General features: G+C 45.8%; 1 protein-coding gene across 1 annotated transcript; it reads right to left on the reverse strand.

Moving 5' to 3' along the window:
• Nucleotides 1-12,758: 12,758 nt before the first annotated feature.
• NCAPG (non-SMC condensin I complex subunit G) lies at nt 12,759-113,421 on the reverse strand. Its single transcript, XM_069744692.1, has 21 exons — nt 113,217-113,421; nt 106,381-106,587; nt 94,389-94,617; nt 70,215-70,360; nt 70,041-70,125; nt 69,777-69,969; nt 62,547-62,696; nt 59,143-59,283; nt 58,435-58,558; nt 54,754-54,843; nt 54,061-54,240; nt 53,870-53,980; nt 51,618-51,737; nt 39,026-39,286; nt 38,022-38,203; nt 36,809-36,983; nt 36,549-36,710; nt 28,936-29,065; nt 16,742-16,813; nt 16,584-16,653; nt 12,759-12,984 (listed from the first exon to the last, which is right to left on the reverse strand). Exons 1-21 carry the CDS (start codon nt 113,325-113,327, stop codon nt 12,864-12,866), a joined length of 3,060 nt encoding a protein of 1,019 aa, XP_069600793.1. The 5' UTR covers nt 113,328-113,421; the 3' UTR covers nt 12,759-12,863.
• Nucleotides 113,422-144,179: the final 30,758 nt, after the last annotated feature.

The raw sequence follows: 144,179 nt of genomic DNA on the forward strand, positions 1-144,179 counted from the left end.
CCGTGAAATCCTTTTCTCCGAGCCAATCATTGGGGGACACAGACCGTGGGTGTATGCTGCTGCCACTAGGAGGCTGACACTAAATGATACAAAGAAAGTTAGCTCCTCCCCTGCAGTATACACCCTCCTGCTGGCTCTCAGCTAACCAGTTCGGTGCACAAGCAGTAGGAGATCAATAACATATGAGCGTATAGCATGTCATATTATATATGAGAGTATAGCATGTCAGATTATAAAAAACAAGCATAAGCTAATAACAGGGTGGGAGCTGTGTCCCCCAATGATTGGCTCGGAGAAATTTTACGGTGAGTACACAAAAATCTATTTCTCCTTCGCCTCCTTGGGGGACACAGACCGTGGGACGTCCCAAAGCAGTCTCTGGGTGGGGACAAAAATAGAAGCCCTGTGTAACCGCTACTTACAAGTGCGCCACCGCGGCATGCAGAGTCCGCCTGCCCAGATTCACATCTGTGGATGTGTGGGAATTATAGTGCTTCAAGAATGCATGCGGACTGGACAAATCCACAAGCTTGCAGGCGTGCCCTGCTGACGCCTGGTGCTTAGAACCCTCGATAGACAGGGAGATAGGCTGACATCTAGCACGGAAGGACTCCTGGATGGTGAAACGAATTCACCATGTTATCATGGCCGAAGAAACTGCTAAACCCTTCCTGAAAATGTCAGGAAGCCTTCCTCTACTGTTAGGAAGCCCAAATAAAGCATCCAACCTTCGGAAGGACACCGAACTCGAGACGTACCTACTCAGAGCACTCACTTCGTCCAGAATATGGGGAATTCATTCCATTTTGTGGACTGGTGCCAAAAGAGATGAGAGAAAAACTATGCCCTCATAAGAGTGATAATACAGTACCGCCTTGGTAACAAGGGATGGGGATGGCCTGAGGACAATCTTGCCTCGAAGGTAATAAGGGAAAAAAGTCTGAAAGAGCAGAGCAGTTAGCTCCGAAGACTCGTCAGAGTGAGGATATCGCAGAGGAAAAAGGGGGCGACTTTTCCTGATAGTAAAATCTGCCCGGATGAAAAGGAGCCTACTGTAAGGCTCCTAGGACTAATAAGGTCCCAATGATCCAATGGTATGCGATAGGGAAGAACTACGTGTGAAAAACTCCCTGTGAGAAAGTCCCTACTTGCAATTTTGCTGCGACAAGGTGGGAAGATACTAGCTCTGCAAACAAAAAAAACGGACGTGGTCAGTGCGGATCTCTGAGGATCACTGGGGCCCCTTTCTGCTTCCGAAAGGCTTTCGGAAGTAGTGGAAGGGGAGTTATGGAAACTGGTACCACGGCAGAAACAGAGCATGGAGTGCGATGGCTCTTGGATCTCGAGGCCGAACCACGAACTCGAGTACATTGGCCTTCAGTCTGGACGTCATCCGACCTACAACTGGAGAGCTCCAGTGAAGGCAGATCTGGTGGAAGACTTCAGGGTGAAGTTCCCATTGACTTGAGGCGGAACCCTGATGGCTGAATTTGTTTGCTGTCCAGAGTTCTACTTCTGGGATATATACTGCCGAGATCACCGAATGATAGATCTCGGCCCACCAGAGAATATGAGGTACCTCGGTCATGGCGCCTGACCGTAGGTACCTGCTAGATGATTGACGTATGGCACCGCCGTGGCATTGTCCAATTGAATTCGGATAGGGTGACCCGCCAGAAGGCCTGCTGTAGGACTACCGTTTGGATCTCCAGAACAATGATAGGGAGAAGAAGCCTTGCATTGGTAGTTACTAATAACCATTGAACCGGGAGAAAGGCCCTGGATGAAGGAGCTCAGAGACTATCGTCTGAAAGTCTGTTAAACCGCTTCCAATGTCGTCACCATTGTTCCTCAGAACTCTCCTAGCAAATCGAATGAAATGAGGGGGTGAGTAATCAAGTCCTCAGAACTCTCCTTGCGCGAGCTCCCTGTTGAAGGGCCATGACCTTGTCTCGAGGGAGAACTACCATCCTTCTGGAAGTGTGCAGGATCATCCTCAAAAAGGATATCCGCTGGGCTGGAAATGAGAACTTGTCTAAGTGTAGCTGCCAGCCCAGGTGAGAGGGTATCGCAAGTGATATAGACGACTCAGCGTATTCGTGGAAGGGCGGCTAGACAGTCGACCAAACAGGGCAGGACGAGCACGCCTCTAGGGTGCAAGAGAAACGTGACATCCGCCATGACCCGTGAGAACACTGGGTGCGGAAGCAAGACTGAAGGACAAGGTTGTGACTTGAAAATGCTGTTCACGAATGGAAAGGCGAAGGAATTTTTGAAGAGGTTAAGCATCCCAAATGTCGATGGATGCCAGAAACTGCACCTTTTTCTGTTGAAGTAACGGCTGAGCGGAGGAACTCCATCCGAAGGAGGACCATGTCAAAGGTTGTTAGAAGTTTGAGGTCCAGGGTCGGTCTTACTTTTCATTCCCCTTTTTGGAACCAAGATCCATTAGATCTAGACTGTGCTGGACAATCCTTATACAATCCTTTGTCAGTCTCTCGCTCAAAAGATTTGATTGGCCAGTTGTTACTGGTGTGAATCAAAGTAGTTAAGGTCTCCCGCCAGGAGACCATTGCTCTAGCAATCCATGCGGCGGCTAGGGAGGATAGAGCGCTGAAGCCGAAGCCGCAAGGCGAAACGAACCAGATTTGTTATCTGACAGTCCGTGGTATTTTTAATTGATGACCCCTCGGGTAGGGCTACTGGTAGGCATACCACGGAAGATTCTACCCGGGTAATCTGCCCCGTGGCAGAATGTGCGGCTGCATCCAGCAGGTCATAGTCTCTTGCCATCGCCGCTCTTTTGGCGGTGCAGAGATAAAAATTAGGAACCCTCAATCCATCAACCTCTTAACAGGGAAGTGGAGAGGAATTGTCCGCCTTCTTGCATCATCCGCTAAAAAGTGGTGATGCAGAGGGGGGTGCTCGTACGCCAAAAAGGGTGCCTCTGTACATCCGCAGAGTTCAGGTCCCCGGGTGGACAGGACAGGTAATCTGGCGTTAGACCTGGATGCAGAAGAGGAAACATGGAGGCGACACTCCGTGTGCTCGTCTGTGGATGGTGTGGGGAGATCGGTGCCTTTTAGAGGACCCGTCGCCCTTAAAAAAAAATCAGGCCAGGCATGGCATCCCACGTAGAGGCTTCTGTCCAGTGAATCGCTTATCCGAACTGAATGGCAAATGCTCTACGAGGGAGTTTAGTCTCCTTATGAGGGACACTGCGTAGTCTAGAGCAGAACCAGAGTCTTCATCAATGCACCGAGATTGGTTACTCTTCTCTGAAGCTCTGGCAAGTTCAGGCAATATCCAATCCATATTCAGAGCCTTGTTGTCATCAAATCATTGGGTGAGGGAGCAGGAAATGAAAACTTACGTTTTCTAGATGCCTGTATGTTTCTAGACACCTGTACGTTTCTAGAATACTTGCGGCCCCTGCTAGCCGACGGCTCCCATGTAGGATAGGGACCATATATCTCGGTCCTGCGAGTACTCCGAGCCACAGAGGGTACACGGAGGGATTCAATCTCTTGGTGAGAGAACCATGGATTGCGGTCAGTGACGAAGTCCACTGAAGGTACCTAGAGGATAAGCTGGGGTCGGCGGCGGAGGGCTCCTCGGATTGATCATGCGCCCTTAAGACCAGGGAATACTGGTCATGCCCTTTAAGAACAGAGAATACTGGTCATGCGCCTTTAAGACCAGGGAATATTGGTCATTCGCCTTTTTAAGACCAGGGAATACTGGTCATACGCCTTTAAGACCAGGGAATACTGGTCATGCGTCCTTAAAGGGACACTGTCACCTGAATTTGGAGGGAACAATCTTCAGCCATGGAGGCGGGGTTTTTGATTCACCCTTTCCTTACCCGCTGGCTGCATGCTGGCTGCAATATTGGATTGAAGTTCATTCTCTGTCCTCCGTAGTACACGCCTGCACAAGGCAATCTTTCCTTGCGCAGGCGTGTACTATGGAGGACATAGAATGAACTTCAATCCAATATTGCAGCCAGCATGCAGCCAGCGGGTAAGGAAAGGGTGAATCAAAAACCCCAAAACCCCGCCTCCATGGCTGAAGATTGTTCCCTCCAAATCCAGGTGACAGTGTCTCTTTAAGACCAGGGAATATTGGTCATACCCTTTTAGACCAGTGAATACTGGTCATGCGCCTTTAAGAACAGAGAATACTGGTCATGCTCCTTTAAGACCAGGGACATACTGGTCATGCGCCTTTAAGAACAGAGAATACTGGACATGCGCTTTAAAAGAACAAGGAATACTTGTCATATGCCTTTAAGACCAGAGAATACTAGTCGTGTGCCTTTAAGACCAGGGAATACTGGTCGCGTGCCTTTAAGACCAGGGAATACTGGTCGTGTGCCTTTAAAACCAGGTACTTCCTTACCCGGGGACTGATGTTTAATGCAAAAATATTGTCACCCCAGTGTGAGCCGGCCGGGTGGACCAAGATGGCCACCGGGAGTTGCAGAGTTGATAAAATCTCGCAGAGAGTGAGAAGCGCCAATTCGGGGGGCGGAACCACGGACACAATGTTGAATAGGTCCAAGCCGGGGCCTAAATTTCTGTAGCCGGCGGGCGACACCAGCGGGGCGTTCCAGGCAAGACTTCCAGGATGCGGCCTACACATCGACCGAAGCCGGGGGCTAAATTTTTGCAGCCGGCCAGAGCGTTACCTCAGAGAGGTGGGCCACAGGGAAGTGGCTGAGACTGACTGTCTGGATATCCTCTGAAGATGGATCCACTCACTATCGGTGCGCGTCCCGGCATGGAGCCGCCGCGGATGTGGGTTTCAGCGCTGTTCTGTGCAGTGTGAACGGTGCAGGGATAAACCTCAATCCATCATCCGTTTGTTAGGGAGGTGGAGAGGAACCGTCCGCCTCCTTGTGCCATCCGCTTTCACAGTGGTGGGACAGTGGGGGCTGCTCGGATGCCATAGAGAGGGCCTCAGTACATCCATGGAATTCAGTCCAGGTGGACAGGGCCAGTTGTCCGGCATTAGGCCTGGCTCCAGGAGAGGATACATGGAGGCGACACTCCATGTGGTCGCCTGCTGCTGGTGTGGGGAGATCGGGACCATGAAAGGAACCATCGCCCCTGAAGTGAGCTCAGGCATGGCTTCCCACGTCGCAGGAGAGGGTACGGGGAGGTATACTCGCCGTGCTCGCCTGTTGATGGTTTGAGGGAGATCGGAACCTTGAAAGGAACCGTCGCCCCCTTCACTCTGTTAATTAAAAAATAAAAATGTACAGAAAAGTAAAAAATAAAATAAAAACGTTGGGGTCTGAAACAGACCCGTGTGCCTCCTACAGACACTAAGCAAGAACTGGTTAGCTGAGAGCCAGCAGGAGGGTATATACTGCAGGGGAGGAGCTAAGAGCCAGCAGGAGGGTGTATACTGCAGGGGAGGAGCTGAGAGCCAGCAGGAGGGTGTATACTGCAGGGGAGGAGCCGAGAGCCAGCAGGAGGGTTTATACTGCAGGGGAGGAGCTGAGAGCCAGCAGGAGGGTGTATACTGCAGGGGAGGAGCTGAGAGCCAGCAGGAAGGTGTATACTGCAGGGGAGGAGCTAACTTTCTTTGTATTTCTTAGTGTCAGCCTCCTAGCGGCAGCAGCATACACCCACGTGTGTGTCCCAATGAGGCGAAGGAGAAATTATTTTTTAGCCCCCAGTTTTGTATTTTCCCAAAGGGTAACAGGAGAAATTGGACCCCAAAAGTTGTTGTCCTATTTGTCCTGAGTACGCCGATACTGCATATGTTGGGGTAAACCCCTGTTTGGGCACACGGGAGAGCTCGGAAGGGAAGAAGCACCGTTTTACTTTTTCAACGAAGAATTGGCTGGAATTGAGATCGGACACCATGTCACTTTTGGAGAGCCCCTGATGTGCCTAAACAGTGGAAACCCCCCAATTATAACTGAAACCCTAATCCAAACACTCCCCTAACCCTAATCCCAACAGTAACCCTAACCACACCTCTAACCCTGACACACCCCTAACCCTAATCCCAACCCTATTCCCAACTGTAAATGTAATCTAAACCCTAACCGTAACTTTAGCCCCAACCCTAACTTTAGCCTTAACCCTAACCCCAACCCTAACGCTAGCCCTTGCCCTAATGGGAAAATGGAAATACATTTTTTTTTAATTTTTCCCTAACTAAGGGGGTGATGAAGGGGGGGTTTGATTTACTTTTATAGCGGGTTTTTTAGCGGATTTTTATGATTGGCAGCAGTCACACACTGAAAGACGCTTTTTATTGCAAAAAATATTTTTTGCATTACCACATTTTGAGAGCTATAATTTTTCCATATTTTGGTCCACAGAGTCATGTGAGGTCTTGTTTTTTGCGGGACGAGTTGACGTTTTTATTGGTAACATTTTTGGGCACGTGACATTTTTTGATCGCTTTTTATTCCGATTTTTGTGAGGCAGAATGACCAAAAACCAGCTATTCATGAATTTCTTTTGGGGGAGGCGTTTATACCGTTCCGCGTTTGGTAAAATTGATAAAGCGGTTTTATTCTTCGGGTCAGTGCGATTACAGCGATACCTCATTTAGATCATTTTTTTATGTTTTTGCGCTTTTATACGATAAAAACTATAACTTTTTTAAATTTTTTTGCTGATGATGCTGTATGGCGGCTCGTTTTTTGCGGGACAAGATGACGTTTTCAGCGGTACCATGGTTATATATATCTGTCTTTTTGATCGCGTGTTATTCCACTTTTTGTTCAGCGGTATGATAAAGCGTTGTTTTTTGCCTTTTTTTTTCTTATGGTGTTTACTGAAGAGGTTAACTAGTGGGCCAGTTTTATAGGTCGGGTCGTTACGGATGCGGCGATACTAAATGTGTACTTTTGTTTTTTTTTTATTTAGATAAAGAAATGTATTTATGGGAATAATATTTTTTTTTCCCCATTATTTAGGAATTTTTTTTTTTTTTTTTACACATTTGGAAAAATTTTGTACGTCTAATGTCAGAAAGGGGTTAATATTTATTGTGGTAATGTCTATAACCAAAATTAGAAAAATGTCTCTGTCAAAGTATATATAGTAACATAGTTAGTAAGGCCGAAAAAAGACATTTGTCCATCCAGTTCAGCCTATATTCCATCATAATAAATCCCCAGATCTACGTCCTTCTACAGAACCTAATTGTATGATACAATATTGTTCTGCTCCAGGAAGACATCCAGGCCTCTCTTGAACCCCTCGACTGAGTTCGCCATCACCACCTCCTCAGGCAAGCAATTCCAGATTCTCACTGCCCTAACAGTAAAGAATCCTCTTCTATGTTGGTGGAAAAACCTTCTCTCCTCCAGACGCAAAGAATGCCCCCTTGTGCCCGTCACCTTCCTTGGTATAAACAGATCCTCAGCGAGATATTTGTATTGTCCCCTTATATACTTATACATGGTTATTAGATCGCCCCTCAGTCGTCTTTTTTCTAGACTAAATAATCCTAATTTCGCTAATCTATCTGGGTATTGTAGTTCTCCCATCCCCTTTATTAATTTTGTTGCCCTCCTTTGTACTCTCTCTAGTTCCATTATATCCTTCCTGAGCACCGGTGCCCAAAACTGGACACAGTACTCCATGTGCAGTCTAACTAGGGATTTGTACAGAGGCAGTATAATGCTCTCATCATGTGTATCCAGACCTCTTTTAATGCACCCCATGATCCTGTTTGCCTTGGCAGCTGCTGCCTGGCACTGGCTGCTCCAGGTAAGTTTATCATTAACTAGGATCCCCAAGTCCTTCTCCCTGTCAGATTTACCCAGTGGTTTCCCATTCAGTGTGTAATGGTGACATTGATTCCTTCTTCCCATGTGTATAACCTTACATTTATCATTGTTAAACCTCATCTGCCACCTTTCAGCCCAAGTTTCCAACTTATCCAGATCCATCTGTAGCAGAATACTATCTTCTCTTGTATTAACTGCTTTACATAGTTTTGTATCATCTGCAAATATCGATATTTTACTGTGTAAACCTTCTACCAGATCATTAATGAATATGTTGAAGAGAACAGGTCCCAATACTGACCCCTGCGGTACCCCACTGGTCACAGCGACCCAGTTAGAGACTATACCATTTATAACCACCCTCTGCTTTCTATCACTAAGCCAGTTACTAACCCATTTACACACATTTTCCCCCAGACCAAGCATTCTCATTTTGTGTACCAACCTCTTGTGCGGCACGGTATCAAACGCTTTGGAAAAATCGAGATATACCACGTCCAATGACTCACCGTGGTCCAGCCTATAGCTTACCTCTTCATAAAAACTGATTAGATTGGTTTGACAGGAGCGATTTCTCATAAACCCATGCTGATATGGAGTTAAACAGTTATTCTCATTGAGATAATCCAGAATAACATCCCTCAGAAACCCTTCAAATATTTTACCAACAATAGAGGTTAGACTTACTGGCCTATAATTTCCAGGTTCACTTTTAGAGCCCTTTTTGAATATTGGCACCACATTTGCTATGCGCCAATCCTGCGGAACAGACCCTGTCGCTATAGAGTCCCTAAAAATAAGAAATAATGGTTTATCTATTACATTACTTAGTTCTCTTAGTACTCGTGGGTGTATGCCATCCGGACCCGGAGATTTATCTATTTTAATCTTATTTAGCCGGTTTCGCACCTCTTCTTGGGTTAGATTGGTGACCCTTAATATAGGGTTTTCATTGTTTCTTGGGATTTCACCTAGCATTTCATTTTCCACCGTGAATACCGTGGAGAAGAAGGTGTTTAATATGTTAGCTTTTTTCCTCGTCATCTACAACCATTGTTTCCTCACTATTTTTCAAGGGGCCTACATTTTCAGTTTTTATTCTTTTACTTTTAATGATCTGGTAGAAGGTTTACACAGTAAAATATCGATATTTGCAGATGATACAAAACTATGTAAAGCAGTTAATACAAGAGAAGATAGTATTCTGCTACAGATGGATCTGGATAAGTTGGAAACTTGGGCTGAAAGGTGGCAGATGAGGTTTAACAATGATAAATGTAAGGTTATACACATGGGAAGAGGGAATCAATATCACCATTACACACTGAACGGGAAACCACTGGGTAAATCTGACAGGGAGAAGGACTTGGGGATCCTAGTTAATGATAAACTTACCTGGAGCAGCCAGTGCCAGGCAGCAGCTGCCAAGGCAAACAGGATCATGGGGTGCATTAAAAGAGGTCTGGATACACATGATGAGAGCATTATACTGCCTCTGTACAAATCCCTAGTTAGACCGCACATGGAGTACTGTGTCCAGTTTTGGGCACCGGTGCTCAGGAAGGATATAATGGAACTAGAGAGAGTACAAAGGAGGGCAACAAAATTAATAAAGGGGATGGGAGAACTACAATACCCAGATAGATTAGCGAAATTAGGATTATTTAGTCTAGAAAAAAGACGACTGAGGGGCGATCTAATAACCATGTATAAGTATATAAGGGGACAATACAAATATCTCGCTGAGGATCTGTTTATACCAAGGAAGGTGACGGGCACAAGGGGGCATTCTTTGCGTCTGGAGGAGAGAAGGTTTTTCCACCAACATAGAAGAGGATTCTTTACTGTTAGGGCAGTGAGAATCTGGAATTGCTTGCCTGAGGAGGTGGTGATGGCGAACTCAGTCGAGGGGTTCAAGAGAGGCCTGGATGTCTTCATGGAGCAGAACAATATTGTATCATACAATTAGGTTCTGTAGAAGGACGTAGATCTGGGTATTTATTATGATGGAATATAGGCTGAACTGGATGGACAAATGTCTTTTTTCGGCCTTACTAACTATGTTACTATGTTACTATTGATATAGTTGAAGAACAGTTTGGGATTAGTTTTACTCTCCTTAGCAATGTGCTTCTCTGTTTCTTTTGGCAGCTTTAATTAGTTTTTTAGATAAAGTATTTTTCTCCCTATAGTTTTTTAGAGCTTCAATGGTGCCATCCTGCTTTAGTAGTGCAAATGCTTTCTTTTTACTGTTAATTACCTGTCTTACTTCTTTGTTTAGCCACATTGGGTTTTTCCTATTTCTAGTCCTTTTATTCCCACAAGGTATAAACCGCTTACACTGCCTATTTAGGATGTTCTTAAACATTTCCCATTTATTATCTGTATTCTTATTTCTGAGGATATTGTCCCAGTCTACCAGATTAAGGGCATCTCTAAGCTGGTCAAACTTTGCCTTCCTAAAGTTCAGTGTTTTTGTGACTCCCTGACAAGTCCCCCTAGTGAAAGACAGGTGAAACTGCACAATATTGTGGTCGCTATTTCCTAGATGCCCGACCACCTGCAGATTTGTTATTCTGTCAGGTCTACTAGACAGTATTAGGTCTAAAAGTGCTGCTCCTCTGGTTGAATTCTGCACCAATTGTGAAAGATAATTTTTCTTGGTTATTAGCAGAAACCTGTTGCCTTTATGGGTTTCACAGGTTTCTGTTTCCCAGTTAATATCCGGGTAGTTAAAGTCCCCCATAACCAGGACCTCATTATGGGTTGCAGCTTCATCTATCTGCTTTAGAAGTAGACTTTCCATGGTTTCTGTTATATTTGGGGGTTTGTAACAGACCCCAATGAGAATTTTGTTACCATTTTTCCCTCCATGAATTTCGACCCATATGGACTCGACATCCTCATTTCCTTCGCTAATATCCTCCCTTAAAGTGGACTTTAGACAAGACTTTACATAGAGACAAACCCCTCCTCCTCTCCGATTTTTACGATCCTTTCTAAACAGACTGTAACCCTGTAAGTTGACTGCCCAGTCATAGCTTTCATCTAACCATGTCTCGGTTATTCCCACTATGTCAAAGTTACCTGTAGATATTTCTGCTTCTAGTTCTTCCATCTTGTTTGTCAGGCTTCTGGCGTTTGCGAGCATGCAGTTTAGAGGATTTTGTTTTGTTCCAATCTCCTCACTGTAGATTGTTTTAGAAATGTTCTTACCTCCCTTCTGAGTATGTTTTCCTGGATCTTCTTTGTTCAAGTCTAATGTTTTTCTTCCCGTCCCCGTCTTCTATGGACTTAACTGTAGGTCCATACTTAAATACATGCATGAAAACACAATACTAGTGCCAGTGTTTTTCTAGTATGGTTAAAAAAAATGAATTACAAAGGTTCTCTCACTTAAAGGTTTTGAAAAAGACAATTTATAAAAGTAATACTATGATTAAACTGAAAAATCTATTACAAAAAAAACAATCACACAGTGAAAGACCGTACTAAAAAAATGCCCCCATAAAAAGTACGGGCAGTGTGGTTTCATATATGAAAAAAGCATGTGCAGATATGTTACATCAATTGTAGAAGATTACAATCTAACAACCTTACTAACCGTCCCATATGATCTCCCCGGTGTGGTGTGTGGCGGGATCCCTTCGGCGGCGACCATGGAGCATAATGGATGATGATTTGTTACCCGATGCTGCCTCCTTGCCTCCCCCCCCACCCCCTTTTTTTTGTAATAAAGATTTTCCAGTTTAATCATATTACTTTTATAGATTGTCTTTTTCAAAACATTTAAGTGGTGGTATTAGTCTTAACTTCTACGGTGTTTACCCCACATATTACCGAATTTCGATACAGTATGGGTCTAAAAATCCTTCTAAATGTACTAACAGATGGCACACGGCTGCCTTCCATGTGCTGTACGTGTTTTTCACAGACCCACAGACTTGTATTGGCCCTTGTCATCCATGCAGCTGGAAAAAAACTGACACATGGCCAGAGTGCATAGCAGCATAGATTATATGTAAAAGGATCTGAGGTTGAGGGCTATAAAAAAAAAAAAAAGTCACCCAGGCAGGTTAACGACGCAACTTTTTTTTACTCCTCACGTCCATGGTTTTCCAACAAATCCAGGTAGATGGCCGAAATACATTGCCCCCAGTCCACAGGATCTCCTCGCAGGGCAGATACCCACGTTCCTCCAGATGACAAATAACAACCACCCCACCATGTATCCAGGAGCAACAGTCCTTAAAGTTCTTGAAATCCAGACAAAAGATCTCTCAACTGTAGCAGGGGGATCCAGCCGAATCAACAATCGATCTCCAAAACTCCACAGACCATCCACCCATGGCTCCAGGACCTCGGCTCAGATCTTCTCCCCTCAATGTCACTCCAACAAGTGCCTGACTAAACATGTGGTTTCTTTTCCTCCCTCGCCCTTAAACATTTGCTTTTAGCTCAAAGAATGAAGAATACTCCAGAAGCCCATCATCTGGGACTGCATGTGAGCCCCCCCTGTAGTGACGTCTCCATTGGGTCTACAATCCCCGTCCACACAATGGGACTAGTAGCTGGAAGAACACTGGAATGATAGCGGTACCTTGATTACTAATCTGGGCTTTGGTCTTGTTTATACACAAGATCTAGCATGCACGCCTTCCTCTGCTAACTGTCACTAAATGGAAACATTGATTCCGGAGGCTGAACTGACAAGCAGGCAAATCTCTAATAAAATAATATCGATTCAACTCCTTGCTTGAAAGAGTCTGCATCCTTTAGAGCTGTGCACTCCGCTCTACGTCTATTCGTCCAATAGTCTTTAGTAAGTGGCCAGCTCCTCACACTGCAGTATCCATGAAAAACACAGATAACACACGTACTGGAAACATGGAACCGTGAAGGAGGCCTATGGAGAATTGTTAAAAGATGAAAAGTTCAACCCTTAACTATAATTAGGTTGAAGCCAAATAAGTGAGAAAAAAAAAATTAATAATAATAAAAACAAATAGACTTTACTTTATTGCGGTGCAATAGTTATATTGTGAATACATATGTGTCTGGATACAAATTTTCCCCTTTGTCTACAGATATATTACACGTATTATTCCGCCTCTTCGTTGAGAAGCTTACAGAGATTCATTTTGGTTTTCTCCATAGCGATGCTTTTAGCTCTTCGTGATGGCCTTGTAGAAACGGGAACAGGCTCTGCCACTTTATCCTCCCTGAAAAACATTTATATAAACAGGTTACATCAGGATCCTGTGGGAGAATGACAGATACAAGGCACTAAACACCGTTACAAGCCAGAAGATCTCACGCACGCGGCTCTCGACGCTCCGCTTTATATGGAGAAATAAGAGGGCTCCCATTGAATTCAAATGAAAAGAATTGTAGCACGTTCCATCAGATAGGCAGCATTATTAAAGCAGGAAAAAAACATAGGGGGAGTTTCATTGCGGCTTCTACATTAAAAAAAAATTGCAAAAGGCATAGTTGCAAAAAAAAAAAAACAAAAACAAAAAAAACACCACATATCTGACACTTACCAGCATCCACAACGTTTTTAAGTAGTGGGGGCACTGAACAGAGAAGACAAGGCCAACCGTGTCCTGCCAGGTCCACCATTATTTATGCTGTGTGCACAAGTCTATGCAGATTTTTTACAACTTTGCGCCCTATAAACTTGAATGTTTATTGGATGAGGCTAAGGATCAAACACCCTTTAGCAAGGTGCGCAGAATTAATAGGCAGCTTGTTTTCCTCAAGCAAAATGGACCAAAAAAGATTTACCCGACTCTGAAAAGTGAAAAACTGTTACAAGTCTTGCAGAGGGATGCAGCACGGAGTTTGCTAAGATATTGGTGTGTCATAACAGAATAATCAAAAGTTTGGTTGCAAATAGTCAACAGGGTCATAAAAAAAAGTGTTGTGTTGAGGGGGAAAAAAAAAAAAAGACGCAGATAAAGGCTATGTCCACACGGTGAGCTGACGTGAGTGAGTTCACCGGAGTTCATCAGCCAATCGGCTCCGATGATCTCCCTTACGGCACCACTGCTGCGTGAGAGCTTTCTGGTTTATTTTTTTTTAATCTGTCATTATCTACTATATAATTGTCTACGGGTCACTTCCGTCTAGCTGTCTGTCTGTCACGGATATTCATTGGTCCCGGCCTCTGTCTGTCATGGAAATCCAAGTCACTGATTGGTCGTGGCTAGTGTTGAGCGATACCGTCCGATACTTGAAAGTATCGGTATCGGATAGTATCGGCCGATACCCGAAAAGTATCGGATATCGCCGATACCGATATCCGATACCAATACAAGTCAATGGGACACCAAGTATCGGAAGGTATCCTGATGGTTCCCAGGGTCTGAAGGAGAGGAAACTCTCCTTTAGGCCCTGGGATCCATATTAATGTGTAAAATAAAAAATTAAATTAAAAAATATTGATATACTTACCTCTCCGGTGGCCCCTGGACATCACCGCTGGTAAACGGCAGCCTTCTTTGCTTAAAATGAGCGCGTTTAGGGCCTTCCATGACGTCACGGCTTCTGATTGGTCGCGTGCCGCTCATGTGACCGCCACGCGACCAATCACAAGCCGTGACGTCATTCTCAGGTCCTAAATTCCTAGAATGAGGAGTTTAGGGCCTGAGAATGACGTCGCGGCTTGTGATTGTTCGCGTGGCGGTCACATGAGCGGCACGCGACCAATCAGAAGCCGTGACGTCATGGAAGGCCCTAAACGCGCTCATTTTAAGCAAAGAAGGCTGCCGGTTACCAGCGGTGATGTCCAGGGGCCTCCGGAGAGGTGAGCATATCAATATTTTTTATTTTAATTCTTTATTTTACACATTAATATGGATCCGATACCCGATACCACAAAAGTATCGGAACTCGGTATCGGAATTCCGATACCGCAAGTATCGGCCGATACCCGATACTTGCGGTATCGGAATGCTCAACACTAGTCGTGGCAAAACGCTCACAACCAATCAGCGACAGGCACAGTCCGGCGGCAACATGGCCGCTCCTTCCTCCCCGCAGTCAGGGCTGGGCAATATACTGCGCGGGCTGGGCAATACACTGTGTGGCCTGTGCTATACACTACATGCATGGGCTGTTATATGCTATGTGGGCTGTGCTCTATACTACGTGGCTCTGCTCTATACTACGTGGCTCTGCTCTATACTACGTGGCTCTGCTCTATACTACGTGGCTCTGCTATATACTACGTGGCTCTGCTATATACTACGTGGCCGGCCGCGAACAATCAGCGACAGGCACAGTCCGGCTGCGAATTGGCGCAGGAGTTGAATCACGCTTCGCTAATTGGTCGCGGCCAGCCAAATCCTGTGTACTCAGTGTATTATTCTAAAATCTTCATAAATAAACTACATACATATTCTAGAATACCCGATGCGTTAGAATCAGGCTATCATCTAGTTTCAAATAAATGACTTTATTCTGGGTGTGTGTGTTTTTATAATATCACTTTGGGGTTAGTAATGGGGGCATCTTATAGACGGCTATTCATTACTAACCTGTGGGCTGGATGTCACCTGACAATACAAAGGTGATATCAACCCCCCACTACCCCACTTGCCACAGCTACAGGGCAAGTGGGAAAAGCGAGACTAAGCCCCAGATTTGGCACATCTTCTAGATGCACCTTTTCTGGGGCGGCCGAGAGCTAATGTTTTTAGTCTGGGAGAGGGCCAATATCCAAGGCCCCTTCCTGGGCTATTACCATCACCTGTAGCAGTCTGCCTAGCCTTTGCTGATTAGATTTTATAGGGGGACCCTATGTCAAGTGTTTTCTGGGGTCCCCTTGTAAACTAGCCACTAAAGGCCAAATATACAGCTGTGAGCTGATATTGAATAGCCTGGGAACCTTTACAGCTATTGGCTCCTTCCCAGAATATTAACATCAGTCCTCAGCATGCACACATACCCTAACAGTAAAAGATCTTAGATCTGGGGTGCAGAATTTTCTGCACAAAATCCGCATCTCCTGGCAAAAAACACAGTTGCAGGTTTGATGCTTTTTTATGCGGATTTGATGCGTTTTTCACCACTGCGGATTTCTATAATGGAAGGGTGCAGAAACGCTGCAGATCAGCACAAAAGAAGTGACATGCTACTTCTTTTGATCCGCAGCGTTTTTCATGTGGAATATTCAGCACCATTGGCACAGCATTTTTTTTCCCTATTGATTTACATTGTACTGTAAATCACTTTGCGGATCTGCAGCGTTTCTGCACAGAAAAAAACGCTGCGGATCCGTATTAAATCCGCATCATGTGCACATAGCCTAAAACGTGAGCCCGGAAGCCATTATTCTCCAGTGAGGTCATATTCTAGGACTGCAACCTCTCTAGATCCCCAGAAAAACAAGGTCGAGATAGGGAAGTCTGAATCCCAAAATCTCATAACTGGGTCAAGAAATATATGAAAATAGAGATCCCCAGAAAAACAAGGTCGAGATAGGGAAGTCTGAATCCCAAAATCTCATAACTGGGTCAAGAAATATATGAAGATAGATTTTTCAGAGGTGACTCAGGATGAGAAGAAGGAAAAAAAAAATCTTTAAATGAAGACAAGTTTTTTCCTGTGGATAAGAGCTATGTAGGGAAACTGCAATGCTCCCCATGGAATTTAAATATACAAGCAGACCAAGTTCACAAAATACATACAATACAGGTTATTATTCTAATCTTTCGTAAACTTCAATAACACCACAAGTAATGAAATCAAAAAAAGCATTTGAGGAAAAGAAATCCCTAAACAAGACTGAGGATGAGACCTCAGTACAACATACCCCTCAGTTCCAGGATCCGCAGATCTACTGCTCTTTTTCCTTGTACTTGCAGAAACCGCTTTTTTACGACCTGTAGGAGGTAAGAGTAACATTAGGAAGTGGCCTGCACACTTGGAAGACGCTTTCTCAAGAATTCGGGAGCTATGATTAACACTTACCACTTTTGCCAGCTTTGCTTTTCACAGACTTTTGCTCATCGAACACCTCATCGTTGTCATCATTCTGATTACCTAAGAGGGCAACAAAATGGCAGAGGTTTACACAAAGTACATATGTGTAAAAGATTTGTAGGTCTGCAATGTAAGTCATAACTATTCTGCCATTGTCGCTACACCACAACTCCAGCTGATCCACATTAATCAGTATACATGAATTACTGGTATGATGGACTCCTCGCCAGAGACGGACTACACCTCAACAAACCTGGGAAACACACATTCGCCAGAAGACTCGCTACACTCATCAGGCGGGCGTTAAACTAGAAGAAGAGGGGACGGGAAGAAAAACATTAGACTCGAACAAAGACGACCCAGGAAAACATACTCAGAAGGGAGGTAAGAACATTTCTAAAACAATCCACAGTGAGGAGATTGGAACAAAACAAAATCCTCTAAACTGCATGCTCGCAAACGCCAGAAGCCTGACAAACAAGATGGAAGAACTAGAAGCAGAAATATCTACAGGTAACTTTGACATAGTGGGAATAACCGAGACATGGTTAGATGAAAGCTATGACTGGGCAGTTAACTTACAGGGTTACAGTCTGTTTAGAAACGATCGTAAAAATCGGAGAGGAGGAGGGGTTTGTCTCTATGTAAAGTCTTGTCTAAAGTCCACTTTAAGGGAGGATATTAGCGAAGGGAATGAGGATGTCGAGTCCATATGGGTTGAAATTCATGGAGGGAAAAATGGTAACAAAATTCTCATTGGGGTCTGTTACAAACCCCCAAATATAACAGAAACCATGGAAAGTCTACTTCTAAAGCAGATAGATGAAGCTGCAACCCATAATGAGGTCCTGGTTATGGGGGACTTTAACTTTAACTACCCGGATATTAACTGGGAAACAGAAACCTGTGAAACCCATAAAGGCAACAGGTTTCTGCTAATAACCAAGAAAAATTATCTTTCACAATTGGTGCAGAATCCAACCAGAGGAGCAGCACTTTTAGACCTAATACTATCTAATAGACCTGACAGAATAACAAATCTGCAGGTGGTTGGGCATTTAGGAAATAGCGACCACAATATTGTGCAGTTTCACCTGTCTTTCACTAGGGGGACTTGTCAGGGAGTCACAAAAACATTGAACTTTAGGAAGGCAAAGTTTGACCAGCTTAGAGATGCCCTTAATCTGGTAGACTGGGACAATATCCTCAGAAATAAGAATACAGATAATAAATGGGAAATGTTTAAGAACATCCTAAATAGGCAGTGTAAGCGGTTTATACCTTGTGGGAATAAAAGGACTAGAAATAGGAAAAACCCAATGTGGCTAAACAAAGAAGTAAGACAGGCAATTAACAGTAAAAAGAAAGCATTTGCACTACTAAAGCAGGATGGCACCATTGAAGCTCTAAAAAACTATAGGGAGAAAAATACTTTATCTAAAAAACTAATTAAAGCTGCCAAAAAGGAAACAGAGAAGCACATTGCTAAGGAGAGTAAAACTAATCCCAAACTGTTCTTCAACTATATCAATAGTAAAAGAATAAAAACTGAAAATGTAGGCCCCTTAAAAAATAGTGAGGAAAGAATGGTTGTAGATGACGAGGAAAAAGCTAACATATTAAACACCTTCTTCTCCACGGTATTCACGGTGGAAAATGAAATGCTAGGTGAAATCCCAAGAAACAATGAAAACCCTATATTAAGGGTCACCAATCTAACTCAAGAAGAGGTGCGAAATCGGCTAAATAAGATTAAAATAGATAAATCTCCGGGTCCGGATGGCATACACCCACGAGTACTAAGAGAACTAAGTAATGTAATAGATAAACCATTATTTCTTATTTTTAGTGACTCTATAGCGACAGGGTCTGTTCCGCAGGACTGGCGCATAGCAAATGTGGTGCCAATATTCAAAAAGGGCTCTAAAAGTGAACCTGGAAATTATAGGCCAGTAAGTCTAACCTCTATTGTTGGTAAAATATTTGAAGGGTTTCTGAGGGATGTTATTCTGGATTATCTCAATGAGAATAACTGTTTAACTCCATATCAGCATGGGTTTATGAGAAATCGCTCCTGTCAAACCAATCTAATCAGTTTTTATGAAGAGGTAAGCTATAGGCTGGACCACGGTGAGTCATTGGACGTGGTATATCTCGATTTTTCCAAAGCGTTTGATACCGTGCCGCACAAGAGGTTGGTACACAAAATGAGAATGCTTGGTCTGGGGGAAAATGTGTGTAAATGGGTTAGTAACTGGCTTAGTGATAGAAAGCAGAGGGTGGTTATAAATGGTATAGTCTCTAACTGGGTCGCTGTGACCAGTGGGGTACCGCAGGGGTCGGTATTGGGACCTGTTCTCTTCAACATATTCATTAATGATCTGGTAGAAGGTTTACACAGTAAAATATCGATATTTGCAGATGATACAAAACTATGTAAAGCAGTTAATACAAGAGAAGATAGTATTCTGCTACAGATGGATCTGGATAAGTTGGAAACTTGGGCTGAAAGGTGGCAGATGAGGTTTAACAATGATAAATGTAAGGTTATACACATGGGAAGAGGGAATCAATATCACCATTACACACTGAACGGGAAACCACTGGGTAAATCTGACAGGGAGAAGGACTTGGGGATCCTAGTTAATGATAAACTTACCTGGAGCAGCCAGTGCCAGGCAGCAGCTGCCAAGGCAAACAGGATCATGGGGTGCATTAAAAGAGGTCTGGATACACATGATGAGAGCATTATACTGCCTCTGTACAAATCCCTAGTTAGACCGCACATGGAGTACTGTGTCCAGTTTTGGGCACCGGTGCTCAGGAAGGATATAATGGAACTAGAGAGAGTACAAAGGAGGGCAACAAAATTAATAAAGGGGATGGGAGAACTACAATACCCAGATAGATTAGCGAAATTAGGATTATTTAGTCTAGAAAAAAGACGACTGAGGGGCGATCTAATAACTATGCATAAGTATATAAGGGGACAATACAAATATCTCGCTGAGGATCTGTTTATACCAAGGAAGGTGACGGGCACAAGGGGGCATTCTTTGCGTCTGGAGGAGAGAAGGTTTTTCCACCAACATAGAAGAGGATTCTTTACTGTTAGGGCAGTGAGAATCTGGAATTGCTTGCCTGAGGAGGTGGTGATGGCGAACTCAGTCGAGGGGTTCAAGAGAGGCCTGGATGTCTTCCTGGAACAGAACAATATTGTATCATACAATTATTAGGTTCTGTAGAAGGACGTAGATCTGGGTATTTATTATGATGGAATATAGGATGAACTGGATGGACAAATGTCTTTTTTCGGCCTTACTAACTATGTTACTATGTTACTATGTTTGCATCAATAGATGTGGGACTTTACTGAAGAGTGACAGGCGCTTAAAAAAAAAAAAAAAAGAAAAAAACAAGAAAATTGTCCGAAGTTACAAGGTTTTCAACCCACAATGCTCGTCCTATATCTGGGTCGTCCTTGAAGCGGCCACTGTATCTGGCTTTGGTAAAGACTATCGTCAACTAGTATGGCCGTTATTACACCTATAAAGGGTGTACGGCTCTGTTCACAACATATTTTTGCATCCTGGACAACGGAAGTTTTCAGTTGGGGTAGATTTACCAATAAAATAGGGAGTTAAAAAAATGATCCAAATTTCTTATGTTAGAACAGGATTCAGATGGTTTTGTTGTTTGTACCATACAAGCCAATAACATGATAGGTGTCTTGTTTCCAAAAGGCACTTTTTTCAACAATATTCTTTTCATTTGGGGGTATTTTTTAACAATTTATGGGAAGGGGATTATAGTTATAGACAATAAGGCGAGTAATAGTGATGAGCGAATATACTCGTTACCCGAGATTTCTCGTTCATGCTTGGGTGTCCTCCGAGTATTGTCTAGTGCTCGGAGATTTAGTTTTTGTTGCCGCAGCTGAATGATTTTCATCTGTTAGCCAGCATAAGTACATGTGGGGATTCCCTAGCAACCAGGCAACCCCCACATGTACTTATGCTGGCTAACAGATGTAAATCATTCAGCTGCGACAAGAAAAACTAAATCTCCGAGCACTAAAAAATACTCGGAGGACACCCGAGCATGAACGAGAAATCTCGAGTAACGAGTATATTCGCTCATCACTAGCGAGTAATAAAACATAACAGTGATGTAAGTCTTGTTCTATTAAAGAAGTAAGATATATTCAAAGAAGAATCAGCAAAGGGAAAAAATAAGGCACTTTTTTTTCCCAAGCTTAGAATAAAATGAAGAGAGAAAAAAAGCGGGATGCATAAAAGTGAAACATGGCCAGGATAGAACTCATCACTAGAGTCAACCAGTTGGCCAAAAAGAACACCTAGCCTGGACATGTTCTGGTGTGAGCAATGGAACCTTTTGTGCAAGATTTTAATTCACGGCGGCATAATGTGTTACTAAGGTTAATGTTTGAGACTGTGGTCCCAGCTCTCTTCATTTCTTTGACCAGGTCCTTCCGTGTAGTTCTGGGCCGATTCCTGACCTTTCTCAGAATTATCCTTACCCCACGAGGAGACATCAAGCATGAAGCCCCAGACAGAGGAAGATTGACAGTCATCTTGTGTTTCTTCCATTCTCTAATAATTGTGCCAACAGTTGTCTTCTCATCATGCTGCCTGCCCATTGTTCTGTAGCACATCTCAGCCTTGTGCAGGTCTACAATTTTGTCCCTGGTGTCCTTAGACAGCTCCTTGGTCTTGGCCATGGTGGAGGTTGGAGTGTGATAGATATTGATTGAGTGTGTAGACAGGTGTCATTTATACAGGTAACGAGATCAAACAGATGCAATTAATAGTTAGGGCAGAGCAGGAGGACGACTTAAAGAAAAACTAACAGGTCTGTGTGAGCCAGAATTCTTGCTGATTGGTGATTAAATTGCATTTTATTGCTTTAAATAAGTATTTGATTATTTAAAAATCATACAATGTGATTTTTTTGTGTTTTTTATTTATAGATTGTAGGTACACCAACTGTGGGAGACAATCAAAAATTACAGACCTCTCCATTCTTTGTAATGAGAAAACTTATAAAATCAGCAGTGTACCAAATAATTATTTTTTTTCCACACTGTATATCTACAGGAGACTGGTACAGCAATGGGAAATAAAATGGCTCCTCAGTACGCAAATCCTTTAATCGCCAAGCGCGAAAGTGACTTTGTCCTCATGTCCCATCAGGCTTCTGGCCTACTAACATTAAATTGACGATATTTTAATAATCTGGAGTGAGTGAGCTAATGATGTTCCATGAACTCTTTAATCAGTTTCATCCCATCAACTTAACATTCAACTACTCCTGTACTGAAATTAACTTTTTGGATACCATCATTAAGCTGCAGAAAAAAAGAAACAGACATCCCTGTACCAGAAGCCAGTGGGCCATCCAATATACCTTAAATGAGTCAGTTTTCATACAAAAATACAGACTATTGTCTACAGCCATGCCATTAGATACAATCAGATATGTTTCAAACCTATGGATAGAGATTAGCTCCTTGGTGGACTCAAAGACCTTTTTGAACCAGGTACACCATCCAAGTACGATTGAAAACCAGATTGCAAAAGCCGCCAGAATATCAAGAACCGTATATACTTGAGTATAAGCCGAGATTTTCAGCCTTTTTTGGGGCTGAAAGTCCCCCTCTCGGCTTATACTCGAGTCATACCCGGGGGTCGGCAGGGGAGGGGGAGCGGGGGCTGTCTAGTTATACTTATCTGCTCCGGCGTGGTCCCTGCAGTCCCTGCTTCTTCCACCGCTGCATCTTCTTCCTTTATTGAGCGGTCACAAGGTACCGCTCATTACAGAAATGAATATGCGGCTCCACCTCAGAGGTGGAGCTGCATATTCATTTCTGTAATGAGCGGTACCATGTGACCGCTCAATACAGGAAGAAGATGAAGCGGTGGAAGAAGCCGGGACTGCAGGGACCGCGACAGGAGCAGGTAAGTATACGGGGAGGGGAGCGCTGCGCGATATTTACCTGCTCCTCGCTCCGGTGCGGCTCTGTCTCCAGCATCCTCTGGCAGTGATGCTCAGGTCAGAGGGCGCGGTGACGTAGTCAGTGCGCGCCCTCTGCTGAGCGTCAGTGCTGGAGCCGGAGCCGCATGAGGAGCAGGTAAATATTGAAAGCGCCGGCGTCCTGAGCAAGAGAGGCGAGTATGCGATTTTTTTTTTTTTATTGCAGCAGCAGCATTATATATGGCACAGCTTTATATGGAGCATCTAAGGGGCAACAATGAACGGTATGGAGCATTATATATGGCACAGCTTTATATGGAGCATCTATGGGGCCATAATGAAGGGTGCAGAGCATTAAATATGGCACAGCTTTATATGGAGCATCTATGGGGCCATAATGAACGGTATGGAGCATTATATATGGCACAGCTTTATATGGAGCATCTATGGGGCCATAATGAACGGTGCAGAGCATTATATATGGCACAGCTTTATATGGAGCATCTATGGGGCCATAATGAACAGTGCAGAGCATTATATATGGCACAGCTTTATATGGAGCATCTATGGGGCAATAATGAACGGTGCAGAGCATTATATATGGCACAGCTTTATATGGAGCATCTATGGGGCCATGAACGGTGCAGAGCATTATATATGGCACAGCTTTATATGGAGCATCTATGGGGCCATAATGAACGGTATGGAGCATTACATATGGTGTTGTGAATTCTGTTATCGAACTCCCTCCTGTGGTCATGAATGGTACTTCGGCGAGTTCTGTCCATGGACTCCCTCTGGTGGCTGTGAGTGGAGCTGCTGCTTCTGAGGTTCCTTCCACAGGTGACTTAGTTTATTCTTTGGCTGGCTGCTCTATTTAACTCCACTCAGATCGTTACTCCATGCCAGCTGTCAATGTTCTTGTACTGGTTCAGTTCGCTCTTGGATCTTTCTGGTGACCTGTCTACTCCAGCAGAAGCTAAGTCCCTGCTAGTTAATTATTTGTTCATTGTTTTCTTGTCCAGCTTGCTATCATGATTTTGCCTTGCTAGCTGGAAGCTCTGGGATGCAGAGTGGCACCTCCGCACCGTGAGTCGGTGCGGAGGTCTTTTTGCACACTCTGCGTGGTCTTTTTGTAGTTTTTTGTGCTGACTGCAAATATACCTTTTCTATCCTCAGTCTGTTTAGTAAGTCTGGCCTCCCTTTGCTGAAACTTGTTTCATTCCTGTGTTTATGACTTTCATCTTAACTCACAGTCAATATATGTGGGGGGCTGCCTTTTCCTTTGGGGAATTTCTCTGAGGCAAGGTAGGCTTTATTTTCTATCTCTAGGGCTAGTTAGCTCTTAGGCTGTGAAGAGGCGTCTAGGTAGAGTTAGGTACGCTCCACGGCTATTTCTAGTGTGTGTGATAGGATTAGGGGTTGCGGTCAGCAGAGCTCCCACTTCCCAGAGCTTGTTCTGTGTTAGTTTAAACATCAGGTCGTTCCGGGTGCTCCTAACCACCAGGTCCATAACAATATGGCACAGCTTTATATGGAGCATCTATGGGGCAATAATCAACGGTATGGAACATTTTATTTTTTAAATTCACCGGTAGCTGCTGCATTTCCTACCCTAGGCTTCTACTCGAGTCAATAAGTTTTCCCAGTTTTTTGTGGCAAAATTAGGGGGGTCGGCTTATACTCGGGTCGGCTTATACTCGAGTATATACGGTAATCATCTCCTACAAAACTACTAGAGTCACCCGGTTGCTTTCTTGTTTAGTCACCTAAAATCCAAATCTGATAGTGCTAAAAGGGAGCTGGCAGAAACTACAACCTTTACATACTTGCACTATTGCTGGTTATTTGGTCACGTGTCTTCGGGGTTTATGGCGTTTTGTCATCCTGTCCTTTGTCTTGTTATTCGTATGTTATTTTATGATATTTCTATTTAATAAAATACATTAATACTTTGTCATAAAGCTCCCTGTTTAACGGTTCATAGCTTGTCTGCAGACGTCAGTCTTACAAACAGGCACACATTGACATCAGGGGATTTGCTTGTACAATCAGCATCCCCCTGGATGTGACTGTGGGGAACGGAGGCAGCTTTTATAGGGAGCCAGAAGCAAGTCACGTCCACACTTCCCCAGCCCCATTAGTGACGTAGTGTATTAAGAGGAGGGGAGCACTCGGGTGCTGTATCTTCGTCACAGCACATAAAGTGACAATTGATAGTCACAATATGGATATGAGCCTTTGTAATTTTATGTTGATATGAATACTTTCTTATATTATTGGAGTACTCCTTTAAAGAGGGCAACTGCGGGCACTTTTTTCTTTTATTTTCTTCTTAGTGCTCCTGAGTATTACTTTTTTTTTCTTTAAATCTCCTATACGATTTAACAGATCTTTTTTTTTTATTATTGCCTTTATTATTTCTTTGCTAATTAATGTGGTCTTACAGGATGGTAATACAGAGCAGCCTAAAGATACGCCCCAGAGGATCCTGTTACCATCCTCCCATCATAAAAACCATAAATATTAGTACTAACTACAAAAGACCCATCTCTCATTTAAGAATAAATAAATACAATCAGGGGAGCAGTGTGAATAAAGAGCAAAGACTGGCAACTTTTGATCTGGTGACAGGTTGTCAGGAGTGAGGCGAGAGAGGAGACGGGAGTCTGCTGATGTGAGTGAGTGAGGAGAGGGGAGGCTGCTACGGGGAGGAAATGAGAGGCTGGAAAGGAGAGGAGACGGGAGTCTGCTGATGTGAGTGAGTGAGGGGAGGCTGGAAAGGAGAGGAAATGAGAGGCTGGAAAGGAGAGGAAATGAGAGGCTGGAAAGGAGAGGAAATGAGAGGCTGGAAAGGAGAGATGAGAGGCTGGAGAGGAGTGGCTGGAGAGGAGAGGCCGGAGAGGAGATGAGAGGCCGGAGAGGAGATGAGAGGCCGGAGAGGAGATGAGAGGCCGGAGAGGAGAGGCTGGAGAGGAGATGAGAGGCTGGAGAGGAGATGAGAGGCTGGAGAGGAGATGAGAGGCTGGAGAGGAGATGAGAGGCTGGAGAGGAGATGAGAGGCTGGAGAGGAGATGAGAGGCTGGAGAGGAGATGAGAGGCTGGAGAGGAGATGAGAGGCTGGAGAGGAGATGAGAGGCTGGAGAGGAGATGAGAGGCTGGAGAGGAGATGAGAGGCTGGAGAGGAGATGAGAGGCTGTAGAGGAGATGAGAGGCTGTAGATGAGATGAGAGGCTGGAGAGGAGAGGCCGGAGAGGAGAGGCGAGGCTGGAGAGGAGAGGCTGGAGAGGAGAGGCTAGAGAGGAGAGGCTGGAGAGGAGAGGCTGGAGAGGAGAGGCTGGAGAGGCTGCTGAGATGAGAGGCTGGTGAGGGGAGGATGCTGAGGAGATGAGAGGCTGGTGAGAGTAGGCTGCTGAGGAGAGGCTGGTGAGGGGAGGCTGCTGAGAGGAGAGGCTGGTGAGGGGAGGCTGGTGAGGAGAGGAGATGAGAGGCTGGTGAGGGGAGGCTGCTGAGGAGAGGCGATGAGAGGCAGGTGACGAGATGAGAGGCTGCTGTTGTGAGTGAGGATAGGGGAGGCTGCTAAGGGGAGGATGTGAGAGGTTGGTGAGGAGAGGGGAGGCTGTTGAGGAGAGGAGATGAGAGGCTGGTCTCATGCTGTATATGGGGAGGCTGTGTGGGGCTCATGCTGTATATAAGGGGCTGTGGGGGGTTTAAAGATATATAGGGGGGTGTCAGCATACTTAGTTCTGCTCAATATTAAGTGATACAATTAATATTAATTAATATTGAGTAGAATTATTTTCATGCTATTGGTTCGGCCTCCACAACAGTCATGGTCTTTCATCTGGCCCCTCGGGAAAATAATTTTCCCACCCCTGATCTAGAGACATGGAGTGAGAAGCCCACATTACGATAGCAACAGATTAGTCCGTTCTCTCACTAAATTACCCATCCAGCTCTTCAAACTATTCTCTCTGAAACGTCCCAGCATTGCAGAGATAAACTTCCCTGTTTGCAGTCTGAGTGATGCTGCCCGTGGTTTTGGTAGTATGAATCGACTGACAGGTTCCCCTTAAAAACCTGTCAGCCAAACCTTGCAACCTTGGCAAAATCAACTGACCATGTACTGTGTATGAGATCCACCAGATTCTCACATGACAACTAATGGAAAGGTTTGCTAAGGCTACTTTCACATCAGCGATTTTCTCCGTTCGCGGCAGATACTGCAGTTTTTCCGCATCTGTCGCATAACATATCACTTACAGGCCGGCAACTCTGCGTTCGGCCTCATTCATTCCCTATGGGACTTGCGGACATCTGCGGCACTTGAGGGGAGACAAAAAAAAACACTGCTAGCAGCATTTTTTTTTCCTGTTGCTGCAAGTACCGCATTTGCCGGATCGCAGCAAAACCGCAAGTCCCATAGGGAATGAATTAGGTCGAACACAGTGTTGCCATAAGTGATCCGTTACGGATGCGGAAAAACTGCCGGATCTGCCGCAAATGTCAAAAATCGCTGATGTGAAAGTAGCCTAAGTCACTGCCGATAGTGTCAGCATTAGGCCGGGAGCACACATGCGAGAAACGCGTCCGTGTCTCGCATGTGAAATCCAAGCTCTGGCACTTCGGAGCGGAGTGTGCGGCTCCATGTGTTGCTATGCGGCCGCACTCTCTGATCCACAGTGCCGGCGCCACAGCTTGGACACGGACGTGTTTCTCGCATGTGTGATCCCGGCCTTAGTCATACTCCCCAATGGGGGAGGCAGCAGAAACTCTAAATACGGCCCTGCCTCTTTCCTATGCTGTGTTGTGCACATGCTGCAGCTGGCAATAAGAGATAGTCTGCAAGAGGGACATGCTGGAACTCTGATTACCAAAATGAGGAAATTGGCTATTGCTGCCAGAACCCGTAAAATTGATTCCATCTTGAAGAGACGTGCTGGAAAAGGGGCAATTGTGGATCATGCCACTCGGTGGGGCAGAACCTATTTAATGATTGTGAAAATTGCTTCAGCTGAAACCCTTCCTTGTAGATATGGCCCACCCTCAGGTAACACTACATGAAGGTCAATGGACATAGGTGGCTGAATTGAAGGAATTGCTTCATCATCCATTTACATTGACTAAAAAGTTACAAGCTGAAGATTTAACTCGTGGCATTTTTTTATAAAGGAGTGGAAGTACTTGTTTTGCCTGTCTCAAAGAGGATGTTTAATCGCAGATGGCATCGCTGCTTCAATGAAATGGAGAGAGACACTGCTATTAGAAAATAAAATTCTTCTGGCAGCTGTTTATGTGGACCAGAGTCATCGTACATTGCTGAATGATCAACAGCTTACTGAAGGAAAAGAAGTTTTGATTGAGTTAGAAGTTAGGATGAGTGGGCTACAGGACGGCCAAGAGCAAGAGAACTCAGGTCCTGCCAGTACTGCTGCTGCTGTTCCTTCATCCTCAGATTAGGAGTTTGATTTCGACAAGTATTTTGATGATGGAGCAGGCAAAGCGTTGCTGGAGGGAAATAGATTCCACTCCCATAGAAAACAGATTGACCATATTTCAGCAAAATTTCTCACTTGCTCTCAAAGAAGTAGAAGAGTTCAATCATTCATCAAAACTGACTGTGCACGAGGCAATTCCTTTATACCCTGAAATTGATAGAGATGTTGCCCATGTGGTTACTGCTTTGCCACCAACCTAAGTTAGCGTGGAGAGGTTGTTCTCTAGCCTTAAAATAATTAGGTCAGATGTGAGGTCATTTATGAAGGAGGATCTGATGGAGGCGATACTATTTCTCAGAACAAATTCAAAGACTGCACAAATGCTATTCAGTACATTTTTGTTGAAAACTTTTTTCCCCACTTACTGCAGAGTGTATAATAAATTGTAAACATGGAAAGTTTTGTTGTTCTAAAAATGTATTCTAATAAATATTTTATGTTCTATCTAATTGGCTTGATTATTGTATCATAATAAAGATTAAAAGCCTGATGTTACCATTTTACTACAGTAAATTTTTCACTTAAACATGAGCCATGTATGAGGGAGTTGGTGTCATGGGAATTGAGGAGTCGGAAGTTTGGCTTACAGACTCCACAGCCCTGGATAACACGTGTCGGCAACGAACAACACAGGAAAATAATCCTAGTGATGCTGTAAAACAAGCCATTACATTTCGGCTAGTACATTACCTTCCCCGCTCTGTAGGTCATTAGTCGCAGTGGCTTCTTGAGATGGTGCACTCCGATCCTTTGGGTCCTTGTTACACAGCTGCATCTTGACCTTTTCCATTGCTCTTAAGCAAACTTTATCAGTAATATCCTAAAAACATTGCAAGTTATAATGGTAAGAATCTGGGCAATTCAGGTCCGTGGCGGGTATGGCTGGTGATCTCACACACGAGGGGGATCGTCAGTCATGGCTGATGTAAAGCCAAGCATAGTTTTCAATGTGGGCGCAGTGTTTAGAGGTGAACTACGACTATTTTACACATTTCATGGTTGATTCTTTCATTGGACAACAAAGGTAATGTTTCCTTAAATGTAAAGCGTGAATCCTCCATTATTCTCTGCATTTTTCCCCCAGGCAAACACTACATAACCAGCCCTTAAAAGCCTCACATTTGTCTATGAATGAGCAAAGGACCGTAGATTAGGAGGCTGTAGTCCGCAATGGGGTGAAAATGTCTCACCCACCAGTCAGCGGACCTTGTAGCCGATCAGGTCACTGCCACTTCCGGTCTTCATTTTTCCCATTTCATCGAGTTGCAAAATATAGCGGGAAAACCCCTTTAATGTTTTCCCCAACTATGCTGTATCTGTGAGAATTTGTTTTATTGCTATCAATTTATACAGTAGGTGTATAGAGCAGGTGAAATAACACGCCCCCAATTTATTTGTAAAGGTGCGGCTGACATGAAATTCTCACCAGATGTCAGTAACAACCCATCCAATCTACACAGGCAAATAATTTATGGGCATCAATGGTTAGATTTAAGTCATGTAAAAGAATGAGAAATGACCCAGGGAAAGAATTGAACATGAAGAATGAGAGGTGCAAAAACCCACGATACCAGTTGAAATCTATCAGTAATTAGAAAGTAATCCTGCCACTAAGTGAAAAATAATATCAGCTGGTGCAACTGATATCATATAAAAAGGTGTCTCATTATCAAGTTGCACACAACAAGCATCTCTATTTGTAAAACCAGTGAGCTGTCTCAAGACCTTCGCAAGCTTATTGTCGCAAAATATACTGATGGCATTGGTTGTAAAATAATTTCTAAACTATTAAAGGTTCCAATGAGCACTGTTGGGGTGATAATCCGGAAGTGAAGAGAACATAATTTCACAGTAAAAGAGCAAAGACCAGGTGCTTCCAAGCAAGCCATCAGACAGAGGACGTAAAAGAATTATCAGATTTGTCCAAGAACCAAGGATCGTCTGTGGAGAGCTGCAGTATGACCTGGAACCAGCGGGTACAATTGCTTAAAAAAACAATATGTAATGCATCCGGCCTAGAGGATACTATTAAAAATTAATAGTACTGATTTAGTCCTAGCGTCACTAGTCAGATATGTTAGCTAGTATTCTTTCTAAAGGATGGGAATGCTTTTTCGTGGTTTGTAGCATCTTGATAGTAGGTGTTAGGTTTGGATTTGGTCTCTTGCTACTCTGCTGAATTTTTAAGCTATGATTTAATTAAAAGTTAATTTTTAATAGTATCCTCTAGGCTGGATGTTTTAGTAATACTGAGGAGGTGCTCTCTTAAAGACAGAAACAAGGGCCTTTATTGCTTAATAACAATATGTAATGCACTCAACCTCCATTGTCTGTTCAGCAATGGAGTTTTGTGTGGTCAGTATTCATACAAAGAGCATGTTCAAGTGCATTTACATTTTGACAATCCTGTGAAATACTGGGAGAATATAGTCTGATCAGAGGAGACCAAAATTGAACTCTTTGGATGCCATAATACACCATGTTTGGAGGCCAAACTGCATATCAACCCAAAAACATCAACAGTGAAGTTTGGAGATGGGAACATTATGGAGTGGGGCACTTTTTTAGCATATGGCACAGTCAAACTTCATGGGACTGAAGGAAGGATGAATGAGCAAATGTACCGAGACATTCTTGATAAAAATCTGCTGCCATCTACCAGGATAATGAAGATGAAACGAGGATGGACATTTCAGTAAGACAATCCCGAACACACAGCCAAGGAAACTGAATTGGTTTCAGGGAAAATAAATAAAAGCTGATAGAATGGCTCAGCCAATCACCTGACCTGAATCCAATAGAAAATTTATGGAAGGAGCTAAAGCTCAGTTTATAAAAGTAGCCCATGGAACCTTCAGCATTTGAAGAGCATTTGTAAGGAAGAATGGGCCAAATCGGTGCAGCAATGCATGCAACTAGTTTCTCCACACAGGAGGCGTCTTGAAGCTGCCATCAACAACAACGGCTCTTGTAAAAAATAATAATTAAATTTCATTAAGCATGGTCAATAGTTTTTCCCCGTGGCATTTCTCATTATTACACATAAGTTATGGAGATCTATGGTTTGATTCTTTTGCCTGTGTGGATTTGCTGGGTACTTACAAAAATCTGATGAGAATTCCATGTCGATAGCACCATTAGAAATAGGGATTTTTGTGTACTCACCGTAAAATCCTTTTCTCCGAGTCATTCATTGGGGGACACAGACCGTGGGTGTATGCTGCTGCCACTAGGAGGCTGACACTAAGTGATACAAAAAAAGTTAGCTTTTCCCCTGCAGTATACACCCTCCTGCTGGCTCTCAGCTAACCAGTTTGGTGCAAAAGCAGTAGGAGATCAATAACATGAGCGTATAGCATGTCAAATTATAAAAACAAGCACAAGCTAATAATAGGGTGGGAGCTGTGTGCCCCAATGAATGGCTCGGAGAAAAGGATTTTACAGTGAGTACACAAAAATCCCTATTTCTCTTTCGCCTCATTGGGGGACACAGACCGTGGGACGTCCCAAAGCAGTCCTTGGGTGGGGACAACAATAGATCAGGCCCTGTGTAACCGCTACTTACAAGTGCGCCACCGCGGCCTCCAGAGTCCGCCTGGCCACACTCACATCTGTGGAAGTGTGGGAATTATAGTGCTTTAAGAATGCATGCAGACTGGACAAATCCGCAAGCTTGCAGCCGTGCTTGGCGACGTCTGGTGCCTAGAGCCCTCAGACGGGGAGATAGGCTGACATGTAACACGGAAGGACTCCTGGATAGTGAAACGAATCCACCAGGCTAAAATGGCTGTTGAAACGGCTAAACTCTTCCTGTGACCGTCAGGAAGCCTCCTTCTTACGTCGGAAAGCCCGAATAAAGTGTCCAACCTTCGGAAGGACTCCGTCCTCGATACTTACCTACTCGGAGCACTCACTTATGAAGAACCCAGTACGTTTTGTGGACTGGAGCCGAAAGAGATGAGAGAAGTACGATGCCCCTGTAACAGTGGGAATACAATACCACCTTGGTAACAAGGGAAGGGGATGGCCTGAGGACAACCTTGCTTTGATGGAAATAAGGAAAAAAGTCTTAAAGAACAGAGCAGCAAGCTCCGAAGACTCATCAGGATGACAAGAACGCAGAGAAAAAAATGGAGCGACCTTCCCTGATAGTAAAGTCTGTCCGGATCCAAAAAAGGAGTCTACTGTAAGACCCCCAGGACCATGAAGGTCCCAAAGATCTAACGGTATGCGATAGGGAAGAATCACAGGTGAAGACTCCCCACAAGGAATTCCATATTTGCAGTTTTGTTGCAATAAGACGGAAAAATACTAGTACCGCAAGCGAGAAATCCTAACATGGTCAGTGTGGGTCTCCCAGGATCACTGGGGTCTTTTGTGCTTCCAAAAAGATCTCAGAAGTAGTGGAAGAGAGGTTATGGAAATTGGTACCATGGAAGAACAGAGCATGCACTGCGATGCTCTTGGATCTCAAGGCCGAACCATGAACTCGAGTACATTGCCGTTCAGTTTGGACGCCAACCGACCTACATATGGGAGTACTCCAGTGAAGGCAGATCTGATGGGAGACTTCTGGGTGAAGTTCCCACTCACTTGAGGAGAAACCCTGAAGGCTGAATATGTCTGCCGCCCAGTGTTCTACTCCAGGTATATGTACTGCCGAGATCACCGAATGATAGATCTCGGCCCATCAGAGTGTGAGGTACCTCGGCCATGATGCTTGACTGTGGGTACCTGCTAGATGATTGACGTATGGCACAGCCATGGCATTATCCAATTGAAGTCGGATGGGGTGACCCGCCTGAAGGCAGTGGACCTGCTGTAGGATTAGCTGTACCGTTCGGATCCACAGAGCAATGATCGAGAGAAGACTGGCATTGGTATTCACTAATAACCATTGGACCAGGAGAAGGCCCTGGATGAGGTAGGAGCTCAGAGATTACCCTTTGAAAGCCTGATTGACTTTATGAAAACAAGCGGAGCGAAGAAAACCGCTTCCATTGTCGTCACCATTTTTTTTTTCAGAACCCTCCTAGCGAATTGAATGAACTGAGGAGATGAGTGATCAAGTGCACGAGCTCCCTGTTGAAGGGCTACGACCTTGACTCGAGAGAGAATTACCATCCTTCTTGTGCAGGATCATCCTCAAAAAGGAGGACCTTGTCAAAGGTTGTTAGAAGTTTGAGGTCCGGGATTGGTCTTCCTTTTCCTTCCCCCTTTTTGGAACCAAGACCTCTTAGATCTAGACTGTCCTGGACAACCCTTCCACTGCTGGTTGGGTCTGTAGAAAAAATACGATCCCTTGTTCGTCTCCCGCTCAGAAGATTTGATTGGCCAGCTGTACTGTCTTCGGGGAAAGGTTACTTCTGTGAATCGAAGTAGTTAAGGTCTCCGACCAGACCATTGGTCAAGCAACCCATGTGGCGGCTAAGGAAGGGTAGAGCGCTGAACCCGAAGGCACAAGACAGAACAAACCAGACTTGCTATCCGACAGTCCGTGGTATTTTTAATTGATGCTACATCGGGCAGGGATACTGGTTGGTATACCTCAAGAAATTCTAACCGGTTAGTCTGTAAAGTGGCAGAATGTGGGACTGCATTCAGCAGGTCAGGAAAAAGCCGTCTCTTGCCATTGTCGCTCTCTTTTGACGGTGCAGAGTAGAAAATTAGGAACCCTCGATCCACCAGCCTCTTAACAGGGAAGTGGAGAGGAATCGTCTGCCTTCTTGCATCATCCGCTAAATAGTGATGATGCAAAGGGGGGTGCTCGGACGCCAAAAAGGGTGCCTCTGTACATCCTCAGAGTTGAGGTCCCCGGGTGGACAGGGCAAGTTGTCTGGTGTTAGGCCTGGATGCAGAAGAGGATACATGGAGACGACACTCCATGTGCTCGTCTGTTGATGGTGTGTGGAAATCTGTGTCCTTTAAAGGGACCCGTCGCACTTAAAAATCAAACCAGGTATAGCATCCCACGAAGAGGCTTCTGTCCAGTGAATCGCTCGTCAATTTGGTTGATGATATAAATAGGCGAGTCCATCCTTTTCTGAAGCCCTGGCAATCCAAGGCAATATCCGATCCATATTCAGAGCCTTGTTCTCAGCAAATCATTGGGGAGAGAGATCAGGAAATGAAACTTCCGTTTTCTAGACGCCTGTACGTTTCTAGAATACTTGCGGCCCCTGCTAGCCGACAGCTCCCATGTAGGAGAGGGACCATGAATATCGGTCCTGTGAGCACTCTGAGCCACAGAGGGTTCACGGAGGGATTCAATCTCTTGGTCAGAGAAACCATGGATTGCGGTTAGTGACAAAGTTCACTGAGGGGGACTAGGTACTCTGGGACAAACTGGGATCAGCGGCGGAGGGCTCCTGAGCTCATTTAGGGTGACCGGCTTCGGATTGATCATGTGCCCTTAAGAGCAGGGCATACTGGTCATGTGCCTTTAAGAGCAGGCCATACTGGTCATGTGCCTTTAAGAGCAGGCCATACTGGTCATGTGCCTTTAAGAGCAGGCCATACAGGTCATGTGCCTTTAAGACCAGGGCATGCTGGTCATGTGCATTTAAGACCAGGGCATGCTGGTCAGGTACTTCCTTAGGACCAGGGGATACTGGTCATGTGCCTAAGACCAGGGCATACTGGTGAAGTGCCTTTAAGACCAGGGCATGCTGGTCATGTGCCTTTAAGACCAGGGCATGCTGGTCATGTGCATTTAAGACCAGGGCATGCTGGTCAGGTGCTTCCTTATCCGGGTACTGATGTAGAGTCGTTGTGCCCTTTTGATGCAAAAACCGTCAGCTCTGTATGAGCCGGCCGGGTGGACCAAGATGGCCACCGGAAGTTGCAGAGGTGGTAAAATCTCGCAGAGAGCGAGAAGCGCCAATTTGGGGGCGGAGCCACAGACACGATGTGGGTGGAGCCTCGAGACTTCCATGAATAGGCCCAAGGGCGTTCCGGTGGTAGGCGAGAAGCGCCAGAAAAGCAGGCGGAGCCACCTTAGCGCGCCATAGTGCGGGCGCAGCTTCCGGGAGAGATCAGTGCCCTTGAAGGGACCCCTCGCCCCTAAGCATCAGCCCAGGCCTGGCATCCCACGTCGCAGCAGAGGACACAGAGGCGACACTCTCTGCGCTCGCCTGTTGATGGTTCGGGGAGATCGGAACCTTGAAAGGATCCGTCGCCCCATTCATCCGTGGTAAAAATAAAATCTAAAATGTAAAAGGTAAAAATAAAATAATAAAGAGTTTTGGGTCTGAATACCAGACACGTCCGTGTGCCTCCTACAGAAACTAAGCAAGAACTGGTTAGCTAAGAGCCAGCAGGAGGTGTATACTGCAGGGAAAGAGAACTTTCTTTGTATCACTTAGTGTCAGCCTCCCAGTGGCAGCAGCAGCATACACACACAAGCTGTGTCCCCCAATGAGGCGAAGGAGAAATAAATTTACAGAAAATTTGTGAAGTGTTCAATACTTATTAACTATGAAAGTCCAGCAGGTGCAATAATTGGCAAATTGCGTTCAAAAGGGTGCTTCTTACTGGCTTGTGTAAAGATGCTGACTATCACCCGACAAAGGAGGAAAGCTTATTCGTTGGGTGATTAGATCATATATGCTAGCTTAAAAATCATTGTTGTTCGCAGCATATCGCCCTGTGTGAGACAGGGGATCTGCTGCCGACACTTGTGGGTACAGAAAGATTGTATTAATAACGATCATTCTATTCCCGTATGTTTTCATAGGGCCAGAACCCGACCAATGTTTAACTCTAGAGTTGAGTGAATTTGTTCGGATTAGGCTCCGAATACGATCGGCAGAGAATATTGTTTTTGCAATATTCGTCGAACACATCCAAACATCATTGGAGTCAATGGGAGTAGACATTACCCAATATATTGGGAACCGAACTTCAAACATACATTCGGCACGAAGAGGGAACTAATATGGCACGAATATGGCAGATTCAGATTTGGCAACCAAATCCGAACAATTTCGCTCAACTCTGTTTTACTCATATAAGTTGATTGATGCTCATTGATGTGCCAATATTGGTCCATACAGCGCATAAAGTATATTTTTCAATTCCCTGTAGTATAAAAATAGAAAGATTATTGCACGCCATTAGAAATTGGGAGCCAAGAACACATAAAATCTGCATGTTGCGAGCGCCTGGAGACTCTTCCAGGTGTGTTATTCGAAGAAATAAATACAGATGTCAATCCACTATAAAAGAAAGTTATGAATTCGGCACAGTTAAAATATGAGATGTTATCCTAAATCCCCCTAAGGACAATATAGGTAAACCCTCACCTCCAAAGCAGCATCCAGTACAGGAAGCAGGTCTTTTGCAAACTCTTTCGACAGTTCGAGGGAACACAATGATTTTGCATAGACGCGAACATCTGGAGAAGTGGGATCTTTCATTATTTCGTTGCAAATTTTAAGAGCCAGGTTGTCGTGAACGGTGGTGATCTGGAAGAGGACAAGTCAGATTATCTTACCAGGAAAAAGATACCAAAAAATTGTAAACTCATTGGATTACTGCAACAAGGGGCCAAGATCACACTAACCTGGTAGTCCGGAGGATTTTTCGCTTGCTGCTTCAGGCCGCTGGGTCTTGTAAGATCCACTAGGAGCTCAGCAACATTGTTAGCATCCACGTCAGCCAGCGGCGAGGATGCCGGAGCATTGAACAGTGTTTGTAGGGTGGGAAGGAACGTCTCTGCGAAGCAGTCCTGATTTGTTCTATGGGACAACATGGACATGTTATCAAAAGGGCTAAAAAAAAAGTACATGTTTTATATTTAAAATGAATGTACAATAGTAAGAGTTGGGGGAAAAAAAATTATATAAACGTTACGATATAAACTTTTGTTTTTAAGAAGGTTCTAAAAATTTTTGTTCATGCATTAACATTTAAATCGAACCAGTCACCAGGTTTGGCCAATGAGAAATGGCCACCTTTTTTCAGGTCTGACATACAGCATTCTATAATGTTGCTTATATGCCCCCAACCCGACCTCCGAGGCAAGAAAAAGAGCTTTTATTATACTCACCTACAGGGCGGTCCGGACAGCGGGGTGTCGCTGGTCCTGGTCTGGTGCCTTTCTTCTTGTGATGCCATCCTCCTCCTTGTTCCTGCGCAGGCATACTTCTCTGCTTTGACAAGGGCAGGGAAAAGTACTGCAGTGCGCGGGCGCCGGGAAAAGTAAAAAAGCCCTGGGTGCATGTGCACTGCAGTACTTTTCCGTGCCTTAGTCAGGGCAGAGAAGTATGCCTGCGCAGGAGAATGATGCCGATGATCAATGGATGACGTAAGGACACATCGTCCACATGAAGCAAGAAGGAGGACGGCATCGCTAGAAGAAGGGAGATGCCAGACCAAAACCAATGTCGTCTATTGGACTGGACTGTCCCGCAGGAGAGTATAATTAAATGTCTTTTTCTTGTCTTGCAGGTCAGCTTGAGGACAGAAGTACAGCATCACAGAATGCTGTATATCAGCCCTGAAAGGTGGTGGCCGTAGTTTTGATTCTGGATCGAACAGTTGCAACAAAGTGTAGTGCGATTCATGTGCATGGGGTTAAGAAATGCTGGTGCACTGGTAGGGATTTTTGTGCACACTGCAGATGCAAAAATCCTAAGCAGACAAAGATATCAAGTTGCAAATGGGTGAAATCTTCAACTAAATCCCTCCAAACATCACCTTATTTGTAAACCAAGATGAACGTTACTTTTTGCAGGTATTGGTCAATGGGGAAAAAAAAACAAAAAAAAACTCACCGACAAGAATAAGCAAATACGGGAAAGAAAACCCCCAGACAGTGGCGCAGCTTTGTATCCTCTTCTGTCACTGGATTGTACCAAAGCAAAACTAAACGAGACAAGAGCTTGGAGCTGACCAGTCGTCCGGAGAACATAAGCTTTGCCAGGCCCTCAGCAGTCTCCGTCCTTATTTCTGGAATCTAATGTCAGAGAAAAAATAGTAAGTACACAATGCTATATAATATCATGACTGCAATATTTGAAGAAGACAAAAACTTTTATGGGAGGACTTTTTTTTTTTTTTTTCTTACCTATGGGCTAAGAACTTACTTTCAGGTAGTTGCCAACTTCCTGCCTGTTCTGCCCTGTGATCAATACTGGCTTAGAGCGGTCACGAACCGCTCTTGCTGGCAATTATCATGCTTTTTATGACATGCCAGGCAAGCTCCTTTTTCGTTTTGCTTACATGGAACGTCTATGTGATTGACAACAGACTTCCTACTGCCTAACCGTGGGGAGCTGGCTGTCAATCAGAATGTATTCAGCAGCGATGTCCCATTGACAGAGCAGAGGGCAGGAAAAGGAGCTGCTCTGTCAACGTTGCATCACAGGAACCAAAATTGCCTTAAGAGATCGCGGAAAGGCAGAACAGGCAGGTAGTTAGCGACTTCCTCCTCACTGTCCAGCGTTTGGATGTATGACAACTGGCTGCAGCAGGAGCCCCCCCAGTCATATTTGCAGTTAGAAAAAAGGAATTAAAGCCAGGAATCCCCATAAAATCTAGAAGATCCTTTGAAAAGCTAGGAATCCTGGGCAATAAATGGCCAATAACCAAACTCACAATGTTTGTGCCTTCACCAAAACTATCCAGTCTAATAAATGACGATGCTCTATTAGACAATAGAACCTGGCAAGTTTCCTCTGTGACAACACTGATACTATCAGAGATTGGAGGGATATAAATGTGACACAAACCTATAGCCCTCAATTGGTTCAACCAAGTTAAGGATCTCTCTACATACCTCACTGTCCAGAAAGTCAGAGAACAGCGTTAATATAGCATTCACAGCTGACAACTCTTTTTCTGTGTTCTCCTCTTCGGTTTTATTAGAGACAGCTTCTTCAGTCTCAGAAGGTTCACCTGGCTCCTCAGGATTATTTGAGGGATTTTCGGCCCCATCTGACTTTGATTTTTCAAAAATTTCAAGTCCAAAGAGAAGGAGGAGGTCAATGACTGCATTCAGAGCACTGGTCCTAACTTTGACCTCATCGAGTTGTGAAATCTGCGAAAGGTCAAAATACATTAGTGGATACGTTGGTCACACATCACAGGGGTCTGCCGATGTTCTCCCTCAGCCGCTGTAGCTGGCGAGCTGTGCAGTTAGAGGTCTGGGCAGGTTTCCTCTAATCCGGACAATACAGAATGCATCAAATAGTACCAGACAGTCACATATTCGTTAGGGACAAAGCAGACAGGTTTGCAGGGCCTTTAGCATCCAGGGATGTGGTTAGGAGTAGCATACAGGTCAACTGCAGAAATATTGTGGACTTTATAGACTCCATCCTGAATCTCCTGCATCTTATCCACTTGTTCAGAGGTTTAAGATTTATAATCGTCCGGGAGTCTCCCAATGGTTTTTTTTATTGAAAAGAGGTTTGAATAATGACCCTTGCCTCTCTCTAGGATGGGTACTGGGACAATTGCCTCTACCTTTAATAACTCCTGGAAGTTACCTGGTTGATCCTGCCCTCCTCACCGCTCCATGTGGCGTGACCGTGCTTAAAAGGCCTCTCCTGAGGCCGGCGCTGCTGCTGGGATCTGCCCGCCGGCAGACATCCGATTCGTGTGCCCGTCACGGCCGTAAGCGACGCGGCCATCGCTGTCGCGGCCGTGACGCGGACAGAAGTGACGCTGCTGCCGCCTGGAAACGATGCAGCCGCCGTGGCTGGGAGCGGCCGAGCACACCGCCCAGCAGACTGGCGCCCGGACAGAGAGCCCCCGGCGCGGAGAAAGCGGACCCGACCCCTGGAGCAGCGCTACCCTAGGGGAGCTGAAAGACAGGGAATGGCTGGGCCCCCCTCGATCACCACCATCTGCACAGCACAGTCAGAGAACATGCTTGCCGTTCCTATCCACAGTGGGACAGGAAAAATACTGGTGGGTGGTAGGGGTAGGGTCTTTTAACCGCTTGTTCCTGTCCCAATGAGGGTAAGAAGGATGTCCTCCAATGGTGCTGTCAGGTGGTGAACTGGAAAAGGAAAATCGTTCCTCCTCCGCAGTATACATCCACTGACAGGCACAAAGTACCTCAGTGTTAAAGCAGTAAGAGAAGCAACTAAAAACTCAACATATGTACCAATCCCACAATGAAGGAACATAAGTCCAATAATAGTACAAACAATTAGGGAGGGTGCGGTGTCCCCCAATGAAATCTCCAAGAAAGATTTTACGGTGAGTACCAAAAATCCCTCTTTCTTTATCGTTTCATTGGGGGACACAGGTAACCATGGGATGTCCCAAAGCAGTCCCAAGGGTGGAAAACTAACGATGCAAGGAAAAACAGACTCCGGTCGACTGCTGCGTAAGCGAAACCTGCAGCACCTTCTTTCCTAGGCCTGCATCAGACGAGGCATGGGAATAAACCCTGTATAAACTCGCAAAGGAGTGCAAAGATGACCAGGTCGCAGCCTTCCATCTAGAAATCCAATGTCTGGTGACGAACAGCCCAGGACGGCTCCACTGCCGAGCGGAGTGAGCCTTCACCCCCAGAGGAGGCTGTTTGTTCTGAACGCGGTATGCCTCCAATATTGCCGAACAAATCCAATAGTGAACTTAGAAGCTAGGAGCCCATTACGACAACCTTCAGAGATGAAGAACAGGGCATCAGATTGACGAAAGGGAGTAGTCCTTGAAAGGTAGACTCAAATAGTTCTGCGGGATCCAGCTTGTAGAGGGACTTCTCCAGGAGATGGACTGGAGAGAGAGACAGAGGATGAAGGACAATGTCTTCATTAATGAGAAATGAAAAGACCACCTTAGGTAGGATGGAAGGAACAGGCCTGAGATCTACCTTGTCCTGATGTAGAATCAGGAACAGAGAACGGCAGGGCAATGCCGCTAACTCGGAAACTCTCCTGATGGAAGTAATACAACTAAGAAGACAACTTTCCATGACAGGAGAGAAACGTGATGTCGAATGGGATCAACAGGAGTGCGCCAAAGACAAGGATAAAATCCCATGGATCTATCGGAAGACAGTTAAGGAGGTGCCAGGTGGGCAACTCCTTGAAGGTCTTTACCTGGGAACGAGAATCCAGATTTTGTTGGAAAGTCTTAGTTACTCACCGGTTAACGGTGTTTTTCGGAGTCCATGACAGCACTACGGAGAGAGGGGATCCGCCCTTCAGGAACAGGAAACCTACAGATATATAAGGGCGGCACCTCTCCCCACGCATCAGTTGGTTTACAGAGCACAAGAGGACCACCAAGGTTAATAGCATACAAAATAAACAATAATACAATATTAACTATTCACTACCCGTGAATTATATATAAGTAAAGGAAGAGGTGTACACCCAGAACTTAAGAAGACGGGAGGGTATGTACAGGTGCTGTCATGGACTCCGAAAAACACCGTTAACCGGTGAGTAACTAAGACTTTATTCGGTCGTCCATGACAGCACTACGGAGAGAATTACAGAGAGTAACTAACTAGGGAGGGACTACAGCTTGCAGCACCCTTACACCAAAAGAGAGGTCAGATGAGGCACCCAGGTTCAATCTATAATGGTTATAGAAAGTGTTTGGAGAAGACCAAGTAGCAGCCTTACAAATCTGGTCGATCGACACCTCCAATCTTTCCGCCCACGAAGCCGCCATAGCTCTAGTGGAATGCGCTTTAAGACCTTCAGGCGCCGGCTTGCCCTTTGAGATATAAGCCAGCGAGATAGCCTCCCTGATCCATCTAGCTAGAGTAGACTTCGATGCTCTATGCCCTTTCCTACTACCCTGATAGGACACGAATAGGGCATTATCTAACTTCCAGGGATCAGTTACCGCTAGATACTGCAGGATACATCTTCTTACATCTAAAGTGTGTAACTTCCTTTCCTTATCGTTAGTAGGATTGGGGAGGAAAGATGGAAGAACTATTTCCTGTGTTCTGTGGAAACTGGACACTACCTTAGGAAGATATGCTGGATCAGGGGACAGTATCACTCTATCATCCCTAAGCTGCATGTAAGGGGGAACCCTGGATAATGCTTGTATGTCACCTATCCTACGCGCCGATGTTATGGCCACCAGGAAGGCTACTTTAAGGGATAGATGTTTAATAGAGGCTGAAGTAATTGGCTCAAATGGGGCCTCTGTCATGGCTGAGAGGACTAGGTTCAGGTCCCATGGCATGACTCTATTCTTCACAATTGGCCTAGACCGTTTTGTTGCCCTGATGAATCTGCTGATCCAGTGATTCTCAGCGATGTTGCAGCCAAAGAGGGCCCCCAAGGCTGATACCTGCACCTTAAGAGTATTTGGGGATAACCCCATATCTAACCCCCTTTGTAAGAACTCCAAGATCTGGTCTATTGGTATTGACTGACCAGCTATTACCCCCGAGTTCTGAAGAAATCTCTTCCAGATTCTGACATAGATTTTTGTGGTTATCACTTTCCTGCTTTTCAGCAGTGTGTTAATGAGGGCCGGTGAGAACCCCCTATCTTTTAGTAGCGCCCGCTCAAAATCCACGCCGTCAGATGAAGGCCAACCGCTCGAGGATGGTAGACTGGACCCTGGGATAGGAGATCCGGAATGTCTGGCAAGACCCATGGATCGGACATCGACATAGCCCTCAGGCATGGAAACCACGTCCTTCTGGGCCAGAAGGGGGCAATTAATACTACTGTGGCTTTGTCCTTCCTGATTTTCCTCACCACCAGAGGAAGTAGAGACAGGGGAGGAAAGGCGTAGGCTAGCCTGAAGTTCCAGTCTATGAGGAGGGCGTCTACTGACAGGGGATTTTCTCTGGGGTTCAGAGAGCAGAATTGTGCCACTTTCCTGTTTTCTTTTGTGGCAAACAGGTCTACCTCTGGTTGTCCCCACCTTTCCACGATAAGGTCGAAGATGGTGCCGTTCAGGGACCACTCTCCCTGCCTTAATGTGTTGCGACTTAAGAAATCCGCTGTAGTGTTTTCTGCCCCCTTTATGTGTAGAGCCGTCAACGAGAGAAGATGTTGCTCTGCTAGATGAAACAGACGATCTGCTACACACATCAGGGATCTGGAACGAGTCCCGCCTTGGTGATTTATGTATGCCACGGTGACTCGATTGTCCGAGAATACTCGCACGTGGTGGCCCTGTAGACAGACAAGGAGTGTTTTAACCGCCTGCTCCACAGCCGTCAACTCCTTTAGATTGGAAGACATCTCTATCTGATTACAATCCCACAGCCCCTGGACCAATGTATCCCCCATGTGAGCCCCCCACCCAGAAGGGCTAGCGTCCGAGGTGACCACGCGAGTTATATTATATTCCCAGGGGACCCCTGTGGACAGATTCTCTTGGTCCAACCACCAACCGAGGGATACAATAGCGTCTTGGGATAGGGTCAGCAGACTTTCTAGACACCCCCCCAACCTTTTTTGATGCAACAGCACCTCGCCCTGAAGTATCCTCGTATGATACTGAGCCCATCGGACTGCTGGAATACAGGACGAGAGAGAGCCTAGCAGAGACATGGCTTTTCGTAGGGACATGGTGGGGTTTTTAGAGGTATTCAGCACTTGAAGGTGCAGGCGATCAATTTTTTCTTGAGGCAAACGGCATTCCTGAACCTGGGAATCCAGGGTCAGGCCCAAAAATCGCTGCACCGTCATGGGCTGTAACCGTGATTTTTTAATGTTTAGCATCCACCCCAGATGCTCTAGAGCCGACATCACTTTATGTAACTGTTCCAGACAGTGATCCGCCGTTTTACCTACGATAAGGAGATCGTCCAGGTAGGGGATTATTAGAATGTTGGACTCATGCAGGTGCGCCATAACTTCCGCCATTACTTTGGTAAATACCCGAGGGGCGACCGAAATCCCAAAGGGAAGGGCCCTATACTGGAAGTGTTTTACTACCCCATCCAACCGTACCGCCACCCTCAGGTATCGTTGGTGACCTGCATAAATAGGGATATGGTAATAGGCGTCCTTCAAATCCAATACTACCATAAAGCAGTTTTTAAACAGCAGTTTTATTGCGGTGTTTATAGTTTCCATTTTAAATGGTTGCACGGTCAGAAATTTATTCAGTGCTCTAAGGTTAATGATTGTTCTGAAGGAGCCGTCTGGTTTACTTATCAGGAATAGAGGAGAGTAGAATCCACTACCCTGTTCTCCTTCCGGAACCTCAGATAGGACATTTTTATTGAGCAGATCGTGAACTTCCGCTTCCAGGGCTGCCTGTTCTGCTGGAGAGGATCTGAGAGGGGTGATTCTGAAGAAGTTCTGAGGGATAGAGGAGAATTCTAGCCGCAGACCCGTAGCTACCAACCCCAAAATCCAATCACTGCTGGAGATCTTGGACCAGGCCGGGTAGAAGGCAGATAGTCTACCTCCCACCGGGGCGACTAGTCATTGGGGTGGTTTTTTGATTTCACGGGGTGGCTCCTGACGTGCTCCACCAAACATGAACCCCGTACCTCTCTTCTTTTTTTCGTCCCATCTGCTCTGATCTCTGGCCGGTCTCTTCCGAAAGAATCTTTTCCCTGCGAAGGGGCGCCTGTAAGAGGTAGTTGGAAGATTAGGAAACTTCTTCTTTTCATCTCCGGCTTTCTCTAGTAGCTCATCTAGGACTGGCCCAAACAGGTATTCCCCTTCGCATGGGATAGAGCACAGACGGGATCTGGATTGAAGGTCACCCGGCCAACATTTCAGCCATAGGGCCCTCCGCGCTGCGTTCGATAATCCTGCCGCTCTAGCCGCCATTCTTGCTGAATCCGCAGAAGCGTCTGCGAGAAAGGCAGCGGCATTTTGGATTGTTGGCAGGAATTTCAGCATGGAATCTCTGGAAACACCTTCTTCTAATTTAGACCCTAGCTGATCCAGCCAGACCATCATCGATCTGGCTGCGCATGTCGCAGCCACAGCAGGTCTCAAGGCACCAGCCGACATTTCCCAAGTCCCTTTCAGGAACGAGTCCGCCTTTTTATCCAGAGGATCTTTTAGGGAAGCCATGTCATCAAAGGGGATAGATGATTTCTTAGATGCCTTAGACACTGCTGCGTCTAATTTTGGCGCCTTATCCCAGGTGTTCACCATGGGGTCCTCAAAGGGGTACCTTCGTTTAAAGGCCGGTGGAAAAGAGCCTTTTTTCTCCGGCTTCTTCCATTCTCGTTTAATGAGGTTCTGCACCTTGTCGTTAAGCGGAAAAGACCTTCGTTTTTTAGGGTCTAGACCGCCAAACATTAGGTCCTGTGTTGAACGCTCTGGCCTTTCGTCCGCCACCCCCATAGTGGATCTAACTGATCTAATTAGTTTGTCCATTTGGTCCAACGGGAAACAGAAACGATTAGACTCTTCTTCTGAAGAGGACGCTGAGGAGACAGAGGCGTCTGAATCAATCTCCCTACTTGGGCCAGCGGACGAATCTGAATTTGAGGCGCTAGGCTCCCTTCTTCTCTTGGAAGGCTCTGCCCGGGATAGGGATTTCAGGGAATCCTTCACCTCCTTCCTGATAATCTCCCTAAGATTTGAAGTGAAATCGGGAGACTCCTCCGCCACCTATGGGAGCGGAGAAAAGGCTATGTCACTTATCCAGTGCTACCGCTATATAGTATCCTATTTAACTATTTCCTACCGTCTGCCGCACACACGACTGACAAAGTCTTTTAGGGTAGGCGTCTGGCAAAGGGCAAGCGCATAGCGCGCACTCCTTGTTTTTTGATTTACCAGCGCTTTTTTTCCCCTACGGAAATAAACATAGGAAAAGACTGCATCAGGGTACATTCACGAAGATCTCTTACCCAGGCAGTAGCGGTAGGTACCGGTTCACTGGGGGGTCGGTCCAGATCCTTCTGTCTTGATCTGCGACTGGCCTGATTGCTGCGTCCGCGGGTCTTCTGCTGGGGGTTTGCAAGGGTCTCTGAGGATCTGTCCTTGTCCTGCTCCAGCAGACCAACGGCAGCTTCTGGCACCTCCATAGCTGCAGATGGCCATAAGCAGCTCTGCAGCAATCTTGATTAGCTATATATAGCCTTCCCCCGCCGGAACATGTGCAGGTGCATATGGTCAGTAATTACTCTCCCCCCTGCACCTGACCCTGCTCCATCCTCCCCCGCCCCTGAGCGCTCCCCCCCCTCCGCTCCCATCACAAGCAGGACGCGGTGCTTTCAGCTGAAGCCGGCCGGCGTCCGACTTCCGGTCCCGGCTCCGCCCCCTCGCCGCATCACTTCCGGAACCGGCTAGAGCGGTGAGCGACGCTCCTGGAAGCCGGGGACGGCGTCGCCGGATCCTCCAGCCGCACGCCGCCATACCGACGCCCACGTGGCCCCAGCAGTGCGGCGATCGCGGCGGAAGCCGGCACCCGAATCCGCCCCGATCCCAGAGGAGTGCGGAGGGCGTTGCCGGAGCCTGCGCCGCCCGGATGGGACCCGAGGTAGGGAGTCAGGGCACGAGAGCGAACGGAGCCCGGGGGAAAGGGGGGGGAACATACTCACCTTCTGACCGCAGAGACAGCCTCCTCTGGACGCCGCTCGCCTCTGCACCGCTCACTGACGTGGAGCCCTACCCGGGCCCACCGTGGCGCTTCCAGGGACCCGCACTGCCCGAGGTAGGAGACCCCCTCGCTACCTGGGTCGGACAGCCGGCCTGGGTGCTTGATAGGAGAAACTGAAGAAAATCTGTAGGGAATCCTGTCCTCCAGGAACAGGAAACCAACTGATGCGTGGGGAGAGGTGCCGCCCTTATATATCTGTAGGTTTCCTGTTCCTGAAGGGCGGATCCCCTCTCTCCGTAGTGCTGTCATGGACGACCGAATAAAATAATTTACAGAGCGATAGACCAGAGTCAAGACCCGCTTGTAGAATAACAGGAATGGAAGGAAGAGAAAAGGACATAGGGACAAAACCATTGTCCTCATTCCATCAGAAGAACACCTTTCAGTATCTGTAGTAGATACGCAAGGATGCTGGTTTCCAGGCCCTAATCATGGTCTGAATGAAAAACCAGCCTGTCTCAGGATTACGGCCTCAGCGCCCATGCAGTTAAACTCAGAAAATCTTGATGGCCTGGGAGCTTTCAGGGGGCGTCCATGAGCATGTTCACCAGGACCTTCTTGGCCAGTCCAGAACCATCAGAAATATGGGGATTCCTTCTGCCTTTATCTTTTTCACGACTTATTCACGAGCATTGCAAAGGATGGCTAGCGGATCCCGGGACCTGGCTACAAACTAAGGAACCTCGTGGTTCATCCGAGACGCCATCAGGTCGGCGTCCGGGAGCCCCATTTCTGCATATCTGGAAGAAGAAGGCGGGGCTGTGCGACCACTTGCCCGAAGCGAGATCCTGATGGCTCAGAAAATCAGCTGCCCGATTTTCTACCCCCGAAGTGTGCACGGCTGCTATGGCGGAAACGTAACGTTCTGCCCATCACAGAATCCTTGTTACCTCTATCAACCTGTTTGTTGCGAGTTCCACATTGACGGTAGTAAGCCACGGCCGTGGCGTTGTCCGACTATATGCAGACTGGCTGGCCCACGAAGAGGGTCTGCCAGTGGTGAAGGGCAAAGAAAATTGCCCTGGTCTCCAGGAGATTGATGGGGAGAGCGGCCTCTTGGGTGTTCCAGCAGCCCTGCGTTGGGTGGTGATGGGGAGTTTAAAAAAAAAAAAAAAAAAAAAAACCATCGCTCCCCAACCAAGGAGACTAGCGTTGGTGGTGAAGACCTGCCACTGGAGAAGGAATGACTTCTCTCAAAGGACTGATAGCATCACCAGGTGAGGGACTGCCTCACCTTGAGAGGTAGAAGCACGGGCCCATCCAGTGAGACGGTCCTCTTGTCCGAAGCCGACTGCCGAGAGCCAGCTGAAGAGGACAGGTATGAAACTGGGCAAAAGGAGTGGCTTCTATGGCAGTAATCCTTTTCCCTAGAACTCTCATTCAGGACCGTATGGGAGAGAAGCTGGTTGGTTTAGAGTACGGATCCCCTGGCAAAGGGATGAAAAACTTCTACTTTGGAAGGAACACACGGGCTTGGGTTGTGTCGAACCTTACACCCAGAAACACCAGGTGCTGAGCTGGGGTCAGGGAGGACTTCACTCTGTTGATAGTCTAGCCAAGATGGACCAGAGTGTACTGAAGACTCTGGTCACAGTCTCGGCGGGGTGGCCCCTTGATCAGAATATCGTCCAAGTAAGGAATTATGAGATTCCCCTTGGAGTGAAGGATGTCCATGACCGCTGCCATGACCTTCGTGAATAGTCTGGGGGCAGAGGCCAGGTCGAAAGGAAGGGTCGTGAACTGATAAAGATGGATCGCAAAAAGGAAGGAACAGCTGATACTGAACACAAACAGGAATGTGAAGAAATTCGAAGGTCCATGGAAGCGATTACCGAATGTAGGGACTCCATCTTGAAATGGCGGATCCGAACGTGACAGTTCAGTCACTTAAGGCTACGTTCACATTTGCGTTGTTGGGCGTTGCGTCGGGGACGCAACGCACAACGCATGCAAAACGCATTGTTTTGTGATGCATGCGTCCATTTTTAGCATGATTTTTGGCGCAAAAAAAAATGCAACATGCAGCGTCCTCTGCGCCCCGACGCTTGCGCCAAAAAAGACGCATGCGTCACAAAACGCAACACAACGCATGTCCATGTGCCCCCCATGTTAAATATAGGGATGCATGACGTATGCGTCGCCGCGGCTGCGCCCGACAACGCAAATGTGAACATAGCCCAAGATCCAAAATTGGACGGAGCGATCAGTCATTCTTTGGGACTATGAAAAGACTATAGAGTAGAACCCCGAAAACCGCTCGTTCTGGGGACGGATACGATTACTCTTGTGCGTGGTAGGGAAGATAACCCCTGGGGCCTGCGAGATATGTCTTGGTGGGTGAGACAGAAGGAAACGTTTTCTTGGTGGGAAGAAAAGTCGATTTTGTAGCCGGAAGTCACTATCTCTCTCAAGATTGAAGCAACCTTTTCCTATTAAAAGGACGTTTAGACTTGGATCGGGGAAGCGAGGTGCTTTTCCCTCCAGTGGCATCCAAAAATATATTTGTTCCAGCTTGGATCCAGAAAATCTAGAGCCTTGGAAGGCAAAGCCAGTGGGGGACTTTTTTTGACGGCGAATCCGCCTTCCACGCTTTCAGCCAGAGAAAGCGGCATATAGCAACTATGTTGCGAAAGCCCAAGGTGGAATACAACCCCAGGCCTCATTCATACGCTGCAGAATTTTCTAATCCACAGCAGCTAAATTCTCTATTGCTTATTTCCCCCTTTCAATGTGGAGAGGTAAAATCTAGATCAAAATCTGCATGTTAAATATTTGCGGTCACGAGATATTTGCTGGCATGGGCAATCTGATCTGCCAAATCTGCCATCTCATCAGGAGGAGCTGCCGCTAGAATACCCTGGCGAAGCATTCTTGCCCAGGCAGACATTGACTTTGCCACCAGGTGGAGGCAAATATGGGACAGAGGGAGGCGCCACCTGCTTTAAGGGCTAACTTAGCCACGGCTTCAATCTGTCTATCCCTAGACTTAAGAGATGCACTGACCGGTAGAGACAAGACTGTGTTGGAAGACAAGCGAGACACCAGCGGATCCACATTAGGGGATTCTGCCTATTTATCAAGGAGGTCTGGTCTAAAGGGATAGAGAATGTTTAGCTGCTTCCTTCCTGGGAAGCGCTTTTCAGGGTGTTCCCAGTGTTTAGCCATAATCGTTACAAATTCCCTGAGAATATGGATATTCCGGGAAGGACATTTTACCCGCTTGAAGGAAACGGAGTGCTCCTGAGCAGGTGCCTCGTCCTCCGTTAGGTTCAGAATTTGGGTAATTGCCAAGATAAGGCAAATGAGCATATCCTGCATCTTTTAGGTCTGGTCCGTATCAGACTCAGACTGGGAATTCATATCCGACCCAAAAGCCGCCTCCGAGGAGGGGGCATGAGGTGAAGAATGGTATCCAGGAGGATGTAGAGGGACCCGGAGAACAAGAGGAAGACCTGGAAAGAGCACGCTTCCTTTGCGGGGGAGCATGTCTCGGGTGACAGGGATAGAGAAAACACACTCATTAGGCCAAAAAAACGCGCTCATCGGAGGGGGCCCGCATTGATTGTCCGAGGGTCCAGTAAGGTGGCATGGCTGAGCGGAAGGCGACCGCTGATTGGCCGTGGGGGCCGGTAAGGGGCTGCGGCTACAGAGACCGGGAGAAGGCCCAAAGCCTGGGGCTAAATTAACAGAGGACCTGGCATTAGCTGTGACGCCTCGTCACCCGCAGTGACAGGAGCAGTAAATGGCGTTAACGAAAGGCCCTAGTTCAGGCATGAAAATAGGCTGCGTCTGTACATTGGTGGGTTTGGCTGGCCGATTTGTGCCAGCCAGCTTCAGGGAGTAGGGGCTCCTTCTATTGGCTGTGTCGCCGAAGGTGTGCTCCAGGCAGGGAGAGGAGGCCCCGTGATAAGAGGAAAAGCGCGCGAGGAATACGCGCGCTTAATGTGGGGGGCATGGCTCTGGCCAGCACAGGAGAGAGAACCGGTCCTCTGATTGGGCACAGTAGCGCGTGCTACAGGAAAGGGGCGTTAACGAAGCACTAGCTGGGATGAAGAAAAAATGGCTGCAACCGTTCAGTGCCGCCAAATTCTGTGCGACGTCCTGTCGCGGGTAAACAGTGAGGCAGGCAGGTAGCTGTCGGGGACAGAGAAAAAGGACATAGGCGTGTCCCGAATCCCTCTTCACTGACGAGGACATCATCAGGAGCCCTCGGATGGATGAGGGTCACTGGTTGAAAAGGGTTCTCCTTCCCGCATCTTCCCCAGAAGACGGCATCAACCCCTTACAAGAAGGGGGAGGTCACCGCTGGTGACCACCGTCTTCCTCTCAGCCCTCTCCGAGGAGAGGGGTGAGGAGGGGAAAAGGCAAGGACTGGCTACCGGGAATCACCCTGAACACCCGCAAAGGTGACAGGGGATAAAGTCCTGCCTGCGGGTCCAAGAGTGGGCGATGTGAGTGACACCACACTGCTGTCGCGGTCGCATAACTGCGGGAAAACAGGGTGAGAAATTACACCATTACCCCGAAGATGAAGAAACCTAAAAGACAAAGGAAAAAGATTAATAAAAACACAACAGGTGACCTGAAAAGGAAAAGACTGATCTGGGATCAGATCCAGGTCCGCCTCCTATAGACACTAAGCTTAAATGGAGGTACTTTGTGCCTGTCGGTGGGTGTATCCTGCGGAGGAGAAGCTAGTTTCCATTTTTTGCATATTGTCAGCCTCCTAGCGACAGCAGCATACACCCATGGTTACCTGTGTCCCCCAACGAAGCGATTAAGAAATTCCTTTAATAGCTACAAAGGTTGTCACAATGTGCACTGTACACCATGGCGCTACATAGGAGCCTCACCTGTAACAGCAGGGTCAGCTGCTGCTGTGCAAAATCTTTGCTTTGTAACGCACAACATCCAATACATAAGACGGCCATGTTTCTCACAGAGGGTTGAACATTGGTTATGCCTGGTAGGATCTGTGACAGAACAGCAAAAAGCCAATTAATTAAAATCAGACAACATACGATCACGATATATTATATCTCTATATATCTATATATATATACAGTTAAGTCCATATATATTTCGACAGAGACCACATTTTTCTAATTTTGGTTATAGACATTACCACAATGAATTTTAAACAAAACAATTCAGATGCAGTTGAAGTTCAGACTTTCGGCTTTCATTTGAGGGTATCCACATTAAAATTGGATGAAGGGTTTAAGAGTTTCAGCTCCTTAACATGTGCCACCCTGTTTTTAAAAAGGGACCAAAAGTGATTGGACAGATTAAATAATTTTAAATAAAAAGTTCATTTCTAGTACTTGGTTGAAAACCCTTTGTTGGCAATGACTGCCCAAAGTCTTGAACTCATGGACATCACCAGACGCTGTGTTTCCTCCTTTTTGATGCTCTGCCAGGCCTTCACTGCGTTGGTTTTCAGTTGCTGTTTGTTTGTGGCCTTTCTGTCTGAAGTTTAGTCTTTAACAAGTGAAATGCTGCTCAATTGGGTTGAGATCAGGTGACTGACTTGGTCATTCAAGAATATTCCACTTCTTTGCTTTAATAAACTCCTGGGTTGCTTTGGCTTTATGTTTTGGGTCATTGTCCATCTGTTGTATGAAACGACGACCAATCAGTTTTGCTGCATTTGGCTGGATCTGAGCACACAGTATGGCTCTGAATACCTCAGAATTCATTCGGCTGCTTCTGTCCTGTGTCACATCATCAATAAACACTAGTGACCCAGTGCCACTGGCAGCCATGCATGCCCAAGACATCACACTGCCTCCGCCGTGTTGTACAGATGATGTGGTATGCTTTGGATCATGAGCTGTACCACGCCTTCACCATACTTTTCTCTTTCCATCATTCTGGTAGAGGTTGATCTTGGTTTCATCTGTCCAAAGAATGTTCTTCCAGGACTGTGCTGGCTTTTTTAGATGTTTTTTAGCAAAGTCCAGTCTAGCCTTTTTATTCTTGATGCTTATGAGTGGCTTGCACCGTGCAGTGAACCCTCTGTATTTACTTTCAGGCAGTCTTCTCTTTATGGTAGATTTGGATATTGATACTCCGACCTCCTGGAGAGTGTTGGTCACTTGGTCGGCTGTTGTGAAGGGTTTTCTCTTCACCATGGAGATTATTCTGCGATCATCCACCACTGTTGTCTTCTGTGGGCGCCCAGGTCTTTTTACATTGATGAGTTCACCAGTGCTTTCTTTCTTTCTCAAGATGTACCAAACTGTAGATTTTGCCCCTCCTAATATTGTAGCAATTTCTCGGATGGGTTTTTCTGTTTTCACAGCTTAAGGATGGCTTGTTTCACCTGCATGGAGAGCTCCTTTGACTACATGTTTACTTCACAGCAAAACCTTCCAAATGCAAGCACCACACCTCAAATCAACTCCAGGCCTTTTATCTGCTTAATTGAGAATGACATAGCGAAGGGATTGCCCACACCTGTCCATGAAATAGCCTTGGAATCAATTGTCCAATTACTTTTGGTCCCTTTAAAAACAGGGTGGCAAATGTTAAGGAGCTGAAACTCCTAAACCCTTCATCCAATTTTAATGTGGATACCCTCAAATGAAAGCTGAAAGTCTGAACTTCAACTGCATCTGAATTGTTTTGTTTAAAATTCATTGTGGTAATGTCTATAACCAAAATTAGAAAAATATTGCCTCTGTCCAAATATATATGGACTTAACTGTATATCTTCTATTCTGTGGGATATGTTTATTCCAAGCTTTTAGAAAGTTCCTTGGCAGGATGAAGAATTTCTGAAATTGCTGATCGCAGCGGTGGGACACCCACTAATCAGTAAGTTATCACCTATTCAATGGAGAGAGGATGTCCCATTTAATCAAGTTAACCCCCTTTTAGCTTTTAATTGCTGAAGAAAAACAAATAAACACACACTTTTACAATATAAAAGCCATGACTAGTAATTAAGCTATTCTTCATCCTGCTGTCAATCATGCGTCACTCTCCATTACCAGTAGGATGTGAACGGCCGTGATATCAGAAACAATTATTTACCATCACCGCAACCACAACGGAAACTAATTTACTCCGAGACAATGACGCCGCCAGCGCAAACACTTACCAGTGACTGAATCATCTCGTTCAATGTTCCTCCGAGTCCTTTAGAAAGGGAGATCTGCTTTAGCAGTTCATTGCACATGATCAGGCACTTCAGAAGCGTTTCAGGGTCATTCTGTAGGAGAAATTACCGCTTTTAAAGCTAGAAAGCAAGAAAAAAAAAAAAAGAAATGCACAACAAAAATAAACTAAAACCTTTTCCACTCGGACTTCTTTAAGTTCTGGCTCTTCGGCCTCTTTAATCAGCTGGGCCTTTAATTTTTCCAGCTCTGCCACTTTCTCCTTTAGTTTGGAGGCCTGGCTGAAGTCTTGTGAAGCTATGGCGTCGTCTAGCGCTTGCTTGGCTTCGTTGAGCTGCAGTTTTACCGACGCGATCTGCATTATGGAACACATGTACGAAGAGTAATCCCGAGCATTAACCCAACAACTATATTGTAACGGGGTTCTTCCAGTAAACTTATGACCCATTTCTATATGCGAGGTCTGTCCTCTAACACCCATGATCTGCAGGTTGGAGGACTGCTCTAATTGATTGAAGCCAGCACGGTGACGTCCGTATGTATGAAGCGGTGCCGGCACAGAGAAATCTCAGTGCTGTGCAAAGGAATAGTCTCAGTGACCAGACTCAGATTCACGATGTATCTGACCTCCAATGATCACACACTTATGGCCTCCACGTGGCTCATCGGAGGCATGCTAGTATAAAGAATTAAGAGTTTGGAAATGCAATAGCAAAATGTCAAGTTTTAATAGTGGCGGCTCCGGAAGGCAAGACCCCAACAAGCCCCCCCCCCCCCCCCCCAAATAAATCCAGGGCTCCTGCCCCCACTTGGGGTACCCCTTTACGCAGTAAACATATTAACCTCGTATCTTGCTTGCCCAACATACCTGTACTTGCAGTTTTCTCGATTCTGTGACATCCGGTGAGTTATCCACGCTGACAATTGGCTCTCGCAGCTCAGAAATTATTTCTGCCACCTGTCACACATGGTTTTGTAGTGAATAAACTATGATCCCCCATAAATTAATCAAGCCCCCCACCCCCATTAACATATAACGCCCACAGGCAAAAAAAAAAAAAAAAAAAAAAAAAAAGCCACACCGGCCACATTGTAGTATTTAGAGAGAAATCTAACCGATTCTGTGTTTGCTACTATAAGAGTCAAAGGAGAGAAAGGTGAAGATTACACAGCTCTACACACAGGAAATGAATCAGGCAGCGAACACTTCATAGATGGACATCCAGAAAAGGTTTAACCTAATACCTAGTCCGGGAGGTACAGGAGAACCTAAATGCTTATGGTTTACAGTGCATAAGTCATTCTTCTGATGAAATGCACGACGCAGGGGAGAGGAGATCATCCACATCTGGCCCTCAGGATAAAATATTACAAAGCCCTCCATGCAGAATAAAGATTACGAGGCCTCAGGATGATTATATTTGGTCCGCAACGCTGGGAAACATTCTGCACGGAGGACTGTGTGGGGCCCATTATTCTGCACGGAGGACTGTGGGGCCCCTTATTCTGCACGGAGGACTGTGTGAGGCCCCTTATTCTGCACGGAGGACTGTGTGAGGCCCATTCCGCACGGAGGACTGTGTGGGGCCCCTTATTCTGCACGGAGGACTGTGTGGGGCCCCTTATTCTGCACGGAGGACTGTGTGAGGCCCCTTATTCTGCACGGAGGACTGTGTGAGGCCCCTTATTCTGCACGGAGGACTGTGTGAGGCCCCTTATTCTGCACAGAGGACTGTGTGGGGCCCCTTATTCTGCACGGAGGACTGTGTGAGGCCCCTTATTCTGCACGGAGGACTGTGTGAGGCCCCTTATTCTGCACGGAGGACTGTGTGAGGCCCCTTATTCTGCACGGAGGACTGTGTGGGGCCCCTTATTCTGCACGGAGGACTGTGTGAGGCCCCTTATTCTGCACGGAGGACTATGTGAGGCCCCTTATTCTGCACGGAGGACTGTGTGAGGCCCCTTATTCTGCACGGAGGACTGTGTGAGGCCCCTTATTCTGCACGGAGGACTGTGTGAGGCCCCTTATTCTGCACGGAGGACTGTGTGAGGCCCATTCTGCACGGAGGACTGTGTGGGGCCCCTTATTCTGCACGGAGGACTGTGTGGGGCCCCTTATTCTGCACGGAGGACTGTGTGAGGCCCCTTATTCTGCACGGAGGACTATGTGAGGCCCCTTATTCTGCACGGAGGACTGTGTGAGGCCCCTTATTCTGCACGGAGGACTGTGTGAGACCCCTTATTCTGCAGAGGACTATATGGGGTCCATGCATGGAGGACTATGTGGGGCCCCTTATTCTGCATGGAGGACTATGTGGGGTCCCTGATTCTGCCTGGAAGACTATGTGGGGCCCCTTATTCTGCCTGGATGACTATGTGGGGCCCCTTATTCTGAATGGAGGACTATGTGGGGCCCTTTATACTGTATGAAGGATTATGTGGGGATCACAGCTGTGGCATCATACTGTGATGGTCCCCATACTTTGCTGGGAAGGTTCAGTAGGATTGTCATACCGTGCATGTAGTGTACTGTAGAGGAATTCACTGTGAGGGTATCATACTGTGTTTGGGGAACACTTGTTGGCATCATACCTAGTTGTCTGCACTATTAATACAAGGGTTTTTTTTATCCCTTATTGTTACATATGTAAAAATTAGGCCATATGCTTTTACTGCTTACATTAGCATATCTGCATCATCGCTGCAACAGTGCCCACAACGGGAGCGAGAAAAGGCCGTTAAATTTATATGGGGGAATTGAGAAGGTGATGTCCGCGTAGTGAACAACATCTTTATCCACCCTCAGGTTATGTGCACATGTTAGGTGTATTAGGACATTTCTACATCAAAAACGTTTTAGTTTTTTTGGCAGGAAAAACAAAGCATAAGAAACAAGCGTATTTTCCCCATTCATTGGAATTAGTGAAGAACGCTGCTGAAAGAACTGACGAGCTGCAGATCTGAAACTGCTTCACATCTGCAAGGAAATAATAAACAGTGTGAACATGAGACTTCAGAGATCATATTCCCTTTGCTGGAACAGTAAAATGAGGTATTTTTCACAGAAAAAAAAAAAAACATGTCAGGATTTTATTAACCCCTTCAAGATGCAGCCCTTTTTAGTTTTTGCGTTTTCATTCCCCTACCCAGAGCCATAACTTTTTTTTTTCTGTCAATATGGCCATGTGAGGACTTAATTTTTGCGGGACGAGTTGTACTTTTTAACATCACCATTGGTTTTACCATGTCTTGTACTAGAATGTAGTGAAATTGCAAGAAAAGTGCAATCCCACACGTTTTTTGTTTGGCTTTTTTGCTAGGTTCACTATATGCTAAAACTGACCTTTCATTATGATTCTCCAGGTCATTACGAGTTCAGACACCAAAGATGTCTACGTTCTTTTTTTATCTAGGTGGTGAGAAAAAAAATTCCAAGCTTTGCTTAAAAAAAAACCAAAAAAAAAAAACGCAATTTTACAATACCTGTAGCGTCTCCATTTTTTGTGATCTGGGGTCAGTTGAGGGCTTATTTTTTGTGTAGAGATGACATTTTTAATTATACAATTATGGTGCAGATATGTCCTTTTGATCGCCCGTTATTGCATTTTAATGCAATGTAGCGGCGACAAAAAAAAACGTTATTCTGGCGTTTAAATTTTTTTTCTCGCTACGCCGTTTGGGTGATTCTGAATGCAGTGATACCAAATATGTGTAGGTTTGATTTTTTTTTTTTTTATTTTGAATGGGGCGAAAGGGGGGTGATTTAAACTTTTATATTTTTAAAAAAATATATATATATTTTTTTTTTTTACTTTTGCCATGCTTTAATAGCCTCCATGGGAGGCTAGAAGTTGGCATAGCCTGACCGGCCCTGCTACATAGGATGCTCAGATCGCTCCTATGTAGCTGAATCCCTGCTTTGCTATGAGTGCCGACCACAGGGTGGCGCTCACAGCAATCCGGCATCAATACCCATAGAGGTGAGACCTCGGGTTGTTATGCCGACGCATCGGTGACCCCCGATCATCTGACAGGGGTCAGCGATGCGCGCATTTCCGGGCCTAATGGCCGGCAGCGGTAGTTAAATGCCGCTGTCAGAGTTTGACAGCGGCCTTTAACTAGTTAATAGAGGCGGGTGGATAGCGATTCCACCCGCTGCTATTGCGGGCACATATCAGCTGTTTTGAACAGCTGACATGTTGCAACTTTGATGTGGGCTCACCGCCGGAGCCCGCATCAAAGGGGGAGACACGACATGCACAGGACTAGTATGGCGCATGTCACGAAGGGGTTAAACCTAGGTTCACACATTTATCACAACTTGTGTATTTTTTTCCCCAGACATTTCTACTGTCCTTTCTCTGTTAAAACTAAAGTACCCCAAAACATCTTATTATAGTCAGCGGGGTGCGGCCGGCTTGGTTTGGGTCCATTATGAAAGGATTGGTTAGGATTAGATAGTGGAAAAGATTATTGGTGGTGAAAAATGAACAAATGTAAAGACAAAACAGACACAAGACACCAGACCACTAAGTTTCGGGCTACGTACGGTTAGGATTCTGCGGTTATCATCTTTGAGAATGTTGAGCAAGATGGTCACAAGAGAAGACACGAAGGACGTGGGGACATTGGGCATTATTAGTATTTCCTGAAGGATGGTGAGAAGTCGCTTCCTGTCGAGAATAAATACATTATGTTGTTTTTACCTTCCTTGACAACAGACAGTAACTACAGATGCTGCCAAGTGAGAGACATTATTACTGCTCACTATTCACTGCGTTCTCTTTGATGTCTGCAGGTTGTCGCCCTCTAAACTGAATGGACTTTCAAGGTTATTGGGAGCGCTCCTAATTGGTTAGGGTCTGACTAATGGCACCCCTGCTAATCAACAGGACAGCATTTGGTCAGTATTTTACATCAGTGTTTGTAGCCAAAACCAGGAGTGGAACAATCAAAGAAGTACAGAAACACGTCACCACTTCGTACAACTACTGATCGCTGATCTGTAAAGCAAGCGCTCGGCCACTCACAGACGGTCCATTGAGGCAGTCTGCTGTTAAAAGTGTTCTGCACATGTGTGTATGCTGGACATAAAGCCTCACCGTTTGGCAGCCATTTGTATTCAGACTTTACACAATTGACGGAAAGTCTAAATATTTATTTCTGCACTGGACTGGTGTAACACGGTCAGAAGTAACAGGACATCATGAACTGGTGGGACGGTGACGTGGCCACATCGGGGAGAATGGTGACCTACCTGCCTCCCTCCTCACTGGTGTCCAGGCAGCTGACGAGGTGGATCAGCTGCTGGCCGATGAAGGCTTTAGTCATCAGGTCTTCAATTCTGGTCATATCGGCCATCTCCTGCTCGGCGAGAACAGGGAGCGTCTGGAGATAACTGCGGACAACGAGCATTACTTGTAGGGTAACACACAGATCAGACCAGGCGCGGCACCCTGCCGACAGGCACAGCTATGTCATTTACTCACATTTTTATTAAACGGAACCTGTCACCTGAATTTTGCGGGACCGGTTTTCAGTCATAGGGGCGGGGTTTTCGGGTGTTTGATTCACCCTTTCCTTACCCGCTGGCTGCATGCTGGCCGCAATATTGGATTGAAGTTCATTCTATGTCCTCTGTAGTACATGCCTGCACAAGGCCCATATGACCGAAAACCGGTCCCGCCAAATTCAGGTGACAGGTTCCCTTTAAGTCAAGATACAAAAAAAATAAAATAAATCGATCGATAGATATGAAGAAGCACAAAACATTTTTTTTTTAACCCTTCAATAACCTATACCCAACCCATACTTTTTTTACTTTTTCACATTTGGCTAACCCTAACCGTTCATTTATTTCATCAAATTGTGTGTATGATGCCGTGCATTGTGTAGGAGATCTTGTATTATTTCTGGCACTTTTTGGGAGCAACATACAAAATTAAACATTAGATAGGAAGAGTGAGAGAGCGAGCAATGCTGAAAGCAACTAAGAAACATATAGGTATTATTAATATTACACCAGTTAGTTTCAATCAAGACAAATACATTTTTTCCCTCAGTCACTGAGGGCTGCTATTTTTTTCTTGCTGGTGTGTAAGTTTTTTTAACGAGGCACTTAAATGCAGCAAATATGTCAGCCGACCACATCTCCTGTACTGTGGCTGCCACGGTGGTGAACTGGAGTCCGGTGACATTACATTGTAGCCCAGAGCATAGAAGTGGGCTACAATTTCCTTCTGTCAAGGGTCTTTGCATTGTTCAGAGTGGAGCCATGAGGCTGTGAGCTGCAGCCCTCCAATTTGAGCGCTCACCGGGATCGGGCACCAGCTCTGTACTGCAGCTTTAGCGTTGAGTACATATCACTCAATGAAATGGCTGTCACAGTTATAGTTTGATCAAAATATAAAATTTAATTAACCCGATCGGTAAACAGATGCAGGTACCCAGACCTGATGAACACTCACCCAAAATTACTGTGATCTGAGGGCTGCAGCCAGGAAGGATATGACTGCTGCTCTTAGATCTCTGTAAGAGGCGGAGAGCAACTAAATGCCGCCCTCTTTAACGCCTTCTCTTATACAGCAGGTTAAGATTCTGCTATCTGTGCTCAGGACCAGCTTTCCCACAGATACAAGTAACAACAACTGACGAACCTTGTACCATAGTAGGGGGTAGGGTCAACGCATTCCCACCCATACCGCTCCCCAACATCCGCACCGGTCACCGCACAAACTAAAAATTCTAAAAAATTAAACTAACATTTGATCATCACAATCCTCAAAAGTCTGAACTATGATCATACAAACAGCTCCACCCACTGCTGTTAACCTCTTAAAAGCAGCTGTCAATTGATGACAATGGCGTTTACAGTGTGCGTCTCGCGCAGGGTGGGTGTGGGAGGATGAGGCGAGGCACAATCACGGGATGCCGCTGGATCGCAATGACAACTGGGGGTCTTCTGATCACCCCTGTGCTGACATGATGGTACTTCTGAGAAAGTTAGCCCGTGACGGACGTTCATAGACCGTGATTTTTGCAATGTACAATAGTCACTAAAGTGATTAACAAATACAAGAAAAAAGTCAAAAGTAAAAAAATAAATAAAATGCATGAAGTTCAAGTAACAAACCCCTTTTCCCCAAAATATAAATATACATTTAAAAAAATGCACGTGATACACATCTCCACGTTCATTAACCCCATCATGACGTTGGGATTTTCCGTTTTTCCGTGTTCGTTTTTCACTCCACTCCTTCCCAGAGCCATAACTTTTTTATTTTTCCGTCAATATGGCCATGTGTGGGCTCCTTTTTTGCGGGACGAGTTATAGTACTTTTGAACGACATCATTGGTTTTACCATGACATGTACTAGAAAACGGCAAAAAAATTCCAAGTGCGGTGAAATTGTGAAAAAAAGTGCAATCCCATGCGAGTTTTTTGTTTGGCTATTTTGCTAGGTTCACTAAATGCTAAAACTGGGCAGCCAATATGATTCTCCAGGTCAGTACGAGTTCATAGACACCAAACATGACTAGGTTATTTTTCATCTAAGTGGTGAAAAAAAAATTCAAACTTTGCTAAAAAAATAATAATAATAATTTTGCCATTTTCCGATACCTGTAGCGTCTCCATTTTTCGTGATCTGGGGGTCGGGTGATGGCTTATTTTTTGCATGCAGAGCTGACGTTTTAAGTGATACCATTTTGGTGCAGATACGTTCTTTTGATCGCCCGTTATTGCATTTTAATGCAATGTCAAAGCGACCAAAATAACGTAATTTTGGCGTTTTGAATTTTTTCGGGGGGTGGTTTATTTTATTTATTTCATATTTTTTTGATTTTTTTACTTTTGCCATGCTTCAATAGCCTCCATGGGAGGCTAGAGGCTGGCACAACTGGATCGGCTCGGCTACATAGCAGTGATCATCAGATTGCTCCTATGCAGCCGAATTACAGGCTTGCTATGAGCGCCGACCACAGGGTGGCGCTCACAGCAAACCGGCATCAGTAACCATAGAGGTCTCAAGGCCCTCTATGGTTACTATCCTGACGCATCGCTGACCCCCGATCATGTGATGGGGGTCGGCGATGCACGCATTTCCGGCCGCGCGGCCGGAAGCGGTAGTTAAATGCCGCTGTCAGTGATTAACAGTGGCATTTAACAGGTTAACAGCGGCGGGTGAATCACGATTCCACTCGCCGCTATTGAGCGCATATGTCAGCTGTTCAAAACAGCTGACATGTTGCGGCTTTGATGCGGGCTCACCGCTGGAGCCCACATCAAAGCAGGGGATCTGACCTTGGATGTACTATCCTGTCTGAGGTCAGAAAGGGGTTAAACGTTTCTTCTAACAAAATATAAAACTTATTTAATCCGATCGGTAAAAGCTTTTTTAGAAAACAGGAAAAAAGTCAAAACTGCAGGTCTTTTTTCTAGCTGCAGCATTGCAATAAGAGGTGATCAAAGAACTAACATCAGCTCAGGGCACAAAGACACAAGCCTGTATGTAGCGCCATCATCTGAAAATTGAAGATGTCACAGCACTCGGACACTAGCGATTCAAAGATATTTAGGATCAAAAAGTCAATATTTGTTTCAGACCAGGCTTTTAAGGAGCTACGCTGTAATAAATGTAATAAAAACAAAATGAACTTCACCTCAGCAGATACTCCACATACACCGCAGGCTCGGGTAAAATCTGCTCAAGTGCAGCCTCCCCCTCATCAGCTTTGGACTTGAAGTATTCACAAAGTGCTTTCCAGTACAAGACATTTTCTGGAGTCAAAGTGTCCAAAGGGATCAGTTTCCTAGGGAAGAAAGAAAATGAGATCAGAAATCCCAGCAACCCAAAAAGCAAAAAAATAGGGATTTTTGGTTACTCACCGTAAAATCCTTTTCTCCAAGACGCTCATTGGGGGACACAGGACTGTGGGTGTATGCTTCTGCCGCCAGGAGGCTGACACTAAGTAAACTTAAAAAAAAAAAATTAGCTCCTTCTCCATCGTATACACCCTGACACTGGCTACCAGAGACTCCAGTTTGGTGCAATAAGCAGTAGGAGAACAAAAGAAAACACAAAAAATAATATAACAGCATAAATACAGAAACTTTATGTCTAGAAAAGATCCTACTGACTAATGTAATCAGATATAACCAAAGCAGCCATAAGGCTACCAGGGAGGGAACTGTGTCCCCCAATGAGCGTCTTGGAGAAAAGGATTTTACGGTGAGTAACCAAAAATCCCTATTTCTCCTTCGCCTAATTGGGGGACACAGGACTGTGGGATGTCCTAAAGCAGTCCCTGGGTGGGAAAAATCACTCACCAGAAAAAGACATCCAGATAATGTTTGTCTATAAATGCGCCACTGCCGCTTGAAGAATTCTTCTACCCAGACTTGCATCTGCAGGTCTGGGAATGGACATTATAATGTTTGACAAATGTATGCAGACTAGACCAGGTCGCAGCCTTGCAAACCTGTTCTGCTGAGGCCTGGTGCCGAACGGCCCAGGAAGCCCCCACTGCTCTAGTCGAATGAGCCTTGATTCCGGCCGGAACCGTCATGCCCATGGAGCGATAAGCCTCCTGAATGGTCGCCCTTATCCATCTGGCCAGGGTAGATTTTGAAGCCGCGCATCCCTTCCTGCGACCCTGCGGAAGGACAAACAGAGCATCCGTCTGGCGAAAGGGGGCCGTACGGGAAACGTACCTCCTCAGAGCCCTCACCAGATCCAACGTATGGAGAGCCTTTTCTACACGGTGCGTAGGTGCCGGACAAAAAGAGGGCAGAACAATATCTTCATTAATGTGAAATGATGAAACAACCTTCGGCAAAAAGGATGGAGCTGGTCTGAGCACCACCTTGTCCTGATGAAATCGCAAAAAAGGAGGACGACAAGAAAGAGCTGCCAGCTCCGATACCCGTCTTATGGACGTTATGGCCACTAAAATACAACTTTCCAAGAGAGAAACATCAAAGAAACCTCTTGAAGAGGCTCAAAAGGAGCATCCTGTAAAGCCCTTAAGACCAGATTAAGGTCCCAAGCTTCCAAAGGAGTCTTATAAGGAGGGACCTTATGAGCGACTCCTTGGAAAAAAGTCCTGACTTGACGATTAGGAGCAATCCTGCGTTGAAAAAGTACTGATAAAGCCGAAACCTGCCTTTTAAGGGTACTCTGAGCCAGCCCAGAATCCAGACCTGCTTGAAGGACGGCTAGAATGTTAGGAACGGAGAAACGCAAAGGGGGCAGCCCGCGTTCTCTACACCAGGAAAGAAACACCTTTCAAGTGTGATAATAAATCCTGGCCGAAACGGACTTACGTGCACTGATCAAGGTATCAGCCACTTCTTCAGAAAAACCAGCCTGAGTTAAAACCCAAGATTCAACGGCCAGGCCGTCAAACGTAGGACCTCAGTTCTGGTGGTAGATCGGCCCTTGAGATAGAAGATCTGGCCGATCGGGGAGCCGCCAAGGAACCCCGGCTAGAAGTTGTAACAGGTCTGCATACCAGGTCCGTCGTGGCCAATCCGGAGCGATCAGGATGGCCGGCACTCTCTCTGATTTGATCTTCTTGATTACTCTCGGGAGCAGTGCCAGAGGAGGGAACAGATAAGAGAGATGAAATTGGTTCCAAGACAGTACCAGCGCATCCACGGCGATAGCCTGGGGATCTCGGTACCGAGAGACAAAACTGGGCACCTTGGCATTCACCTTGGACGCCATTAGATCCACGTCTGGAGTTCCCCAAAGATGGCATATCTGCAAAAATACCTCGGGGTGGAGACACCATTCCCCGGAGGCTAGACCCTGACGGCTTAGGAAATCTGCCGCCCAGTTTTCTTCGCCCGGAATGTGGACCGCTGAGATCACAGAGTGATTTCTCTCCGCCCAGAGTAGAATCAGTTTTACCTGCTGCATGGCTGCCTTGCTGCGGGTGCCCCCCTGTTGATTTATGTAGGATACCGCTGTAGCGTTGTCCGACTGAATCCGGACAGGGCGACCCGCCAGAAGATGGTGAAAACGTAACAAGGCTAGCCGGACCGCTCGAATCTCTAAGATATTGATGGGGAGTTCTGATTCCCGAGGAGACCAGCGTCACTGAGCTGTGTGATGGAAGAACACTGCTCCCCAACCCAGGAGACTGGCATCTGTTGTGACCACTAGCCAATTGGTTGGGGGAAAGGGCTTCCCCCTGAGAAGAGATGAGCTGTTTAGCCACCAAGCGAGAGCCTGTCTGGTCTGAAAAGACAACCGAAAATTGCGGTTGAGAGAGAGAGGATTTTTGTTCCATGCTGATAGGATTGCACGTTGGAGGGGTCGAAGATGAAACTGTGCAAACGGAACCGCCTCTATGGTTGCAACCATCTTTCCTAACACCCTCATCCCGGACCGAACCGTATGAGGGTATGGTTGTAGAAGGTTCCTCACTTCCCGCCGAAGGGCTAGGACCTTGTCCTGGGGAAGGATAGTTAAGGCTTGAGAGGTGTCGAAGGTCATGCCTAAGAAAGAGATTTTTCGAGACGGCCGTAGAGATGACTTCCTTAAATTTACCAACCAACCTAGACGGGAAAGGGTGTCCAGAGTGATGTCGACATTTTCCTTGCAAGACTGAAATGTCGGACCCTTGATCAGCAGATCGTCTAGGTATGGCAAGACAACTATACCTCGGGAGTGCAGAATGGACACCACAGTCGACATGACTTTTGTGAACACCCTTGGAGCGGAAGCCAGTCCGAAAGGTAATGCCGTGAACTGGAAGTGTAGATTGTTTACGGCAAACCGGAGAAATCTTTGATGGAGCGGAAAGATGGGAATATGAAGATAAGCATCCTGAATGTCTACTGAGGCCAAAAATTCTCTCTTTTCCAGAGAGGCGATGACCGACCGCAGAGACTCCATCCGAAAGTGTCGAACGCGGACAAACTTGTTTAAGAGTTTGAGATCTAGAATAGGCCTCACTGCTCCATCCTTTTTGGGCACTACAAAAAGATTGGAATAAAAGCCCTGGAATCTTTCTTCCTTTGGAACAGGAGAAATGACACCGCTGATACGGAGAGACTCTATGGAATTGAACAAGCTTTGACGAAGAGAGTTGCACTTGGGAAGATGGGATGGGAAGAACTGGGGAGGAGGAAGGCAGACCAGCTCTATTTTGTAACCTGAAGATATGAGCTCTGCCACCCACTGGTCGTGGATTACCTGAAGCCAGACCTGGCGAAATAAAAGTAGACGTCCGCCTACCCTTTTGGAGATGCCCGGAAGAGGCCTCCAGTCACTTGGCCGAAAATCTTTGCGTCCTAGATCCTCTAGATTTAGAAGACTGGGGACGCATTCTTCCCCCCTGACTGGCCGAATAAGGGGTCCGACCGTCTCGGTCCTGATTGGGCCGACCCTGCGCAGGAGAACCTGATGCTGGGGCCCATCTGACATAGCGAAAGGTTCTAAAGCGAGCCTGAAAATGGCGCCGAAAAGGCTGTCTGGCCCTTTGCTGAGGAAGGAATTTACTTTTCCCTCCTGTGGAGTCAGAAATGAGCTGATCCAGCTTTTCTCCGAACAAACGACCACTCTGATACGGCAGGGATGTAAGAGATTTCTTAGAGGTAGAATCAGCCCGCCAGGACCTTAACCAAAGGGCCCTTCTGATGGCAATAGCATTAGAAGCAGCCGAGGAAGCACAATCTGCCGCATCCAGAGATGCGTTAATCAGATAGCTACCGGCCATAGCTACCTGAGAAGACATTTCAGCCAATTCTGCTGACACATTACCTTCCTGGAGAGCCTTAGATAACGAGTCAGACCAAGATATCATAGCCCTGGCAACCCAGGTTGCCGCAAAAGAAGGAAAAAGTGCTGAGCTTGAGGCCTCAAAGACGGAACGAGCCAAGCTCTCTATAAGACGATCCGTAGGATCCTTAATCGATGAGCCATTAGGGAGAGATAGTAACGTGTTAGAGGCTAAACGGGACACTGGAGGATCTACAGAAGGATTTTCTGCCCAATCACTACAAAGTTCCGAAGCAAAAGGATACCTAGCCTTCAGAGCCCTTTGCCCTGAAAAGCGTTTGTCCGGGTGCTCCCTATTGCGTCGAATGAGGTCCTCGAACTCAGGATGAGAGGAAAAAACCCTATGGGCCCGTTTAGACCGCTTAAATGAGACCTTATGATCAGAGGAAGAGACGAGCTCGTCTTCTATCCCCAAAGACTGATTGACAGCTTCAATTAGGCTGTCTACTGACTCCTGAAACCCAGGTTTATCAAAATTAAGAGACCCTTCTGACTCGTAGTCAGTCTCAACTTCACCGCTTTCTGCAGGGGAAGGAGAGCGAGATACGGAACTCCAGGATGCGGAAGCACCTGAGTGCCTGGGAGACGCTTTGCGAATCCGCTTTCCATGTGTCTGTCGAGTGAGAGCGCGCCCCCTGCAGGCCGCAGACTCCTGAGACCCTCTCTGAGACAGGCGGATTACCGGTCCCGACCGCCGAGGTCTGCAGTGATTTGATCGCTTCAGTAAGGGACGCCATGGATTGTGACAAGGACGTGACCCATTCCGGAGGAGCTACCACAGCATCTGGCTGAGGGACCGGAGCTGGAGAGACTACTGGAGGACTGGCGGGGGGGGGGCTCCTGGACATGTTCAGGGTCACAGGCCTCACAGAGGCGATTACTTTGGGCGTGCGGAAAAAGGGCACTACAAGATACACAACTGGTAAAAAGAACCGTGTGAGTCTTAACCCTTCTAGACATAATGATCCGTAATGCTATACCCAGGGCCAGAGACTGGGAAAAAAGGAATGCTTCAGCCAGATGGAGGGAGAAGCACTTACCCCAGTCCTGTGTCCCCACGAGTACCGAGATGGATCCTCAAAGCATGATGCTGAGCCCAAAAGCGCTGTCTTATATGCATAGCAGGCCTTAGGGGGGAGGGACCGCCAAACGATGCTGCGGCCTGGAGCAGGCCCGAAGCCGGGGCCTCAATTTTTCCCCCCTTAGAGCGAGGAGAGCCGGAACCGGAAGTGACGCGCCGGAAGGGGCGGAGCCCCACAGCGCGGTCCGATGGCCGGAAGTCCCGGCTCCAGGAAGCTGCTCCACGCCCGAAGCGGCCAGGCAGAGCCGATGCCTCTGGGGGGACAGCGGCGCTGATCCTAACGCCGCGCGCCGCCGGACCACGCTGCAGCGTAGCTGCGCCACAGCGTCGCCCGACATAACGCCACAGCGCCGGACAACGCCGCAGCGCCACAGATCCAAAGCCCCAGCGCCGGATCACGCCGCAGCGCAGCAGTCCCAACGTAGCAGCGCCGGACCACGCCGCAGCGCCGCCACACCAAGACGCCGGCCTCAGCAGCGCTGAAAAAAAAAAAAAAAAAAAGGCACCGCACTCCCGGAGGACACAGCCGCCGGACCCCGCAGGTAATGCCAGGAGCCCCCCCATCATACCGCACTATCGAGGGGTAGAACCAATGACGGTGCAGGAACCCTATCTCCATTATCCCCAGGATAAGGAGAGGGACCGTCCACCACCCCAGCTAACACCGCAGGTGTGTAGAATTCAGGGGGGAACACACGGACATCTTATGGGCACCTGTACAGCCTGGAGTCTAGGTACCTCAGGGTGGTCAGGGCTAAGTCCGGTGAAGAATCCCACGTCGCGGGGAAGGATACGTGGAGAAAATCACACGTACTTGCCCGTTGATGGTTTGGGGAGATCGGACCCTCAAAAAGGTCCGTCGCCCCTTCAATCCAAAGATGTTGAAAAATCGGGTCCATCGATCCAGGACCCAGAGATGTGCCTCCTTGAGACACTAAGCATGAACTGGAGTCTCTGGTAGCCAGTGTCAGGGTGTATACGATGGAGGAGGAGCTAATTTTTTTTTTAAGTTTACTTGGTGTCAGCCTCCTGGCGGCAGAAGCATACACCCACAGTCCTGTGTCCCCCAATGAGGCGAAGGAGAAAAACAGGGTACAGACAACACACAGGTACGTCGATCGCTCCCACATTGACAGCAGCACTTACACAACCCCTCTCAGATATTATTCATTATTATAACGCCATTAATTCCATGGTGCTTTACATGTGATATTGGACGTACATGTACAGGCTGCTTTGGAGAGTGGAGGGTGTTTGCCTATCAGTAATATTAAAAATAAAATAAAATAAATGGAAAAAAAAAATAAAAACTTAGAAATTGGAACCACAACTTATTTCATAAAAAAAATAAAAAAAAAAATATTTTGTCCTCCTGCGTCTGTAAGAGTACAATCAAAATATAGCCTTAATGTAGACAAAAAAAATATAAGTTTGGTATTGTAATCACACCGACTTATAGTCATATGCGCAGGTCATTCTTATCGCATACTGAACAATTTAAAAATGAACCTCTAAAACCATTAGTGTAATTTTTTGGTTTTTTAATACATTATATTGTAAAGTCAATGCAGTCAATCATAATTACGACTCGTTCTGCAAAATTAAACTCTCAAAAAGTTACAACAGAACAATAAAATGATGGCTCATGGGAGAAAACAAAAGAACAAAAATAACATTTTGTTCCAATGTGAGGGTGTCAGATCACCTGCCAGGTCTATTTTACATATTTTCTTTGAACTGTCTGCTGCCGTTCCAGTTACTCCCAATAAAAATATATAAATAGACAACTGGGCGTTACTAGTCGGGGGTGGGTCTTTACAGAACGGAATCGTCCAATCAGTGTTGAAAGTGTCAGTGTAGGGACACCTGTGAGCAGGAATGGTAACGCCCAGTTGTCAATTTTTAACTATTCTGGAGGAATTCCAGAGCAACGTCTGAACGCAGAGCTCTACATAAAGGTGTTAGGACATGGAGGACACGAGTTTACTAGGACAGGCTTGCCAGGAAAGATTACATTTTTACCTTTCGTCAATGTTTTTACACTTCTCCACAAGTTCACTGACAGAGGAGAGAGCGAACATTGCATTGAGGGCAGACACGGCGACTTCGGGAGAGTTTTCCACGTCCAGACGATGGAGCAGCTCTAAGACGTTGCCCTCGGTGTACTTCAGCCATGACTGCAATAGCTTCTTCTGCATGATGTCTTTTACTGCCTCTGTGAAATAAGAAGCGATAATGTGGCCGCCATATAGGAGCCAGACGAGGGGCGGCTTTCACATCACTCACCGGAGCGGTCGTTCAGCCCCAGCTGCAGGAGGCTCACCCTCTGTGCGATCGTCAGTGCCCTTATGTGGACCTTTTCTGCTAAAACCTGTGTGCGAGGAGGTATAAACGCGTCACCTGGCGGACTCAACCTGTACCATTGGCCATATGCTGAACAACCGGAACCGGCCTCCTTACCTGGTACGCCAGCTTCCTCACAAGCTCCTTCACATCCTTGGTCCGGCCGACAATCTTAGGCAAAGTCCGGGCAGATGGCGCGATGCACGACAACACGGCTCTCCGCACTTCTGGGTTCAGGTCGTTTTCTAGTAGATGCATGTAAACTGGCAAACAAAGGGCCAAAACGTAAGAGAGACATTGCGGACAATCGTTACTCATGAGACAGACCCGTCCATTTATATTTCTAAGAGGACCAATCAATAACCAAAGAGAAAATGCAGTCTATGATTTAAAAAAAGGGTATTCCCACCATGGACTTGTATAGCATAGCCATAAGACATGACAAATGTCTGACATATGTGGATCTCGCTCATGAGCATCTATGCCAGGAATGGGACCTATGACCCACATGGTGAAGTGGGACCAGCAACTATCAGACAAAATGGGGTATTCAATGTGTGAAAGGAAGAAAAGCAGCAGGGACCTGGACAGCAGCGGTACCAGAGGAGAAGCCAGGGATCGGTAACTGCTCTACTTAGACCACTCTTTAGACCTTCCTCGAGATTCATGGACTTTTCACTTATGGAGGCTCCAAATGAGACTCAACCCCCATATTAACTTCTGAAGATAAAATCCCAGAGAAAACCCTTCATGCAGATATCACCACAAGAGCCACTTATGGCAGATCAATAGGATAGTATAAATGTCTGATGGATTAGGGTCCAGCACCTATCTCCACAATAGTGGTCTCCCCACAAGGGCTATGGAGTCTGAGTTGGTGTCAATTTTGGTGGAGTCAGTATAAAATGGACAGACTGCTAAAATATGTAATATATTGGGTACAGTAGTTCAATAAACGTCCATAAAAAATAAAAAATTGAAAACCAGCTCCCATGGACGGTTGATGGCAAACAGAAGCACATGAAAGAACATCCAGCTTCTTAGTTGAAATCCATGGTGATCTAAAAGCAACGCGCTTCAGACACAGATGTGTTTTATTCAGAAGCTGAGCTTTAGACAAAGAACACACCTGAGTTTGGAAGGCGTTGCTTTTAGATCACCATGGATTTCTTGCAATTTCATTTTTAAAAATAAACTGCGTATTTTTTTTTACCCTAGGGCTACTTTCACACTAGCGTCGGTACGGGGCCGTCGCGCTGCGTCGGCCCGACGCATACTGTGCAAGCGCCGCACAATGGAGGCAGCGGACGCATTTTTCCAGCGCATCCGCTGCCCCATTATGAGTTGTGGGTAGGTGGGGCGGAGTTCCGGCCGCGCATGCGCGGTCGGAAATGGCGGACACAATGCAGCAAAAAACGTTACATGTAACGTTTTTTTTGCTGCCGACGGTCCGCCACAACACGACGCAACCGTCGCACGACGGTTGAGACGTGTGGCAAAGCGTCGCAAATGTTAGTCAATGGAGAAAAAACGCATCCTGCAAGCAATTTTGCAGGATGCGTTTTTTTCTCCTAAACGACGCATTGCGACGTGCAGTGCACGACGCTAGTGTGAAAGTAGCCTAAGAAGCTGGATATTCTCCTTTCTTTGTTACAGTAGTTCAATGCATTCAGCAACAGTCCCAGAGAAAAGATAGAGATATATATATATATATATATTGTGCACAGTAACCTAGTGTCAGGTCGGTGCCATTTATACTGATTACAATGATACCTGGTGATAAAATCCGTCTTGTGGTTGTTCTTTAACCCCTTAGTGACGGACCCAAATTTTTTAAATCTGACCAGTGTCACTTTATGTTGTAATAACTCTGGAACGCTTCAATAAATCCCAGTGATTTTGAGATTGTTATTTCATGACACATTATACTTTATGATAATGGTAAATTTAGGTCAATATGTTTAGTGTTTATTTATAAGAAATATCTAAAATTTGAGAAAGAAAGGGAAAAAAAATTGCAATTTTCTAAATTTGAATAATTATCCCTTTAATCCAGATGGTCACACCACATCAAACCATTAATAAATAACATTTCCCTCATGTCGGCTTTACATCAGCATCATTTGTAAAATGTTATTTTATTTTGTTTGCATTTTAGGAGGATTAAAAATGTAGCAGCAATTTTTCATTTTTTCAAGGAAATTTACAAAATTTATTCTTTTAGGGACTTATCCATGTTTGAAGTGCCTTTAGGGGTCCCATATTTTGGGAAACCCCCAAACGTGATACCATTTTAAAAACAGTACACCCTGACATATTGAAAACTGTTGTCAGGTAGTTTATTAACCCTTCTGGTGCTTTACAGGAATTAATGTAAAGTGGTATGACAGAAATGAAAATGTATTTTTACCACCTAAATGCCGCTAACTTCTGAACAAATTACTATAGCCGTCAGACTCTAAAGGTACCTTCACACTGAGCAACTTTTGAACGATAACGATAGCGATCCGTGACGTTGCAGCATCCTGGATAGCGATCTCGTTGTGTTCACGCAGCAGCGATCAGGATCCTGCTGTGACATCGTTGGTCGGAGCTAGAAGGCCAGAACTTTACTTCGTCGCTGGATCTCCCGCTGACATCGCTGAATCGGCGTGTGTGACGCCGATCCAGCGATGTCTTCACTTGTAACCAGGGTAAACATCGGGTTACTAAGCGCAGGGCCGTGCTTACACAGTGCAGGGAAGCGGACGCCGCGGGACGCGACAGACACCGGAATGTAAGTATGTAGTTTTTTTTTTTTTAACATTTACAATGGTAACCAGGGTAAACATCGGGTTACTAAGCGCGGCCCTGCACTTAGTAACCCGATGTTTACCCTGGTTACCCGGGGACTTCGGCATCGTTGGTCGCTGGAGAGCTGTCTGTGTGCGTGTGCCGGCGGCGGCACCATCTTACTGGAGAAGAAAAAAATCCACGATGGCGCCGCCGGCACAGTGGCAGCTATCGGATCACCTCTACAGACACCAATAGCTGCTACTGCGCAGGCGCCATTTTCAATTTTTTTCCCCCTAGCTGGATAACATCAAGAAAATGTATTATTGGCACATGAAACATGCGATTATGTTGCAGAGCAGGGGCCACAGCCGGCCCCCGCCTGCAGAAGCGTTTTTGTCCCTTTCTTCAGTATGTTCGGTATTCATTATGTAAACTAGGGGGCGGGTCATAGCAGGCTGCATTATGAATATATAATCAGAGCACCACATACCCAAACCCCGCCTTATGGAACAGGAATCCCATTAATTACAAACCTGAAAATAAAGATTAAAGAACAACCACAAGACAGATTTCATCGACCAAGCTATCATTGTAATCAGTATAACGGCGCCGACCTGACACTGTGTGTAGGTTACTGTGCACAATCCTGCTGACAGGTTCACTTTAAATATACCTACAGTACAGACCAGATGTTTGGACCCACCTTCTCATTTAAAGATTTTTCTGTGTTTTCATGACTATGAAAACTGTACATTCACACTGAAGGCATCAAAACTATGAATTAACACATGTGGAATTATATACTTAGCAAAAAAAGTGTGAAACAACTGAAATTATGTCTTATATTCTAGGTTCTTCAAAGTAGCCACCTTTTGCTTTGATGACAGCTTTGCACACTCTTGGCATACTCTTGATGAGCTTTAAGAGGTAGTCATCGGGAATGGTTTTCATTTCGCAGGTGTGCCCTGTCAGGTTTAATAAGTGGGAATTCTTGCCTTATAAATGGGTGTTGGGACCATCAGTTGTGTTGTGCAGAAGTCTGGTGGATACAAAGCTGATAGTCCTACTGAATAGACTGTTAGAATTTGTATTATTGCAAGAAAAAAGCAGCTAAGTAAAGAAAAACGAGTGGCCATCATTACTTTAAGAAATGAAGGTCATTCAGTCCGAAAAATTGGGAAAACTTTGAAAGTGTCCCCAAGTGCAGTGGCAAAAACCATCAAGCGCTACAAAGAAACTGGCTCACATGAGGACCGCCCCAGGAAAGGAAGATCAAGAGTCACCTCTGCTTCTGAGGATAAGTTTATCCGAGTCACCAGCCTCAGAAATCGCAGGTTAACAGCAGCTCAAATTAGAGACCAGGTCAATGCCACACAGAGTTCTAGCAGCAGACACATCTCTACAACTGTTAACAGGAGACTTTGTGCAGCAGGCCTTCATTGTAAAATAGCTGCTAGGAAACGACTGCTAAGGACAGGCAACAAGCAGAAGAGACTTGTTTGGGCTAAATAACACAAGGAATGGACATTAGACCAGTGGAAATCTGTGCTTTGGTCTGAGGAGTCCAAATTTGAGATCTTTGTTTCTAACCACTGTGTCTTTGTGTGATGCAGAAAAGGTGAACGGATGGACTCTACATGCCTGGTTCCCACCGTGAAGCATGGAGGAGGAGGTGTGATAGTGTGGGGGTGCTTTACTGGTGACACTGTTGGGGATTTATTCAAAATTGAAGGCACACTGAACCAGCATGGCTACCACAGCATCTTGCAGCGGCATGCTATTCCGTACGGTTTGCGTTTAGCTGGACCATCATTTATTTTTCAACAGGACAATGACCCCAAACACACCTCCAGGCTGTGTAAGGGCTATCTGACCAAGAATGAGAGTGATGGGGTGCTACGCCAGATGGCCTGGCCTCCACAGTCACCAGACCTGAACCCAATCGAGATGGTTTGGGGTGAGCTGGACCACAGAGTGAAGGCAAAAGGGCCAATAAGTGCTAAGCATCTCTGGGAACTCCTTCAAGATTGTTGGAAGACCATTCCCGGTGACTACCTCTTGAAGCTCATCAAGAGAATGCCAAGAGTGTGCAAAGCAGTCATCATTGCAAAAATGGTAGTTACCTGCCGATAACGGTATTTCTCTGATCCCATGATGGCACCACGGAGAGAGGGGTCCGCCCCCAGGGACAGGAAACCTACAGGTGAAAAAGGGCGTACCTCTCTCCCACATCAGTTGGATTACAGAGCCTTGTACAGAACTTCAGCTGCAACTTAATGTTTGCACAAATTAAACTTATCTTATTTAACTTAACAGAAGCACCGTGACTAAAATTGATTACTAGTACATTACAAAGTGCACACCTGTGTGTGAAAAAGGGAGGGAATATACGGGTGCCATCATGGGATCAGAGAAATACCGTTATCGGCAGGTAACTACCATTTTCTCTATCCCCATGATGGCACCACGGAGAGATTTGAATAGATAGAACTCTTAGGGAGGGACCACTGCCTCTAGAACCCTTCGCCCCCAAAGGTAGGATCAGAGGAGGTCAAGTCTAAGCGGTAATGCTTGAAAAATGTAGACTGGGAAGACCAAGTGGCCGCTCTACATATCTGTTGTATTGAAGCGCCAGCTCTCTCCGCCCAGGATGATGCCACTGCTCTGGTCGAATGAGCCTTTAGACTGTGTTCCGCTATGTGGAAGATGGATTGGGTTACCTCCATCAATGCTCGACACCTGGTGCCCCCTTGGTGGTTTAGATATGCAACCACTACTTGGTTGTCCGAAAAGACTTTTACGTGATGGGAGTGAAGGAGATACAGAAAGTGTGTTAGGGCCAGTTTTACCGCTAAGGCTACGTTCACATTAGCGTCATGCGACGCTGCGTCGTCGACGCACAACAACGCATGCGTCATGCGCCCCTATCTTTATCATTGGGGACGCATGCGTTGCGTTGTCGTGCGTTTTTGTAAAAACGCACGACGCATGCGTCGTTTCACCGCACCTGGGTGGCGTCGGAGACGCTACATGTTGCATTTTTGTAGCGTCTAAAAAACGCATGCGTCGCACTTGCGTCACTCGTGCGTCGTCATTGCGTTACAATCTCCCATTGAAACCAATTGACAACGCATGCGTCGTTAAATAAAATTAAACAAAAAAGTGTCTAGACAGTGAAAACCAGTTATAAACATCCCCCATATATAAAGAAAATGTTTGGATTGTTTGTCACTTCTGCTGCAGCATCTACAGGCAACACACCAGACCAGACTTCTTCATCTGCTGTCCAGAGATGTAAGTATAGAATGATTCTGTGCATTTTCTACATGTTTTATTTTTAAATTGTTTTTGCAAGTTGTGTATTATATTCTGCACTATGGTTGTTTAAAGACATTGTTGTATTTTTAGTCTGGTTGTTATGTATGGCGTTGTATAGGATGGCGTTTCATTGTCTGCGGCCTTGATTATTGTTCTTTCCAGGATAGATTTTTCTTTTCCATTTATTGGTTTGGTGGTGTTTTTTGTATTCAGTTGTGATGTATTTTTCTTGCGTTATATGAATTTAATTGTCTCCAGCCCTGTCGGTTTTATTGTAAAGTATGGTAGTATAGAATGATTCTGCGCCCTTTTATTATATGCAATAATTTTTATTGCAAGTTGTGTATTATGTTCTGCACTGTGGTTGTGTGAAGACATTGTTGTATGTTTCTGGTTGTGATGTATGGCGTTGTATGGCCTTTTATTGTCTCCGGCCCTGTCGGTTTTATTGTAAAGTATGGTGGTGTATCCAGGATTGCCGTTTCTGTCCTTAATTTTTGGGGGTTGTTAATTTTTTCCTTTCAAAAATCTATTGTGTTTTTTGGGTTGCTCCGTGCATACTGTTGTTCCAAATTTTTTTTTTATTTTTTAAATATACATGTTTGCTTTTTTAATCAGTTTGGTATTTAAGGTCTTTATAATGTTTTTTTTTTTTAATTTATATTTTTTTTTTTTTAATTGTCACGTATGGCGGTATGGTTTTGTTTTTATTTTGACTTTTTGCAATCAATGTAGTAAACATTTTTTTAAACAAAACTCTCTTTTTGGATTACGACATAGGGTCTGTTGTGTATTTGTTTTGTTATCTTTAGACTTTTGTTTACTCTGGCATTGTGTTGTCTCTGCCATTGTTTTTTTAATCAATGTGGCAGTGTTTGCTCAGCATTAGTTCAGTTGGCATTAGTGCAATGTTCTTTGTGGTTGAAATGTAAATTTTTTTATATATATTTTACTATGTTCCGCTGTATTGTGCATAGGATAAATTTTATTTTGTTCTTTATTTCAGAATTGCATTAGTAATGGCCAGCGAGTCAAGCCCCACCCCACCGCTGAGGAGTCCGGTGAGTACATGATCTACTGTTGCTTACTATTCGCTGTCATTTGTACATGGGTCACTCAACTTTTTTTAAACTATTTTTACAGACTTCTTCAAGTGAGGAGGAGAGCCAGGAGGAAGAGAGCCAGCAGGAGCAGAGACCACGGGACCAAGCTGTGGTGGCAGGACGGCGAGTAAGTTTTTTATGTCAAACCTATTCCTTTTTTTTCTTTAACTTTTTTGTTTTTGGGGGTATGGTGGGTGGTGGGAGGGGGGGGGGGGGTGGTGGAGGAGGTAGGGAGAACAATTTTTATCTTGCAAACATTAATATTTTCCATTTATTCTAGGTTTCACAACGGGCCCATGATGACCCACTGGACGTAGACCTGATGGTGGCATCCATACAGGAACGAGGCCCGTTGTGGGACAGCCGTGACCCCTGGCACGCGGACCAGGGCGTGTTGCGCCGTTTGTGGATTGAGGTGGCAAAATCGCTGTGGGATGGCTTCGACAGCGCTTCCCCCGCGGGCAAAGATAAATTTCGTAAGTATTTCCGAAATGCTGCTATGACCCATCATGCCAGGATACACCGTCTGTGATGTCTTCTATTGGGATTGCACACGGTTGCGTTATCAATTTCAATATTTTCTCTCAAACTAATTTTTTTTTTTAATTTATACACAGTTAAACAATTGAAGACCAGATGGCGCTCCATGAAGGACCGTTTCAAGAGGGGCCTGAAAAAGGAGGGACAGATCCGTAGTGGTGCTGCAGCTTCAAGGACCTCTATCTACAAATATAATCGTATTTTGCAGTTCCTGCGACCGGTCCTTGAAAGCAGAGAGTAAGTATAGTACCTATGCACACACCTAGTTTTGAAAACATGCATATTCACGTACTATATTCCAGCCACATAGTTTAGTGCCCAGCCATTTATTTTGGCAAGTACGAAGTATAAAAATGAAGAAAAAAAATTCAAGCTCACCGAGGCGTGAAAAGTAAAAACTAAATACTTTTATTCACTTCAATCAGAAGCAGAGGATGAAACATCAGAACAATACAATAAAAACACTATCTACGCGTTTCAGGTGACAGGGAACACTTCAGACATCATGATTAAGGGTGCCCTATCACCTGAAACGCGTAGATAGTGTTTTTATTGTATTGTGCTGATGTTTCATCCTCTGCTTCTGATTGAAGTGAATAAAGTATTTAGTTTTTACTTTTCACGCCTCGTAGAGCTCGAATTTTTTCTTCATTTCTGGTCTTCTCACGCTTGACACAGCGTCTCCGTGCTCCGAGCCTTCTAGGATTACTACTATGGTGAGCTGGACTTCCTCTTTTTTTTTACTGAAGTACGAAGTATACAGAACACAGAAAGATAGTAGATTGGCCATGCCCGGGCAATATTTCATAGTGGAGTAGTATATTGCCCATCCAGGTGTATCCCAGATTTTTTTCAAAAAAAGGAAAAATATAATAGACACGGCATACCTTCTACTCCAAGGCAGGTTATGTTCCCATGGTTGCTCAGCTCGCAGGACCTGTGATGACGTCTCGGTCACATGACCGTGACGTCATGGCAGTTCCGACGATAAGCGTAATTGTCGGGCGTTACAAACGGCAAACATGGGTGACTATTTTGAAATAAATAAATGTATTCTATTTTTAATATTGATGCGGCATATGCAGTGTCAATATTAAAAATTGGTTAACATTTACGACGGCAATGGATACCGCCGGTAAAGTTAATTAATGACAGGGGAGTATGCGGGTGACGGGCCTTCACTGCGGGGAGTAAGGAGCGGGCATTTTAACCCCTTCCCGACCTGTGACACAGCGTATGCGTCATGAAAGTCGGTGCCAATCCGACCTGTGACGCATATGCTGTGTCACAGAAAGATCGCGTCCCTGCAGATCGGGTGAAAGGGTTAACTCCCATTTCACCCGATCTGCAGGGACAGGGGGAGTGGTAGTTTAGCCCAGGGGGGGTGGCTTCACCCCCTCGTGGCTACGATCGCTCTGATTGGCTGTTGAAAGTGAAACTGCCAATCAGAGCGATTTGTAATATTTCACCCATTATAACGGGTGAAATATTACAATCCAGCCATGGCCGATGATATTGCACTAATGTGCCCCCACCCCACCCATCGCCACCCCAGCCCCCCGATCTGGCCCGGTACACTGCTCCGGCTCCCCTCCATCCAGTGCTCCGCTCCCCCCCGTGCTCCAATCACCCCCCCGTGCTCCAATCACCCCCCCCTGCATTCAGATCCACCCCCCCCGTGCTCCGTTCCACCCCCCCATGCTCCGTTCCAGCCCCCCCGTGCTCCGTTCCAGCCCCCCCGTGCTCCGTTCCACGCCTGCCGCGCTCCGATTCCCCCCCCGTGCTCCGATCCCCCCCCCCCCCCCCCATCATACTTACCGATCCAGCCGGGGTCCCGTCCGTCTTCTCCCTGGGCGCCGCCATCTTCCAAAATGGCGGGCGCATGCGCAGTGCGCCCGCCGAATCTGCCGTCCGGCAGATTCGTTCCAAAGTGCATTTTGATCACTGAGATAGATTATATCTCAGTGATCAAAATAAAAAAAATAATACATGACCCCCCCTTTGTCACCCCCATAGGTAGGGACAATAAAAAAATAAAGAAAATTTTTTTTTTCAACTAATGTTAGAATAGGGTTAGGGGTAGGGTTAGGGCTAGGGTTAGGGCTAGGGCTAGGGTTTCGGTATGTGCACACGTATTCTGGTCCTCTGCGGATTTTTCCGCTGCGGATTTGATAAATCCGCAGTGCTAAACCGCTGCGGATTTATGGCGGATTTACCGCGTTTTTTTCTGCGCATTTCACTGCGGTTTTACAATTGCGATTTTCTATTTGAGCAGTTGTAAAACCGCTGCGGAATCCGCACAAAGAAGTGACATGCTGCGGAATGTAAACCGCTGCGTTTCCGTGCAGTTTTTCCGCAGCATGTGTACAGCGATTTTTGTTTCCCGTAGGTTTACATTGAACTGTAAACTCATGGGAAACTGCTGCGGAGCTGCAGCGTTTTCCGCAGCGTGTGCACATACCTTTAGAATTAGGCTATGTTCACACGGTGCGGATTTGGCTGCGGATTGGCCACTGCGGATTCGCAGCAGTATTCCATCAGGTTTACAGTACCATGTAAACATATGGAAAAACTAAATCCGCTGTGCCCATGGTGCAGAAAATACCGCGCGGAAACGCTGCGTTGTATTTTCCGCAGCATGTCAATTCTTTGTGCGGATTCCGCAGCGTTTTACACCTGTTCCTCAATAGGAATCCGCAGGTGAAATCCGCACAAAAAACACTGGAAATCCGCGGAAAATCCGCAGGTAAAACGCAGTGCCTTTTACCCGCGGATTTTTCAAAAATGGTGCGGAAATATCTCACACGAATCCGCAACGTGGGCACATAGACTTAGGGTTAGGGTTGGAATTAGGGTTGTGGTTAGGGTTGTGATTAGGGTTATGGCTACAGTTGGGATTAGGGTTAGGGGTGTGGGGGGGTTAGTGTTGGAGGTAGAATTGAGGGGTTACCACTGTTTAGGCACATCAGGGGTCTCCAAACGCAACATGGCGCCACCATTGATTCCAGCCAATCTCGTATTCAAAAAGTTAAATGGTGCTCCCTCACTTCCGAGCCCTGAAGTGTGCCCAAACAGTGGTTTACCCCCACATATGGGGTATCAGTGTACTCAGGATAAACTGCGCAACAATTACTGGGGTCCAATTTCTCCTGTTACCCTTGTGAATCTAAAAAAATGCTTGCTAAAACATCATTTTTGAGGAAAGAAAAATGATTTTTTATTTTCACGGCTCTGCGTTGTAAACGTCTGTGAAGCACTTGGGGGTTCAAAGTGCTCACCACACATCTAGATAAGTTCCTTTGGGGGTCTAGTTTCCAAAATGGGGTCACTGGTGGGGGGTTTCTACTGTTAAGCCACATCAGGGGCTCTGCAAACGCAACGTGACGCCCACAGAGCATTCCATCAAAGTCTGCATTTCAAAACATCACTACTTCACTTCCGAGCCCCCGCATGTGCCCAAACAGTGATTTACCCCCACATATGGGGTATCATCGTACTCAGGAGAAACTGGACAACAACTTTTGGGGTCAAATTTCTCCTGTTACCCTTGGGAAAATAAAAAATTGCAGGCTAAAAGATCATTTTTGAGAAAATAATTTTTTTTTTATTTTCATGGCTCTGCGTTATAAACTTCTGTGAAGCACTTGGGGGTTCAAAGTCCTCACCACACATCTAGATTAGTTCCTTTGGGGGTCTAGTTTCCAAAATTGGGTCATTTCTGGGGGATCTCCAATGTTTAGGCACACAGGGGCTCTCCAAACGTGACATGGTGTCCGCTAATGATTGGAGCTAATTTTCCATTTAAAAAGCCAAATGGCATGCCATCCCTTCCGAGCCCTGCCGTGCGCCCAAACAGTGGTTTACCCCCACATATGGGGTATCAGCGTACTTAAGACAAACTGGACAACAATATTTGGGGTCCAATTTCTCCTATTATCCTTGGCAAAATAGGAAATTCCAGGCTAAAAAATCATTTTTGAGGAAAGAAAAATTATTTTTTATTTTCATGGCTCTGCGTTATAAACTTCTGTGAAGCACCTGGGGGTTTAAAGTGCTCAATGTGCATCTAGATAAGTTCCTTGGGGGGTCTAGTTTCCAAAATGGGGTCACTTGTGGGGGAGCTCCAATGTTTAGGCACACAGGGGCTCTCCAAACGCGACATGGTGTCCGCTAACAATTGGAGCTAATTTTCCATTCAAAAAGTCAAATGGCGCGCCTTCCCTTCCGAGTGCCCAAACAGTGGTTTACCCCCACATATGAGGTATCGGCGTACTCGGGAGAAATTGCCCAACAATGTCCATGATCCATTTTATCCTACTGCCCATGTGAAAATGAAAAAATTGAGGCGAAAATAATTTTTTTGTGAAAAAAAAGTACTTTTTCATTTTTACAGATCAATTTGTGAAGCATCTGAGGGTTTAAAGTGCTCACTAGGCATCTAAATAAGTTCCTTGGGGGGTCTAGTTTCCAAAATGGGGTCACTTGTGGGGGAGCGCCAATGTTTAGGCACACAGGAGCTATCCAAACGCGACATGGTGTCCGCTAACGATGGAAATAATTTTTCATTCAAAAAGTCAAATGGCGCTCCTTCCCTTCCGAGCCTTACCATGTGCCCAAACAGTGGTTTACCCCCACATGTGAGGTATTGGCGTACTCAGGAGAAATTGCCCAACACATTTTAGGATCCATTTTATCCTGTTGCCCATGTGAAAATGAAAAAATTGAGGCTAAAAGAATTTTTTTGTGAAAAAAAAGTACTTTTTCATTTTTACGGATCAATTTGTGAAGCACCTGGGGGTTCAAAGTGCTCACTATGCATCTAGATAAGTTCCTTGGGGCGTCTAGTTTCCAAAATGGGGTCACTTGTGGGGGAGCTCCAATTTTTAGGCACACGGGTGCTCTCCAAACGTGACATGGTGTCCGCTAAAGAGTGGAGCCAATTTTTGATTCAAAAAGTCAAATGGCGCTCCTTCCCTTCCAAGCCCTGCCGTGCGCCCAAACAGTGGTTTACCCCCACATATGAGGTATCAGCGTACTCAGGACAAATTGGACAACAACTTTCGTGGTTCAGTTTCTACTTTTACCATTGGGAAAATAAAAAAAATTGTTGCTAAAAGATAATTTTTGTGACTAAAAAGTTAAATGTTCATTTTTTCCTTCCATGTTGCTTCTGCTGCTGTGAAGCACCTGAAGGGTTAATAAACTTCTTGAATGTGGTTTTGAGTACCTTGAGGGGTGCAGTTTTTAGAATGGTGTCACTTTTGGGTATTTTCAGCCATATAGACCCCTCAAACTGACTTCAAATGTGAGGTGGTCCCTAAAAAAAATGGTTTTGTAAATTTCGTTGTAAAAATGACAAATCGCTGGTCAAATTTTAACCCTTATAACTTCCTAACAAAAAAAAATTTTGTTTCCAAAATTGTGCTGATGTAAAGTAAACATGTGGGAAATGTTATTTATTAACTATTTTGTGTCACATATCTCTCTGGTTTAACAGAATAAAAATTCAAAATGTGAAAATTGCGAAATTTTCAAAATTTTCGCCAAATTTCCGTTTTTATCACAAATAAATGCAGAATTTATTGACCTAAATTTACCACTAACATGAAGCCCAATATGTCACGAAAAAACAATCTCAGAACCGCTAGGATCCGTTGAAGCGTTCCTGAGTTATTACCTCATAAAGGGACACTGGTCAGAATTGCAAAAAACGGCAAGGTCTTTAAGGTCAAAATAGGCTGGGTCATGAAGGGGTTAATCAGGCCTGTCACCCGCGCCGATTGGTCGCATCAGCCATGTCAGGCAGCTGGCCGGTTCAATCAGCAAACCGTTACGACTGACTGAACAAACCCTTAACAGTAATAGTGTGTGATGCAATGTTTAGTTTTACACAGGTGGTGACGAATGTGAAATGTTATATTGTGTATACTAATGGTTTCCTTATGTTTTCACAGAACACACAGCAGCACCCGCGAGTCTGTCCGACCCTCTGGAGCGGTCCTTCGTGAATCGCCATCTGAACAGTCGCAGCCATCCCACAGCGAGAGCAGGTCTGCACCACCACAATCTGGCGAACCGGCAGCCGGTCCATCAGATGTTCCCCTGGCCGAGGCCTCTGTCGCTCCTTCCTTCGGGTCTTCCCGACAGCGTCAGTGGGCCTCGGACAGGGCGGTCCTGCCCGAGTTTTTACATTTGAGCACCGTATTCCAGAATTGCTTCAAGTCGCTGGGTGATAGAATGGACACATCTCTGGCCAATATCGACCGGCGTCTTGAATCAATGGAATCTGAGCTCTCGAGGCCGGCCAAACATTTTTTTAGTGCCATTGAGAAAGGCAAGGCGGAACATCTTACGCCGGAACTCCAGATTTCGGTGATGCAGGCCTGCAACAACGCATACGTCACTGCTCTGCAGCAGGCTCGGGTCATGCAGTCAGCGACTACAATGCCCGCAGTACCATCGCTGGCTACCATGGCTCCGACTCCTGCTGCAGAACACCACCACAGAGCTCCGCGTGCCAAGGGCCACCGCCGCCGCCACCACAGAACAGAGCCCCAAACTTCTGCTCCTGCCAGGCCTTCAAGGGCACACAGACGGGAAGCCGACCCACACCCAGAGGGAGAGAGGAGGAAAAAAAAAGACGAAGACCAGCACTACATCCTCAGCTATGGCTGCTCCCAAAACAAGCACCCAAAGTACCCAGCCTGTGTCTACCCGGAGCACACCCAGTACCCAGCCTGGGTCTACACGGAGCACACCCAGTACTCAGCCTGGGTCTACACGGAGCAGGAGTAGCCAGCCTAGGACACTGGTCGTCCCTCCTCCTCCCTCACCTCCTGCGTTGGCAGTCTCGCCACCGTCTACTGGCTGGATTGATGTCGGCATCCCGTCTAGTGTAATAGAGTATGCTGGTTCCTCCCCCTCGTCCTCCTCCTCAGTCTCCTCAACACACACCAAAAGTGGAGGATATCAATCCCCCTTAATCGCAGACATTGATACCCCATAACATTTACCCATTTTTATTTTTGTGTCCCAAATAAATTTGTTAATTTGTTCAAAAATACTGAGTTTTTCTTTGTCTATAATAAAGTTTGCACCAAATCACACCGTGCGCCGTATAAACAAATCTTGTGTTTGTAACACCTGATGTGCAATGTCTGACAATATCTTATCAATATTTTTTTTCATTTTTTTATAGGGCTGTCGCTCATTGTACTATGAGATGCTACAAACACAAAGAGCATTGCTCAATATATCAATTTTAAAATGTACCATCACACAACGATTTCATTAACGATATAGTTGGTTTTTGTCAATTACCAACGTTATCTTTTCTGAAATCGTCCAACGATCAGGCCCCTGCTGGGAGATTGTAGGTCTCAGCGAATGATTAGGAATTTTTTTGGGTAAGTGATCACACGCTGTCATTGTTGGATCGGCGTGTTTGACACCGATCCAGCGATGTCTTTGCTGTAAACAAGGGAATATTGTGTTACTAGCGCAGTGTTTTAAACAATCAAAAAAGTGAACAATACCCAAAAAAAACAAATTACGGTGTCAACCACGTCCCTCGCCATCATCTTCCCGGCCGTAAAGCACAGCACACCGTTGACGCTGTGCTATGCTTTAGGGCTGGCACAGTACGGAAAGCTGACGGCGATGGACGTGTCACACACCGGAATGTAAGGGTATTTTTTTTTTTTTTACATTTACAATGGTAAACAGGGAAAACATCGTGAGTGCGGCCATGCGCTTCATAACACAATGGTTACCCAGATTACACGGGGACTTGCTATTTTTGGGTCGCTGGAGAGCTGTCTGTGTGACAGCTCTCCAGCAACCACGCGACGACTAACAACGATCACGGTCCGGTCGTATCACTGGTCGGGATCGTTGGCTAATCGTTTTATTACGGTATCTTAAGAATATTGGTCAGGTGAGGTGGTAGCAATGTTCACAGTGTCGCCACTATTTGACTCTGGACGTATTCTAGCATCCTGAGTCCAATAGTGTTAACTCTGTAGAGTTTTGCAAACATGATCGTCTCCCTCCTTGTCAAGCCAGGTTCCATATGCAAATAGTCTGCAAGATTAAAAATGGTTGACAAGGTGGGAGCCGATCATGTTATATGTCAAAACTATGGAACACACGGCTGAAAAAATTTTTTGTTTTGTCAAAGTCAATTTGGGTACTGGTGCTCACATAAATTTTGTGGGACACACATTAGTTTCTAGAACATTGGATTTTAAATTTTGTTTACTGTGGAAAAACATATGGGAGATTTGTTTTGTGAAAACGGAAAGGCACAATAACTTTATTTCAAAACACAACGCATTAGAAATTCAGGGGACATTAACAACATTTAAATAACATTACATAAGCTGGTAAAATGTCATGGACTCCACAGTGTTTACATGACAGTGTTTTTATTGTATCATAATACCAAGAAGAATTAAACCATTTGATCTTGCCATGAAACACGCCCAACATCTGAAACAAAGTATGCAGCAAATCGGTCCCTCATATGAGCAATGTCCACAGTTGTCCGCAGAGGATGATCTTGATAATCAGGCAATGGATTTGGTATGGGTTCATCGAGTTCCACGTTGACTCTCTCTTTATCAATAATATAATTGTGGAGAACCACACAAGCCTTCACCACCTCATCCACTGTCTCAATTTTCAAATTTATAGCGGATCCTAAGATACGCCATTTGGAGACAAGGATTCCAAAGGCGCACTCCACAGTTCTTCTGGCCCTGGACAGTCTATAATTAAAAATACTTTTTGTGCGGTCCAACCCCCGACTGGAGTACGGTTTAAGTAGGTTGCCACTCATTTGAAAAGCCTCATCCCCAACCACAACAAATGGCATGGCCGGGCCTTCGGTGTTGGGAAGAGGTCGTGGCTGGGGGAAATTAAAATTGTTCTCGTATAATCTTCGGCCCATGTCAGACTCCTTAAATGTCCGTGAATCATTTGCACGGCCAAACGCTCCAATGTCCACAGCGAGAAACCTGCAGTCCGCACCTGCAATTGCCATGAGCACGGTGGAAAAGTATTTTTTATAATTAAAAAACAGAGATCCACTTCTTGCAGGCTTTGTAATCCTAATGTGCTTCCCATCCACTGCTCCAATACAGTTAGGGAAAGAACACAGTTGTTCAAATTTTTGGGCGTTGGCCTGCCATAAATCAGTTGTAGGGATGGGTAAAAATTCCTCCCGGAGGTTGTCCCACAATGCGCGGCATGTGTCGGCAATAATACCAGAAAGTGTGCAGTATTAGCCCTCTGTGTCTGTACTGCTACATACTTAGGCAGGTAACTGGTTCATGCAGCTTTACATGAACACCTGAGCCTTACACTATAGCTGGTCCGAATAACTAAAGCAATTGTTACCATCCACCTCTCGTGTCTCCCCTTTTCCCCATAGTTTGTAAGCTTGCGAGCAGGGCCCTCATTCCTCCTGGTATCTGTTTTGAACTGTATTTCTGTTATGCTGTAATGTCTATTGTCTGTACAAGTCCCCTCTATAATTTGTAAAGCGCTGCGGAATATGTTGGCGCTATATAAATAAAATTATTATTATTATTATAAAGTGTGGAGACTCCAATCCTAAACTGGAAATGCAGTGATCTCAAGGTCTCTCCGGTAGCCAGGAAGGAAACTGACAAGAAGAAAAAAAAATAAATAAATTTATTTCATAACAATGTAATTAATTATCATTTTTAATTCCAATCCCCCACCCCACAAAACCAAAACACGTTACTTTAAAAAATGGCAAGAACATATAAATCCTTCACATTGCATTACGTACCGTAGAGTCACCAGCAGACGTTCCTCGGGGGAAATTCATTTACGGAGCTGCGTGTCCTGCCTGGAAATGGCTCCTTCCACCAGACGCAGCAGATATCAGAAGCTGTTTTGAGACATCCTGGTGTACTCAAAGTATTTCTCCTGGTTGTCATTTAACTCGCCAAACAGACAATGGTAGGCTCCACGACTCTCTCGGACTTCCACTATAGGGTGTAGCAAAAACACCGACGCCTCCTTCTCCGTAGTTTTTCTCTTTTCCTCTGTTCATGACAGGCAATAGCGTAAGCAATAGCAATGGCAAAATCCAGCTCCATATTGAGGTAGATACTCTCCATGGGACGCTCCATCTTGATGCTGTATGGTTGGAATTTATCTATGTTGGGGTATATATACCACAATTCCATTATACCCACCCTCATCTACCCATTGGTGGCATTATCTAGTGTCTAGACACTAGACCCACCCTCTTCTATTCATTGGTGGTATTATCTAGTGTCTAGACACTAAATTGTGTTGAAAGATGACATCATTGTTTGACAACGCATGCGTTGTAAAACGCTGCGTTTTTTTGAAAATGCAACAAAAACGCACAAAAACGCTGCGTTTTACGACGCATCCGTTCGACGCATGCGTCAAAAATGGTGCGTTTTTGCGTGCGTTTCCGATGCGTCGTGCGTTGCGTCGACGACGCTGCGTCGCATGACGCTAATGTGAACGTAGCCTAACAGTTCTGTCATGTTGGAAGAAGCTAGCTCTTGACTTTTGTTCCAATTCCCCTGCGCCACTTGATCGCCTATATGTGCTCCCCACCCCCAGGGGCTTGCATCCGTCGTTAGAATCTATCTACAACTAAATGTTAAGAAAACCAAGGAGTTGGTGGCCAACTATAGCAGGATTAAGTTGGAATGCTTACCGATCACTATTGCTTGTCAGGAGGTAGAGCAGGTGGAGAGTTACAAATATTTAGGGGTCCATTTGGATAGCAAACTGGACTGGAGATGCCACTCAGAGTTTGTCTACAAGAAGGGGATGAGCAGATTGTATTTCCTAAGGAAACTGAGGTCTTTTAATGTGTGCAGCAAAATGTTAGAAATGTTCTACCAGTCTGTGGTGGCAAGTGCCATCTTTTTTGCAATCACATGCTGGGGTAGTAGTGTGCGGGCCTCTGATGCTAATAAGCTGAATAAGATTATTAAGAAGGCAAGTTCTGCTGTGGGCTGTAATCTGGACTCTTTTGGGGAGGTAGTGGAGAAAATAACTCTGAGAAAGTGTATGGCAATTATGAACAATAATGCACATCCACTATATGAGCTATTCATGAGACAGAAGAGCACCTTCAGTAACCGGCTAATACTTCTGAGGTGTAAGAAGGAAAAATATAGGAAATAGTTTGTGCCAACTGCCATGGGAATGTACAACAATAACATTAGGGTTAAACCACCAAGGTGAATGTCTACTATTTCTCTACATTTCACTCGTTGTGTATGTCCTATTCTAATGTATAACGTTCTTCTGTCAACTCCACTGTCATGTCAACTATGTAATTCTTTTATGATTTTTATGATTTGATTTAAGTAGTGCTGCTGTGATACCATAATTTCCCACGGGATCAATAAAGTGTATCGTAAGAATCTTCTCCGTCGGTAGCGCCCAAGGAACCCCTTTGGTTAAATTCCCTGGGTCTGCCCACCATACTAGGGAGTGTATCGTGTTTGATGAGATACTTAACTGCCCGTCTAAATTTCCGTGCAGAGATATGCCTGAATCTAAAGTCTCCCATTGTAGGTCCCGGGAATGACATTGTGCCCACTGTACGGCCGGGATACAGGCAGTCATGGAGCCCAGCAGGGACATTGCTTTCCTCAGGGTAGTGACTGGGGATACCGTCAACTGTAACACTGCCTGTGTCATTTTTTGAATCTTCTCCTGAGGAAGATAGCACTTCTGCGTGATCGAGTCTAGGACTATCCCTAAGTACTCCTGTACCTGGGATGGCACTATTTTGGACTTGGGTATGTTTAGCAGCCACCCTAGACTCGATAGTGAAGCCATGACCAGATCCAACTGTTGTTCGCAATGTTGGAATGAGTTCCCTACCACGAGGAGGTCGTCCAGATAGGGAACTATTAGGACATTCTGTTCCCGTATGTGGGCCATCTTGTCGGGTCGTACAAGTGGCTGTGATGGCTGGTTTTAAACCACCTCCTGCTGCTTCCCAGGAGTTTTTTAAGAAAGTGTCCGCTTTTTTGTCCATCGGGTCCTTTAGAGTACCCATGTCCTCGAAGGGCAGGGCGAATTTTTTAGAGGCCTTTGCTATGGCCACATCCAATTTGGGTGCCTTGCTCCAGGATGAGCAGGCTGGGTCATCAAACGGGTATTTTCTCTTGGGGGTCAAGAGAACTTTATCGGTTTTTTTCCATTCTTTTTTGATCAAAGAATGAATTTTCTCATTTATCGGGAATACTCTTCTTTTCTTTTGTTCTAATCCGCTGAACATTAAGTCCTGTGCCGTTCTCTTAGGGCGTTCGTCTACCAGACCCATGGTCGTTCTAATGGCCTTTACCAATGCGTCTGTCTCTTCGATGGGGAAGCAACTGCGTCCCCCCTCTGACGATAGTGAAGAGGTCTCGGATGTCGACAAATCGTTAGAATCAGATGTTTCACTTTCTGACTCGTCTACGCTAGATTCAGGAGACTTGTGACCTGATCTGTGTTTTTTCTTTGGAACTTTAATGCCTTTGAGGGCACTCTCCACCTGATTTTTTTAATTAGCAATTTTAGGTCTGATGCGAATGCCGGGGATTCCTCCCCGGTTTTTTCTATGCAAGACCCGCATAGCTTTTTCTCCCAGGAAGAAGGTAGCTCTTCTAGACATATCGCACACACTTTGTGCTTTGATTTGGCTGTACATTTTCTTCCTAGGAAAAAGAGTAACCCCGTATTACATTATTACTTTCACGTAGATCACTCAGCCTTTGGGAATAAGAGATACCGTCTCTGGCCTCGGGACTACATCCACTGGATTCGTCACCGGTCGCATGGTTTTTTCAGAGATTCGGCTGCGTTGTGACCCTGAGCGTCCACTGCTGCTGCGCTGCTGAGAGGAAGCGTTTCCTTTGCGCTGATGTTGTGAGCGCGGGTGCCGCTGTACCTGCACTTGCTCAGGCGACAATTGTACACACTCCTGTGCATCTTGCTGCTCTTTGTCACTCATAGTGGCCTCCACGCTGCGTTTTAGCAAGGAGGAGGTTTGATCCACGTATTTCCCTTGGAAACGCTGCTTTTTAAATTTGCCGCCGGTGGAAGCGGCGATCTGCGCATGCGCGCGTGCCACTTCCGGTCCGAAGCACAAGCGCCCCATAGGGAGGGTATAATCGGGGACGCCCATGCGCGCGCTCTAGCGTTCCGCCCCCGCCCTGTGCTTCCGGTTTAGGCGGCGGCGTCCGGCGGTGCCATGGGCGCTTTTGGTGCGCTCCTGCGTCCCCTCATGGTAGCGTAGCCGCCGCTACCTCCATGTACCGATTAGTGGTACAGAGGCTATATCGGTGACCGCCGTCACCTGCCTCTTTCCTCCCCCTTTTTTTTTTTTTTTCCCCACGGGGAAGGCAGACTCGATCCTCTTCACTGCCTCCCCCCGCCACACTCACCCATAGGGCCCGCCGACCCCAGCGGTGGTGCTTCAGGGTCGGAACAAAATGGGGGAGAAAACTTGCTGGATCCAGCCGTGACAGGGCGCCCCCTGTCAGGAACCGACCGGACCAGCTCCCTGGAATCCCACGCCGAATCCTCAGGTACGTGCTGTAGGTTCCCAGTCAGGGACAGGAAACCAACTGATGTGGGAGAGAGGTACGCCCTTTTTCACCTGTAGGTTTCCTGTCCCTGGGGGCGGACCCCTCTCTCCGTGGTGCCATCATGGGGATAGAGAAAGGTGGCTACTTTGAAGAACCTAGAATATAAGACAATTTCAGTTGTTTCACACTGTTTTGTTAAGTATATAATTCCACATGTGTTAGTTCATAGTTTTGATGCCTTCAGTGTGAATTTACAATTTTCATAGTCATGAAAATACAGAAAAATCTTTAAATGAGAAGGTGTGTCCAAACTTTTGGTCTGTACTGTAGGTATGCAGTGCAAGAATACATAGGTGAATTTAAGCACCTTTTTAACACCATAGATTTTTTTTAAAAAATGTTTCCTAACAAAGTTTTTAAAATATTTTTCCTCCGGAACCATTGCTGGATGAATTCTTCTGACTAATTTTCTCCTTCTCTTCACATCATTGCACTACCGGTGGAACAAAACGCACATGTCGGTGAGCTGGATATAAATCCCCTTTTAGTAGTTCAGTGCTGTACATTTTTAATAACAGTTTGGTAATGTTATGAAATGTCCTATAAGTGTGTTCTGTTCCTGATCTCGCCTTTTAGTTTAGATGTGCTGCACTTTCTGTACATGCTCAGTAGTGACCAGTGCTGTGGGGTTGGAGATGAGATGAATCTGTGCTGCACTTTCTGTACATGCTCAGTAGTGACCAGTGCTGTGGGGTTGGAGATGAGATGAATCTGTGCTGCACTTTCTGTACATGCTCAGTAGTGACCAGTGCTGTGGGGTTGGAGATGAGATGAATCTGTGCTGCACTTTCTGTACATGCTCAGTAGTGACCAGTGCTGTGGGGTTGGAGATGAGATGAATCTGTGCTGCACTTTATATACATGCTCAGTAGTGACCAGTGCTGTGGGGTTGGAGAGGAGATGAATCACATTTAGCGTTTCCTACTACCATACTACCTCTTCATCTCACCCCTCTCTCTGTTGGTGTCCCTCAAGGCTCTGTCCTTGGGCCCTTACTCTTCTCAATCTATACACTCGGCCTGGGACAACTCATAAGGTCCAATACCATCTATATGCTGATAACACTCAGATCTACCTCTCTGGCCCAGATGTCACCTCTCTGCTCTCCAGAATCCTTGAGTGTCTGCCATATCCTCCTTCTCTCGCTTCCTCAAGCTCAATGTGGACAAATCTGAATTGTGATGAGAGAATATACTCGGTACTTGAGATTTCCCCAGCACGCTCGGGTGTCCTCCGAGTATTTGTAAGTGCTCGGAGATTTAGTTTTCATCGCCGCAGCAGAATGATTTACATCTGATAGCCAGCTTGATTAGACGTGGGGATTCCCTAGCAACCAGGCAACCCCCCCCCATCTACTAAATCTCCGAGCACTTACAAATACTCGGAGGACACCAGAGAATGCTGGGGAAATCTCAAGTAACGAGTATACTCTCTCATCACTACTAATTATCTTTCCTCCATCTCGCATATCTTCCCTACCTGATCTATCTATCAAAATAAATGAAATCACAATTTCCCCTGTCCGCAAAATCCGCTGCCTCGGAGTAACCCTGGACTCGGCCGTCCTTCAAACCACACATCCAAGCTCTCGCCACCTCCTGCCGCCTCTAGCTCAAATATATTTCCAGAATCCATCCTTTTCTCAATCCTCACTCCACCAAAATGCTTGTGCATGCCCTAATCATATCCCACCTCAACTACCGCAACATACTCCTCTGTGGCCTACCTTCTAACACTCTCGCACCCCTCCAGGCCATCCTTAACTCTGCTGCCCGAGTAATTAATCTCTCTTCTCGCTACACTCCTGCTTCACCTCTTTGCAAATCACTTCACTGGCTCCCAATTTCCCAACGTATCCAGTTTAAATTACTAACACTGACCTACAAAGCCATCCATAACCTTTCTCCTCCGTATATTTCCACACTAATCTCTCAATATCTTCCATCACGTAATCTACGGTCCTCCCAAGACCTCCTCCTCTCCTCCACGCTTATTCGTTCCTCACACAACCGCCTCCAAGACTTCTCCCGAATATCCCCCATCCTCTGGAATTCAGTGCCCCAACACGTCCGTCCGATTATCCACTACTTTTGGATCCTTCAAAAGAAACCTGAAAACCCACCTCTTCAAGGAAGCTTACAGCCTGTAAAGACCACACGGCCACCTCAACACCATTGGAGCTCCTGCAACCGTCGACCTCCTGTCTCCTGCCCCATAATACTGTAGAACGTAAGCCCGCAAGGGCAGGGTCCTCTTCGCTCTGTATCAGTCTGTCATTGTTTTCTTTACTTTAAGTGATATTTATATTTTGATGTAACCCCTTCTCATGTACAGCACCATGGAATTAATGGTGCGATATAAATAATAATCTGTGCTGCACTTTATGTACATGCTCAGTAGTGATCAGGGATGTGGGGTTGGACAGGAGATGAATCTGGGCTGCACTTTATGTACATGCTCAGTAGTGAGCAGTGCATGGAGTCGGAGTCAGGAAATTTAGGAGTTGGAGTCGGAGATTTGGTTACTGACTCCACAGACCTGCTCCCAGCCCACGGTACTCACCATCAGTGGGTGGAGAGCTGGCCGCACACAGGTCAGCGCTCTCTATCCACTACTCCTGGGAGATTCAAGTACAGGCGGTCAGATGCTCTTAGCTGTATTAAGAGCTCAGATAAGAAATGCACAAGACGCATGTGCTGCCAGCTCTCCCCTCATCAGTATTGAGGAACCAATAGGAACGAGAGTTTGGCAGACCGCCATTCTGGAGATAGGAGAGAGTCCTAGAGGTGGGACCAGCACTGATCAGACATTGATGGCACATCCCATTGGTACCCCATAAAGTGTCTGGTGAGACGAGCCCATATGCAGCAACGTCATTCCATTCTTACCATTGATAACTGGGCAGTTCACGTCACTTGGGTCCTGGAGCCTGGCCAGAGCCAGCACTGCCTGGATCCGAACATTGGGCACTTTGTCTGTTACGCGAATAAGCATGGCATCGTGGATCTTGTCAAACAAATCGTCGTCAATCAGAGCATTTTCTGGCAAGTTTACCAACAGCTTATAGATAAGCTGGCAAACTCTAAACCTCACTGCCATGCTGTTGGCAGCGTGAGACTGAAAGAATGAAAAAAATAAATAAATAAATACAAATTATATAGAAGTATTACATATGAATATAGTGCAAGTACATGGACATAACACATAAGCCACCATTGTTCTGGGTCTTTCCCAGACCACCATCGCCATCTAGTGGCCAAACAGTGTCATAACAAAACAGAAGAGAATTTTCAGAACTGGACAATTTAAGAATCAGAAAAGATTCTCCTTTCCAGACATTAGAGGGTTAGCCCTGCTCAGATCACTTCCACATCGGCAGGGGAGCAGAGGAGTGACATCCCATGTACAGGACACGTGTGCGAGCAGCAGGTGTTGTGCACCTGTCCCAGTTACAGCTCTAGTCTGATCCTACGGGCAGATCACCTTACAGATGCCCGGCTTACTAACACATGAAATGCATGTCAGTAAGACTTGGGTGACAAACACAAGGGAGTGCGGATGCAGGATGACACCAGACATACCTTACACTTAGGCCTGCAGAGAGGACCCCGACACAAAACGGAGAGGTTTAATCAAGACTATATGCAACGTTACAGGGCGACTCCAATCTATGGGATCTACACCATGCGGAGTATGAAACTGGCCACAGGATGGAGATCAGTGTCAGCCATGAAAGGCACAGATGGGAAGAAGCCTTCAGTGTATTAGTATCAGTCACCAGATTTCACTATACAAACAGCACACATTATCACACTATTACATAAATATCAAACTTGACATGGCCGGTGTACTTACTGTGAAAATTAGTGATGAGCGAATATACTCGTTACTCGAGATTTCTCGAGCACGCTTGGGGGTCCTCCGAGTATTTTTTAGTGCTCGGAGATTTAGTTTTTCTTGCCGCAGCTGAATGATTTACATCTGTTAGCCAGCATAAGTACATGTGGGGGTTGCCTGGTTTCTAGGGAACCCCCACATGTACTTATACTGGCTAACAGGTGTAAATCACTCAGCTGCGGCAAGAAAAACTAAATCTCCGAGCAGTCAAATACTCGGAGATAACCCGAGCAAGCTGGAGAAATCTCGAGTAACGAGTATATTCGCTCATCGCTAGTGAAAATCCATAAGAATGTGTGTCAGATTCTTGTAGAAAGTTTTCCCTCCCAACGTGAAAATTAACATTTTATGAGTCCAGTTCTATCAGGGATTGTAAAGTCATTCTGACGAGGATTTTCAAAGTAAGTACACAAGTCTCATCAGGTATCAGATTTAATTAAAGACGCGCTACTTTTAAAGGGGATGCCTGGGCTTTATTTTTTACATAAAGTGCCTAAGCACTAACGGGCAGTTAGATGCTACCTACATGCCTGTTGTGCCTAGTGGCGTTCTTCACCAACAGAGCGGTCAGATTGCTCCCGCCGACTGTCAATCAGAATGATGTCAGCAGTGGTGTCAAAGTGGTCTGTGACAAATAGAAGAAAAAATGCGGCAGCACTCACCGAAGGTTGCGTGGTCCGAATCCTTTATTGCAGACACTTACAGTGCAAGTAGCATACTGACGGCACGGGGGAGCAGGAAAGATGCTGAGCTGAGATGCTGAAAGTCTCAGCTGAGACCCGTTGAAGCGCTACCGTCGGCGCGAAACGGCCGTTGTCTTTCCCTGCTCACCTCCTCATCTTTCCTGCTCCCCCGTGCCGTCAGTATGCTACTTGCACTGTAAGTGTCTGCAATAAAGGATTCGGACCACGCAACCTTCGGTGAGTGCTGCCGCATTATTTCTTCTATTTGTCCTGGACTTATCATTCATCTTCATGCGAGCACCGCTGTTGGGAGGATCAGGTTTTTTCCATCATATTACCACGAGGTTACTGCAACTGGTAGTATAAGCGGCTGTGCAGCTTTACTTTTTTCTTGGATCAAAGTGGTCTGTGACTGCTCTGTGCCTCTAAGTAGCGGAGCTGTGCACAACAGGTAGGTAGCAAATACCTGCCTGTTGATTAAATGTTAATGCATTGTGCTAATATACGCACCAATCACTCTTCTCCAACATCCAGCATTGTTCCACTCGTCTTCAGAGTCATGTGACTGCTATTTAGACCCGTCGGATCACCATGCACTGTGTGTGAAAGCCACAGGTCGTTATTATAAGCAAATCTATGGTGCCTCGTAAGGGACTCAGAAACGCAGCAAAACTGCTCTGGAAACTGGAGAAGACTGATCGGGAAGTATATTAAAGGGAACCTGCCACCAGATTTTTGCTACCTCATCTGAAAGTGTGATGTTGGGGCAGAGACACCGATTCCAGTGATGTGTCACTTAGTTTACTGGGTGCAGCAGTTGGGACGCAATCAGAATTCTGTTCTTAGATGTAGAAGAGATCAGAAAGCAGGTTTGGGCCACTTGACAAGAGGGAGCGATAATCTCCTGCTAATAAAATACTCATTGTTTTGAAATAGCACACAGCCGAAAAAGTGATACCTCACTGAAATCAGTGTCTCAGCCCCTCTTTCTGCCCTCAGATTATATAGAAAACCTGCTGACAGATTAACAAGCTGACAGTACATTACACTAACATTTACACAGGTTTAGGGGGAAAAAGTCAAAAGGAGTGATTCTTTAATAATGTACACAGTTTATATTGTAAAATTTGACAACAGATCTGCTTGAACAATAAGAAAAATATTTATGAAGCCAATCGTCCTACCTACTTAAATTTTGCAGTATTTAAGTAAAAACGTAGGAACAGCAATATGTATATAAACAGATAGGAAAATCAAGTGGGACTTACATAGAGGGGAATAACATAGAAAACATGAATTACTGCCATCGCATCTACTGATGGTGAATGTGGTTCAGTCTCAGCCACTGTGCAGCACAAAATTAAAAAAACCATACTCGCCTCATGAAAGTCACATGGCGTTGTTTACATCCTGTGAGCACTGCAGCCAATCAGCAGCCAATGATTGGCTGCAGCCTTCACTGATCTATCAGAGTGGACATCCACAACTCTGATGAGCGCCTGCTGAACGCTGGGGTGTCATGGCATTGCCGGGGAACGCATGACAGATATTTTTCCCAATCTTATGATGTGCATTGGGGACATGCAATAGAGCTTGACCTGTAATTGGTCACCCCTTTAACCAGGATAGTGAGTACAGCTGCAGCCAGTGATGCAGACAGATTCGGGATCAGTGCACTATAAGGCACAGGCTATGGGCAACTTTGGCATTATGACATTTGGAATTGTAATGCTGCACATGCTAGTTACAGAAAATTTGGTCTTGCAGAAATCCAACATGATGGTATCCCTCCTGTCAGGTCATTGCAACTTGTGGGTCACAGCGGAACCACATTCACTATCATTGGCTGTAGTTCACAACCCCTTTAAAAATAGTAAAAGCGCCAAACATCTGAGCTCCTGTATTGAGGTAAGGCAGTATAACGGTATGTTCACACTGGGCTTGTTTTAAGTTAAATTTTCAGCTTCTTTTTACAGTACCAGCAAAGCCTATGAGATTTCAGAAATCTCATGCACTCACTTTTTGTCATCAGGATTTTGTGCTTTGCAACGTTTTTTTTTTTTACACACACAGAGCATGTGACTTTCAGCAGTTTTCACCCATTGACTTGAATGGATGGTTAAAAAACGCTGCAAATATGCAGGTTGACTTTTTTGCAGCGTATTTGCTGAAGAAAAGTCAAGGACTCACAGTCAGCTCCGCTACATCTAGAAGGCAGGCTGCATGGTTGCATGATGCGTCCATGCAGCCTGTCATCCAGCAGAGCGGACCTGAACCTCATTCACTTGAATGTGGGGCCCGACAATACAGTGTTTGATACATTGTAATATGCATGACAGCGTGGCAAACACCGCTTCTGATCATCGGTGAAACCATCCCCGCTGGCCAGAGAGCCGCAGTCCCCACGCTGTAAGAAAAAAATAAATAAATATTATTACTATTAAAAGACAGAGTGAGCACTCAGCTGTGATCGGAGGTAAAGTTTCCCTTCTGTCACTGGTGTCAGCGGATGGGACTACTGCTTCCGTCATCAGACACCTGCTGCTGCTAATAACAGTGAGAGCAGGCGCAGATGGGAGTATTCATCAGCAGCTCCTGCGCGTTAAAAAAAATTTAAAAAATAAAAAAACCTGCGTAGGTTCTCCCCTATTTTTAATAACCAGGCAGGCAAAACTCACAGCTGGGGGCTGCAACCCTGAGCTGTTAGAAATGGGACCCCTCTATTCTTGATAACCTACGTTGCTGTTTTTTAAATTAATGAAAAAAAAAAAACGTGTGGGGTCCCCTTTATTTTTTGACAACCAGCCTTGCTAAATCAGATAGCTGGGGGGGTGGTATTCTCACATTGGTAATGGGCCACGGATATTGCCCTCCCCAGCCTAAACTAGGAGTTAGTCATACCGGTAACGGTATTTCCAGGAGTCCATCATGACAGCACCACAGGAGGTTGCTCTTCATATCCTTGATAGGGACAGGAACACAGAAGAGGTTAAATAGCCCCTCCCCACCTCCACCCCTCAGTGATTTTACAAAGTACCACATCAGGATGGATACAACACAATTTTATTGAACTTCCTCTCTATACATGTTCATATCACACATTAGACAGTAGTTCAAGGGGGGCAAATAATGGGTGCTGTCATGATGGACTCCTGGAAATACCGTTACCGGTATGACTAACTCCTAGTTTCCAGATTGTCCCTCATGACAGCACCACAGGAGAAATACCAAATAACTCCTATTAGGGCGGGATTACAGCTTGGAGGACTTTTCTCCCAAAGCTAGTCTGTTGCTCTGAAAGAACGTCCAGCTTGTAGTGCTTGCAAAAGGTATTTGAGCTAGACCAAGTTGCCGCCCGGCAAATTTGGTCCATGGATGCACCCGCACTCTCTGCTCATGAAGCAGATACTGCTCTCAGAGAGTGGGCTTTTAGGTGATCGGGAGGAGATTCACCAGCTGAAATATACGCAGCGCAAATGGTAGATTTGATCCATCTGGCCAGAGTCGCTTTTGAGGCTTTTTTGCCTCTATTTTTCCCGGACATCTGGATAAAGAGATTAGAGTCAATTCTCCAGCTGTCTGTAAGTTTTAGGTACTGCAATACTGTTCTCTTAACATCCAGAGAATGAAGAGAACGTTCTTTTTCGTTATTGTAGTTCTGGCAGAACGTAGGTAAAACTATTTCCTGGTTCCTGTGAAAGTCCGTCACAACTTTTGGAAGAAATGAGGGATCCAACTTTAAAATGATGCAATCTTCTTGTATCTTTAAGTATGGGTCTGTTATGGATAGGGCTTGAATTTCACCTATTCGCCTTGCTGTCGTTATTGCGACGAGGAAAACAGTCTTGAATGTCACAGATTTTAGGTCTGCCTGATCAAGTGGCTCGTATGGAGCTTTCCGTAGCTCATTTAGCACCAAAGTGAGGTTCCATGAGGGTACTGAGCTTCGTATTGTTGGTCTGATACGTTGTGTAGCTTTAATGTATCTCATTATCCAGGGATGATTCGCTATTGGATAGTCATAAAAGGCAGTTAAAGCTGAGATTTGTACCTTTAGCGTACTAGGTCTTAAGCCCATATCAAAACCTGTTTGGAGAAAATTTAGTATTTGAGGAATATCTGGTTGTTGGAGAACGGATATTGGAGTATTGGTCTGTGCACAAAACTTCTTCCAAATTTTCTGGTATATAGCCGAGGTCACCGGCTTTCTACTTTTTTTCATGGTCGAGATAACTGACTCAGACAGTCCCTTTGATCTCAAGATCTCCCTTTCAAGATCCACGCTGAGAGTTGTAGCATCTTTAGATTTTGATGGACCAATGGTCCCTGTATTAGAAGATCCCGTCTTAGTGGTAGTAACACTGGGTCTTCCACCGCCATCCACTTCAGCAGAGGAAACCAGCTCCTCTTGGGCCAATATGGCACTATTAGGATTACTACGGCTAAACTTTCCTGAATTTTCCTCAAAACTCTGGGAATTAGGGCTAGTGGAGGGAATGCGTATGCAAGTTCCATGTCCCAATGTTGAGCCAATGCATCTATGCCAGTTGGATTGTCTCTTGGATTTAGCGAAAAGAATTCTTTCATTTTTGTATTGCTCCTTGAGGCGAATAAATCTATTTGTGGGGTGCCCCACTGTTGGATTAACTGAGTAAAGATTTCTTCGTTTAGAGACCATTCTGACGGCTGTACCTTCTCTCTGCTGAGAAAGTCCGCTATTTGGTTCTGTGAACCTTTTAGGTGTACTGCTGTGATGGACTTTACGGTATTTTCCGCCCAGGAGAATATTTCTTCTGCTAGTGCCTGTAGTGGACGGTGCCTTGGTCCTCCTTGATGTAGGAGAAAAGCTACCGTGGTCGAGTTGTCTGAGAAGACTCGGATGTGGTGTCCCTGAATCTCGTGTTGGCACCTTTTTAGTGCTTCCCAGACCGCTCTGAGTTCCCTGTAGTTGGAGGAACTGTCGCGTATCGATGGTGGCCATGTCCCCTGAAGGTATCGACCTTCTATGTGGGCTCCCCAGCCCCTTGAGCTTGCATCGGTGGTTATATTTATGCATGGAGATATTTTCCATGGTTTTCCTCTTTTGAGGTTTTTTCTGTTGATCCACCATGAGAGGGACTGCTTTACCCTGCTGGGTAACCACATCCTGTTGTCTAGTGAATCTTTTCTTCCGTTCCATACCGAAAGAACTTCCCTTTGAAGCGTTCTGGAGTGAAACTGGCTCCACTGTACACTGGGAATGCATGAGGTCATCAGACCTAGAATCCTCATTGCTTTCCTGATGAAGATGTATTTCCGTTTTTTTATTGATTGAAGTTCTTTTTTTATTGACCGTTGTTTTTGGTCTGGTAGGAAGGAGTATTCTAGTTCGGAATTTAGTAGTACCCCTAGAAATATCTTCTGCGTCTCTGGTTCGAGACTCGATTTTTTTGCATTTATTACCCACCCCAGACGTTTCAGGAGTGACGTGGTAATTTCTAAGGATTCTTCCATCTGTTGGGATGAATCTGCGATCAGCAACAGATCGTCCAGATATGGTGCGATGAGAACTTCCTTCTCTCTTAAGTAGGCCATGACCTCCGTCATGAGCTTCGTAAATATCCTTGGGGCAGAGGAGAGACCAAATGGTAGGCACTGAAACTGGAAATTAAGTATTTTCCTGTGGTTTCTTATTGCGAACCTGAGGAATTTTTGATCTGAGGGATGGATGGGAACATGATAGTAAGCATGTTTGAGATCTAGCGTGCACATTACAGAGTTCTTTTTTATTAGCGGTGTAATTGATTTGAGAGATTCCATCTTGAAGCGTTTGTACGCCACCCATTTGTTTAAAGGTTTTAAGTTTATTATTGTTCGGTAATCTCCGTTTGGTTTTCTTATGGAGAACAGACTGGAGTAATGCCCCTGAAAATGTTGATGATGGGGTACCGGTATTATGACGTTTAATTCTAAGAGTTCCTGTATGTCTGTTATCAGCCTTTGATGTACTGCTGATGACTCTGTCTGTGTTAAGCAGAATATCTTGAGGGGTGGATGAGTAAACTCTATCCCGTAACCCTGTGCCACTGTGTGTAGAATCCACTGATTCTGAGTTATGTTCTGCCATCCTTCTTGGAAGTATTGTAGTCTCCCTCCTATATTGTTGGCGTCATTTTTGCTGGGTCCTGTTGATTGGTCTCGAAAGGAACCTCTTCCTCTGCCTCCTTTAGGGTAGCTCCACCTACCGGACTTCCCCTTGCCTCTGTAGTCCTGTCTTGGGTGGGAGCGAGTTTTTCGGAAGAATTGCGGTTTCTTTGGCTTCTCCTCAGGGAAGCCTTTCTTCTTATCAGACGCTTTTTCAAGTAGCTCGTCAAGGACTGGACCAAAGACGTGAGAACCTGAGAATGGAATCGAACACAGCTTGTTCTTGGATTGGGTATCTCCCGTCCACGATCTCAGCCATAAGGCCCTTCTTGCTGCGTTTGACAGTGCATTATTCCGGGCAGCAAAGCGTACGGATTCCGCTGAAGCATCTGCCATGAAATCAGTCGCCATCTTTAAAACTGAAAAGGATTTAAGGATTTCTTCCCTTGGAGTTCTATTTTTAATATGACTCTCCAGCTCGTCCACCCAAAGACTCATGGACCTTGCTACAGAGGTAGCCGCTATATTCGTCTTCATAATGGCGGCTGACGATTCCCAGGCTTTCTTAAGATCTTCTGACCTCTTATCCATTGGGTCTTTTAACCCTGACGAGTCCTCAAAGGGAATAGCCGTTTTCCTTGTGACTTTGGCCACAGGAATGTCGATCTTTGGAACCGACTCCCAGACTTTAGTTTCTTCTGGGTCAAAGGGAAGACGGTATTTGAAGTCTCTCGGGACTACTAATTTTTTCCCCACATCTTCCCACTCTTCCATTATCATTGCAGTTATGTGATTGTTGACCGGGAAAACTCTATTCCTGCGAGTTCTCAGGCCCCCAAACATCTCATCTTGAACTGATAAAGGCTCAGATGAGTCTTCTATTTTCATAGTGCTTCTTACTGCTTTTAGCAGTATATCCGTATTTTCGGATGAGAACAAGTATTTCTTCCGTTCTTCCGGAATCACAGTTAATGTATTGTCCTCTTCGTCCGAGCCCGGATCGGAATAACCTGAGACCTCTCCTTCCTCGGAACTCACATCCATATCCCATCTAGGCCTTTTAGGCCGCGGAGATTGGGGTGGCACCATAGTAGACACTGTAGCTTGGACTTCGTCTCTAATCATAGATTTAATATTATCTAACAGCGAAGCCTGTTCGTCTTTAAGAAGTTTAGCGATGCATTTTTCGCATAATTTCTTCTTATAGCCCTCTGGGAGTTTGGTGGTGCACAATGGGCATCTAATAGTCCTTTTTTTAGTAGTTGACCTCTCGGGAATGTCCTTATCCTGAAATGTAAAGGAGATCCCTGTAGGTACAGAACTTTTTGGAATGCATCCCGTACCACGTACTACTCACATGGTCCGTGTGCAGCTCTAAGGATTGGACATCTGGGCGAGTAGCACCTTCCATGTTACTGGGTCAAGTGTGCTGTCAGATGTCAGTCATTAAGTAGCAATCTTACCCGGCTTCAAAACATCTGATTCGTCCTCCTTCCGAGCTCAGCTGCTGGCCTCCACGGTGATTTCAGGTTCCCAGCTGTACTGCGCATGCGTCATCTGGAACACATGCAGACCAGCCTGGGACCTGGAAACCGGCGCATAATTTTCAGCCATTGCGCTCTGATCTCCCCCTGCAGCTCCCAGGCGCCCCGGAAACAATCGGTGCCGCCGACCCCCGGAATTCGGCCACGCCCCCCGGAAAGTCGTCACCCCCGGCTGGAGCGCCGGACCGGAAGTTAGGGGAGCGACGCCAGCACCGGCCGCACGTGGAGCCTGAGGGAGCGCCGGACACCGCCGCCGCAGCCGCTGCCTCAGCGCCCCCTTTGATGAGGGGATGAGACAGCGCATGGGAGCAGACAGCTCGACCTAGTCGCAGAGGGACCTCCAGAGGTATCGTGCGACTTCAGGAGTCGCCAGACTCTCGCGGCCAGAACCCCCTCCAGGAGGATGGACCGCTCTGCGGAGCTCCTGCTCCAAGACCTGACCTCGGATCAGGTAAAGAGAAAAACCTAATCTTCTGGAGAACTCTCTCCTGCGTCTGTCCCTGATAGGGACAGGAAAAACACTGAGGGGTGGAGGTGGGGAGGGGCTATTTAACCTCTTCTGTGTTCCTGTCCCTATCAAGGATATGAAGAGCAACCTCCTGTGGTGCTGTCATGAGGGACGATCTGGAAAAACAGCATATTAGATGTGCCAATTCTGGTGCTTTGCCCAGCTCTTCCCCCTTGCCCTGTAGCGGTGGCAAATGGGGTTCATATTTGTGGGGTCGATGTCACCTTTGTGTTATCAGGTGACATTAAGCCCATGGCTAAGTAATGGGAGGGGCGTCTATAAAAGACACGTATGCATTGCTAATCCTATAGTTGTATGGTAAAAGACAGTCAGAATAAAGTCTTTTGTTAGAAAGAAAACAAAACCGAAAATAAACACCGTTATACTCACATAACGCCTAATTGCACCGAAGCCCTCGTTCTCCTGTAATAAACCAAAAATAAAAAAAACAACCATATCCCGCACCTCGTTCTGTCCCACACTGTAATCCATGTCTGGCGGATAAATAGTTTTCAACCTGGATGGTGCGGTGAATTTCAACTGCGGTGAACTCGCCTCTGCACCGTGCGACTTTCTCACGTTGCTACTGGGGATCTCAGAGGTCACCGCTAGTCACTGATGCTGCACTCCCATCAGCTCATTCACCGATGGTTCTCAGCCTGGACGGTCGCATCTTGGCACCGTCCAGATTGAAAACTCCTGTAATTATCCCCCAGACATGGATTACAGCGTGGTATGGAACAACGGAGAAGTGAGGGTTATGGTTGTTTTTTTATTTTTGGCTTATTACAGGAGAACGAGGACTTTGTTGAAATTAGGCGAGGTCGTAAGTATGGTTTAATTGAGATTATTAAAGGTGTGTCATTTTTTCAATTAAAAGGACGTTTTCTTGGTATGTGTGTTTTTATACAATGTGACTAAGGCGTTAGTAATGGGAGAGTCTTATTGACGCCTCCCCATTACTAACCTTGGGGCTTGATGTCAACTGACAAAACAAAGGTGACATCAACCTCCCCCATGGCTACAGGGCAAGTGGGAAGAGCGAGGCTAAGTGCCAGAATTGGCACATCTTATAGATGTGCCTTTCCTGCGGCTGCTGAGAGTTGATGTTTTAAGCCAGGGGGGGTAGGGGTGCACCAATATCCATGACCCCTTCCTAGGCTATTAATATCCGCAGCTGTCTGCATAGGCTTTGCTGGTTATTAATTATAGGGGGACTTTACGTATTTTTTTTTTTTTTTTTTTTGGGGGGGGGGGGGGGGGGGTGAGGTCCCCCATTTTAACAGCCAGTAAAGACTAAGTATACAGCTGTGTGCTGATATTAATAGCCTGGGAAGCTCCATGGGTATTATCCCCTTCCCAGGCTATAAACATCTGCTCCCAGCAGTCGGCATTCCCTCTGCCCATGCCATTTTTGTTTTTTCAGAAAAATAAGCTTTTAATAATTAAATAAATGTACAGTAAGCTGCACACTGTACTAATTGTATGTCACTGACATTTTTATATCTACCTATTATATTTGTATTTACTGCATGTAATCCATCTATTCTATCGGCTCCTGCTGTGATTTTACAGTACACGGCAGATGAATTGCCGGCTTTTCTTCTATGTAATATATACAGCATACATATATATGTGTGTCACTGACATCTAAATTACCTATATATTCTATGTGCATATATCTATTCTATTCTAACCTGTCACTGATTTTACTGTACGCGGCATATGAATTGCTGGTTTTCAAAGGATCTAGGTGTATGGTTCTACAGGAAGTCTTTTTCTCTGGGGGAACTCAACTTTATTAGCATGCTCAAAGAGATAAGCTAGCCCCAAAAAAGCATGAAAAAACGCACCAAAACCGCAACAACAAAAAAAAAACTGCGTTTTTGCAGCAGCTTTTTTCCTGCCAAGAAATTAGGTTTTGCTGCAGAAAAAAAAAACCCGCAGCAAAAAAGCCCAGTGTGAATTTACCCTTAGATTGCTGTACAGTACCATTAGGCCCCTACATGGCTCTGCATCAGTCCCTGCGTACTGCTGTGTAACAGTCAGCCACCGATTGCCATAGAAGTCCCAAACCCATACAGAGGGATAAGGAGTAACAAAGCTAAGCAGTGTTCGCACAAACCTGAAGAAGGAAGTTAAAGAGGTAATTCACAGGGGAGTTTTCTTCATCCATTTCATCCTCCTCCTCGCTGTCACAGTTGTGGAACGATGTTACAAATTGGGCCACAAAATCCATCACTCTTTCTACAGCTGGTTCCCTCCTGTACACTATTAATGGGTACTTCAAGTAATGGATGAATTCCTCCAGGAAAATCGACTTCTCTTCAATCTGTAACATAATAAAGTCAGAACAATTATTTTCTAAAGTTATATTTAAAAATGAAATAACTGCAAATATTATACAAAGATAAACAGTTTGATAAGCAACAAGCCCTATAATGGCAAGCAACGCTGCTGGTTTAGAGGACAGGTCAGCCATCGAAAATGCATACGGAGCCTCTGGACGGAAGACATTTAGGGAGAGAAAAATCAGCCGTGTTAGAGATGGTTATCCCTCAAAAAAAATGCAAATATTAAAAGATAAGGGGCCTAGACATGAAAATATAAATGGTAATTACGTTATACCAAGTATTATAGAACAGTTTTCGCTAGAAGAACGGTGTAAAATGGTCGGAGTATCTCAAAATTGTTGCACAACTCAGAATGGCGTAAAGGAGCACAGAAATGTCCTCCTCCATCTCATGACTGCAGTGGTGCACAGCAGACGGGGGACCGACATTCATTAAGAGGAGCTCACTGGTAACGCATCTGGTGCCTGTCGTCGCGTCCGCGCAGTCTGTACTAAATCGCCAGCCTTGATGAGCCGGGTCCCAGATTTACACTTCGTCCATTGCTCCAACATATCAGATGCCCACAATAGCATCGCGAACACAGGCAACACTTTCCCACTTCTGGCAGAGTGGCCGTCTAGGTCTCTGGACACGTTATCTGTCACAGCCCACAAGCCAAATGGTTTAGGTTCACAAGACTGATCAATGTGCCTATGACAATCCAGAGATGACACTGACATGACTGCTGCAGACAATCATCACTGATTGGCTGCAGCCTGAGCCGCAAGAGTCTCAACTCCCTCTTCTGAATCACGTCATCAGCCAATCAGATGATACCCACTACCACCTTCCAACTATCTCCTGTATCAAATTAAAGGGTTTTTCCGTCAAAGAAAATTCATTTTAAGCAATAACTTTGCTAATTTCTGAACACAGTCCTATTAGGCCAGGTGCTAAGATCCTTTGCTGGCCATTTCAGCCCAGGTCCCAGCTGCCGTCCCACGCGCTACGTAGGACAGAGTTCCTAGGGTCTGCATGTTACCGGTACAGTGCAGGGGGCTGTGTCACTTAATTTTGTACAAGTAAGCCTGCCCCATCCTTCTATGTATAGCTGGGACAGGCTCACTTCTGAATAGAGGCGTTAGGTGCCAGTAACTTTGCGTCTACACATCCCGGCATCACTCACTTCCCAATGTGGAACCGAGAGTGCAGTACAGCGGCTCAGTGGTTAGCATTGTTACTTTGCTGCACTGGGGCCCTGGGTTCAAATCCCACCACTGACAACATCTGCAAGGAGTCTGTATGTTCTCCCCATGTCTGCATGGATTCCCCCCCACAGTCTAAAGACATACTGATAGGGAATTTAGAATGTGAGCCCCAAAGGGGACAGTGATGATGTCTGCAAAGCGCTGCGGAATATGATGGCGCTATGTATGCGATATTAAGTAAAAAGTTACATATTGATAAATCAAAACATGAGAGGTGACACCCCCCCAACAGGTAAGCTGATAGCTGCTCTGCCAGTGGTCATTAGATTTACAGAGCCGCGGTGTGCTCTGTACTTTGCTAACACTGACCCGATGCAGATGGATAACAGCTGGTCGGTCAGACCACCACCGATCCTGATGACTAGTGATGAGCGAGTGTACTCGTTGCTCGGGTGTTCCAGAGCATGCTCGGGGGTCCTCCGAGTATTTTTTAGTGTTCGGAGATTTAGTTTTCCTTGCCGCAGCTGAATGACTTACAGCTACTAGCCAGGCTGAGTACATGTGGGGGTTGCCTGGTTGCTAGGGAATCCCCACATGTAATCAAGCTGTCTAGTAGCTGTAAATCATTCAGCTGACCCATGAAAACTAAATCTCCAAGCACTAAAAAATACTCAGAGGTCACCCGAGCATAGAGCAACGAGTATACTCACTCATCACTACTGATGACCCATCATTCAGTCACATCAGCCTTATGTAACTGCTTGACAAAAGTTCACTTACATAAACAGTTAAGAAGTTTTTTCTGAGTATATATTAGTTTGTCTCACTTATATGGCACCATCACATTCTGCAGCACTTTACAGACATCATCATGACTGTCCCCACTGGGACTTACAATCTAGATTCCCTATCAGTATGTCTTTGGAGTGTGGGAGGAAATCCAGGCAAACACGGGGAGAACATACAAACTCCTTACAGATGTTGTTGGTAGGATGTGAACCCAGGCTAGGTGGTTGAGTCCGCAGCGTATCGTCTGCAACCGCATGATAACGCAGTGTTTATCCGAATCAGTTTACGCATGGCAGCAAAAAAAAAAAAAAAAACGCAACGTTTGCACTTTTTATGCGCATGCATTTGATATTTCCAGGAGGGGTGTGTCTCAATGGGCCTGTGTAAATCAGTTCCTGGGCAGGCGCAGTCCGAAGTACGCAAGCGCATTGAACGCATGCGTACTCAAAGACATGTGTACACATGCGTTCCCATAGACCGTAATGCGTTTTCTTAACCCCTTCATGACCAGGGGATTTTTCGTTTTTCCGTGTTCGTTTTTCGCTCCCCTCCTTCCCAGAGCCATAACTTTTTTATTTTTCCGTCAATTTGGCCATGTGAGGGCTTATTTTTTGCGGGACGAGTTGTACTTTTGAACGACATCATTGGTTTTAACATGTCGTGTACTAGAAAACGGGAAAAAAATTCCAAGTGCGGTGAAATTGCAAAAAAAGTGCAATCCCACACTTGTTTTTTGTTTGGCTTTTTTGCTAGGTTCACTAAATGCTAAAACTGACCTGCCATTATGATTCTCCAGGTCATTACGAGTTCATAGACACCAAATATGACTAGGTTATTTTTTATCTAAGTGGTGAAAAAAAATTCCAAACTTTGCTAAAAAAAAAAAAAAAAAAAAAAAAAATTGCGCCATTTTCTGATACTCGTAGCGTCTCCATTTTTCGTGATCTGGGGTCGGTTGAGGGCTTATTTTTTGCGTGCCGAGATGACGTTTTTAATGATAGCATTTCGGTGCAGATACGTTCTTTTGATCGCCCGTTATTGCATTTTAATGCAATGTCGCGGCGACCAAAAAAACGTAATTCTGGCGTTTCGAGTTTTTTTCCCGCTACGCTGTTTAGCGATCAGGTTAATACTTTTTTTTATTTGATAGATCGGGCAATTCTGAGCGCGGCGATACCAAATATGCGTAGATTTGATATTTTTTTTATTGATTTATTTTGATTGGGGCGAAAGGGGGGTGATTTAAACTTTTATGTTTTTTTTATTTTTTTCACATTTTTTTAAACTTTTTTTTTTTAACTTTTGCCATGCTTCAATAGCCTCCATGAGAGGCTAGAAGCAGGCACAAGCCGATCGGCTCTGCTACATAGCAGCGATCTGCTGATCGCTGCTATGTAGCAGAATTGCACGTGTGCTGTGAGCGCCGACCACAGGGTGGCGCTCACAGCGACGGGCAATCAGTAACCATAGAGGTCTCAAGGACCTCTATGGCTACAATGGAGACGCATCGCCGACCCCCGGACATGTGACGGGGGTCGGCGATGACGTCATTTCCGGCCGCCCGGCCGGAAGCGGTAGTTAAATGCCGCTGTCTGCGTTTGACAGCGGCATTTAACTAGTTAATAGGTGCGGGCAGATCGCGATTCTGCCCGCGCCTATTACGGGCACATGTCAGCTGTTCAAAACAGCTGACATGTCCCGGCTTTGATGCGGGCTCACCGCGGAGCCCTGCATCAAAGCAGGGGAGCCGGCATCGGACGGTATAGTACGTCCGATGCCGGTAAGGGGTTAATGTACTCATCCGTATGCCTGCGCATAATTACAAGGAAATTTGGCCGCCTCAAAAATTCCAACATGGTGCATTAGCCCCGCCGCACACCGCAAAAAACGCATGCACAAGCAAACGCAGACGAACACATGCAACTGCGTCTACAATGTTAAAGAGAGGACATCAAGACGCAAGCGGATGTATGCGTACGAAAGGCTGCGGACACAACCACAAATGTGAAACCAGCCTTAGACCCCAGCGCTGCAAAACAACAGTGCTACCCACTGAGCCACCGTGCTGCTGCACCTATATAATATAGTTTTAAATACATAGACACTTGCCCAGTTATCAAAAATATGTACATTAACAGAACACAAAACAGGCATTTCCCTCTCCATTCTCAGCTACACACAGGTAATGCAATGTGATCAGGAGGCGATATACAAGTGTATTCATGGGAGAAGCCATCACTGAAGTGTTACCCCCTACATTCCGGCCCCCTGCAGCTCCTGACAGAGGGCAGGCACCGCTCCTCACCAGGGCTGCTGATAGTTTCACTTTCAGACTCAAAACTTAAGAGCAAAAGGAAACAGTGGGACTGGCAACATGCATGGTGTGCCGTCCTTCACCGGGAACCCCCCCCCCCCACGTGGCACACCCTTCACACGGCACACCGTCCTGCATCGGGGGGAACCCCCACGCGGCACGCCGTCCTGCACCTGGAACCCCCCCCACATGGCGAGCGGTCCTGCACCTGGGACCCCCTCACATGGCGAGCGGTCCTGCACCTGGGACCCCCTCACATGGCGAGCATTCCTGCACCTGGGACCCCCTCACATGGCGAGCATTCCTGCACCTGGGACCCCTCACATGGCGAGCGGTCCTGCACCTGGGACCCCCTCACATGGCGAGCGGTCCTGCACCTGGGACCCCCTCACATGGCGAGCGGTCCTGCACCTGGGACCCCCTCACATGGCGAGCGGTCCTGCACCTGGGACCCCCTCACATGGCGAGCGGTCCTGCACCTGGGACCCCCTCACATGGCGAGCGGTCCTGCACCTGGGACCCCCTCACATGGCGAGCGGTCCTGCACCTGGGACCCCCTCACATGGCGACCGGTCCTGCACCTGGGACCCCCTCACATGGCGACCGGTCCTGCACCTGGGACCCCCTCACATGGCGACCGGTCCTGCACCTGGGACCCCCTCACATGGCGAGCGGTCCTGCACCTGGGACCCCCTCACATGGCGAGCGGTCCTGCACCTGGGACCCCCTCACATGGCGAGCGGTCCTGCACCTGGGACCCCCTCACATGGCGACCGGTCCTGCACCTGGGACCCCCTCACATGGCGAGCGGTCCTGCACCTGGGACCCCCTCACATGGCGAGCGGTCCTGCACCTGGGACCCCCTCACATGGCGAGCTGTCCTGCACCTGGGACCCCCCATGGCGAGCTGTCCTGCACCTGGGACCCCCCCACATGGCGAGCGGTCCTGCACCTGGGACCCCCTCACATGGCGAGCGGTCCTGCACCTGGGACCCCCTCACATGGCGAGCGGTCCTGCACCTGGGACCCCCTCACATGGCGAGCGGTCCTGCACCTGGGACCCCCTCACATGGCGAGCGGTCCTGCACCTGGGACCCCCTCACATGGCGAGCGGTCCTGCACCTGGGACCCCCTCACATGGCGAGCGGTCCTGCACCTGGGACCCCCTCACATGGCGAGCGGTCCTGCACCTGGGACCCCCTCACATGGCGAGCGGTCCTGCACCTGGGACCCCCTCACATGGCGAGCGGTCCTGCACCTGGGACCCCCTCACATGGCGAGCGGTCCTGCACCTGGGACCCCCTCACATGGCGAGCGGTCCTGCACCTGGGACCCCCTCACATGGCGAGCGGTCCTGCACCTGGGACCCCCTCACATGGCGAGCGGTCCTGCACCTGGGACCCCCTCACATGGCGAGCGGTCCTGCACCTGGGACCCCCTCACATGGCGAGCGGTCCTGCACCTGGGACCCCCCTCACATGGCGAGCGGTCCTGCACCTGGGACCCCCTCACATGGCGAGCGGTCCTGCACCTGGGACCCCCTCACATGGCGAGCGGTCCTGCACCTGGGACCCCCTCACATGGCGAGCGGTCCTGCACCTGGGACCCCCTCACATGGCGAGCGGTCCTGCACCTGGGACCCCCTCACATGGCGAGCGGTCCTGCACCTGGGACCCCCTCACATGGCGAGCGGTCCTGCACCTGGGACCCCCTCACATGGCGAGCGGTCCTGCACCTGGGACCCCCTCACATGGCGAGCGGTCCTGCACCTGGGACCCCCTCACATGGCGAGCGGTCCTGCACCTGGGACCCCCTCACATGGCGAGCGGTCCTGCACCTGGGACCCCCTCACATGGCGAGCGGTCCTGCACCTGGGACCCCCTCACATGGCGAGCGGTCCTGCACCTGGGACCCCCTCACATGGCGAGCGGTCCTGCACCTGGGACCCCCTCACATGGCGAGCGGTCCTGCACCTGGGACCCCCTCACATGGCGACCGGTCCTGCACCTGGGACCCCCTCACATGGCGAGCAGTCCTGCACCTGGGACCCCCTCACATGGCGAGCAGTCCTGCACCTGGGACCCCCTCACATGGCGAGCGGTCCTGCACCTGGAACCCCCTCACATGGTGCACCGTCCTGCACCTGGAACCCCCATGAATACACCAATAAAGGGTTATTCCTGCCCCATCCCCCCTCACCTCCAATCAGTGGTGAGTGGAGGTGAAGTTCTCCTTTAATTCTATCACTGGGCCTAACAATGTACAATGTCCCCATATGACACATTTCCACGTCAGGTGACGGGCTCTCTGCACCCACCTTGTCATAAGTGACTCTCAGGCCGGACACCAGCTTGGCGATATTCTGGTGAGGCTTCTGCGCCAGGTCCAGCGCTTGTTTTATCTGGAGCCCTTTCTTCTCCACCGTCATGTTTGCTATCAGTGTATCAGAACCGCCGCGACACAACGACACGGCCTCCGTTACACCAGAACCCGCCAGCTTTCAAACTCTGCGCCTGCGCACAGTGGAATTAGGAAATGACTGTCACGTGATCTGGTCACGCCGCTCTACGTGCACTACTTGCGCGTTCCCGACATGATAGGAATTTGGAGGCAGACGCATGCGCAGCCGTCTTCCATCTTCTGTTATTTTTCTTTTTTTTCACGTTTCTCAGGCAGTGCCGTAAAGCGCTCTGCAGCCGTCACCGGGACAGCACGGTGCTGCAGATATTTATGACCCCTGTAGTGCAGCTGCAGCGACCCCATAATGGTCATGAAGCCAAATTATCCCAGTAATTGAGGCAGGGAGCCCCCCAATGAGCCAGAACGTGTCCCTGAGCAGTGACACCCTGGTCTTGGGGGGAAAGAAAAGGGACTGACAGCACTTAACCCCTTCATGACCTTGGGATTTCTCCTTTTTTCGCTCCCCTTCTTCCCAGAGCCGTAACTTTGTTACTTTCCGTCAATATGGCCGTGTGAGGGCTCGTTCTATGCAGGAAGAGTTGTACTTTTGAACGACACCATTGGTTTTGCCATATTGTGTAAGAAAACAGGAATAAAATTCCAGGTGTGGTGAAATTGCAAAAAACAGTGCAATTCCACAATTGTTTTTTTTTTTTTTTTTTTTTTTTACCATATTCACTATATGATAACACTGACCGGTCATTCTGATTCTCCAGGTCATTACAAGTTTGTAGATACCAAACATGTAAAGGTTCCTTTTTATTTAAGTGATGAGAAAAATGCAAAGTTTGTAAAAAAAATGGCACCATTTTCCGAGACTCGTAGCGTCTCAGTTTTTTGGTATCTGGGGCTTATTTTTTTGCACACCGATTTGTAGTTTATAGTGATACCATTTAGTGGTAGATACAATCCTTTAATCGCTCATATATTGCATTTTATTGCAATGTTGAGATTACCCAGTTAATGTAATTCTGGCGTTTTGAATTTTTTTCTCATTATGCGGTTTACCCATCGGATTAATTATTTTTAAATCTTCATAGATCGGGCGATTCTTAACTCGGCGATACCAAATATGTGTATTTTTTAAATTGTCTTATTCTGAATAGGGCAAAAAGGGGGTGATTTGAATGTTCATACTTTTGTAATATTTTTATAACTTTTTTTTTTTTACTTGCTTCAATGATCTCCTTAGGAGACTTGAAGCTGCGATTATCCGATCGCTTGTCTCACGGATCCCTTCTCCATGGTGTCACTTATTCGTCACGTGCCTGCTCTCACACATGACTTCGGGTTGTGCCTGCAAAGGTTAATCTATCTCCCCACTCTCAGTCCAGCATTCAACCTCTGTCCTATGCTGTAATGGGAGCATAAATCACACACCGACCCAGGCCACACACCCGCTCATACACGCTGCCACCACTCATCGAATACACGGGCGATGAGTCCCAGAAATAATACTACTAAAAATATGTTATCACTCATAAGGCTCACACACCTCTAGGCTATGGATTCTTTAGAACATTCAAGGTTCAACTTGTTAAAGTTTTGTTACTTTAATAACAAAAAGGTCAGTGCTTACAATAAGAAAAGGTATAAAAATATGATAATAAAAAGACATACAACTTATGCAAACAATGTCAAAATAAACAGGATAAACTTACAGACATCATCTAACTGGTAGTCTGCTTTCTGCTCCCTGAGGGGGGGGGGTGAATATAGATTGGATCACACCAGCTTCTCAGGCTGCCCTCACATGTGAACACAATTCTCTGTCTGCAGCCTAAATTTATAACTTTGGTCTGAGGTCAGGTTTCTAGACTGGCCCCTCAGGCCAATATCATAACTGCTGCCTGTTTGATTGGGCCACGGCCGCGCTACTAATGAATATATATTATTTTCCTCTGGATACACTTGTGAGATGGTTCCCAGGAATAGCTAACCCTCAAGCAATTAACATCTCCCCTCCAAGCACTAGGAGGTGTCAAGTATTCCTTTGTTCTTGGCTCTAGCTAGGCCTCCTGGTGAGATCTGGAGACAGAGGTCTTACTTGTCCCAAGGAAGTACCTAACACCTAGGTGCGACTTGCCTTCAGGACAGGTGCTACATTATCACTAGTCACACATATAACCCTAGACATATGCCACTACACACATATATATATATATATACACATATTTCACCACACCTCCTTATGAACGTGCATGGGGGTTGACTTACAGGTCAGCTCCCGAGCATGTATCGGGTTCTGTCCCGTCTTAGCGAGACAAGCCATCGGCATTGCCATGATCAACTCCCTTCTTGTGCTGAATTGTGAAATCATATTGCTGAAGTATCAAACTCCATCTAAGCAATTTCCCATTGTCCCCAACTACTCTGTTGAGCCAACTCAATGGGTTATGATCTGTGATCACGGTGAAGTTGCGCCCATAGAGGTATGGTTGCAGCTTCTGCAGAGCCCACTCAATTGCCAAACATTCTTTTTCAATGGTGGCATAAGCCACTTCTCTGGGCAGGAGTTTCCTGCTTAGGTACAGAATTGGGTGTTCCTCGCCTTGTTGGTTCACCTGGCTGAGAACTGCACCTAGCCCATAGGTGCTGGCATCTGTCTGCACTACAAACTGGCGAGTGAAATCTGGGGCCTGCAGGACGGGTGAACTGTTGTGAATTCTGTTGTCGGGCTCCCTCCTGTGGTCATGAATGGTACTTCGGCTGGTTCTGTCCATGGACTTCCTCTGGTGGGTGTTTCTGAGTTTCCTTCCTCAGGTGACGAGGTTAATTCGTTAGCTGGCTGCTCTATTTAACTCCACATAGATCTTTGCTCCATGCCACCTGTCAATGTTCCAGTATTGGTCTAGTTCACTCCTGGATCGTTCTTGTGACCTGTCTTCCCAGCAAAAGCTAAGTTCCAGCTTGTATTTCTTGGGTTTGCTATTTTTCTGTCCAGCTCGCTATTCTTATTGTTGTCTTGCTTGCTGGAAGCTCTGGGACGCAGAGGGAGCGCCTCCGCACCGTGAGTCGGTGCGGAGGGTCTTTTTGCGCCCTCTGCGTGGTCTTTTTGTAGGTTTTTGTGCTGACCGCAAAGTAACCTTTCCTATCATCGGTCTGTTCAGTAAGTCGGGCCTCACTTTGCTAAATCTATTTCATCTCTGTGTTTGTATTTTCATCTTTACTCACAGTCATTATATGTGGGGGGCTGCCTTTTCCTTTGGGGAATTTCTGAGGCAAGGTAGGCTTTATTTTTCTATCTTCAGGGCTAGCTATTTCCTTAGGCTGTGCCGAGTTGCATAGGGAGCGTTAGGCGCTATCCACGGCTATTTCTAGTGTGTTTGATAGGATTAGGGATTGCGGTCAGCAGAGTTCCCACGTCCCAGAGCTCGTCCTTTATAAAGCGATCCCTTTTGGGACATTGCGTTAGCGCAATCCGCTAGCATATGCGCTAAACGGATTGCCCTAACGCAATGTGAACCTAGCCTAAAGGTACCGTCACATTAGACGATATCGCTAGCGATCCGTCACGTTGATAGGATTAGGGATTGCGGTCAGCAGAGTTCCCACGTCCCAGAGCTCGTCCTTTATTATCAGAAACTATCAGGTCATTCCGTGTGCTCTTAACCACCAGGTCCATTATTGTCCTGACCACCAGGTCATAACAGTGAACTAACCAATGCCGACTTTAGGGCAGAAAATGATTCCTCACACTGAGGACTCCAGGAGATAATTTTAGGAAGTCTCTTCCTGGTCAGATCAGTTAACGGTTTGGCCAGAGCACTGTAGTTTGGTGCAAACCTCCTATAGTAGCCAGCCGTACCCAGGAAGGAGAGTACCTGCTTCTTGGTTCTTGGGGTGGCCCAGGCTATAATGGCTTCTACCTTCCCTGGCTCAGGTTTTAGCAGTCCTCCCTCCACCCAGTGTCCCAGGTAGTGTACTTCCCGCATGGCTACCTGACACTTCCCTGGCTTAACAGTAAGACCTGCAGTTTTAAGCTTTTGCAACACCTGCGAAAGATGTACAAGGTGTTCCTCCCAAGAATCACTAAAGATGGCTATATCATCAAGATAAGCAATGGCAAAACCATCACACCCTTCCAATAAGTGATTGACCAACCTCTGGAAGGTGGCAGGGGCATTCTTCATACCAATGGGCATCACCAAAAACTCAAACAGCCCGAATGGCGTTATAAAGGCAGACCTCTCCTGAGCTTCTCTGGTCAGGGGTATCTGCGCTACTAATGAATATATATTATTTTCCTCTGGATACTTTTGTGAGATGGTTCCCAGGAATAGCTACGGCTAGGTTCACATTGCGTTAATGGGTGTCCGCTAGCGGACTCCGTTACATGGCGCAATTGTCGCAATTAGCACTATGTAACGGATCCGTTAACGCACCCATTGACTGCAATGTGCTAAGTGATTTCTAGCGCATCGCTATCGCATGCCATTTTTGGCATGCGCTAGCGATGTCCCGTTAGTTTCAGATGGACCGCGGATGCTGCTTGCAGCGTCCGAGGCCCGTTCCTCGCTAGCGCAGATCGGGTATCTGCGCTAGCGGGATGGCCAAAAGCGATCCCTTTTGGGACATTGCGTTAGCGCAATCCGCTAGCATATGCGCTAAACGGATTGCCCTAACGCAATGTGAACCTAGCCTAAAGGTACCGTCACACTAGACGATATCGCTAGCGATCCGTCACGTTGCAGCGTCCTGGCTAGCGATATCGTCCAGTGTGACAGGCAGCAGCGATCAGGCCCCTGCTGTGATATCGCTGGTCGGGGAAGAAAGTCCAGAACTTTGTTTCGTTGCTGGATCTCCCGCTGACATCGCTGAATCGGCGTGTGTGACGCCGATTCAGCGATGTCTTCGCTGGTAACCAGGGTAAACATCGGGTTACTAAGCGCAGGGCCACGCTTAGTAACCCGATGTTTACCCTGGTTACCATCGTTAAAGTAAAAAAAAAAACCACTACATACTTACCTACCGCTGTCTGTCCCCGGCGCTGGGCTTCTCTGCTCTGGCTGTGAGCACAGCGGCCGGAAAGCAGAGCGGTGACGTCAGCGCTGTGCTTTCCGGCTGCCCGGCGCTCACAGCCAGAGCAGAGAAGCAGAGCGCCGGGGACAGACAGCGGTAGGTAAGTATGTAGTGGTTGTTTTTTTTACTTTAACGATGGTAACCAGGGTAAACATCGGGTTACTAAGCGCGGCCCTGCGCTTAGTAACCCGATGTTTACCCTGGTTACCCGGGACCTCGGGATCGTTGGTCGCTGGAGAGCTGTCTGTGTGACAGCTCTCCAGCGACCAAACAGCGACGCTGCAGCGATCCGGATCGTTGTCGGTATCGCTGCAGCGTCGCTTAGTGTGACGGTACCTTAACCCTCAAGCAATTAACATCTCCCCTACAAGCACTAGGAGGTGTCAAGTTTTCCTTTGTTTTTGGCTCTAGCTAGGCCTCCTGGTGAGATCTGGAGACAGGTCTTACTTGTCCCAAGGAAGTGCCTATTAACACCTAGGTGCGACTTGCCTTCAGGACAGATGCTACATTATCACTAGTCACACATATAACCCTAACATATGCCACTACACACACATATATATATACACATATTTCACCACAGCTTGTATTACACAAAGGCCGGGATCACACATGCGAATGTGGCCGCACTCTCTGCTCCTGAGTGACGGCGGCAATGCCGGGTATTACCATGCGAGACTCGGATGTATTTCTCGCATGTGTGATCCCGGCCATAGAAGGGCTTCAGCCCTCCTACAAGTAGCTAAAATCATCATCTGCTATGAACGTTGGCCACCGCCCCTCTTTCATAGCAGATCAGCAATCACGAACACTGGTGTCTTCTGCAAACCCCCAGTAGTCATGTCAACCCATCAGTGCCCCACGATCATGTGACAGGAGCACCGTCGGGCGGTGTTTGTGACACGCTTCCAGCACCGTCATGTTAAATGATGCTGTCAGAGATTGACAGCGGAATTTAACATGTTAACAGCCATGGATGGATCGCGATCAAATCAGCTGTCATGTGCCGGAAAAGATGCAGGGTCAGCGTCGGATCCCGCATCTATACGTCATAGGTCGTGACGGGGTTAAGGACACAGCATTTTTGCGTTTTAGTTTTATTCCTCTTTTTCCAAGACCCTTATTTTTTTTCCGTCAACATAGATGAATCTGCCCTTATTTTTGCACAGTTTGTGGTTTTGAATGATGCCATTCATTTTACCATACAATGTTGTGAAAAATAGAAAAAAAAATTCAAGTGGGATGAAATGGTGACCCCCAACCCCACAATTCTACCATCATTTTAGTTTTATGGGTTTTGTTTTTATAGGGTTCATTGCGACTTTTTTTTACGTTACTTTACTTTTTTTTTGTATTGTACTATAAGTTGCCGAATTTTGTGCCAAATTTTTAAAAATGGTACACACGGGTTGGTCAGTTTTGAACAAAATCATAATGACTCCTTTTTTGGCACCTTTATGAAGTAAAAATTCACATCATCCTTTAACCCCTTCATGACCGTGGGATTTTTCATTTTTCCGTGTTCGTTTTTCACTCCCCTCCTTCCCAGAGCCATAACTTTTTTATTTTTCCGTCAATTTGGCCATGTGAGGGCTTATTTTTTGCGGGACGAGTTACACTTTTGAACGACATCATTGGTTTTAGCATGTCATGTACTAGAAAACGGGAAAAAAATTCCAAGTGCGGTGAAATTGCAAAAAAAGTGCAATCCCACACTTGTTTTTTGTTTGGCTTTTTTGCTAGGTTCACTAAATGCTAAAACTGACCTGCCATTATGATTCTCCAGGTCAGTACGAGTTCATAGACACCTAACATGACTAGGTTATTTTTTACCTAAGTGGTGAAAAAAAATTCCAAACTTTGCTAAAAAAAAAAAAAAAATTGCGCCATTTTCCGATACCCGTAGCATCTCCATTTTTCATGATCTGGGGTCGTTTGAGGGCTTATTTTTTGCGTGCCGAAATGACGTTTTTAATGATAGCATTTTGGTGCTGATAGGTTCTTTTCATTGCCCGTTATTGCATTTTAATGCAATGTCGCAGCGACCAAAAAAACGTAATTCTGGCGTTTCGCATTTTTTTCTCGCTACGCCGTTTAGTGATCAGGTTAATGCTTTTTTTTAATTGATAGATCGGCGATTCTGAGTGCGGCGATACCAAATATGTGTAGATTTGATTTTTTTTTTATTCATTTATTTTGATTGGGGCGAAAGGGGGGTGATTTAACCTTTTATATATTTTTTATTTTTTTCACATTGTTTTTAACTTTTTTTTTTACTTTTGCCATGCTTCAATAGCCTCCATGGGAGGCTAGAAGCAGGCACAGCACGATCGCCTCTGCTACATAGCAGCGATCTGCTGTCCGCTGCTATGTAGCAGAATTGCACGTGTGCTGTGAGCGCCGACCACAAGGTGGCGCTCACAGCTGCCGAGGATCAGTAACCATAGAGGTCTCAAGAACCTCTATGGTTACTATTCTGAAGCATCGCCGACCCCCGATCATGTGACGGGGGTCGGCGATGACGTCATTTCCGGCCGCCCGGCCGGAAGCGGTAGTTAAATGCCGCTGTCTGCGTTTGACAGCGGCATTTAACTAGTTAATAGGTGCGGGCAGATCGCGATTCTGCCCGCGCCTATTACGGGCACATGTCAGCTGTTCAAAACAGCTGACATGTCCCGGCTTTGATGCGGGCTCACCGCGGAGCCCTGCATCAAAGCAGGGGATCTGACCTCGGACGGTATAGTACGTCCGATGTCGGTAAGGGGTTAAAATGTCGCAAGTTCGTCAACTGCGCAAAAATCGAAATATAGTTTGTACTTCGGCAGGGTGCTGGAGTACAACTGTGGAAAAATGGGACATTTTGAAAAATCATTAATAATGAACGTGGCTAAAACATCTGGATAAGGAAAGCCAGGCCCACATTGAGTAAAAAAACAGACAAAACCAAACAAAGTTAACTTAACCCCTTAGTGACGGAGCCAAATTTTTTAACCCCTCTGTGACCTTAGACGTACTATCCCGTCGAGGTGCCCTGGGCTTATCTGACCCTGGACGGGATAGTACGTCATAGCCGATCGGCCGCGCTCACGGGGGGAGCGCGGCCGATCGCGGCCGGGTGTCAGCTGCTTATCGCAGCTGACATCCGGCACTATGTGCCAGGAGCGGTCACGGACCGCCCCCGGCACATTAACCCCTGGCACACCGCGATCAAAGATGATCGCGATGTGCCGGCGGTACAGGGAAGCACCGCGCAGGGAGGGGGCTCCCTGCGGGCTTCCCTGAGCCCCCCGCAGCAACGCGATGTGATCGCGTTGCTGCGAGGGTCTCCTCACCTCCCTCCCTGCTCGAGCCCCGGATCCAAGATGGCCGCGGATCCGGGTCCTGCAGGGAGGGAGGTGGCTTCACAGAGCCTGCTCAGAGCAGGCACTGTGAAGGCTGCAGCGCTGCATGTCAGATCAGTGATCTGACAGAGTGCTGTGCAAACTGTCAGATCACTGATCTGTGATGTCCCCCCCTGGGACAAAGTAAAAAAGTTAAAAAAAAATTTTCCAAATGTGTAAAAAAAATAAAAAAAAATATTCCAAAATAATGAAAAAAAAAAAAAAATATATTATTCCCATAAATACATTTCTTCATCTAAATAAAAAAAAAAAAACAATAAAAGTACACATATTTAGTATCGCCGCGTCCGTAACGACCCGACCTATAAAACTGTCCCACTAGTTAACCCCTTCAGTAAACACCGTAAGAAAAAAAAAAAAAAAAACGAGGCAAAAAACAACGCTTTATTATCATACCGCCGAACAAAAAGTGGAATAACACGCGATCAAAAGGACAGATATAAATAACCATGGTACCGCTGAAAGCGTCATATTGTCCCGCAAAAAAAGAGCCGCCATACAGCATCATCAGCAAAAAAATAAAAAAGTTATAGTCCTGAGAATAAAGCGATGCAAAAATAATTATTTTTTCTGTAAAATAGTTTTTATCGTATAAAAGCACCAAACCATAAAAAAATGATATAAATGAGGTATCGCTGTAATCGTACTGACCCGAAGAATAAAACTGATTTATCAATTTTACCAAACGCGGAACGGTATAAACGCCTCCCCCAATAGAAATTCATGAATAGCTGGTTTTTGGTCATTCTTCCTCACAAAAATCGGAATAAAAAGCGATAAAAAAATGTCACGTGCCCAAAAATGTTTTCAATAAAAACGTCAACTCGTCCCGCAAAAAACAAGACCTCACATGACTCTGTGGACCAAAATATGGAAAAATTATAGCTCTCAAAATGTGGTATTGCAAAAAATATTTTTTGCAATAAAAAGGGTCTTTCAGTGTGTGACGGCTGCCAATCATAAAAATCCGCTAAAAAACTCGCTATAAAAGTAAATCAAACCCCCCTTCATCACCCCCTTAGTTAGGGAAAAATAAAAAAAAAATGTATTTATTTCCATTTTCCCATTAGGGCTAGGGTTAGGGCTAGGATTAGGGTTAGGGCTAGGGTTAGGGCTAGGGTTAGGGCTAGGGCTAGGGTTAGGGCTAGGGTTAGGGCTAGGGTTAGGGTTAGGGCTAGGGTTAGGGTTAGGGCTAGGGTTAGGGTTAGGGCTAGGGTTAGGGCTAGGGCTAGGGTTAGGGCTAGGGCTAGGGTTAGGGCTAGGGTTAGGGCTAGGGTTAGGGCTAGGGTTAGGGCCAGGGTTAGGGTTAGGGCTAGGGTTAGGGCTAGGGTTAGGGTTAGGGTTGGGGCTACAGTTAGGGTTGGGGCTAAAGTTAGGGTTAGGGTTTAGATTACATTTACAGTTGGGAATAGGGTTGGGATTAGGGTTAGGGGTGTGTTTGGGTTAGAGGTGTGGTTAGGGTTACCGTTGGAATTAGGGTTAGGGGTGTGTTTAGATTAGGGTTTCAGTTATAATTGGGGGGTTTCCACTGTTTCGGCACATCAGGGGCTCTCCAAACACGACATGGCGTCCGATCTCAATTCCAGCCAATTCTGCGTTGAAAAAGTAAAACAGTGCTCCTTCCCTTCCGAGCTCTCCTGTGTGCCCAAACAGGGGTTTACCCCAACATATGGGGTATCAGCGTACTCAGGACAAATTGGACAACAACTTTTGTGGACCAATTTCTCCTGTTACCCTTGGGAAAATACAAAACTGGGGGCTAAAAAATAATTTTTGTGGGAAAACAAAAAGATTTTTTATTTTCACGGCTCTGCGTTATAAACTGTAGTGAAACACTTGGGGGTTCAAAGTTCTCACAACACATCTAGATAAGTTCATTGAGGGGTCTAGTTTCCAATATGGGGTCACTTGTGGGGGGTTTCTACTGTTTAGGTACATTAGGGGCTCTGCAAACGCAATGTGACGCCTGCAGACCAATCCATCTAAGTCTGCATTCCAAATGATGCTCCTTCCCTTCCGAGCCCTCCCATGCGCCCAAACGGTGGTTCCCCCCCACATATCGGGTATCAGCGTACTCAGGACAAATTGGACAACAACATTTAGGGTCCAATTTCTCCTGCTAACCTTGGAAAAATACAAAACTGGGGGCTAAAATATAATTTTTGTGGAAAAAAAATATTTTTTATTTGCATGGCTCTGCGTTATAAACTGTAGTGAAATACTTGGGGGTTCAAAGCTCTCACAACACATCAAGATGAGTTCCTTAGGGGGTCTACTTTCCAAAATGGTGTCACTTGTGGGGGGTTTCTACTGTTTAGGTACATTAGGGGCTCTGCAAACGCAATGTGACGCCTGCAGACCATTCCATCTAAGTCTGCATTCCAAATGGCGCTCCTTCCCTTCCGAACCCTCCCATGCGCCCAAACGGTGGTTCCCCCCCACATATGGGGTATCAGCGTACTCAGGACAAATTGGACAACAACTTTTGGGGTCCAATTTCTCCTGTTACCCTAGGGAAAATACAAAACTGGGGGCTAAAAAATAATTTTTGTGGGAAAAAAATATTTTTTATTTGCATGGCTCTGCGTTATAAACTGTAGTGAAATACTTGGGGGTTCAAAGCTCTCACAACACATCAAGATGAGTTCCTTAGGGGGTCTACTTTCCAAAATGGTGTCACTTGTGGGGGGTTTCTACTGTTTAGGTACATTAGGGGCTCTGCAAACGCAATGTGACGCCTGCAGACCATTCCATCTAAGTCTGCATTCCAAATGGCGCTCCTTCCCTTCCGAACCCTCCCATGCGCCCAAACGGTGGTTCCCCCCCACATATAGGGTATCAGCGTACTCAGGACAAATTGGACAACAACTTTTGGGGTCCAATTTCTCCTGTTACCCTAGGGAAAATACAAAACTGGGGGCTAAAAAATAATTTTTGTGGGAAAAAAATTTTGTTTTATTTTTATGGCTCTGCATTATAAACTTCTGTGAAGCCCTTGGTGGGTCAAAGTGCTCACCACACATCCAGATAAGTTCCTTAGGGGGTCTACTTTCCAAAATGGTGTCACTTGTGGGGGGTTTCAATGTTTAGGCACATCAGTGGCTCTCCAAACGCAACATGGCGTCCCATCTCAATTCCTGTCAATTTTGCATTGAAAAGTCAAACGGCGCTCCTTCCCTTCCGAGCTCTCCCATGCGCCCAAACAGTGGTTTACTGCCACATATGGGGTATCAGCGTACTCGGGACAAATTGGACAACAACTTTTGAGGTCCAATTTCTTCTCTTACCCTTGGAAAAATAAAAAATTGGGGGCAAAAATATAATTTTTGTGAAAAAATATGATTTTTTATTTTTACGGTTCTGCATTATAAACTTCTGTGAAGCACTTGGTGGGTCAAAGTGCTCACCACACCTCTAGATAAGTTCCTTAGGGGGTCTACTTTCCAAAATGGTGTCACTTGTGGGGGGTTTCAATGTTTAGGCACATCAGTGGCTCTCCAAACGCAACATGGCGTCCCATCTCAATTTCTGTCAATTTTGCATTGAAAAGTCAAACTGCGCTCCTTCCCTTCCGAGCTCTCCCATGCGCCCAAACAGTGGTTTACTGCCACATATGGGGTATCAGCGTACTCAGGACAAATTGTACAACAACTTTTGAGGTCCAATTTCTTCTCTTACCCTTGGAAAAATAAAAAATTGGGGGCAAAAATATAATTTTTGTGAAAAAATATGATTTTTTATTTTTACGGTTCTGCATTATAAACTTCTGTGAAGCATTTGGTGGGTCAAAGTGCTCACCACACATCCAGATAAGTTCCTTAGGGGGTCTACTTTCCAAAATGGTGTCACTTGTGGGGGGTTTCAATGTTTAGGCACATCAGTGGCTCTCCAAACGCAACATGGCGTCCCATCTCAATTCCTGTCAATTTTGCATTGAAAAGTCAAATAGCGCTCCTTCCCTTCCGAGCTCTCCCATGCGCCCAAACAGTGGTTTACTGCCACATATGGGGTATCAGCGTACTCAGGACAAATTGGACAACAACTTTTTGGGTCCAATTTCTCCTGTTACCCTTGGTAAAATAAAACAAATTGGAGCTGAAGTAAATTTTTTGTGTAAAAAAGTTAAATGTTCATTTTTATTTAAACATTCCAAAAATTCCTATTAAACACCTGAAGGGTTAATAAACTTCTTGAATGTGGTTTTGAGCACCTTGAGGGGTGCAGTTTTTAGAATGGTGTCACACTTGGGCATTTTCTATCATATAGACCCCTCAAAATGACTTCAAATGAGACGTGGTCCCTAAAAAAAAATGGTGTTGTAAAAATGAGAAATTGCTGGTGAACTTTTAACCCTTATAACTCCCTAACAAAAAAAAAAAATTGGTTCCAAAATTATGCTGATGTAAAGGAGACATGTGGGAAATGTTACTTATTAAGTATTTTGTGTGACATATCTCTGTGATTTAATTGCATAAAAATTCAAAGTTTGAAAATTGCGAAATTTTCAAAATTTTCGCCAAATTTCCGTTTTTTTCACAAATAAACGCAGGTACTATCAAAGAAATTTTACCACTATCATGAAGTACAATATGTCACGATAAAACAATGTCAGAATCACCAGGATCCGTTGAAGCGTTTCGGAGTTATAACCTCATAAAGGGACAGTGGTCAGAATTGTAAAAATTGGCCTGGTCATTAACGTGCAAACCACCCTTGGGGGTAAAGGGGTTAAATCTGACCAGTGTCATTTTATGTTGTAATAACTCTGCAACGCTTCAACAAATCCCAGTGATTTTGATACTGTTTTTTCGTGACACATTATACTTTATGATAATGGTAAATTTAGGTCAATTTGTTTTGTGTTTATTTACCAAAAATATCAAAAATTTGAGAAAATGTTAAAAAATTAGCAATTTTCAAAATTTGAATGATTATCCCTTTAATCCAGATGGCCATACCACAGCAAACCATTAATAAATAACACTTCCCACATGTCGGCTTTATATCAGCATCATTTGTAAAATGTTATTTTATTTTGTTAGCATTTTTGGAGGTTTAAAAATGTAGCAGCAATTTTTCATTTTGTCAAGGAAATTGACTAAATGTATTTTTTTTAGGGACTTAGTCATGTTTGAAGTGACTTTAGGGGGCTCATATATTGGGAAACCACCAAACGTGATACCATTTTAAAAACAGCACCCTCTGACATATCGAAAACTGCTGTCAGGTAGTTCATTAACCCTTTAGGTGCTTTACAGGAATTAATGCAAAGTGGTATGACAGAAATGAAAATGTGTATTTTTACCACCTAAATGCCTCTAACTTCTGAACAGGTTACAACAGCCATCAGATGCTAATGCTGCTATTTGCTCGTGAATTGCCACGACAAACATCAGGACCACAAAATCATGATCGGAGTGCACCAACTGGGATAAAGAGGAAGCCCCCACACTCTGTTAACCATTTATAATGATGTAGTCACTATTTACAGCAGCATCTAAGGGGTTAAACAGATTTGGACGGTGCAAACACTGATCTTGGCTGATGCAGAAAGTTGTCAGCTATAGTACACAGCCGACAGCTACTGGATTGTCACCTGTATGGGGAGGCTATTCTCTTATATGTCAGGTCAGTTAAAAGACGTATTGGCGGTCATTAAGGGGTTAAAAAAGGCGAAAATTATATAATGAGTAAGACAGAAGTAAAGAAAAGTCACCGTTAGAACCAGTTTTACTCCAGAAAAAAGCCCCAAAGACAAAGTCCAGTCCCCGCTTCTTGTAGTTGCCTCTGCTGTCTAGGATTAAATGATACTTTAAAGCAGGCAGTGGGCAGGTGTGATACACCTAGTAGGTAGCACTTTGGAGTTGTATTTCTGGGGTAAGAACACAAAAATGAAAGTTTTTTGTCAATGCACCCCCACCTGATTGCCTCTCACATTCTGCACTTTTAGACATGGTGTATTTACTTCTCTACAGTTCAGCCTATTGGCTCCTATTCTGACTCTGACTCCTATTCTGAGTTATAATGTACCAAAATAGGTAAAAAAAACAAGGGAGGTGGGTAGTGATGAGCGAATATACTCGTTACTCGAGATTTCCCGAGCACGCTCGGGTGTCCTCCGAGTATATTTTAGTGCTCGGAGTTTTAGTTTTCATCGCCGCAGCTGAATGATTTACATCTGTTAGCCAACATAAGTACATGTGGGGGTTGCCTGGTTGCTAGGGAATCCCCACATGTAATCAAGCTGGCTAACAGATGTAAATAATTCAGCTGAGGTGAGGAAAACTAAATCTCCGAGCACAAAAAAATACTCGGAGGTCATCCGAGCGTGCTCGGGAAATATCGAGTGACGAGTATATTCGCTCATCACTAGAGGTGGGTGATTACTTTCACAAGCCACTGTAAATAACAAAATACCAAACAATAAAGCAACTACTGCTAACAAATGTACGGCCTACTTCATAGTAATAAACAGAAGCTAGGGGCAAAGAAACAGCAAAGCGAAGAACCTTAGCTGGAATCTCACAGGCTGGCTCGAAACATCAATAGAATATCAGAACATCTAAATGAAACTATCACCAGCAGGAAACACCAGCTGGGGACAGAATATAAAGCTGCACCTAAAAGGAAATAGACACAAAAATGAAAAATTAAGCTAAGCAGACTATAACCAGAAAAGCCAACCCCAAACACCCAGAGAAAAGGTGCGACTCATGTTGCTCGCCAGAAAGAGAAGCCGACCACAGAACACAAACTCAAGGGATTGAATCCAGGAGCGTGACCACGAGCTGTTGGTTACTACCAAATTACTATCCATTTCTATGGTGAGGTCAATTTAACAATAGAACTCATGCCGATGTTAGTTTTTCAAATGTACATGTTTTTGTCATGCATAACTCTTACCCATTATAGTTTATGGGGCTGTTCATATATCTGAGTATTTTTGTGGACCCAGTTGTCCAAACGAAAATACTAAGTTTTGATTCAAGTTATGGATTTCATTCATCTGTGCAAAACTAATTTTAAAAATGGTTCATGCTGCCTTTTTTTTAAAAAAAAAACTAACTTAATTTTCCATCAATAGAGCTGTGTGAAGGCTTGGGGTTTTTTTGCTTTGCAAGCTGCTGTTTTTATTTTCCCCATTTTGGAGGTAGGTATGATTTTTTGATGCTTATTACATTTTATGAGGTGTGGTGGGAACCAAAAATAACACAAATTTTGTGTTTTCCTGAGCCCACTTCAAGCGCCTTAGCACGCTCCATGATGGTATGGAGTGTTAAGGAGTTAAAAAGCTTCAAAGGGGTTGGATACAGTCCTATGAGACATAAGAGTGTTACACACATATTTTAAGTGCAATTGGAGGCCTTTCGTTATTTTGGTTCACCGAGCTAAGAATGGCCGCAAATCAAATTTTGGGGAAAAATTTGTCAAACCTTTGCAAATTTGAATTTAAAATGATTTAGTTATCGCTGATGAACAGTAATTAAAAAAAAAAGGAAAAAATAATTCCAACAATGAGAAAATACACATGTAACCCTGGTAATGTTACTTTTAGGTAAGAATTTTTTAACCCCTTTCTGACATTAGACGTACTATCCCGTCGAGGTGGGGTGGGCCCGTATGACCACCGACGGGATAGTACGTCATATGCGATCGCGGCCGGGTGTCAGCTGCCTATCGCAGCTGACATCCGGCACTAAGTGCCAGGAGCGGTCACGGACCGCCCCCGGCACATTAACCCCCTGGCACACCGTGATCAAACATGATCGCGATGTGTCGGTGGTATAAGGAAGCATCCGCAGGGAGGGGGCTCCCTGCGGGCTTCCCTGAGACCCCCGCAGCAACGCGATGTGATCGCGTTGCTGCGAGGGTCTCCCTACCTCCCTCCCTGTAGCAGGCCCAGATCCAAAATGGCCACGGCATCCGGGTCCTGCAGGGAGGGAGGTGGCTTACCAAGTGCCTGCTCAGAGCAGGCGCTTGGTAAGCCTGCACTGCTCTCAGACAGATCGGTGATCTGACAGAGTGCTATGCAAACTGTCAGATCACCGATCTGTGATGTCCCCCCCTGGGACAAAGTAGAAAAAGTTTAAAAAAAAAAAATTCCAAATGTGTAAAAATAAAATAAAAAAAAAAGTTTCTAAATAATGAAAAAAATATATATATATTATTCCCATAAATACATTTCTTTATCTAAATTAAAAAAACAATAAAATTACACATATTTAGTATCGCCGCGTCCGTAACGACCCGACCTATAAAACAGGCCCACTAGTTAACCCCTTCAGTAAACACCGTAAGAAAAAAAAAAAAAACGAGGCAAAAAACAACGCTTTATTATCATACCGCCGAACAAAAAGTGGAAATAACACGCGATCAAAAAGACGGATATAAACAACCATGGTTTCGCTGAAAACGTCATCTTGTCCCGCAAAAAACGAGCCGCCATACAGTATCATCAGCAAAAAAATAAAAAAGTTATAGTCCTCAGAATAAAGCGATGCAAAAATAATAATTTTTTCTATAAAATAGTTTTTCTCGTATAAAAGCGCTAAAACATTAAAAAATGATGTAAGTGAGGTGTCGCTGTAATCGTACTGACCCGAAGAATAAAACTGCTTCATCAATTTTACCAAACGCGGAACGGTATAAACGCCTCCCCCAAAAGAAATTCATGGATAGCTGGTTTTTGGTCATTCTGCCTCACAAAAATCGGAATAAAAAGCGAACAAAAAATGTCACGTGCCCGAAAATGTTACAAATAAAAAAGTAAACTCGTCCCACAAAAAACAAGACTTCACATGACTCTGTGGACCAAAATATGGAAAAATTATAGCTCTCAAAATGTGGTAACGCAAAAAATATTTTTTGCAATACAAAGCGTCTTTCAGTGTGTGCCGGCTGCCAATCATAAAAATTCGCTAAAAAACCCGCTATAAAGGTAAATCAAACCCCCCTTCAACACCCCCTTAGTTAGGGAAAAATTAAAAAAATGTATTTATTTCCATTTTCCCATTAGGGCTAGAGTTAGGGCTAGGGATAGGGTTAGGGCTAGGGTTAGGGTTGGGGCTAGGGTTAAGGCTACAGTTAGGGTTGGGGCTAAAGTGACGGTTAGGGTTTAGATTACATTTACAGTTGGGAATAGGGTTGGGATTAGGGTTAGGGGTGTGTCAGCGTTAGAGGTGTGGTTAGGGTTACTGTTGGGATTAGGGTTAGGGGTGTGTTTAGATTAGGGTTTCAGTTATAATTGGGGGGTTTCCACTGTTTAGGCACATCAGGGGCTCTCCAAACGCGACATGGCGTCCGATCTCAATTCCAGCCAATTCTGCGTTGAAAAAGTAAAACAGTGCTCCTTCCCTTCCGAGCTCTCCCGTGTGCCCAAACAGGGGTTTACCCCAACATATGGGGTATCAGCGTACTCAGGACAAATAGGACAACAACTTTTGGGGTCCAATTTCTCCTGTTACCCTTGGGAAAATACAAAACTGGGGGCTAAAAAATAATTTTTGTGGGAAAAAAAGATTTTTTATTTTCACGGCTCTGCGTTATAAACTGTAGTGAAACACTTGGGGGCTCAAAGTTCTCACAACACATCTAGATAAGTTCTTTGGGGGGGTCTACTTTCCAAAATGGTGTCACTTGTGGGGGGTTTCTACTGTTTAGGTACATTACGGGCTCTGCAAACGCAATGTGACACCTGCAGACCATTCCATCTAAGTCTGCATTCCAAATGGCGCTCCTTCCCTTCCGAGCCCTCCCATGCACCCAAACGGTGGTTCCCCCCCACATATGGGGTATCAGCGTACTCAGGACAATTTGCTCAACAACTTTTGGGGTCAAATTTCTCCTCACCCTCGGGAAAATACAAAACTGGGGGCTAAAAAATAATTTTGGGGGGAAAGTTTTTTTTATGGCTCTGCATTATAAACTTCTGTGAAGCCCTTGGTGAGTCAAAGCGCTCCCCACACATCTAGATAAGTTCCTTAGGGGGTCTACTTTCCAAAATGGTGTCACTTGTGGGGGGTTTCTACTGTTTAGGTACATTAGGGGCTCTGCAAACGCAATGTGACACCTGCAGACCATTCCATCTAAGTCTGCATTCCAAATGGCGCTCCTTCCCTTCCGAGCCCTCCCATGCGCCCCAAACAGTGGTTCCCTCCCACATATGGGGTATCAGCGCACTCAGGACAAAAAGGGACAACAAATTTTGGGGTCCAATTTCTCCTGTTACCCTCGGAAAAAACAAAACTGGGGGCTAAAAAATAATTTTTGTGGGAAAATAATTTTTGTTTTATTTTTATGGCTCTGCATTATAAACTTCTGTGAAGCCCTTGGTGAGTCAAAGCGCTCACCACACATCTAAATAAGTTCATTAGGGGGTCTACTTTCCAAAATGGTGTCACTTGTGGGGGGTTTCAATGTTTAGGCACATCAGTGGCTCTCCAAACGCAAAATGGCGTCCCATCTCAATTCCTGTCAATTTTGCATTAAAAAGTCAAACGGCGCTCCTTCCCTTCCGAGCTCTCCCATGCGCCCAAACAGTGGTTTACCCCCACATATGGGGTATCAGCGTACTCAGGACAAATTGTACAACAACTTTTGGGGTCCAATTTATTCTCTTACCCTTGGGAAAATAAAGATTGGGGGCGAAAAGATAGTTTTTTTGAAAAAATATGATTTTTTATTTTTACGGTTCTGCATTATAAATTTCTGTGAAGCACTTGGTGGGTCAAAGTGTTCACCACACCTCTAGATAAGTTCCTTAGGGGGTCTACTTTCCAAAATGGTGTCACTTGTGGGGGGTTTCAATGTTTAGGCACATCAGTGGCTCTCCAAACGCAACATGGCGTCCCATCTCGATTCCTGTCAATTTTGCATTGAAAAGTCAAACGGCGCTCCTTCCCTTCCGAGCTCTCCCATGCGCCCAAACAGTGGTTTACCCCCACATATGGGGTATCAGCGTACTCAGGACAAATTGTGTAACAACTTTTGGGGTCCATTTTCTCCTGTTACCCTTGGTAAAATAAAACAAATTGGAGCTGAAGTAAATTTTTTGTGAAAAAAAGTTAAATGTTCATTTTTATTTAAACATTCCAAAAATTCCTGTGAAGCACCAGAAGGGTTAATAAACTCCTTGAATATGGTTTTGAGCACCTTGAGGGGTGCAGTTTTTAGAATGGTGTCACACTTGGGTATTTTCTATCATATAGACCCCTCAAAATGACTTCAAATGAGATGTGGTCCCTAAAAAAAATGGTGTTGTAAAAATGAGAAATTGCTGGTCAACTTTTAACCCTTATAACTCCCTAACAAAAAAAAATTTTGGTTCCAAAATTGTGCTGATGTAAAGTAGACATGTGGGAAATGTTACTTATTAAGTATTTTTTGTGACATATCTCTGTGATTTAATTGCATAAAAATTCAAAGTTGAAAAATTGCAAAATTTTCAAAATTTTTGCCAAATTTCTGTTTTTTTTCACAAATAAACGCAGGTAATATCAAAGAAAGTTTACAACTATCATGAAGTAGAATATGTCTCGAGAAAACATTGTCAGAATCACTGGGATCCGTTGAAGCCTTCCAGAGTTATAAAGTCATAAAAGCGACAGTGGTCAGAATTGTAAAAATTGTCCTGGTCATTAACGTGCAAACCACCCTTGGGGGTAAAGGGGTTAAACTACAAAATACATAAAGCAGATCGGTCACCTACATAATTTGCACTATTTAAATGCAGCATATTACATGACAGGTCTGCGCTATTAGATAAAATAGATTAATATAAATATTGTGCTTGTGGTTAATAGTTGTAGTAAGAGAAGACAGTGGACTCATTGTTATTTATAATACCTATAAATACATAGGAAGCAGATGCCAAGTAAAAAATTAAAAGAATCTTTATTAAACACTGTAGAACAAACACTTAAAAAAAATATATATATATATTTTTCAGTGGGTATACACCAAATGGATCTGCAAACACAGGAATATTCTTGCCAAAATATATGTGTGCAATATTATTTTTTTTTAGATAAGTTGGTCTCTTGTTCCTAAGTTAGGACAGAGGAGGAATCGCCATTAATAATATCTAATTTTTGTAAAAAAATGTTCATGCGGTTAGTGCTTGTAAAATTTGACGTAAGTACGTAAACATAGGTTTTTTCAATAAGTAATGACTAGGGTTGAGCGAAACGGGTCGAACATTTTCAAAAGTCGCCGACTTTTGGCTAAGTCGGGGTTTCATGAAACCCGATCCGACCCCTGTGCGGGGTCGGCCATGCGGTACGCGACTTTCGCGCCAAAGTCGCGTTTCAATGACGCGAAAAGCGCCATTTCTCAGCCAATGAAGGTAAACGCAGAGTGTGGGCAGCGTGATGACATAGGTCCTGGTCCCCACCATCTTTGAGAAGGGCATTGCAGTGATTGGCTTGCTGTCTGCGACGTCACAGGGGCTATAAAGAGGCGTTCCCGCCGACCGCCATCTTACTGCTGCTGATCTGAGCTTAGGGAGAGGTTGCTGCCGCTTTGTCAGAAGCAGGGATAGCGTTAGGCAGGGTCCATTAACCACAAAACCGCTTGTGCTGCAGCGATTTGCACTGTCCAACACCACCCTCGGTGTGCAGGGACAGTGGAAGTTTTTTTTTTTTTTTTTCCCCCTCAGCGCTGTAGCTCATTGGGCTGCCCTAGAAGGCTCCCTGATAGCTGCATTGCTGTGTGTACGCCGCTGTGCAAACCAACTGCTTTTTTCAAAGCACAAATCCTCTTGTTCCTTCCTTTCTGCACAGCTATCTTTTTTGTTTGTCCACACTTTTTATTTGATTTGTGCATCAGTCCACTCCTTATTGCTGCCTGCCATACCTGGCTGAGATTACTGCAGGCAGGGAGATAGTAATTGTAGGACATTCCCTGTTTTTTTTTTTTTTTGGTGGGAGATTAAGATTGGCAATTTGGCATTTCTGCTAGAGTGCCATCCCTGTGTGTGCCATCTCTCTCACATAGTGGGCCATAGAAAGCCTTTTCATTTTTCTGTATTTTTTTTTGTGGGGTGTATAAATTCTCCCTGATAAAAATACAGTGGGAGATTAATATTAGCCTTTGGGCTTGTGTGCCAGTCCTGAGTGTGCCATCTCTCTCACAAATAGTGGGCCATAGAAAGCCTATTTTATTTTTTTTTGGGTTTTATAAATTCTCCCTGAAAAAAAGGGAGATTAATATTGGCCTCTGGGCTTGTGTGCCAGTCCTGAGCGTGCCATCTGTGCCAGCCCTGAGCGTGCCATCTCTCTCACAAATAGTGGGCCATAGAAAGCCTATTTAATTTTTTTTTTGGTTTTATAAATTTTCCCTGAAAAAAGGGAGATTAATATTGGCCTCTGGGCTTGTGTGCCAGTTGTGAGCGTGCCATCTGTGCCAGTCCTGAGCGTGCCATCTCTCTCACAAATAGTGGGCCATAGAAAGCCTATTTAATTTTTTTTTTGGTTTTATAAATTCTCCCTGAAAAAAAGGGAGATTAATATTGGCCTCTGGGCTTGTGTGCCAGTTGTGAGCGTGCCATCTGTGCCAGTCCTGAGCGTCCCATCTCTCTCACAAATAGTGGGCCATAGAAAGCCTATTTAAATATTTTTTTGGTTTTATAAATTCTCCCAGAAAAAAAGGGAGATTAATATTGGCCTCTGGGCTTCTGTGCCAGTCCTGAGCGTGCCATCTGTGCCAGTCCTGAGCGTCCCATCTCTCTCACAAATAGTGGGCCATAGAAAGCCTATTTTTTTTTTTTTGGGGGTTTTAGAAATTCTCCCTGAAAAAAAAAGGGAGATTAATATTGCCCTTTGGGCTTGTGTGCCAGTACTAAGCGTGCCATCTCTCTCTCTCTCTCTCTCTCAGTCAGTGGGCCATAGAACGCCTATTTTTGGTTTTATTTGTTTTCTAAATTCTCCCTGAAAAAATCATTTTATTTTATTTGGTTTCTAAATTCTTCCTGATAAAATCATATTTTTTTTATTATTTTTTTTTCTAAAGTCTCCCTGAAAAAAACAAAACAAAAAAAAAAACAAACAAAAAAAACAGTGGGGGATTAATATTGGCCTTTCTGCTTGTGTGCCAGTCTTGACTCCTGTGTGCGTCATCTCTCACTCAGTGGGCCATAGAACGCCTATTTTTTGTTTTATTAGTTTTATAAATTCTCCCTGAAAAAATCATTTTATTTTATTTGGTTTCTAAATTCTTCCTGATAAAATCATATTTTTTTTATTATTTTTTTTTCTAAAGTCTCCCTGAAAAAAAAAAAAAAAAAACAGTGGGAGATTAATATTGGCCTTTCTGCTTGTGTGCCAGTCTTGACTCCTGTGTGCGTCATCTCTCAGTCAGTGGGCCATAGAACGCCTATTTTTGGTTTTATTTGTTTTATAAATTCTTCCTGAAAAAATCATTTTATTTTATTTGGTTTCTAAATTCTTCCTGATAAAATCATATTTTTTTTATTATTTTTTTTTCTAAAGTCTCCCTGAAAAAAAAAAAAAAAAAACAACCAAAAAAAACAGTGGGAGATTAATATTGGCCTTTCTGCTTGTGTGCCAGTCTTGACTCCTGGGTGTGCCATCTCTCTCTCTCTCTCTCTCTCTCTCTCTCTCTCCAATTGTGGTCCATAGAAAGCCTATATTTTTTTTCCTTGATTTGGGTTCCAAAATCTACCAGAGAAAATAACTACATCAATCATTGGTAGAAAAATATTGGCCTCTGGGCTTGTGTGCCACTCCTGACTCCTGTGTGCGTCATCTCTCAGTCAGTGGGCCATAGAACGCCTATTTTTGTTTTTATTTGTTTTATAAATTCTCCCTGAAAAAATCATTTTATTTTATTTGGTTTCTAAATTCTTCCTGATAAAATCATATTTTTTTTATTATTTTTTTTTCTAAAGTCTCCCTGAAAAAAAAAAAAAAAAAACAACCAAAAAAAACAGTGGGAGATTAATATTGGCCTTTCTGCTTGTGTGCCAGTCTTGACTCCTGGGTGTGCCATCTCTCTCTCTCTCTCTCTCTCTCTCTCCAATTGTGGTCCATAGAAAGCCTATATTTTTTTTCCTTGATTTGGGTTCCAAAATCTACCAGAGAAAATAACTACATCAATCATTGGTAGAAAAATATTGGCCTCTGGGCTTGTGTGCCACTCCTGACTCCTGTGTGCGTCATCTCTCAGTCAGTGGGCCATAGAACGCCTATTTTTGTTTTTATTTGTTTTATAAATTCTCCCTGAAAAAATCATTTTATTTTATTTGGTTTCTAAATTCTTCCTGATAAAATCATATTTTTTTTATTATTTTTTTTTCTAAAGTCTCCCTGAAAAAAAAAAAAAAAAAAAAAACAAACCCCCCAAAAAAATGGGAGATTAATATTGGCCTTTCTGCTTGTGTGCCAGTCTTGACTCCTGGGTGTGCCATCTCTCTCTCTCTCTCTCTCTCTCTCTCTCTCCAATTGTGGTCCATAGAAAGCCTATATTTTTTTTCCTTGATTTGGGTTCCAAAATCTACCAGAGAAAATAACTCCATCAATCATTGGTAGAAAAATATTGGCCTCTGGGCTTGTGTGCCACTCCTGATTCCTGTGTGCGTCATCTCTCACTCAGTGGCCCATAGAAAGCATATAGTTTGTTACATTTGTTTTCTAAATTCTCCCTGCAAAAATCTATTTTTTTTTTTTTGGGGGGGTTTCTAAAGTGTTCCTGAAAAAAATAAAAATAAAAAAAAAATAATAGTGTGACATTAATATTAACATTTGTGCTTCAGTGACAGTCCTGCGTGTGGGGCATCTCTCTAATTTGCAGCCACCAAAAACAGAGTGTGTAACATTGGGCCTGATTTTCGCTGTGGTCTCACCAACCTGTAAAGGGGTAGCTAAATCATACTGAAGTTATAGCTCACCGTGTAAGTTGTGTGACTGCAACAAATAACGTTAGTTTGGTTACGTTTTTAAAACAATGAGGAAGTCTAGTGGAAGAGGTCGTGGCCGGGGGCGTTCATTGTCAGCTGGTAATGAGGGTAGTGGTAGTGGTGGAGCATCAGGTGGTCGTGGGGAAAAAAATATTGCACCTAAGTCTGGAGCTGTGGAGCCAGGTTCGTCGTCCGGCTACACAAGGCCTCGAACGCTCCCTTTTCTGGGATTAGGAAAACCGCTTTTAAAGCCGGAGCAGCAAGAGCAAGTTTTGGCTTATCTTGCTGACTCAGCCTCTAGCTCTTTTGCCTCCTCTCGTGAAACTGGTAAAAGTAAAAGCAGCGCGTCGTTAGTGGATGTTCACGGTCAGGGACAAGTCACTTCCTTGTCCTCTTCAGCAAAAACAACAACAGAGAAGAATGCAGCAGGCGACACAACGGGTTACTCCATGGAGCTCTTTACACATACCGTCCCTGGCTTAGAAAGTGAAGCAGTTAACAGTCCATGCCCATTACAAGTTGAATCTGACATGGAGTGCACTGACGCACAGCCACAGCCAGACTACTATGCTGGTCCTTTGACTCAGACCACAACATTGCCCTCGCAGGGTGCTGATCAAGAATCAGACCCTGATGAGACTATGTTGCCCCATCACGAACGCTATACCACCAAACGACACGGTGACACAGACGAAGTTGCGCAGGAGGTACAAGAAGAGTTATTAGATGACCCAGTTCTTGACCCCGATTGGCAGCCATTGGGGGAACAGGGTGCAGGCGGCAGCAGTTCTGAAGCAGAGGAGGAGGAGGGGCCGCAGCAGGCATCAACATCGCCACAGGTTCCATCTGCCGGGCCCGTATCTTGCCCAAAACGCGTGGCAAAGCCAAAACCTGGTGGAGGACAGCGTGGCCATCCGGTTAAAGCTCAGTCTGCAATGCCTGAAAAGGTATCCGATGCTAGAAAGAGTGCAGTCTGGCATTTTTTTAAACAACATCCAATTGATCAGCGCAAAGTCATCTGTCAAAAATGTTCTACTTCCTTAAGCAGAGGTCAGAATCTGAAAAGTCTCAATACTAGTTGCATGCATAGACATTTAACCACCATGCATTTGAAAGCTTGGACTAACTACCAAACGTCCCTTAAGGTTGTTGCACCCTCGGCCAATGAAGCTAGTCATCAACGCAACATCCCTTCCGGCAGTGTAGGACCACCATTTAGCGCACCACCTGCTGTATCTGTGCAGGTATCTTTGCCAGGCCAAAGCAGTCAGGGTCAGGGAATCACCAGTTTCGTAGTAGGAAACACTGCATCTAGGGCACCGGCGGCAACAATACCATCTCCCACCGTCTCTCAGTCTGCCATGTCCACCGGCACCCCCGCTAGTTCCACAATCTCCAGCTCTCCAGTCCAGCTCACCCTACATGAGACTATGGTTAGAAAAAGGAAATACTTAGCCTCGCATCCGCGTACACAGGGTTTGAACGCCCACATAGCTAGACTAATCTCGTTAGAGATGATGCCCTACCGGTTAGTTGAAAGCGAAGCTTTCAAAGACCTGATGGACTACGCTGTACCACGCTACGAGCTACCCAGTCGACACTTTTTTTCCAGAAAAGCCATCCCAGCCCTCCACCAGCATGTTAAAGAGCGCATCGTCCATGCACTCAGGCAATCTGTGAGCACAAAGGTGCACCTGACAACAGATGCATGGACCAGTAGGCATGGCCAGGGACGTTACGTGTCCATCACGGCACACTGGGTAAATGTGGTGGATTCAGGGTCCACAGGGGACAGCAAGTTTGGGACAGTTCTGCCTAGCCCACGGTCTAGTAAACAGTTGTCTGTAGCCGTTCGCACCCCCTCCTCCTCCTCCTCCTCCTCGTCCTCCTGCAGAAGCAAGAGCTCGTCCACAGACCGCAGTCGCACAAACACTCCATCCGCACCTGCCACTGTTGCACACCAGGTCTCCCATTATGGGGCAGCTACTGGCAAACGTCAGCAGGCTGTATTGGCTATGAAGTGTTTGGGCGACAATAGACACACCGCGGAAGTTCTGTCCGAGTTCTTGCAGCAAGAAACGCAGTCGTGGCTGGGCACTGTAGATCTTGAGGCAGGCAAGGTAGTGAGTGATAACGGAAGGAATTTCATGGCTGCCATCTCCCTTTCCCAACTGAAACACATTCCTTGCCTGGCTCACACCTTAAACCTGGTGGTGCAGTGCTTCCTGAAAAGTTATCCGGGGTTATCCGACCTGCTCCTCAAAGTGCGTGGACTTTGCGCACATATCCGCCGTTCGCCTGTACACTCCAGCCGTATGCAGACCTATCAGCGTTCTTTGAACCTTCCCCAGCATCGCCTAATCATAGACGTTGCAACAAGGTGGAACTCAACACTGCACATGCTTCAGAGACTGTGCGAACAGAGGCGGGCTGTTATGTTTTTGTGGGAGGATACACATACACGGGCAGGCAGTAGGATGGCAGACATGGAGTTGTCAGGTGTGCAGTGGTCGAAGATTCAAGACATGTGTCAAGTCCTTCAGTGTTTTGAGGAATGCACACGGCTGGTTAGTGCAGACAACGCCATAATAAGCATGAGCATCCCCCTAATGCGTCTGCTGATGCAAAGTTTGACGCACATAAAGGATCAGGCGTCTGCACCAGAGGAAGAGGAAAGCCTTGATGACAGTCAGCGATTGTCTGGTCAGGGCAGTGTACATGACGAGGTACCGGGCGAAGAGGAGGTGGAGGATGAGGAGGATGATGGGGATGAGTATATTTTTAATGAGGAAGCTTTCCCGGGGGCACGGGAAATTGGTGGCGTGGCAAGGCCGGGTTCTGGTTTTTTGAGGGACACAAGTGACGTAGATTTGCCTGCAACTGCCCCTCAACCAAGCACAACCGCAGATTTGACAACGGGAACTTTGGCCCACATGGCGGATTATGCCTTGCGTATCCTCAAAAGGGACACACGCATTACAAAAATGATGAACGATGACGATTACTGGTTGGCCTGCCTCCTTGATCCTCGCTATAAAGGCAAATTGCAAAATATTATGCCACATGAGAACTTGGAACTAATATTAGCAACAAAACAATCAACTCTTGTTGACCGTTTGCTTCTGGCATTCCCTGCACACAGCGCCCGTGATCGTTCTCACACGAGCTCCAGGGGCCAGCAGACCAGAGGTGTTAGAGGGGCAGAAATCAGAAGTGGCGTTGGCCAGAGGGGTTTTCTGACCAGGTTGTGGAGTGATTTTTCTATGACCGCAGACAGGACAGGTACTGCAGCATCAATTCAAAGTGACAGGAGACAACATTTGTCCAGTATGGTTACAAACTATTTTTCATCCCTTATCGACGTTCTCCCTCAACCGTCATTCCCATTTGATTACTGGGCATCCAAATTAGACACCTGGCCAGAATTGGCAGAATATGCATTGCAGGAGCTTGCTTGCCCGGCAGCTAGTGTCCTATCAGAAAGAGTATTCAGTGCTGCAGGTTCAATACTAACAGAAAAAAGGACTCGTCTGGCTACCCAAAATGTAGATGATCTAACCTTCATTAAAATGAACCACAACTGGATTTCAAAATCTTTTGCCCCACCCTGCCCGGCTGACACCTAGCTTTCCTATGAAAAGGTCTTGCCTGTGGACTATTCTGAATGACTTTTCCATTCTCGTAATTTTCTTCACCTGATTGTCCAGCATACGACATGTTTCCACCTCACGAAATGGCCAAACTCCCCACACGGGGCCGTGCTATCGCCACTTTGCGCTTGGACCCTTGAGAGTGCTGTTTGTCTGAAGAGGTGGGTGTGGCCGCTTTTGGTCGACGGCACTGCCACTGGGTCCCTCATAGTACAATAAAGTGTCTCTGGCGGTGGTGGTGCGCACCCAACGTCAGACACACCGTTGTAATATGAGGGGCCCTGTGCCTGTACCGCCGGCCACAAGACAGTTCCCCCCCCCCAGCTCAAACAGTGCTCTACCACTAGCAAAATTATCTCTCACAGCTTCACCAATGTGTAGTCTAGGCGCTGACATCCTTCAATGCCTGGCACTGACAATACCATTGTTTTGACATTTTTGTTATGTTAGGCATTCGAAGCCTGTCTGCGGTCCCTTCTTTCTACAACTACTACACTGACCAGGCCACTGCTGGCCGTGTTACCCTGGAACCAATTTAAAAGTGCCTACAGTCAGCCCAATTTTGTTATGTTAGGCCTTCGAAGACTGTCTGCCGTCACTCCTTCCACTAGACTTCCACTGACCATACACTGCTGCCCATGTACCCCTGGAACCAATTTAAAAGTGCCTACAGCCAGCCCAATTTTGTTATGTTAGGCCTTCGAAGCCTGTCTGCGGTCACTCCTTCCACTAGACTTCCACTGACCAGACCACTGCTGCCCGTGTACCCCTGCAACCAATTTAAAAGTGCCTACAGCCAGCCCAAGTTTGTTATGTTAGGCCTTCGAAACCTGTCTGCGGTCACTCCTTCCACTAGACTTCCACTGACCAGACCACTGCTGCCCATGTACCCCTGGAACCAATTTAAAAGTGCCTACAGCCAGCCCAAGTTTGTTATGTTAGGCCTTCGAAGCCTGTCTGCGGTCACTCCTTCCACTAGACTTCCACAGACCAGACCACTGCTGCCCGTGTACCCCTGGAACCAATTTAAAAGTGCCTACAGCCAGCCCAAGTTTGTTATGTTAGGCCTTGGAAGCCTGTCTGCAGTCACTCCTTCCACTAAACTTCCACTGACCAGACCACTGCTGCCCGTGTACCCCTGGAACCAATTTAAAAGTGCCTACAGCCAGCCCAAGTTTGTTATGTTAGGCCTTCGAAGCCTGTCTGCGGTCACTCCTTCCACTAGACTTCCACAGACCAGACCACTGCTGCCCGTGTACCCCTGGAACCAATTTAAAAGTGCCTACAGCCAGCCCAAGTTTGTTATGTTAGGCCTTGGAAGCCTGTCTGCGGTCACTCCTTCCACTAGACTTCCACTGACCAGACCACTGCTGCCCGTGTACCCCTGGAACCAATTTAAAAGTGCCTACAGCCAGCCCAAGTTTGTTATGTTAGGCCTTGGAAGCCTGTCTGCGGTCACTCCTTCCACTAGACTTCCACTGACCAGACCACTGCTGCCCGTGTACCCCTGGAACCAATTTAAAAGTGCCTACAGCCAGCCCAAGTTTGTTATGCTAGGCCTTCGAAGCCTGTCTGCGGTCACTCCTTCCACTAGACTTCCACAGACCAGACCACTGCTGCCCGTGTACCCCTGGAACCAATTTAAAAGTGCCTACAGCCAACCCAAGTTTGTTATGTTAGGCCTTGGAAGCCTGTCTGCGGTCACTCCTTCCACTAGACTTCCACTGACCAGACCACTGCTGCCCGTGTACCCCTGGAACCAATTTAAAAGTGCCTACAGCCAGCCCAAGTTTGTTATGTTAGGCCTTGGAAGCCTGTCTGCGGTCACTCCTTCCACTAGACTTCCACTGACCATACACTGCTGCCCATGTACCCCTGGAACAAATTTAAAAGTGCCTACAGCCAGCCCAAGTTTGTTATGTTAGGCCTTCGAAGCCTGTCTGCGTCCCGTTCTTTCAACTACAACTACACTGACCAGGCCACTGATGGCCGTGTTCCCCTGGAACCAATTTTAACTTGCCTACAGCCAGCCCTATGTTATTATGTTAGGCCTTCGAAGCCTGTCTGCGTCCCGTTCTTTCAACTACAACTACACTGACCAGGCCACTGATGGCCGTGTTCCCCTGGAACCAATTTTAACTTGCCTACAGCCAGCCCAATGTTAGGCCTTTGATGCCTGTCTGCCGTCACTCCTTCCACTAGGCCTCCACTGACCTGTCTATTGCTGCCCGTGTACCCCTTGAACCAACATCATTAAATATAAAAAAAATTAATTTGATTATAAAAAATAAGATCGTGTTGAGATCTCAAATGCAGACATTTTAACAATCAAAACAAACACACAACAAATATCTGGAACTGTACTACAAAGGTCCAACAGCTACAATTTCTTTCTCCTGCAAGAAGTTAACTGAAAGTTTTTTGGAGTTGTTAACACAGATATGGCATCCACCGAGTGTTGTCCTGTCGCGTCTCCTTTAAATTATTTCCAATAAGATGTTAAACTATTAATTTAATAAAATCAATAATTAAAAAAATAATTGAGTAAGTCAAAAGCACATTGCAAATAAACATTAATTACAAATCAAGAAGCATGGCGCGTCCGAGGGTGAGTAGATACCGAATAAGAATATAATCACCCTCGGACGCGCAATGCTTATTTACAACAGCCTTCCTTCCTAAGAATCAGCCCTTCCGTGGTGTAGAGAGAGGTTGTGTTACACTCCAAGGTGTTCCCCAGGTTGCCTTTCCTGAGCTTCGATCTTCCGGCTCTCGTTTAGTAGCTGTTGGAAACTACGCTGCATTAGGCCTACTAATTGTGTATGGGTGAAACA

This window comes from Ranitomeya imitator, chromosome 1, assembly GCF_032444005.1.
Source record: "Ranitomeya imitator isolate aRanImi1 chromosome 1, aRanImi1.pri, whole genome shotgun sequence".
Taxonomy (NCBI): domain Eukaryota; kingdom Metazoa; phylum Chordata; class Amphibia; order Anura; family Dendrobatidae; genus Ranitomeya; species Ranitomeya imitator.

Excerpts from the sequence above, each read along its gene's own strand:
- NCAPG (XM_069744692.1), bottom strand. The coding sequence starts at position 113,327 with ATGACGGTGGAGAAGAAAGGGCTCCAGATAAAACAAGCGCTGGACCTG. Across the intron at positions 70,361-94,388 it reads GAACTGCCCAGTTATCAATG|TTTACATGCATCTACTAGAA; the intron begins GTAAGAATGGAA and ends TTTGTTTGCCAG. Across the intron at positions 36,711-36,808 it reads AAAATCCTCCGGACTACCAG|ATCACCACCGTTCACGACAA; the intron begins GTTAGTGTGATC and ends GTCCTCTTCCAG.